We start from the raw sequence: 137,222 nt of genomic DNA on the forward strand, positions 1-137,222 counted from the left end.
TAATTGACACTAGTTGATATTAAACGGATTGGTCATTAATCCGCAGGAATTGATCGTCCAATCACAAGATAAGGGTCGTGCAATCAAAGCTATTAATGACCAATCGTATTTTTGATGAATATGCATGAAGAAATTATTGCTATCTGAACAATAAATATAAAAACAAATTTGTTTATCTTTTCACTTTTCAATCAAATTTCCATCATTTTGCATCTTGTAATTGTGTTTTGAATTATTAATCGTTATTCCTGTATCATGACAACGGAAATATGCCTCCAACATTGACTTCAAGTTTTTGGAAGTATTTCACAAAATCCGAGGATGGTAAAAGTGTTGTGTGTCAACTGTGTAATGTTAAACTGGTATATTGTGATGGAACTTCAAATCTTAGAAATCACATGAAAAAACACCCCGTATGCAGTCCACCGACTACGCCTTCAAAGTCCACCATGAGGCAGAAAACTCTTGACGTCACCATGTCCACTATTTTTTTATACGGTATGTAAACATGTTTAGTTTATTGATAAATAAAAAAAGTACACGCATGTAAATAAAGAAAAATCAGATCGTCTTTTTGTCTTCCTATCTTTTCCGCAATTATATCCTTCATAAAAAAAACACCGAAATTGTAGGTATTGCATTAAATCAAACAATATAATGAAATAAAATTACAATCGACTAATCAAATAATCAAAGCGTCATTTAACATGAAACCTGCTGATATATAACAAACTCGAAAGCACGTGGCAGTAACCAAGCAACCACCTCGGCCGAAGTGACTATCAAATTCGCGAGGTGTTTATGTGGTATTCATCATGAGTTTTATGACGTAAAATGAGTTGTTTAGCTTTGATTAATACATTATAAATTATTAAGACTGAGAAAAAATTAATGAAAAAGTGAAATTGCCATATGACGAATTATAAATTAAGTGGACACTTGTGTCAAATAACAGAAGGTGGGTGACATATAATAGGAAATTTACTTATTATGAAAACAATTTGATACGAGTATCCGGATAGTATTCGAATACTTGATACGAATATCCGGATACCAATTTGGTATCCGGTTTCCATCCCTAAAAATAATTGCACATCTGAAGACATTTTTTTTTCTTTTGAATTTTCAGTGAACGTATCGCGAGAAATAAAGAAAAACGTACAATGACAGCATTTTATAAACAAATGTCAAATCATTTAAAGGTGAGTATATCGTGATGATCTTATTATTTGTTAAAAATTCAGGTGAAGACAGTATGCAGGAATCTGGGCCTATATCGTCCTGAGGTGATTATGTCGAAGCCAAAGTTTGTTCCCTGGATCAGGTGATGCCCGCCTCGATCAAGGAGGCATTCCGGCGATCCGGCCTATATCCACCTCACCGCCAAGCAATTCCTGAAGAAGACCTCGTGCAATCACCGTTCCAGGAGCAAGTTCCGGATGATAATGAGCCGACCCGCACCTGCGGAACTTGTCGCATTATTCAAGCCCATCTGGTGGACATCCTGGTCCCTCCGCCTGTTCTGCCCAAGCCACAGATTATATCGAGCCGGGCAGTGACTGCTGGAAGAGTGATATCCGGCGATAAAATACTTTGGGCGTTGCAGGAATATATTTGCTGTATTACCATATATCTCCTCTGCAGTTATGCACACATATTGATTATAAGTTTATTTAGCCAAGTTTCAAATCAGGCACTACGATTTTGAATTTGACATGCCGATATATACGCGATGCATAAGTGCCAACGATTAAGATAACCATGAAGTAGCGTTACCCCAGTATCACATGTCAGTCAGTAAAATGTTAACCAAAACTCTTTCTTTGAAATTAATGGACGAGGATAAAAGGAAGCGGATTGCAATGGAGAAGCGTTCAAAACCGCGGGGGGGGGGTGCAAGAGAAGGCTTGCAGAGTAGGTAGAGAGGCTGGTGAAGATAAGAAAGAGGGATCAGGAAATGTTACAAAAAGAGGAGCAGAAGAAGAGAGAGCGAGTGGAGAAGGTGCGATATGGGCGTTTGGCTAAGAAATAAATGAGAGTACACGTGTGGATGTTGGGTGTCCGTGGTAGGGTAAACGATGATAACGAAGGTGAGTGGTATGGTTGTGACAGAAGACGTGAATGTGGATCGAGTGGATGGTATCATTTTGGGTGTGTGTGTCCGTGATACAAGATCCTGTAACTTGATCAACGGCCTCCTAGTAGCTCGCATTGACAATTCTAAATTAATTAAATATTTGAAACGGCTGGTAAATCAAAATTACTCGTAAATGTAACCCCCGAGGCCAATATCCACGAATTATACGATATGGATTGATCTTGGTATAATGTTGTTGTAGTTTTTTAAATGTTTAATAACAATAGGGAACGTTTAAAAAATACCTTGCTATCCTGCATGACAGGCTCCGTTCAGTATAAGTTTGCATCTTTGGATTGATTGAATATGTTCCTAAGTTTGACATTTAGTTGTCGGCCCTGAACACTCTCCCAAATTGGAGATAAAGGTGTGGGGTGTCGGTACACATTGGAATGCTTCCCGGTCCTTCACGTCATTCTTAAAAACAATGTTTCTACCTATTAAGGTAACATGTAATGATGTGTTAATTGCATTATTGTATGTATTCTAAGGTAAACATATGATTAATGCCATATTTGAAATCATTAATGTGTTTTCGAATGATATTGTGCAGGACCCCTTTCTTGGTTGGATGGATTCCGAGATGACCCCAGAGATGCGGCAATGACTTTGTCACATGGACGTATTAGATAAATAAAACTTTAAATAAATGATGATAGCAAAAAACGAAACTCTTAATACGGTCTCCAAACTAATTGTTGTATCCAGTGGTAAGTTTACCTTTTATATCACGTTATGAGTTATGAATCGGCCACGTGTCTTTAATGGTATTATTATAACAGTTTACTATTATATGTACCTGATTTCTTTTATATACGGACCGATTGGTATTTCTGGAAAATAAACATTACTCAATTTTGATTAATGAATGTAACGTGACTATTGTAAGGTTTTCCCACAGTACTTGCCATTATAGTATCAAGCTAGTATTTAATTACTAGTGTGATACAATGTTGTAATTTGTATTCATTTGAACAGTCTATAATGCTATAAGAAGAACCAATGATATTAATATATATATATATTTTTGATTATGTAATTTGTCGATTTTATGCCCTTAATATAATATGATATGAACCCAATACAGGTCCCCAAAATAACAAAAGTGCCGACAGATTCTAGTGACCAAGGCGAGCCACATGTGGAGCAAAACTGCAGAAAACTTAAAGAAAGCTTATATGCATACGTAGCGTATACGCGGTTTATGGATATGCAACATCGCAGCCGAGCGTTCATACTGCATAAACGCATAAATAAGAATCAATACTTAAACAATTAGTGTCCCTTGGCTCCCTATTTAATAAATTATAATTATACAACAGTGTATCTTTAACTCCGCGTAATATGGCATGCACACAGACCTGTAACGTAAGCACTATTTGCGTACAGAAGGAATGGTAGTGGAATCACACTACAAACTTATAGTTCGTTGGCTTTTAACGAGATCACATTTGCTTAAACCTGAGACTTTTGAGAACAGATAAGAATAACTGCTTCAGATGTGTCAAGTTGAATATGGATTCAATCTTTTTCTGTAGAGATTCAATTTCACTGCGTTTATTCTTAATAGCTGAAAATAACCATTGATAAGCGGATAGGAGCGAAGTCGTAGCTTCTTGTGGGGACTGCTCGTTGGGGAAGGCAGACGGCGGGTGTTGAGGTGAAATAAACTGGAAATGGGGAGCCATACACGGCCTGCCGTAGTGGAAAGGTCCTATAACTGGGTGGAATTCCACCAAGGAGCGTCAGGGCATCCTTGGTAACGGTTCCGAAAGGCGGCGGGAACTTGCCCGTCGTTATTTGACATACTTTTAAACAAAATAATCACCAAATATTTGTTCTTTAATTCCTGACAATGGAACCAGCTCCGGACGTTTTTGCTTTATGTGCAAAAACACAATATCAATTGAAAGTCCATACTCTCATTTTTATCACATTTTATTGTATATTTTTTAAAAATGTCTTTTGTGCGTAATTTTTTTGGAAAATCGAATACCTTCCCTGGTGTTTTGGTCATATAGTCGGAAACAAATTGGGAAACATGTCCATTAGTGCAAGCGTTTGGGGTGGTTGCGAGTGCCTAGTTTCACAACGTATCAAAATTACTTATCCTAGTAGGTATGATATAAATATAAACCGCAGTGTAAATAACATGGCTTTTATAAGTGAATATTACACATAACAGTATGCCACGATAAAATGAAAACTCGATATCATTTTAAGATTATGGGTAGTTTTGATATTTTTCATATAGTTATGACTAGTGAAACGTGTTCTTAAACTTATGTTGTATATAACAGTCACTGAAATTCGTACAGCACTGTTTTGGATCTTTGTAACACAGTTGACTGTAAATCCAGGTGGATGTTATCACTCACTTTTTTCACGCTGGGAGTGGGTAGCACTTAAGGCGTAAGGTTGGGGCGCAACTTTATAGCATATGCTCGTCTATTCGAACTGTTTTGATCCAGTGTTAGGAGACCGCTGATTGGCTGCCGGGAAAATCAGGTTTAATTAGTTTTTCACCAATTTTCTCTGTTATTCACTATATCTACTGGGGATATGCCCTTGATCCCCCATTACACCAGTAGTAATTGGGACATCGGCATAAAACGGATTGTTTTAAAAAAAAACTCTTTGGGAAAAACTGTAAGCATGTTTGTTACCTAACTGAATAATACATACTTTTGCATAATTGAGATTGAGCCTGTGTAGGTGGTCTATGGAGTTCCGTTACATTCCACCGCATGTGAATGTGTTGATCTTAAACGCGATACCGGACAGTACGATGATGATAATGCGACAGTACGATGTTTACAATGCGACATACAATCGTGTTTTTACCACCGTACTGTCGCAATTTCACTTAAGTATTATCGGTATTTCGCGATTTCATTATCGTAAAATGGTACTGTCGCGATATCATCAATTTACTGTCGCGTTATCCTAAACGCACTGTCGCGTTATCATTATCGTACTGTTGAGTTATTATTTTAGTTCTGTCGCGTTATCATCATCGTTCTGGCAAATTATCATCACGTATATTATCGATTTATTTATTATTAAAGGTATGTTTCTATATTTTATAAGCAGTATGCACTATGATCTTAAATTATTTAATAAACAGATACTCCTAATGAAGTATTATCGTACATATTGACTAGCCGTAAACGTTATTGCTAAATAATCAATACAAACAAACACGCGTTATTCGAGTACAATCTAACCTTCAATAAGACAAAAACACAGTATTAAATTACTCTCCCTTGACGAAACATTACAATACAAATTAAATAAACAATGGCATTCGACAATCACCAACCAAACATATTTTGCAAAATTAATACAATCTGCATTCAGTAAACTTAACACATTATCACGGACCTAATAAACCCTCTGACCTTAAAATTGTCAATGTAAACGATTTACGATTTACGTGACTTTCAAGCACTTTGCCATTTATGACGTCACAAAAATGACGTCACTACGGTCGTAGTGAAAAAAATGCACAAGTTTATTTCACAACATAATATGCAATAACTTAAAAACTTGTTTTCAATTATTTGAAGCTCAGGATTCATGTTGGTTTAAGCCATTTTACATAACAAACGACACCACGCCGTATGGTAATAATGAGCAACATATGACAGAGCACAAAACCTAAATGTTCAATTTTAGGTTACAAAATTAGAATGAAAAATACGAGTAATATATGGATTACGGCTTCAAAACAGAAGTTATACAATATGTAGCACAGCTATTTGATTGGAAATGCAATTGAGATACCACTTATATTTAAGGTAAGAATCTACATTTGCTTGTTTAAACCTTTAAACCAGAAACTCCACGTTTCTTCAAAACATCTTTATTCAGGTGTTGCACTTTTTCGCGCAGTGTATCTTCCTCAATGCGGACCAAATGTATCAAGTTTTGCTCTACTTCACACTCTCGGCCTGAATAGAGTTATACACACGCAAATGAAAGGAAATGCAGGAGGAGTGAAACCATACAATGAACGAAATTTGTTTTCAATCTGATATCATTCAAATGGAAATACAAGTTTAAAGCAGGCGTTTCGGTTAAGTTTTAAAGGCCCAATAGCTGCAATATTGCTGTATTAAGTATCAGGTAGAATGTTTCAAACAAGAAATGTTCAATAGTCCTACTTTATAGCTCAATATAACTATTCGTAAATATGAACTATGCACTGGCAAAACAAGAGAGTGTGGCTTTAAATAATTACGATACCCACGCCAGGCAATGATCTTCAAATAAGTTATTTTCAAACAAATTCAACGTATTGAAGATGTTTTTTTTCAATTTTGGTCTACCGGATCAATACAGTTAAATGTGAAACAAGATGGTTGCAACTTTATACCATAACAACGTGAATTTATAAATATAATGACAAATTGAAAATGAATTTTAATGTAAGAGCCGTTTGTAATGATAATAATGGATGATCATAAAAAGGTCCCATAGATACACTGGCTCATTACAATGCATTAAGTGCCATAAAATTCACGTTTCATAGTGAATTATATTGCCTGTTCAAAAAAGTTTCTGTTTTCAAGTATGCTAATTTATTTTAATTCGAGTTTGAAGATTGCTTGAAAGCTGATATATCAATCTGACTGTGATTAAAACGCATTTCTTTGTAACAAGCTATTCAAACGTTAAACGTATAATTGCACGTGAATACTTGTTTGCTTTCCTTTTATATGATGGCACATGTTTTAAGTTTTTTTTTTTCAATGGATCAAAAACGGAAAAAAATCGCATACCTACCGTTGAAGGTGGAACAAAGCTTAAAAAAAAGTTCAAGATATTCAAGTATTGTATTGATACGTGATTTTTTATGCACATAAAAATATATATTTGTAAAGAAAATAAACATTTATTTGCAACATAAATGATTTTAAAAGAGTCATTGCAATAACAGTTTTAAATTAATAAACTGTAGCGTATCGTCACTTGAATGATAAAGTCTGTTCTATTTGCTAAATAACAAATTATCAGAACGTGATAAAAAGTTAAAAAGTTAAAAGTGATAATGTTACTATTTGAAAAACTACAGATGACTACAAAATCAATAGTAAACAACAGTGTCTATGTTGAACCGTAACTTTTACACGTGCGAATATACGAATACCTGAATGAATCTACAACAAAATCTTTTCCGACAGACAGCCGTTGAAACTTTGTCGATGAGTCTTTTGCCTTACTGTCTTCAAATTGTAACAGGATCTAAATGTTAAGAGCAATATTAATGATTTTAACATCAAAAACATAAATACAAAGACCAAAAGAAATTTTACATCACATACACAAAATACAAACATCACAAATAAACCAACAAATGAAAATGGATGGCATTTTCTGAAAATCAACTCAAACTTGCAATGGTATCAATTGCATAACGAGTTAAGTTTCTATTGACTTATAAAATTGGCAGCTTGCCAGGCCGGGCCATACAGGAAGACTTTATTAAACCGTTGACTGTCGCTATTTATTCGGACGGATTGATAGATAGAAGACACGGTGAGTTTTTTAGCATTTTATTTTTCATTTTTCGAGGTTTCTGGTTTTGAACATAACATCATGTCGGTTATAGCACTGTATATAATTAAACCGGTAAATGCAATGAGTTCCTACGCCGAACTAAGATTGGTCTACAATATGGAATGTTAATCGGCGCCCTTCTGTGCGCCGGCTTTATTTGATATTGTCCAACTCCAACTTAGGGACCGGTTCATTAATTGCAGGCAATGCTTTCAATACCACGTTACACGATACAATGTGAAATACAGGGTGTTTTATCAAAATATACACTTCAATTGATAATGATGTCATAAATTTTAACGACCCTGATTATTGTCTTTTTGAAAAGTATGATTTTATATATCAACTTTCTCCAGAAATGTGTGATTTTTTACAGATTACTGATTGCAAATTACGGTTGAATGACACATCGCTCAAAACAATGTAGTATTATGTCTAGATTTATGTATTGGTTTACCCGTTTCTTTCTTATTTACAGTCAAATGAGGATATATGAATCGTTTGAAATAATATACCTAGTAGAAAAAGCTAGTTCATGTTCGGTTAATTGCATTTAATAGTATACAATAACACTGTGTACATGTTAAAAGAAATGTAGTAACGCTGTCCTTACATTACGCTGTGTGCATAACCGAGCTTGTCCTAGAAATATGAGACACGTACAGAGTAAATCTAGCTCAGAAGACCCCCTAATGACAGCGATTTTGAATGTCTACTTTCTCAGATAACTAATTGTTGAATCTATATTTTAAGGCTGCAACCACAATTATACTAGGGAGATTTAGGTTTATTGGGTTTGATTTATATATCTATCATATGCTATACCTTGTTGCCGGTTTAATATAATCATCACGTATTTTAATATATTGCACATGTGAGTAGTAAATGATATGTCAAAATGTAATTGGTTGACACCTTCTTATTCTAAATAAATCCGCCATTATAAAATGAGGCAATTCTCGGGCTCGCTCGAGCGTAGCGCTATGGGCTTCGTAGCAGACGGGTTTTCGCCCATCGTATAATCATTGAAATACCGTATTATTAGCAGAAGTTTAAACCAATACATAGTGTCGCCTTGTAACCATGTACGTTTGGAACGGTATGTACGTCAGCGAAGTGTCCTTATTAATAACAGAACAGAACAGAACATTTATTCAGATACACGCATATACAGCTTATGATCATCAAAACAATCATCATAACATGCACAACAGGATATATAAATTAACATGAACTCAAACAAAAAGATACAACAAGAAGAGAGCAATAACATCCAGTTTAAGTTACGCTGTAATATTAATTATATTGTCTCTGATCTGATTTGCCTTAATAGTAAATATAGCCAGTTTGTGTAACAACTTCTTCTTATGTTAAGAAGAGTAATACATTTTAACATACAAGGTCGTGTTCGATAATAACTAGGTATATAATGATATAGTGTTTATTTCTATCACATATCAGTACAAAATGATATTCATCTTCAATGTCATTCAATGAACATACATTACATCTCCTTTCATGTCGGGGAATGTTCCTATAATGGCCTTCTTCTATTTTAAGCCTGTGGGAGGATAATCTTAATTTGCTTAACGGATGTCTGTGTTTAACATTGTCAACAGTGTTCAGGTAGCAAGACATTTCAAAAGTGGATTTCACTGCACGAAATAGAGTAAGACTTGTTGAGCTATTTACACCTTCATTTCATTGTGTTATATAGGTATCTCTCAGCTTGTATTACATTATATTGTGCTATGTGTGGGAACCCAAAGTAGACACTCTAGCGCTGTATCAGATTTAAGTTCATTTATTAGTTACTCATTAGCCACCAGAGAGATCACATAGGTTTAAATTGTGTAGATAGGCGACACAGTGGGAAATATGTTGGTTTCAAGCAGGTGATTAATTTAATAAAATAAAGTGTAGACAAAATTTATATACACAAACCAAATTCACTACATCTTGAAAAATGTTATTGAACGATATGTTATATATCGAATATCAATAGGCAGTATTGGAACGATCAATAACAAGTATACAACACAAATACAACTAAAACGTTTAAACTCCAATTCAATAAATCACTGGCTTTTGACCAGGTATTGAACCTTTCTGTATAATATTTCTTTTCACAAATAATTGTCTATTTCGAATTTTGCCGCGACGTTTATGCACTGTTTCCGATATCCATGTATGATTGACATCAACGTTTATTTTCTGCAACGCGCTTTAATAAAAATTCCTTGAATGTCTTTACCTTGTTAGTCTCGATATCTGTAAGGGGGCAATGTCCCTCTGTGGTAAAGTTTATGTACACGAAACACTTCACCTGAGTAGGTTTCATCATACGCTAAACGCAATTCTAAGTGACTTATGCGTACGTAGTTGCCGACTTTAAATTTCAACGGCTTCAGTTTTGGCGACGATTGCTTCCCATTTGGGGGTTTTGTGCAAGATATGTAGCCAACTGCACCTCTTCCTAATTGTTGGTCTTTAGGTCGGCGGGTCCCATTTCAATAGTTCTATGATAAATATGGTTAATATTGTTCATATCGTGCTTCTTATCGGTTTTAATGGATCGAAACTGTATATAATTGAATTTTCAATTTACAACTCATTTTGATGAGGTTAACATTTTGATGTTCCAGATCTAATTTTTGAGTCTGGTACATGATTAACATTTATAAAATGATTCAATTTAAACGGCAAAAATGTATATATGATAATTGTTATTGTCAGGAAAGTGCAGGTAATCACCTAAGGCATTATTTTTATGTCTCCTCCAATGACCAAACTATTGTTTTATCCCTATTTGTTAGTAGGTCTGTCCGTCAGTCCGTTCGTCACACTTCGTTTCCGATCAATAACTTACGTACGCTAGGACCAAGGAACTTTATACTTGGTATGTAGGTTGGAAATGATGAGTAGATGACGCTATTTATTTTGAGATCAGAAGACCAAAGGTCAAGGTCGTGGAGCCATTGACGTGAAAAACCTGTTTCTGCTAAATAACTGGAGATTCTTTAGGTCAAGGAACTTCATAATTGGTGAGGAAGTTGGTTATGACCAGTACAAGACTCCTATATATTTTGAGATCAGTAGGTCAAAGGTCAAGGTTGTGGTGACCTTAAGGTGATTAACGATTTATTGGCGGTAACCAAAAGCTGGAATAAATTAACTAAAGAACGCATGCACCCAAGAATTTCATAATTAGTAGGCCAGTTGGTCATGACTAGTAGATGACCCCTATCGATTTTGACGTCAAAGGTCAAGGTCTTGATGACCTTGAGGGGAAAAAAAGTTTCAACAATGACTTAAGAACACCTCTACCCAGGATCTTATATTTGGTAAGCCAGTTGATCATAAATAGTAGCCAACCCCTATCAAATTTGGGATCAGAAAGTCAAAAGTCAAGGTCGTGGCAGGGGTCGCAGTGACCGGGAGGTAAAAAGCGGTTTTCGTTCAATAACGCTTGTACCCAAGAACTTATATTTATTTTCCCAGTTTTCATGACAAGTAAATAACCCCTACTGATTTTCAGGCCAGTAGGTCAAAGGTCAAGGTGACATTGAGTTAAAATAACGATTTCCGCTGAAGAAAAGAAACGTTTGGCCCTAGGACGTTCATTCTTGGTTTTCTAGTTGGTCTTGATCAATCGATGATCCCTGATTTTGAGGCCAGTATGTCAAAGTCGCAGTGACCTTTAGGTGAAAAATGGATTGTTGGTCACCAGTCCGTACGTCACACTTAATTCCGCTCAATAACCGAAGAACGCTTAGATTTAGTGATTTAGATATATATAACAAAGACCATCATAGAAAATTACAAGATTGACAATATTCGTAAAATGATCAATATTCTGCCATTGGCGTTAATTTTCATTATAAAATACTCAATATATTACAGTTTACATAATCGGAGCAGTGGATATATACCTTTGCTAGATCATGTTTGTTTCTTAAAGTGTTCGGTCAGCCAACGTCCATTGGCTGCCTAATGGATTGACCTCGTCATGACGCTATCACAGATTAAAGTATGTTAAAACTTGCATGCGATAGAAGTCACTACAACTCAGTCACAAACATGTATTATCAGGGTTGAAGATACCCTATGTCTTTTTCGAAGAGACTTCTTAGTTCTTTAACGTGCCCAGTGTAAAGCATCGATACACGGGAGGCAACATTCATACCTTTCAACAAGTTCTGGGTTTACCAAATGTCCCAGTACTGCCTTTTATTGCCTAGCGCCAGGGAATGGAAATACTTGTATCAATTTTAGCCCCTTTCAGTATGACGCGGTCGGGATTGAACCAAGAAAACTCCACATCCGAAGCGGAAGCAATACCACCGATAGCCGGGTGGTCCTTTGATTAGGCACTTTATCGCATACAAAGTGGTTACGTTCAACCAATTTTATTGTTCCTGTAAGAAACGTCAGTTTTGTTTTCTAACCTTGCTTAATGTTAAGAACACAAGTTGAACTGTCTTTCCATTGATTGTTTTTTGAGGACGCGAACATCTTGAAATGGTTTAAAGTTACCTTTGAAGTTTGCGCAAAAATTTAGACTAAATCTCATATATATTCTAATACTAAAGCATGTTCACTTATGTATCCGAAATATACTTAAGTATGTATTGTTTGCAATACGGGATCGTCAAGCTGAACTCTTTTCGTCTCTGAAAAGTTAAATTCCTTTGTTACCGATCAATGTCAGACTTTGTTTTAAAGAAACGACTTAAGGAATATACTTTAATCAGTTTGTACGAAGGTCCATTTGTTTGTACAATTCCTGGATGTGCCTTTAATATCAAATATTCTTCAATAGATAAAAGTTAATTTGTGTTTGAAAAAACATATCTCGAATTTAGTACTTCGGTTGCTTCTGTTGCACACTTTTGCTGTCCCTGATTAAAAAAAAAACAGAATAAGATATATAGAAATATACATATTCTATGAGCTAAGGACCATTTATTTACGATTCACTTTATATTTTAGATATGGTAGATGTAACACGGTTACATGTTTTTAATTTCAAGAAGTTGTTTCTTAAAAAATACATTGGGCCTTATATATAATGCAATATGATGATTGCGAAACAGCATCACTCTTAAACGCCGCTTTGTAATTAACAAAGAGAACATAGCATAAATGGTTTTAAGAAGAAATGCAATGTGTTTTATTGGGTGCAAACATTTTTCAAGAAAGTAAAAAAACGGACATTATTCAGTATTCCTTAAAATGCTCTACGTGACCTTTACATAGATGTATGAACCTACCAAAGATACGGATCTTCTACAGGTCCCCTTACCACTAAATTTTCATTGTCCTAAGTCAAACTGTTCTCGAGTAATTTTGTGAGAACGACATGCTCTACCGACCGACCCTCTGACCGCCAGACGAACTAACCGACACTTGCAATTCTTCTCCGAACGGGGCATGAAAACTTTACTCCTTCGACAACCCAATTCAACAAATAGTGTTATCATAGTATTCCTGATGTCTGTGCAATGCTACAGTCAATGCCTACAAATATCCAGGTTACCGTCTTGGAATCCACACTCTGAGTAGTTTTCGAATGAAAAATTCCTAGCTCTTGTAACAATATCCTTGATTTGTGTTCGCAGAATTCCTAAAATGGGAGTCGATATTCAATCGTACCCAGTTCGCATTGGAACAAACATATTTGCTCACGGGACTGACGTTGTCTTGCTGCAATGCTGTGTCATCATCTCAGCGGGACTGAATGCAGTTGGAGCCATTACATTCATAGTTATGCTGCTTCTGATGGCGGGCATTGAACCCAACCCGGGACCTCCAAAGAAAGGTACCTCTTACGACGTTTTATGTGTGTATTTCATTTTACACCATAGTATAGCTAGTTATACAATTTTCGTTTTGGTTCGGAAATTGACCTTAACAGTTATTCCAATATGACATATCACAGCTTGATTAAAACACGGTTAGTGAAGCAGTTTGAGCTAGTTTGTAAGTCGTACTTATCAAATAAGTAATGACTGAAGCATTCATATTTATTATTTCCGAACAATACATAATATTATACGGGAGCATTCAAAGTTTATTAACAAACTGTTTCGTATAACAAAACGATATCATTGCCAAAGTGCACATTATTAGGTGGTATCCTTGCAAGCATGGCGGAATGGTTATACTTGTAACCTCTAAACATACCTGTCTTTATAAGTTGTGCATATCAATGGTTCGAATCCCAGTTTGGCGTTTCATATAAAATAATTTCAACGTAAAAACGATTATTCACTAGACTTTGCAACAGTTTGAAAGTATTAAAGACATAGTTTATTTCTTTAAACTATTATATGTGATTCGAACGATTAAAATGCTAGACATATTGCGTCTGCAAAGATATAAATGATACGATAGTTTTCAATAATATAGTTTTGTTTTATACTATTTTGCTCTTCATAAACTAGAGAAGTACTGTTATGATACTAAATATCGTCACTCGTCAACTTTACTTTAATACGCCAATTAAAACGGCATTATTTAAACATAATTGATAAACATTATACGGTGTGATCTGATTGTGATCATAACTTAGCTATTTTTAGGAACAAACATATTAGCATATAAACCAGTATCGTACAGGAGTGGACACTTCTGATATATATTGCGTGATTTAATTTGTTATATATTAAAATGTTACTCCTAAGTTGACATAAAAATGTTCATTTAGGGCCAGTTTTATTAAAAACTTCGTACGAACTAGACCCGAAATCTACGATCACTTCGTACGAACTTGCGTACGAAGATTTCTGCGACCGTTTTATTAACGCCTTCTTACATTATTTTGCACGAACACTTCGTACGAAAGCTTCGTACGTAATTACTCTTCAAAAGGAGGAAGAATCGGACGAAAATGTAAACAAACCGTAGATGTGAGTATACTAAAAAAAATATCGCAAATAGTGATTTGATCTGCTTCGCTTTTCGAATAATCATAGTAGATATTTACTATTTATTTTAATAAATATAGTGGGTGGTAACCTTTTGTCGATTACGGTTGCTACGGCAAGGTTTAACCCGTTTAAACAGCTGTTTCCTGTGTCATATGTTTTCAGGTTATGACACATTTCGATACCATTCAACTATATTCATTTCTTATCACTTGTACTGTGTATAATAATTATTATGGCGTTAACATGTTAGATAATCACATCCCAAAAGGTATACTTGTCAGTACTGTACTATTACTTTTGTAAATTCTATGTTCTCTTCGATTGAAAAACCCGGAAGTACAAATTTAAGAAAGAGTTTAGTTAGCGCATATTATTTGAACCGTTTCCTTAAGATATGTAAGTTAACAAACTCAAATATGTTTTAATATACAATTCTATTTACTAACCAGTATACAAATCGCATTTGTCATTAAAATAGGTAGACCTATTGTCAATTAGAATATAGCCTTTGTTTATTATTGATATGATTTCTTAAGTTTTTCATTGCCGGCAATCTTTTGAAAGAAAAGCTCAGTCATCTGAGATGCAGTGTTGCAGCACTGAAAAGCAATGGGTAACCGTATGACTATATATCTCAGCATATGAGTATACCAAATATTGCATAAACTATGCTAACATTAATCGGGGTGAAAGATAATTATTAGATTTTTTTAATTGTTATTGGACCGAGTCTTTTGATATTGGACCCAGTCTTTCAAAAACACATGCAATTGCCATTCAAACATAGCATGGAATAAGAAAATACTTGCTACTGCTTCTTGCAAACAAACCGATTTTTTACCAATATGTGTAATGCACCAGTCAATTGTAACCACGCCCCCCCCCCCCCCAGGTCCGGGGAATAGCCGGGACTTTGACTTTCGGTCCAGCCAACCCCGGGTAAAATCCCCGCTCTGCGGGGACGAACTGATGGTTAAACCCCGGCCAAATGCCCCCGCATCCCAGAGACTCTATATAAGACCCAATCTCGTCTTAATTTGGCGCTATGACAAAACCACCGCGGTCACCCGGCCCTGCGGGGCCACCTGGAAAGTAAAAACACGGCCCTTTTCTCCGGCTATCCCCGGTATATCCCCGGACTTGGGGAGCCGTGGTTACAATTGACTGGTGCATAATCATAATTAATACAAAATATCACTGTCAGTGCAGGCATTTCATTTGAATTTGAAGAATGGCTTTTACAAAACAAAGTTGTACTGGAGTGTTGTTTTTTTATCTCTTGAGATAAATGTGTACTTTTACAAGAAATATTATCAAGAATTGTATTTAAAAAAAATGGTAGACCATTTATTTTTTATTTTACAAACGACTTTCACGTTTTATGGATAATAGTAAAGATTTATGTATCTTCTATTTTACAGGTGCCTGTTGTGTTAACAACAAGAAATAACAACAGTTTTACGGTTTATTACTAGTACTTGAGAACAGTCATTGAGAACTAAACTACTGTGATAGCATGCAGCATGTAGTAGTACAGAGGCGTGGCTTTTCAGCAAGAGGTGTCGCTATTGACTGAGGTTAAATACACAACAGTTCTCCCCTTTCAAATATGAAGTCATAACATATATATCAATAAAATATTTCCATAATATTTTAAACTGTTAATGTTTTTCATCATAAACATATTATTTCAACAGTGCGATCATTGATAAACAATACACATATTGTAAAGATATTAAATTAATTGATCTTTCTATCTGATAAAATTAATCACAAATAGCAACTATTAATTAGCAACACTTTTCCAGCGTCATTTAATTAAGCACATTAATTTACAATGCCTCTTCACGGGTACTTTCTAATTGTACGCTAATCTTTCCGGCGGGTGCCTATCGCGTTGTGGATAACGACGTTCTTCGATCTGGGGCGGTTCATTATTATTACTTACATCTGGGGCTAATTGCTCTGAATGTTGTGAATCGGGTAGTGTATTGAAATACCCCTGACCGCGAGTTAATGGCATTGATTCTGTTAACTCTGATATATCAGTTTGAGCCTGACTTTGTTCGATTTCGGTGGGCCGTAACTGATCAATGTGTCGTTTCCATGTGGTATTTCCAACAAATACTTTATACATCAAGGGGCCATCCCTTGATACCACAGTCACTGTAACCCATTTCTCTTTCACGCTCGGCCTATAATCGCGCGCAAGTACGCTTTGACCTAACTCGAGCTCCCTAAATGTTTGTTCTCCTGCTAATGACAATTTCATTTGTTTGTCTTGAACACATTGCTTTGTGTCCGGCTTGAGCAAATCGAGCCTAGTCCCAGTCCAGGGAAATTGCCTCCCGAACTCCTCATTTTGAGAAAAAGGCTTATCAGTCTATGAAATTGAACCAGTCAATAAATCACCACTTGTCATCCTGCTGGGCTATTAACCAGATGTTTCTTATACTGACCAATTTCAGTATGTTCGCATTGAGTTTGTCATGAATGAATTGTATGTATAATCAAAGCACTGATAGTGCTGAACGGTTTGAACGATGATTCCCTTTATATGATAAAAACAACAACATATGACTGATAACATGGCACTCGCTCGCTCACTCTCACGCCTGCCCGTCCACTCATCCAACTTTCAGACACACCGGCCTATCCACTCACTCACTCACCACTCTATTATTATTCTACTATGCCTACCAACTACAATTTTAAGAGAATGTGAACACAATTGTAGTACAGAAAATACTATTTCAATTCAGATCACAGCTTAAAAAGGAGAATATAACAAATTATTTACAAATGTACATATTTAAACCAATTATCCATAACAGCACTATATGGAAATAAGAATCATTAGAATATTCAGACGAAGTATATGACTGACACGCGCAAGGCTAGATATTGTTATAAGTTCAGGCAAAAAGGAGAAACCAGCACTGGATTGATTATGGATTGTACATCTGAATGTCCTCCCCTGTAGTATCTTATCTATAGAATTATTATGCAATACAGTTACAATTAGCTCAACACCAGACCTTCAAGTAGTTTTTCAGTTTATGGGAGTTTTCCCATTCATGTCCGAGTATAAATGTGTTTTACTGTTAATATACGCAAAATATTACATACTTGCGCATGAACTTATTTTGTAAATCAAAAATTATTTCAGGTATGTTTCAGTGACTGATTTTCATTGAAATTAGGTACTTTTGAGTACGCCTACACAAATTGGAGAATTAAAAGTTAGAAGATGACCATGAACTCACAATGTTTTCTTTTCGGTTCTTGTGTTTGCTCGCGTTATCACGTCTGTCCGTACGACTGTCGGTCCCTCCATCCCGTTTTTGTCGATTCTATATGTTTCTCATTCATGTCCTGATATTTTGCAGAACTGAACACCATAGCACGAGGTTGTGTCGCGCTCAAGATCCGTGCCCCTAACTTCAAGGTCATGCGTTTGTTTGTCTCTGAATGTGCTTTGTTGTAGGCATAGTGAAAATAATGGAGAACTGGACTGGCTTACATTTAGACCCTCTGAAGTTTGTTTATCTATGAAAATGCTTGACTGTATCCACAAAAGGAATCGTCAGTCCCTACAAGGGTTCGTGTAGAAGCCTTATGTGGTTAAGAATACCGATTGTTATGCTGCTTAGGTGTGTGCTTGACACATGATGGTCTTAAATGTAGCTGCATTTGTGATTATTTTGAACTGAGTTGGATGTAGAGGAGTCTTACTGTGCTATGTTTGACACTAGGTAAACTTCATTGCAACAGAATTTAGATTTACAGGGCACTGTATTGATTTGATTTCTTTTCACTAAATGGTTTTTTGGGGTTTTACCGCCATCTTAACTCGTTTTTAGTCTAAAGAAAAATGTGTGTCAAGTCAACCAGCAAGCTGATAGTGTTGACGTAGTGGTAGGTCTCGTTTCAATTCCTTGATTAAGAGGTTATAGTGTATACATAACCAACCGACACACTTTGTGTGTTTTTTTAAATTGCGACCAATGGTTTATTGTGTGCTTGACATTGGGGATACATTCAAAGTAAGTGTACCTTTTTATAAAAAAGCTAACGCATCTTACCGTTCAAAGATTGAAAGAAAAGAATTCCATCTGATAGTTTATAAAACGCAGTTACCAGTGTTACTTTTAAAGGCCTAGTTTAAGGAATGTTTGGCATGACAATCCCATGTTGTGCATCTCATGCTAATTGCACTGATGTCACAGTAGGGGCTAATTTCCTGTTTATTTGTGTATTGGCTCGGGGTCATTTAGGGTCTATATCTATAATCAAACCTCCAAAACTGCACAACAGGATATTCAGATCAGATATCTGATAAGAAAATTAGGCATTTAGATAAGATCAATACACCGACATTGTGTACAATACACGTTTTTTTAGTTTTGTTTTTGTTTTTTTATGAGGGGGGGGGGGGGGGGGGGGGGGGTCACTTATAGAAGGTTTAAACCAGGCCTTTAAGCAATACTTTCGTAAATCACTTTGATGTCCATGCATTTTATTTGCATAAACAATAACGTATATCATTTTCATGTAAATATTTATTTACCCATTTGATTTATTTTGTCAAAAAACCGTAATCAGAAGTGTATTGTTTACTGATCCAGATCGTACCTATGAAGTCTGCAATAATGTTGCCTTTCTTATTCATATCAACAGCCAACCATTTAAAAAAAATAACACAAGGTGAATGTTCTCATATGAAGAGCGTTGATTTAAAGTTGACTTTTACAAACTAATTGTTACGAACTTGTGCGTATCAATAAAGTTGAACCTCGTTGGCTCGAATTCGCTTGGCTCGAATTCTTCGTTGGGTCGAATTGAATGTTAAGGACCGATCTCTTTACACTGAGCGTAAGTTTTCCCGCTTGGCTCGAATTTTCCGAGGCTCGAGGTATTTTCGCCGGTATACCGTTTTTAAAATCACCGTTATCATGTGGGATTTGGGCCAAGCAGCAATGCTTTATCTTTTCACAACGTTAAGTCTCAAGTACTAGTATTACAAAACTATTGTCAATTGGGCACTTCATATATAGAGCCTCATAGAGCCCCTTTATTGTTTGTTTGGCACAAAATGTTTATTGGACACACAGTGGACTTGAGAACATTCTGTCTGTGGTGACTGTGATGGGGAGATGGTAGCCATAATGAGGATAAATGAGCCCTGGCTTGACTTTTGAGAGCCCGTCTGGGGCTTGTTTGATCATGAGTCGGCTTGTCTGTAACACAATAAGGATGCAGAGGGCTGATGGAGACCTATTTTGTCTACAAGACATAATTTGAAATTGCGTCCTAATGGGGTTTGAGGAATTTATGTCCGTATGAAGTACATCATGAAACAGTTATATCATCTATTCGTTACGAAATGTTGCGTTTTTATGCCACGAATGCAAATTTACACCTGTGGTATGTATTGAAAAGAACATGAGACATAATGATGAAGCTCATTTTAATCACGTAAGATATTAATATGAATATTTATTACACCGATATTACGTTGCAGTGATTCAAGAGAAATACAAAATGTTATCCCGTCAGAAAACATTTAAACTGCATGTATTTACGATTTTGTTTTCATTCTTAAAAAACCCAACCAAGAATGTGTTAACTTCCAAAGTATCAGCTGAAATAAGAGTGTGCGGGCTTTTCGTGATAATTTAATGTATTTGAAATTATAGCAATCCATGTTGATAGCATAATGAGTCTCAAAGAAAGTACAAATAATTAAATAAACTTAAAAAGAAAAAAATGTATATTGAAAAAATGGGATATTTTTCATACTCTGGCCTTGAAATGATAATTCCATGTACCTTGAAGTGTTCAATGTTGTATTTTAAGTGTCTTATTATAAAGAAATGCAATAAAACTCATTCTTCGATATTTTAAGTATACTAAATCGATTCGGAAATGTTCTGAACGACAAAAACAAGTGAAAATACGATGTACAGCTCGGTTCACAGAAACACGTGTTAGAAATTTATTACCAGCTGGGCAGTCAGTATTTATAACTCTGTGGCTTGCTTTAGATCATTAGATCAGAGGTGTTAATAAACACTGACCCTGGGTAACCTTTATCAAAATGATAAGTTTTGAGGGCAAAAACTCTGGACTGGTCTTAATTTTTCGACTGAAAAATAGTTTTGACGGTGTATCATTGGTGGCGGAATGCACAGCTGTGCGGTATGATAATAGAAAATTACTGAGTTTCAAGCCGAAATCGTCAGTTTCGCCATCCATAGCTCGCATAGCAGATTTAAATGTAGCATTGAACCTTTCAACGAGACCATTAGTTGATGGTTTTGCCGGGGCTGTTTTAATATGCATTATGCCATTACTTTGCATGAAGTTTGCAAAACTATCAGAAATGAATTGAGATCCATTGTCTGTAACGCATTGTTTCGGAAGACCGTATCTTGAGAATATAATTCGCAATTCATTTATCGTGCGTTCGGCAGTAGTCGATTTCATTTCTATAACTTCTGGCCATTTGCTATGTACATCGACAATTACCATAAACATTAGTCCTAAAAATGGGCCAGCAAAATCGACGTGTATACGTTCCCAGCTGGAACTCGGCCATTCCCACGGATGTAGGTAAACATGTGCTGGTTGTCTTTGTTCCATCTTACACCCATTACATCTTTTGACCAAACATTCAATGTCACTATCAATACCGGGCCACCATATGTAACTTCTAGCCAGTCCTTTCATTTTGACAATCCCAGGATGCCCTGAATGAACTGTGTCTAATACCTTAGACCGTAATTTGATTGGAATTACTACCCGGTTTCATCACATCAAACAACCATGATGACTTACGAGTTCATTCCGACGCGAGAAATAGCTTTTCAACAGAGGGTCATTGAGCTTTTCGTCCCAACCGTTTTCTACATAACTGAAAACACGCGATAACAAACGCTCGCGCTGAGTTTCTCTGCGAATCTGAGAGGTGTAAAACACTTCTTCAATATCATTGTCATAATTTTCGGCGTTGTGCGGCGCCGGCAATCTAGACAAGCCATCTACGTTCGAATGTCGCTTAGTATTCTTGTACTCGACATCGTAATGAAATCCTGACAAGTATAACGCATATCTTTGAACACGTGCAGCGGTGGTAACCGGTGTGCTTTTACCAGGGTTAAAAATCGAAGTGTGCGGCTGGCATTCTGTCACTAGAGTGAAATGTCTGCCATACAAATACGTGTAAAATCGTTTAACTGCCCAGTAAATCCCTAACGCTTCTTTGTCTATTTGCGCATACTTACGTTCCGTCTTTGTCAAGGAACGCGACGCAAATGCTATTGGCCTTTCGGAGCCGTCCGGCATAACATGTGACAATATACCGGAAATACCGACCGGGGATGCGTCCATTGCGAGCCGTACCGGAAGTTCCGGATTGTAATGTGTTAGCACGGGCTCTGATGTGATCAAGCGCTTCGAATCATTACACGCCCTGTCACATTCATCTGACCATTTATACTTTTGATTTTTCTGGAGAAGTGCGTTTAACGGACTTACAACGGTTGCAAGATTTGGCAGAAATTTGTGATAGTAGTTTAAAACCCCAAGATAAGCCCTCAATGAAGTTACATTATGTGGTACAGGCGTTTCCAGCATCGACTTAAAGTTTGTCATTACAATTCCACAATTCTATTTTATCAATGTCATGACCACAATATGTAACCTTGTCCTGAAAGAATTGACACTTATCTTTATTAACTTTTAATCCATAGTCACTCAAGCGTGCTAACATTTTTTCAAGGTTTTCGTAGTGCGATTGATCACTGTCCCCTGTGACAATCATGTCATCCAGTATACACTGTACTCCCGGAATTCCCTGAAGTATTGTGTCCATTGTGCGCTGCCATATCGCTGGAAGTGAGGCAATTCCATACACAGACCGGTTATAGCGGTATAGTCCCCGATGTGTATTGATTGTCAGTATAACTCCTTGCTCTCGTCGTCGACCTCCAGGTGTAGGTACGCCTGGCGTAAATCCAGTTTCGTGAATTTCTGTCCCTGTGACAGATTAGCGAAAATGTCATCAACACGTGGAAGTGGATACTTGTCGACCTTCAGCGCCTGGTTGACCGTGACCTTGAAATCTCTGTAAATCCTGACATCTCCCGTTGATTTCAAAACAGGTCCGATTGGTGTAGCTCATTCGCTGGTATTTACTTTTGTTATTATACCTTGTCTTTCCAGGTTGTCAAGTTCTTTCTCGATTTTCGGTTTCATTGAAAACGGAACCGACCTTGCCTTCATGAACTTGGGTGTGGCATCGTCTTTCAGCGTTAATTTCGCCTTGAACCCTTCAGCGTGACAAATACCGTCGCTGAATACAGAATCATATCTATTTATCATATTCGCAAAACGATCTTTTTGTGATTCAATATTATTGACGCGCATAACGCTAGTCCAGTCAACATTAATCTCACTCAACCAGTCTCTCCCAAATAAGGATGGTTTGTTGCCTTTCACTACACAAAGTCTTAAATCCTTCGTTTGGTTGTTGTAGTCAACACGCACTATTGCAGATCCTACTTGCTGTATTGTTTCCCCAGAATATGATTGTATCTTACAGTAGGGTTCGTCCACTTTGATATTTCCAAACAATTGTTTTATGTTGTTCTGAAATAATGGTAACTGCAGACCCAGTGTCTTGTTCCATTTCAACCTGTTTTTCATTGATGACAGGATATAGGAGAATTCTCGATGTTCTCTCGCTGGTCACTTTGTTTATGACATAAACACTGTCATTTTGGTTTCGATCGTCAATTATATTCACATTTCTGGGGTTTGGGCAGATAGTTTTAATGTGTCCCTTTTCATTGCAGCTATGGCAAATTGCATTCTTTAGTCTACACTTGTCAGACTGGTGGTTTGATTTACCACAATGTATGCACCGTGTATTGGAATAGTTCCCTTTTTGTTGTGGCTTCAATGTCACGTCTTTACGGTAATGTCGTTTACTCGGTGGCTTCTTTCCTATATTGTTTACATTCGAACTTCCTGATGCCGTATAATGTAATTCAGCTGCGTCTTTGCAAGCTGTTTCCATCGCAGTGGCGATTTCAATTGCCTTTTTCAAGCTTAAGTCAGCCGTTGACAATAGTTTCCGTTGTGTCGCTTTATCCTTCAACCCACAAACAAACCTATCACGTAATGTGTTTCCGAGATTATCATTGAATTCACAATGGTCTGCTAATCTCCTTATAGCGGCTGTGAAATCACAAATAGGTTCGTGTGTCGCCTGATTACGTTTATGAACACGGAACCGTTCCGCAATCACCAGAGGTTTGGGACATAACTGTGTCTTCAATAATTGAAAAAGTTCCTGGTACGTCTTCTATGCTGGCTTTTGGGGTGACGTTAAGTTCCTCAACAATGCATACGTCTTCTCCCCCAACAGAGTTAATAAAGCGGCAACCTTTTTCTCGTCCCCCAATACTATTTACTACAAAGTACATCTCTAAACGTTCCTCATATGAAATCCATGATTCACTGTCACTGTTGAATGCGTTTAAAGTTCCAATTAAAGCTGAGTTCGCCATCTTAATTATTATCCAGAATTTCACGCACAAATGGATAAAATTCCCGAAATAATAACACGTATTAGTTAAACATCCTCGTCGCCAATATGTTGTGTTTACAACAAGAAATAACAACAGTTTTACGGTTTATCACTAGTACGTGAGAACAGTCATTGAGAACTAAACTACTGTGATAGCATGCAGCATGTAGTAGTACGGCTTATCAGCAAGATGTGTCGCTATTGGCTGAGGTTAAATACACAACAGTCCCCATCATAAGAGTGTTTCTCTTTGCCTGCAATCATGATACATCAACTGACCTTTGAACTTTGTTTTCCAACTTGGGATTCAAACACATGCCCTCTTGGGTAGGAGAAAGTCAGACAAACACCTGTGGCTCTATCACTACACTTCTCTCAGTCTAGCTCTATGAGTGATCATGATGTGAAATAAAACAAAATGCAGTCATCTTTTTATCATATTAAATAAGTTATGAACAAATAAAATATTTCAAACATTTTATTCATTCTTTATTTTGACAAACAGTATGAATAAAAATACATGTATACCAATAGACAAACAAATAATTGGCAAAGAATGGACACAAAAATATGATAATATTAAAGTTGGAGATTTATTGTTAATATTGATTTTAATGTGACAGAAAATGCCCCAATTTGCCAAAACATTGAATATCAAATGAAAAGGCTTAGATTTGCAAATTTTGCCCAAATGAGTATAGATCTGTAAGTTGCTGTTTGGTATTTGTTTATAAAAGTCATGATATATATATCAAAGTTTAAAAAAAAAACATAAAACAGTGGTGGATCTGATGTTATGTTGAAATGATATACTTGTATAAGCTATTTAAACTGTATATGAGCAGATTCTTATGGAAATATGAGCTTTAAGTATTACTTTATTCCAAAATGGTGACAAAGAAGGTTTAGTTCCTTGTATTGGTCAATGTTATATTGTTCACTTAACAGCTTGATGTAAATGCAAGATATAATACAGTCAAGTTCAGAAACTGCTCAACAGTTATAAATAATAAACCCTTCCTCTCAATATGGTGTACATTTGTGGGAAGTAATATCAAATCCTTCAAAAGGTTAAAGAGACATGGAGCAGACACAATTTGTTACAGATGGACAGACAGACAACTCGAGCTAAAACAATTAGTCTATTTCAGGAGGAGACATACTATCCAAATGGTTCTTGAGAAAAGTCATTGAAAATAATTTATAAAAAGTACAATAAACAGGCAGTCACAAAAGTTAACATGAACACTAACTTAGGCTTAGGTGAGCTGGATGAAAAATGTCTTAAACAAAATAATTGAGAAGTTGCCCAAAATGTTACAGCTACATGTAAGAAATGAGCCAAGTTTCAATAAAAAATGTCTTATTATGCTCAACAGTAATTACATTGACAGAGACATTCCTTTGTAGTATTCATAAATGGAGTCAGTAGCTGAGTCCTTGAATGACATAACAGTGCAGTATGTTGGTTATAAAATTTGATCCTTTTTAAATGATATGCCAGCATGTATAAAGATGGTCTCTTCTTCCTGAATAGAGTCAACATCAAAGTCCACAGTAAATAGATTCATGTGAGTTGCATGAAGACCGAATTTTCAAGTTTAAACAATTTACAATGTTAAAATGATGTAAATAGTTGCTCATATCACAGCGATAGTAAACTGAATGAATCCATTGATGGTGTTGAAACAGTTTCTGTTTGAAGGCTGTTCAACTCAAGCACAATTAGTGATGTTCCGATGATCGATTATAATCGAAAATCGATTGGTTGGGCCTGAAATCGGCGTCAATCGATTGTATTTGGTTATAATCGATCATCGAAAAAAAAAATGAAAAAAAATATAAGTAAGTGTTCAGATGTTATCTTTAACAAAATGGCTGATGAAAGCCACAATGAGCAAGTAAAAATGAACTATTTTTTATATAACACTTAATAACTTTAATCATAGACATAACGTATATGCATATAATGATTAAGAGTTTAATAATGTGCATGAATAAAACTTCACTTTAGGTTTTATCTAGTATTTAAAAAAAACGATTGTACTATAGATAATCGGTTACTTGAGTGGAACCGATTATCGATAGTAAAATTGGAACCGATTCCCAACACTAAGCACAATCGTTTGATATGAGATGGTGGCATAAACTGTTTTGTGAATTCTGTCCTTGAAAAGTCTTTGGTTGTCTCAAGTAACACCTTTAAAAAACAGTTAATTTGAATTTTGTAGAGAATGGAAAGTCTACTGCTCTTTCAGTAACTTTCAATCTAGGTTCTGAAGTATTTTGTGACACGGCCATGAGTCTCTGAAACGAAAAACAAAAATTATTTTATAAGAGCAAAAAAAACAATGATAAAATAAAAAAAATGAGTAGATATACAAGATATTTTACACTTATACCTTTTAACAGTCACAGAACATTTCACAGAGCCACTTGTAAAATATATGCATAATAAAACATCTGTTGTTTTCTCAGTTAGATAAAGGGCACAACTCAAAATCTCTTAAAGCCGGATTTATAGACCTATACATCATATACAAATATAATACAATATCATTAGTGTATTGTCTCTGACATGACAGACGGCTATAATGATACCTTGAATTTGATTATCTGACAACATACTTATCTGCTAGAACTTATTCAAAACCCTTTTTATTTCTATTGTTTTCTTTAAGGCTGCACTCTTTACAGATTAACAGTTTTGATAATATTTTATCTTTTGTCCTTGAATGAGCCAGAGGTTTCAATAAGCGGACGTAGACATTTTATACGTCCGAAAAATCGCCAAAAATGTCCCAGAATTTGACCCTGGGCGTTTTGAAAATTCCTTTTAATAGCCTTGTACGCCTCTTTTAATGAGACCAGATTTTTTCATTTGCTGTGCACCACTGACTGCTTAAAATATGCTGTACTGCCCTTTCGTCTTCTCATATGCCTTGTACCACAGGCAGCAGTTATGTTGACAGGACCCACCCTATGGCCACCCCCTAAGGCCTTTAAAAAAAAATTAGTAAATTTTTTCTTTTCAAGACCAAAAATGATTGGAACATGTCAATCTGTGAGAGTGCAGCTTTAAAGCCAAGCCAACAGAATTAGCATAGTTGCATATCCAGTGATGTGGATCATTCCATATATATGCTACACATCTTTAATATTAAAATAATTATAAAATGTGCATCAAACTATATGCATGATAAGCTTAAAAGTTTTGTATTAAATTGAGATTTGGTAAAAAAATGCTACAAACTGACTGTAAATACATACATAATGCACAATTTCCACTTGATTTGCACTTGTGGTGTATTTAATTTTATCTTGCTTATAAATAACACTTGTAAGTAAACCGGAAATATGGAAATTTAGTTACCCATCCAGAAACCCGCAGTTCTGTGAAACAATCAGTTCCGCCTAGTTACCAGCATCTTGGATCCATGTCAAGATCTGTAATAAAAAATGAATAATTTATTTATTTATAAACAGGCTGTTTTCTTTCTGAAGCTTAAAATATGGTTGACATATTTCTTTAAAGGCAAGGTGGTTTTTGTTTTAATAAACCCATTGCTTGAGCTCAAGTATTTCATCAGTCGTGGGGTTCAAGATCTGAACCTGTCTCACTTTCACACACAGGTACTGTACTAATATTATACCGTTCATGAGTGTGTCCCAGCAGGGCTTTTTTAGCCCAAATTGGGAAGACACCCTAGCCTTTCCATTTTGGGAAAATTAGCGCGTAAAATGCTGAAATTGGGAAGAAAACGCACATTTTTTTTGAAATTGGGAAATATGTATTCTTTAGACATATATCATTAAATAAACAAGCTTTAGAAGGCAAACAGATTTGTTTTCGCTTAAATTTCACTTACTGACAGGTTAAAGTTCAAATAGTTTGGCACCCATCATTAAATTGTTAATCAATCATTCAAAGTATTTGCCTGCTAATACTCGTTTGTTGCAAGTCATCAGCATAAAAATAAACAAAACAGAAAACTGTTAGCATTTATTTCTTCAGACACTGAAAGTTCACAGGACAAGCTCTCTGTTTTTTGCAAACTTGAAATTGTCAATTAAACATTCATAGTCATTCTCTGTGAACTCTGGCTTATTGCACGCTATCCGCATAAGTGCATCAAGCTGTGGTTAGCGATTTTTTTATAATACTTGCTGTTGTGCGACATCGTTTTATTTATAAATTCTTGCAAGGAATTAAGTCAGAGTGATTCCCCTTGTAATTGAACGTAGTGAAAACGAAAGTACAAGTTGCGCGCGCATGCGCAGCGGAAGTTCTTGCCGAAAAAATCAAAAACAAAATAATAAAGAAAACATGACGATTTTGCATTGGGAAAATGGATATTTTTGGGAAATTTGCTCTGTGGAATTGGGAAAAAGGTTGATTTTTTTCAATTGGGAAGACGCCGAATATCGGCGTCTGTTAAAGAAGGCAAAAAAGCCCTGCCCAGTACTAACCCACACTCAGATTGTTTGCAAATTAAGTTATCAGGAACAGTTTGTAGAGCTGGTCGAACAATTCAACTGCAAGTCGAACAATTCAACTGCAAGCCTTAAGTTATTTTGATATCTAAGGGCCTGTGAGCCAAGTTAATAGAGCACAAACTTGCAAACAGAAAGTTCCCAGTCCAATACCCATTACTAGCTGCACTCTTTTCAGAACCGCAAGAAAATTGAAAAAAAAGTAGTTTGGGACAAACAAGTCTCCCAACTTTGACCATCAGAGCTAATTCTTACCTTCTGGCTGCTCTGGATATTTTGAATAATAGTTTTTGACCAACCCCCACCCCCCGCATCCCCACCTCCTAGCTACACTAATGAGCGATCAGTGATACTTGTTTATTATTTTGACATTTGTTATGTAGCACTGTCTCGAGTCTGCCATAGTCTAAAATTCTTCAAAAGACTTGTTGACGACCATTTAGGTGGACTACCCCACCCCCGGGCAACTATTAAATTTATAAGCTCCAATGTTGATTTAGAATTTCTGAACACTATTAGAGACATGATAATCTTGTAAATATAAGACAAAGCAAGTTAGTGCTGCTAGATTAACATGCAATCTGCAATAGAAAAATGAAAACACTTTGACAGATGAAATTACAGAAAAGTGTAAACACTGTCATACAAGCAGTCTGTTTTCAGCTCATTTGTTTTACTTAAAACACCGTAAAATTCATATACCATGAGTCTGGTGGTTGGATAGCATTTCACTCTAAAATTCCAGTGTTTTTATCACACAAAAACTCTTGAAATGCATCGAAATAAGAGCATATCTTCGACGAACATTTTGACAGTTTGCGCTAGGTTGCGTCCCCTGAAAATTTAGTCAAAACGGCGTCGTAACGATTTGTTAATGTACTCACCGGGTTGTAGCCTGGGTTACCTGCCCTTACCATTTCATTATCGGTTGTGCAGAGTACGCTGGGTGCGTTTCAGATAGATTTTACGATCTGCCATTATCGTAAATTTACGATCATAATAACGACCAACTTAACGATTATCATAAAGGCGTTTCAGAAACGTCTCGTAAACTCTCCGGTCGTACGTAAAAGATAACAATAAAGCACAGCGTTAAAGCGAGTGACCCAGTCTGAAGTGAAATGACGTTACGTCATATTAATCTGATGAGCGCACCTGTCTTTTTACTAGTGATAATTATAGTTATAATAATAATAATAATAATAATAATAATAATAATAATAATAATAACAATAATAATAATAATAATACTGATAATTTCTTGAAGGGAATCAATTAATGTAACTCTCCTTTTTATAATAATTGACACAAATGATACAAACTCGTGGTCTCTATACTGATTAACCATCTGCTATTAATGTTACAATTGTATCTTAAGTACATCATCACCCGGGATTTTTTGTGATGGAGGCAGTGGCGGGTACTTTAAATTCGTCTTTGATAAGTGAAATATTATAGTATGCGTATTATGAATGTTCTGTAAAGTAAAAGCAAACGTGCAGCGTTGTGCTGATGATGATGGTCACGATGATGCGACTACAACGACAATGATGATTTAATGATAAAAATGCGACAACGAAACTATAATGATGACGCGATGCCGACTATGGTGATAATGTAGCGACGACGAAGACGAATATTATGATTATTATAATGATAATGCGACGACGACGACGACTAAGAAGATGATACTAATTATGATGTGACGATGACGACAATGATCATGACGAGATAATGATGCTTAGATGTTGCTGATGATTGATGATGTGGATGATGATGAAGGTGGTGAAGTTGTTGGTGGTGGTGGGTGTGGTGGATGATGATGATGATGATGATGATGATGAGAGTGATGATGATGACTGATTCCATCATCAACAACCGGCCTTAGTTCAGATAACAAGTAAAGTTCATACGTTTATGTACCAAAACTGTGACTGAGAGTTATTGTATTGGGAAACAGTTCGAAAATACAATTTTGACTGGTTGGATTTTTTGTATGAATACAATTCATAAATCCATCTTTATTGTGTCAATCGTTGTAATAACAGTTAAATAAACAGTATTTCAGATCCATTCAAAATACATGATAAAATCTACATTTGCAGACATGCTTCAAATACACAAAATGACTAAAAGAAATACAGCTATTTTACAAGCTCGTCTCATCAAAACACATTATTCAACAAAAAGTATCTTAATAACTGGTGCAGATTGCCATAGTGGTTAAGTATTCAGAGTTTCATGAAAATATTATCTATTATCTATTTCAATCATGTTATGTTATACACTAGAGTATACACTTTATGTAGCATTCTGTGTTTAAACATGAGCCAGTCAAAGTAAAAATAAATGTATTCAAAAATATCAAAATATTCACTTAATTTTTATAAAAAGATAGTATGAAGGTTTACATGATCAACCATGGTAGTGTGTGTTTTTTATATTAACATAAGACTGAATAAATGTATCATTTAAATTTTCCTATATAATTCAAAAGTGTTTTAATCTTTAGAGGAAACATGTACAACTGGATATACATCATAGTTAAAACTGTATAAAAATATATATATATTTAGAAAATCTAATGCTACTGTAATGGCTTTTAAATGCAAAGTCAAATTTAAATAAATATAAGAAATTTCATTTCAAATAATGAAGGTTACACACAAATGCCTCACTGCCTATTTAACAGTTTAAAGTCTTATGTTGTGTTTGGATATGCAATTAATTTCATGTTCTGTGTCAATATATATGTAGTTATCTGCTAGGTCTGGTATCTCCAGTGTATGTTGGTATAAAGTACTGTTCTGACAAAGTCTCCTAAAACACACTGGAACCATTAAGGTGAGTATCTTGAAGACTGACTGTGAGCATATTCTAGATGTTTGAAACCTTGTGATTTCTCAGTGTCCTGAAAAGACAAAAAGATATAAAATATTATTTAATACAGCACAATATAATACATTTATGAAAACGCCTTTTAATGGTTAAACTACAACTAACACATAATTTACATTCCCATTTTTCAACTGAAATAGTTTGCATATTTTATGAAAATTATTGATTTTTTTTTTAAAATAAGAAGGGTATTTAAGAAAACATGAAAAACACCATTCTGGTCACATTTTATTTCTTGTTTAATGTTCATATAATGTAAATAACAATTATGTTATACAAGTTAACTGCTCAAAGTAAGATGCCCAACATTGTATCAATATAAAAATTTATCTTATTGTATTATTCATAAAATTGGTTTATATCCTATTGCATTTTATCATTTCCTACCTACTTTTACATTTCCCTCCATTGCCAGCTTGAAGCATTCCTGATAGTTTTCTATCACCAGCCTGAAATAATTAACTAAAACAAATATTTAACAAGCAAAACAACTAAAAAAATGAAAACATAGAATATCAATAAGCATCTGTACATAGCCTGTGCATTAACTGCAGGTACATAATATGGTTTTGCAGTTTAGTTTCTACATTAGTCCTTATGACAATGTGTTCATATGTTGAATATACCCCCATTATTAATCATAAAATCAACATTAGAAATTAATTCCCTTTTCCATACCATTATTAAACCAGAGGTCAATGAAGAACACAGCATTTTCCACCAAGACCATGACACTTCTGTTGTCAATTTTCATTTCAGTTTTTATTGTACACTTGGCATCAAATGGCATGACTGAAAAAGACAAGATTTAACCTTTGTCAGTTGAAAACTCACATATATATATATATATATATATATATATATATATATGGTGTACATATACTACAAAGTTCTACATACACCATATGATACCTTACTAAAACAAGTTTCAATTACAAGTAAAGGTGAAACAAAATGATTACATTGTCACCTGATAGTGTCCATGGTATTAAAGTGCCAATAATCAACTTATTTGTTGTGACAGTGTTGTTTACATTACTGTACAGTATATAAAACTTACATATTTAGCATAAGTTTTAGATGTGTAAAAATAAGAAAAATAATTATGTTATATTATGACATGATAAAATGGTAGCACGGTTTAATAATTCACTGACTACATGCCACAAAGACCGGTAATATTACAACAAAATATGTACAGGCATTTATTTATCCGAATTAAAAACCATCCGAAATAGAAGAATTTCAAGAAAATGTTTTACATGACATATTAAACAGCAATGAAACCAAATTAAATTCTACATCATATTCCATGTTTTAGATGTACACAATATCAGCACATTAACTAAATATAACAAAAAGCTTACATCTTCTACAGTTAAAATCCTTTTGTGACAGAACGGCGGAAATAGAACATTTTCGTACTGTTTTCAGCTATTTTTAGACATAGTTGGAAAATTCCACACCAGCGACATGCTACACGCATTATTAAACTCTCAAATGTTGTTAAAAAGTAAAAATATACTTTGATATGGAGAAAATCTTCATCCGCCATCTTGATCGTTAAGTTAACGAGTGCCTCTTACCGGTCGTAGGTTTACGAGCAAAATTAACGATAAAGCAGGTGCACGTTGCGTCTCTGAAACGGTGCCGATCGGTAATTTTGGTGGTAAGTTACCAAAATCAGCTAACGATCGCCTTAACGATCGTCTCTGAAACGCACACTGATTAACCGGGTTGCAGATTCCACAGAATCGTACGTCTTCTGTCTTGAAATTGGCAGTTGGTTTTGTTTAAATACGCCGTAATAAATGAAAGATCGCCACTTTGGAGTATTTCTGTTGTGGTGGCGGCCATTTTTTGAGTCTACGAAGTTCGTACGCCACCCTCAGAGCTGTCGTAGAAATTTTCGTAGTTCTACGAAAAACAGGTGCTTGTTTGTACGAAAAAATCTTAATAAAACGTCTAAACGGCCTGAGATACTTCGCACGAAGTTCGTACGCAAAAAAGGCTTCGTACGAAGTTTAATAAAACTATCCCTAGACTATTATATTTTTAAACTTTAATTTGTATTATCTTAAGTTTTTACAATATTACAGTTGTGCACATCGTTTAAGTAAAACATTTCATTTGCACCGTTGACCGCATTGCATTGGCACCGTTGACCGCATTTCATTTGCACCGTTGACCTTGTACCTAATCACCATTAGTCTACCGGTGCTTTCAACGGTGTCATTTCTCCGGCGGTGTCGCACGATTTACACGTTGATTCGTGCTACCTACAATACTCGTGCACTTCATGTTTGTTTTGGCAGTAAAATGATAGTGTAAAAGGCCTTTGTCAGGCGGTTAGGAATCAGAATTAAAAAGAGTTAAAGAGTTTAATTGAAAGGAATTAAAACGAGTTATAGAATTAAATTAAAATGAATTAAAGAGAGTAAAAGAGTTGAATTAAAAGGACAATTTTTTTTTAAAAAGTGAATTAAAAGGAGTTCAATTAAAAATAGTTTAAAAGGTCTTTAACATCGTACTAGTGTCACACTGGACTAGCAATTGTAAATTGGATACGTGACAAATTGTTGGATTATACTATTTAGAAAGTGTTCACATCTGGGAATAAATTCGTTAATTACTGTTCACTATTGAGGATATTTACTGTAAATTGTTAATGGAATTAATATAGTTAAAACTGTATAAATAATGAAACAGTAAACAATTGTGTTCGTGGTCTTTCATACGGTAAAGACATCAAATCTTATGTAGCTGAAATAAAAACACCGCCACATGTTTATTAACATGTGCAGTCAAGTCTTATATAAGTAAAAAAAAAACATCGTTGCATAGCACATTGCGTGTGTGTGCAATTGTGTTGCCAAGGCCATCAAAAGCATGCTGACATCAAAACTATTGTCAGAAAGAAAATGGTGGCCAGAAAAAAAGAAATTTTCGGCTTCTGATTACCGCTATCGTACAGCTTTCTTGAACTAGACTCTGAAATTAATGATGTGCCATTAAACAGTAGAAATAATTTAATGTATGCATGTTCATGAACTTAAGAGGCCGTTTATTATTTCGATTTAAGGGTCGTTTCAAAATGCAATAATATAAAAAAAACATACATTATTGAAATTGTTTTACATACTTGAGTTGTTGTTTTTTGTTCCTCAGTGTTTCTGGAGCCATATTCTTTTTCGACTTGACCTCCATTCGGCCTTTTCTAGAGGTAATGCCATAATACGAAATAAAACATTCCCTTAAATAAAATACCATTTCATTTGAGTTTTATTCTATAAACATTAGAATTATACTTGTGCAAGCTGACTCTGCACTGCACATTGTCAAAGAGGTCAAGTTCAGGAATGGCGCTTGTTTGTTTGGATTTCCTTATACGTGTGCTATTCCCGTCGATAAGTTGTTATGCAACCTAAAAACAAAAACATAAAACATTAAACAGCTGATTGATTTTAAAAGATGTTGTTCATGTTTCATTTTGGTAGTACATGCAATGATAATTATGTTTTTAACGTGATTATAATAACGTTTTAACATTCTACAGCATGTTTGTTATATACGTACTGTAAAAAAGGTATTGCCGAGGGTAGACGCTTTATACATGATGAATCACAAGTGAGATGTCCACGGCAAACCACACACAATAGGTCCACAAACGAGCGTTTTGTGTTTGTACACTGTAAATGTTTATTATAGGATTGAAACATGTTATCGGGTTGCACACATGTTTAGATTATTCTCATGCAGTGGATATAAGCTTCTCTTCCGAGATATTTCATGCCATGTGACCCCCTCTGCTGAACATCCTAACTTTGCCATCTCTTTTCGTGGACTGATTTTGCGATTGACCAATATTTCCTTCTGGTGTTAAATGCGTGACACGAATGTGTAGATTTTTTCCATAGGCAGGGGAACTGATGTTTTAAACTTGTTGGCAAATACAACATGACTTCGTCCTGTGATGTTTTCTCTTCAGTTCGCTACAACTGTTTGAGTCAACCCTACTTCTTTCTTTCGACTTAGATACACCTGGTAATTCCTGAGATACCCCATGGCACACGAAAACTTTAAATACTTTTTGTGGGCTTGTTAGGAGCACCAAAGATTCTTAAATGGTGACCATGACACTTGATCATTACTTTATCAACATATATGTATGGATGCATGTTGTGTTAAGTCATGCTGCTTTCCCATACAACTTCCATAACAGAGGTCACGTTGGTCTAATGTAGCCTTGATAGCGCCCTTGTGATATTTGTCCGGTTGGTTTATTTTCTATTGCAGTGGTTTTCATTGCAACTGTGACAGCTATTTGGTAATGGATGTTCTGTTGATATATTTGCAGTCACTATGGTTTCTATGATAACTTTACAGCGATCAGGTAATAGATGCTCACTTGGGTTTATAAGAATGTTATTGCTAATATTTCAACAGTAAAAGGGAGCGTAACTATCGTTCAATGACCTTCAAAGGCAACGTCGCCTTTGAAATGGGTTGTGTTATGTTGAGTACGTTTTATGTGTATACAGGAAATATCGCTGCGTAGTTTTGCATACTTCCAGATTCAAGAACGCTACCAATGTGCACTTAAGTGACAGAATTTAGTTTAATTCAATCATGAAATGTCTACCTTATCGAAGTTAACACACAGTCCTTAAAACAAATCGCACAGTAATACCACTGCGCAGTTTTGCTCATTTCTTAAATTTAACAGTGATACCACAGTGTACTCTTGATACAAGAAAAAAAAACACAATCATGCTGTTTTATGAAAGCAAATTTACAAAAGCCAGAGCCGAATAATGTTGAATGACGATTTTAAAAGAAATACCGTTGCTTATTTTTGCATGGTTACTATATTTGAAAGAAATTCCGTAGTGTAGTTACTATTTCTAAGACAAAGTACCATAGCGTAGTAATGCTGTTTTTAAAATTTACAATCCTTCTTATTTTAATGAAAAACGTACCACAAATATGTGGAAAATGTGCATTTTGCGGCTGTGGAACTGGACGTACCTACTATTTTGGTACGTTTCAGTCGTCTACGGTATTCCTACAGTAAAACAGTAGCGGTACCCAGCACCCTTGAACAATTGGTCTGCATTAGGCGGTTACGGTAGCGCGACGATGTACGGTAGCGGTATTCGAAAGGATATCAGACTTTCATTAATATGCTCTTGTTGCTACATCGTCCGCCAATCAATCAGTCAGCCCTCCCCTTTTATCAGCCTTGCCATTCACTGCTGGTGTCCCCACTACTGTAACATTTTGACTCTTTAAAGGATTTTACCGACGAGAAGTTTTACTGTTCTATTCACAGGCAAAAATCAAATCCAAAAATATTTTTTGAGTAACCTCAAACTTCAACCGATAAGTGCCTGTCATTACCTAAGAAAGATGAATGTTTAATACAGTTAGCTAGGTTTGTAACAGTAACTGAGCCTATTTGTACGAGCATGTACATATGCACATTGTTTTCATCTTGCAAGTGCATTGCTAGTGTAAAGTTATTTAAATGCAACCCGATATTGGCTGAGGCAGTTTTGCTAATTGATTTTGGTAAAGTAAGGCACTACGATCTTTTAGGCAATACATTTCCATTTTCTGCGTAGTTTTTAATAATCATATGTTCCCCTCGGTTTTTCACCAAGATGTATTTAAGATTTTGCGGCTAGCTGTCACATTAATGCTTTCTATTTTAAATCGCGTAACACCATACGTCTCAATTTGTACTGAGTGATACTGCAACATATGATTTAACACACTAGCAACTCAAACATTTACATTTGGAGCTGTTAGATATATTTAAGTATTTTTATAACGAAGTGTATTATCATTCAGGTGCTCTATATTTGTTTAATGTATACATTTATACCAGACTGGCAAGCGCATTCTGACAAGGATTCAACGAAGAGTCCCCTCGAAGCGCACTTTGTACGCTTTAGGGCAATAAACCGATCGCGAAAACTACAGGAAAACATGCGACCTCAATGCAGGTTGACCAGAAATTCAATAGAAGTATCTACAAATGAGGTTGAAGGTAACTTGTCTATGTAATATATCCTTTAATTTTCTACCTGTTAAATGTTCATCTAAATTGTTTAACGATTAAACATAAAAAATATGGACATTCGAAGAAAACACTGCATGTGCTGTTTCCTGTCACTCAGTGCCTAAATGCTCATGCGCAAACGTAATCACACAGATGGTACATCTGCCGGTCGAATTTAAATGATTGATTTAAAGAAAACTTATATTTATTAAAACATTTTAAGTATGAAACAAAATGAATACTACGTTAGTCGATTGATCTTTTAAAATGCATCACCTTTCGTTACTTGCGGTTTTGGACGAAAATATTTTACGCAATCAACACGAAGTGATACACCAGCCACCACAAATTAACCGACTTACATAATATTCCCTATATTAAGTTTGACTATTTGTTTAAGGAACATATTTCCATTTTCTGCGTAGCTTTCAGCAATTATTCCCCTAGGTTCCTTACCAACAACTTGCGGTTTGCTTTCAAATTCACATTAATTCCCACTATCTTAAACCGCAAAACAACATACGTGCCATTTTGTACTGAGTGATACTGCAACATATGATCGAACATATTAAATTTGTTTAATGTATACATCTATTTCAGACTTGCAAGCCCAATCTGACGAGGATTCAGCGAATAATCCTCCCCTTGGAGCGCACTTTGTACGTCTTAGGGCAACAGACATGCAACCTCAACGCAGTGTGATCAAAAGTTCAGAGGAAGTCTCTACAAATGAGGTTGAAGGTAAAGGTGAAGCTAGTACACAGGTCAAAACACAACTTGCACAAAAGAAAAAAAATGAGACGTCTAAAAGGCCAACTGGAAAATATGCTGATGGGTCGACAAATAGACAACACAGAATATATTTCTTCAAATATCATTCAAAGTATTAAGTTAAAACCCTTTTCGATAATTTTGACCTCTGTATGAGCACATCTTTCCAATGCCTCCACCTGCCTTGTCATGATTTAAATCACAACGCGCATTGCCCCACTGCTCTCCAACATGTAAGCATTTTTTCTTACCTGCCCCACCATAAAAAATGAAGTCAGGATTTTATTTTATTTTCTGTCGTGACTATTTAAATGGTGTTAAATTTAAACTATTCCAATTTTAATTAAATGTGCATTTTGTTCAAGAGGAAAGGGTACCTTTGTTCTTGAAGCCTTTTTCCTCTCTACCCAAATATTGAGCCTGAAAATAACCTTTTGTCTTGAGCCGACTTGGTTATGTCTTCGATTAGGTACAATGAACGGCAGGTTTCCCATAGTCATATTAAAAGATACTACTTCTGGATATTAAAAAAATACAACAATGTAATTGGTATGAAGAAGCAAACAGAAGAAGTCTTTGTTAAGTGTTCTTCTGATATATACTTTGCCACGTTTGTGCGCGCCGCGGGGTTTATTGCTCCAACTGGTTTACTGTTTAAGACATCACTAGAAACAAATATATAAGAAAATGGCCAGTAGCCAAGCATTTGGTCATTTTCGGAGCAAGTTGCATAAGGCCTTTCATACTTTGAGGAGAGACACATAACATCACAGTTAAACACATCCATATAGCATATATGCATTAACAGATCTTTAGTATTATAGAAAATGAACATTGGAACGGTCATTGAAACAGGAGTTCCTTTGGCTTTAAAGTATTTCATGAGGAATCTACCACCTATGTACTAATATCCATTAATAATAGCAAATATAAACATATCAGCCTTCCAAGATCCATGAAACCTGTCCATGGTGTACGTAAGAGTAATTGTGGTCGTCTTCCAAATTTGTTAAACTTTATTTTATTGACTCAGAGTTAAAATATACGACACAACATGTTTAGAAATTCATATTATCTTTAGTTACATGCCATACCTGTAAAACTATTTAAAACGAACACGTACATTTACACGTACATTATAAATTACATCTTTAAACAATCAGAAAGGTATCAGAAGCATTGTTTAGTATCAACATTATTTAGTTTTCATTGATTTTTGTTTTTTTTGATCTTGCATTTACAACAGCACAACAGAAAAAAACGAATGTCTCAGTCAAGCCCAAATCCTTGAGTACGATGGATGACCCTAAAACCAGTAAAAAGGTATATTTAAATCACTTTTATATAACGCAAAGACATTAGAAAGGAAGCATTTGTAAGAATGGGAAAAATATCCTTCAGTGTTTCTATAATTGTCATCGCAATTTATGTCAATTTCCACATATTCCTTTGAAGCACATGAGCTACTGCCAGCGATAACAACGATGCATCTAGGAATACTATATGCGGTTCTTGCAAGGAAACATAGATGAATAAAACATTAATGTGGTAATACACACTTTTGCCATTTAAATCACTCATTGATATAACATTGTACATCTGTAAAACAAACACTCTTTCATCTGCAGGTGTCGGAAATACCAGGTAAGCGATTTCTTTTCAGCTGCCCTCATTTCTTTTAGGCGGATTGAAAGCATTGCATATGATGTCTTTTTGTTCGAACTATACTTTGATAGAAACTTCATAACATGTTCAACTGCATACCTGTACAATGATTGAACTCTTTTTTATAAATACGTATTAGATCTTATAGTATGAAACGATTTGAAAGACATTAAAAAAATGATTCAAGTATTATGTTTACTTTTCGGTAGTACTTTGCACATTTGTATTTGCAGCCATGACTACACAAGAACCGAAACCGAATGTTTCAGTCAACCAACAATCCTCTTGTTCGATTATTTATGCTAACCCAAATATCACGGTATTATTTACTTGTTTTTGAATCACGCGAACGATATTTCAAAATAATACACATATAAGTATGAGAATGAGAAGAATCTTTATTATATTTTTAAACGCCTTAACAAGAGATTCACATGCAACTCACATTTACGTGCGCTACTAGCGGTGATATCAACACGTTTCTTTTCGTCTCGGATTTTTTCGGTCATGATCAGAAGAATCAGTGTGATACAGCTATGTTTATTTATAGAGTTAATTATAATATTCTCTACTATTGACACTTCACCATTTACAAAACCGGTCATATATGTATTATTTACAAATTTCACACACTATTACTTGTTTACAGGAATCACAAGTACCAGGTAAGAGATATATTCATCCAGTCCTTTTCTCAAAATGCATATATATATATATATATATATATATATATATATATATATATATATATATATATATATATATATATATATATATATGAAGTACGCTTTCTTAGTAATTCATAAAAAATCATGTACACAATTTTACAAAAATAATGAATTCGCTGACGCGACGAAATGATTAACAGTTCTGTTCACAGGCAAAAAAATGGAACGGCGATCACAAGCGTCTCCGTTGGACCAACATAACCCTGATGTTTCGGTGTGTATGTTACGTTTGTTTTATTTATGAAGGTTTTTGATTACCTATTACGATTAGAGAGTTAATACCATACATAATTTGACGATGAAATTATGAAATATCTACAAAATACATAGATGACAGTTGCAGAATAAGACACCTAACATTGATAACATCAGAAAGTCAGCTTTGCGCTTCTATAGTTGCTTTTTAAAAAAAGAGTGCACGAGGATTTTCTTTCATATCACAGAATTGTAAATTAATCTATTACCTTGAAGATCTCTTTCCAATGGAGCGATAGTCATCACAGGAATAAGTCGTCTGATTCCTAATATCTAAGTGTGGCTGCATTATACATATAATTAAATCGACTCAGGCACTTCTGAAGCTAATGAAACAAGCAATACACATTAGTAGGGATATGACCATGTAACTGTTTGCTTAGCGATCGATGAAACATGATTCTAATGACACAATTCTTTACTGTCGGCTAGAGCCTACACATACTGTTGATTTTTTATACTCATTTTCATTCAATCTGATATTTGACAATGTGTGGACTTTTGTCTGCGAACAGATAATATAATTATATATTGTTTATATTTTCATGAACATAACATCATTTACAGATGCAAAAAGTATCAGGTAAGAAAGCACTAGATATATCACATTAAGTATTGCTTTTTTAAACAGTGTCTGTTTCATCTACAAACCCGATAGTTTGATAACATCCCAGCCTTATTTTCCTTCTGCTTGTCGAAATGTTTGAACATAATGCTATAATTTTAGATTTCTTTGATATAAACTGAATGGAGACATGATATGGTATTATCTCATAAACGATTGGGGAATAGTAAACTGTTATGTTTATCATATAACACGTAAAAAATACATTTTTCAACTGTTCAGAAAACATATGTATATTTAGCAAATATGTCTTTCTTGGAAACGTATATTTAGAAATTAAACCGGATTAAAGACATACATTTCTACTTTAAGTGCCAAAGGCTCCTCCTGTTCGACAACCACGCGCTTATCAATTATATGCTGCTCGGGTTTATAAAAAGGTATGAATTCATATATATATATATATATATATATATATATATATATATATATATATATATATATATATATATATATATATATATATATATATGTAAATTGATCACTGTTTAGTCAGAAAGTGCCATGTCAATGTATATAGCATTGTTTAGCCTAGGGCATGAAATATCTTCTATTTATTGTTAAATGCATTATGCTAGCAATTATGAACTCAACGACCCTCGATGAAATACATTTTTGTCATAGTAATTTTGAATTCTTACATTAACAGTAAAACAGGCCCGTTTACTATACATCAAATATAGATGGAAACCTGTACTACTGGACAGTTTGATATTTATTTGTTTGATATTTTCTAATGCGCTATAAAATATTTAAATTATGTCATAATTCTGAATTAATTGAGAAAATTTATACTCAATCAGATTTTTCATCATGGGACATACAGTATAATTATATATTTTTATATTAGATACCAGAATTGCCATTCATTTCATTCCATACTATATAGCATTTTAAATTTGTGATACTTGCAAATTAAACAAAACTCTTTTTGTTTATAGGAGTCGGCAGTTCAAGGTAAGCGAACTACTTTTTGTCATACATATATTTGTTTTAAGTAGTTTGGGAGCATTTCATTCGATTATCTTCTTATTAGTTATTTTTGTCTCAATACACCCTTGAAAAAAAGGGTTTTCATAATATGCCCAACTACACAATGGCCCAAAGATGAAAAACCTTTTGTTCACATGGGTTTATTGTAAGAGCTTGAGCAATTTGAATATATTTTATTTGCTTGGCCTATGCAGTGAAGCTACCGAGCCCTATATGCTTTGTTTTATTGGGTCGACCACAAGGTGTCTGTGACTTTCAATCCAGTACTCTATACATCGAAGACAAAACGATAAATTACAGGTAAACGTGTATTTCGGTTTTGTATCAATAGCGATTTACTCTAGCCGATTATATCATATCTGCAAAGGAAGCCCTAGAGTAACTGAACGTCCAGTTACCACCCTTTCAGTTGGAAATAGACCAAAAGTAAACCTTAAAAATTATACCATCTGTGAATGTGACATTAATGAAACTTTCCATACCGCTCCCTGTGGTTGAAAACCCACAATCCCCCTGCCATCATTTTTAACCAAAATAGGTTCTGAGGGAGGATTCAAGTCAAAAGGTTACGTTTCAAAGTAAGGCCCCTTGGATCCAGGATCCGCACCTGTAGGCTAATGAATTTCTGCTCGCATTTGCATTGAAATGCGAGTCTGTTAAACTCTCAAAACTAAAGGTATTTCGATTAACAAGCATTATGACTTTCAACGTAAAAACAATTTCAAAACGTGTTCATATATTTAAAGAGATGTTCAGCTAAAGTCTGCTTTATGCTTTAACATGTTTAATTTTCAAAATCAGTTTCAATTGGTGTTGAATTGTATTGAAATTATGTAATGCCCAATGCAACTTTTGTGTGTGTGTTGGTGACCATTCCAAAGTTACCATATTTCTTTAACTCTAAAATATATATTATCATGAAATTTCAGCAAAAATGTTGCGAATGAATAACTAATTCAAACCGGGATGATTGCACGAATCTTTAAATATCTGCTATTTTCATTTCAGAGGTTCTAGGTGGCCACTTTGAAAGTTGTTCAGTGGAAAGTCAAACATTACTGTTAAACACATTGAACATTGCTTAACTTGACAAATAGACACTAAAATATGTTTAGCAGATATCTTAACTAGTTTAACATACATTCAGTACACTTAACATAAATATTGTTCAGATTGTGAAGTTTAGTTCACATGATTTTTGTCATATTTGTCCATCGTCAATATTTGGGTTGTTCCTCTTTTTCCTACCAATTTCTATGAAACGTAGTATATATATCCTAGTGTGTCAAGTTATGACTAATGTCTAAACGCAGATCACTAGATCAAATAACGGAAAAAAAATAAATGAACAAATAAATTAAGAAGAGACAACGTATTCTACCCATACTTCATGAAAGTTGTTCATAATATCTGTCTCTATTATTAATGTGCAATTAAATCATGATCCATGCTAATATATAAAGGTCACTAAGTCACATTAACAAACTGTTAGCATTTTAGACGACACAGTGTATACTTAATGTCGTTCTGTGTACCTTATTCACAAAACTCAGATTATGTTTTGTATGCCAATTCAGGTTCATCTAGTTTTTATTTGTACTATTTTAAAATTATTAGGCATCAACCAATAAAAAACTGGATTATGAAATTATTAGATACAAACAGTTTACATACTAGTTTCGACAGAAAACTACCCGAGTTGTTGAAATGTTAACCGGACATTTTTATAAGTCATTGTTTCGATTAATTGGACGCTTCATCAGTGTTAGTAAGTTTGTTTTTCACGATTTCTCGAAACTTTATTCCGACATGACACAATCATTCCAACATAAAACGATGGAGTTATTTCGTCACGTGAGAGGTTTTAGAAATTAACATAATTTTCATATTAAGAATACATTATTTATATTACAAACAGATTAAGTGAATGAAGAAGAGAAACATGTGTTTCACAGATTAAAAGTCCGTATCCAAGGAACTGTAATTCTCCGTTTTCGGATGCAATTATAGTAATTATCAATAGTAAACATAGAGTTATAAGTTTAGCATCATTATACATCGAGTTAACTGTGTGCTGTTCAACGAATCGGACTCGCATGTGTTACTCAATTCAGGATCCAACGGTCCAGCGATGGGTGACATGGCGGAGAGCGCCGCCGTCACCGCTGACATCGCCGGGACGGAGGAAGTGGTCAGCCAGAGGAGTACCGATACCACTAAACATCAGTCGGAACAGACCGCGCTCGTCGTCATTCCATCGGATGTTACCGTGTATAAGGGATCCCCAACAAAAGGTATACACATATATTATCTTACTTCATGTACGTAACTATATCTTCGTTGTTACGTCTTAATGTAAATACTTATACTCAATTCAAATAGTATTTACCTTTATAATAATCCCAAAACATACATTTCTTGCGTTCTTTTACAGATTTTGACAATTGACGTGGGTGTCTAACCAAATAATTTTGACTAAGGATGTTCATGAATGATTTCTGTTACCTTAAATTATACGAGGGCAAACATAAGAATATTGAAGATAAGAAAATGAAACATATTAGTGATTGTGGTAGTAAATCATTTGCTTCACAGGTAAATGTCCGTATAGATGTCCAAGGAACAGTAATTCTACGGTTTCGGATAATATTAAATCACTAATCAATAGTAAAGTGTTTGTAATACTATACATCGAGTTACATGTGTGCTGTTCAACAAATCGGACTTGTAAATATGTATTACTCAATTTATACTCCGACGGCCCAGCGATGAGTGACATGACAGAGAGCACCGACGTCACCGGTGCCATCGCCGATACGAAGGAAGTGGCCAGCCAGAGGAGAATCGGTACCCCTAACTATCAGTCGGAACACACCGCGCTTGATGTTATCCCGCCGGATGTTACAAAGTATAAGGGAGCCCGGACAAAAAGTAAATATATATATTATCTTATTTTTTATACGTTGCTCTATCTTAAATGTTAATTTCATGCTTGCTATTTCTTTCTAAATTCATCTTTATACCTATCATAAGTGAATATATAATCAAATGGGATTTGTCTTTCTAGTACCTTAAATTCAACAAATAAGTTTTAAATAATCACATCAAGAATCAGCTTCAATTTTCATTTTCTTAGCAATTTGGAAATGTACTTGTTTGAGCGCTCGAAAATTGAAAATCCTGACTCAGAGAGACTAACACATAGAATGGGTCTGAACAGGCCAAAACGTTCGAGCGCCCAAACAAAATATAGGAAGATGACCGGTTTTGAATGCGAGTGGTTGGTTCAAGCGATTTGTAAATGGTGGCAATTTGTTCGTGCGATCAAACAATTTCCAAGAATCCATTTCCATTTTCAATTTTTTAGGCCTCAAACATAGAGAATCTTTACACAAAGAAATGATCTGATGTAGTTGAACTGAGCAGGCCAAATTGTTTGAGCGCTCAAACAAAATGATGTGAAGATTCATAGAATGGTTAGATAGTTCAAGCGATTACATTAGTTGTCAGTGTTGGAGGTTTGGTTGAGCGCTCGAACATTTGACTGTTAAACCAGTTTGTTTGGGCGTCCAAGCAATTTTTTTACTAAATGCATTTTGTTTGAGCGCTAAAACATTTATTTAATACCTTCAAAAGCAGTTTGTTTGGGCGCCCTACACTTTCATATAAATCATTTTGTTTGATAGCTGGAACATTTTCCTGTAAAAGCAATTTGTTTGGCCACCCTAACACTTTTCAGTACAGGCATTTTGTTTGAGCGCTCGAACATTTTACCAGTGTATACTATATGCTTGGTCACCAAAACACTTTTTCGGTTAAAGCAGTTCGTTTGAGCGCTCGAACATTTAACCAGATTTTTAGTGAAGGAAGTTTCAGTGCTCAGTTTTCTCCCTATTTCAACAAATGCTGATGAAGGCATGATACTACAACGTTAATAGCACAATGATTTTTATTACATTTTATATTTCACACAAACCCCATACAATACACCTAAAGGAATCTTATAAAAAAATGGCATGACAATCTAAAGCCAAGAACGTTTGGAAGTGTATACTTTCATGATTTTTATTTGGCTACTAAGTCACTTTAACAAACTGTTAGCATTTTAGACAACACGGTGTATACTTAATGTCATTCTGTGTACCTTATTCACCAAACTCAGATGATGTTTTGTATGCCTATTCAGGTTCATCTAAGTTATAATTTGTACTATTTTAAAATTATTAGGCATCAACCAATAAAAAACTGGATTATGAAATTATTAGATACAAACAGTTTACAAACTAGTTTCGACAGAAAACTACCCGAGTTGTTGAAATGTTAACCGGACATTTTTATAAGTCATTGTTTCGATTAATTGGACGCTTCATCAGTGTAAGTAAGTTTGTTTTTCACGATTTCTCGAAACTTTATTTCGGCATGACACAATCATTCCAACATAAAACGATGGAGTTATTTCGTCACGTGAGAGGTTTTAGAAATTTACATAATTTTCATATTAAGAATACATTATTTATATTACAAACAGATTAAGTGAATGAAGAAGAGAAACATGTGTTTCACAGATTAAAAGTCCGTATCCAAGGAACTGTAATTCTCCGTTTTCGGATGCAATTATAGTAATTATCAATAGTAAACATAGAGTTATAAGTTTAGCATCATTATACATCGAGTTAACTGTGTGCTGTTCAACGAATCGGACTCGCATGTGTTACTCAATTCAGGATCCGACGGTCCAGCGATGGGTGACATGGCGGAGAGCGCCGCCGTCACCGCTGACATCGCCGGGACGGAGGAAGTGGTCAGCCAGAGGAGTACCGATACCACTAAACATCAGTCGGAACAGACCGCGCTCGTCGTCATTCCATCGGATGTTACCGTGTATAAGGGATCCCCGACCAAAGGTATACACATATATTATCTTACTTCATGTACGTAACTATATCTTCGTTGTTACGTCTTAATGTAAATACTTATACTCAATTCAAATAGTATTTACCTTTATAATAATCCCAAAACATACATTTCTTGCGTTCTTTTACAGGTTTTGACAATTGACGTGGCTGTCTTACCAAATAATTTTGACTAAGGATGTTCATGAATGATTTCTGTTACCTTAAATTATACGAGGGCAAACATAAGAATATTGAAGATAAGAAAATGAAACATATTAGTGATTGTGGTAGTAAATCATTTGCTTCGCAGGTAAATGTCCGTATAGATATCCAAGGAACAGTAATTCTCCGGTTTCGGATAATATTAAATCGCTAATCAATAGTAAAGTGTTTGTAATACTATGCATCGAGTTACATGTGTGCTGTTCAACAAATCGGACTTGTAAATATGTATTACTCAATTTAGACTCCGACGGCCCAGCGATGAGTGACATGACAGAAAGCACCGACGTCACCGGTGCCATCGCCGATACGAAGGAAGTGGCCAGCCAGAGGAGAATCGGTACACCTAAACATCAGTCGGAACACACCGCGCTTGATGTTATCCCGCCGGATGTTACAAAGTATAAGGGAGCCCGGACAAAAAGTAAATATATATATCATCTTATTTTTTATACGTTGCTCTATCTTAAATGTTAATTTCATGCTTGCTATTTCTTTCTAAATTCATCTTTATACCTATCATAAGTGAATATATAATCAAATGGGATTTGTCTTTCTAGTACCTTAAATTCAACAAATAAGTTTTAAATAATCACATCAAGAATCAGCTTCAATTTTCATTTTCTTAGCAATTTGGAAATGTACTTGTTTGAGCGCTCGAAAATTGAAAATCCTGACTCAGAGAGACTAACACTTAGCGCCCAAACAAAATTATAGGAAGATGAACGGTTTGAATGCGAGTGGTTGGTTCAAGCGATTTGTAAGTGGTGGCAATATTTTTGAGCGATCAAATATTTTCCAAGAATCCATTTCCATTTTCAATTTCTTAGGCCTCAAACATAGAGAATCTTTACACAAAGAAATGATCTCATGTAGTGGGACTGAGCAGGTCAAATTGTTTGAGCGCTCAAACAAAATGATATGAAGATTGATAGAATGGTTAAATAGTTCAAGCGATTACATTAGTTGTCAGTGTTGCTGGTTTGGTTGAGCGCTCGAACATTTGCCTGTGAAACCAGTTTGTTTGGGCGTTCAAACAAGTTTTACTCAATGCAGTTTGTTTGAGCGCTCAAACATTTATTTAATACCTTCAAAAGCAGTTTGTTTGGGCGCCCTACACTTTCATATAAAGCATTTTGTTTGAGAGCTGGAACATTTTCCTGTAAAAGCAATTTGTTTGGCCACCCTAACACTTTTCAGTACAGGCATTTTGTTTGAGCGCTCGAACATTTTACCAGTGTATACTATATGCTTGGTCACCAAATCACTTTCGGTTAATGCAGTTCGTTTGAGCGCTCGAACATTTAACCAGATTTTTAGTGAAGGAAGTTTCAGTGCTCAGTTTTCTCCTTATTTCAACAAATGCTGATTTTTATTACATTTTATATTTCACACAAACCCTATACAATACACTTAAAGGAATCTTATAAAAATGGCATGACAATCTAACGCCAAGAACGTTTGGAAGTGTATACTTTCATGATTTTTATTTGGCTATTAGTATGAAGTTGTGTCTAGGACAACACAATTCGCAATGTAAAAAATCTATGTAAAAAAACTAATCAAAAGGAATCACATATGCACAATATATAAAAAGGCAGTTTCATAAAAAAACCTTCATAATTGAAAATAAGATTTAGCAGAATTACTTATGGTTATGTAAATCAATAAATAATCCAAAAAATATTCATATATGATTGTAAACCTTCATCCGCCATAAATAGAATGATACAAAAAAATCCAAATATACAGTATTTAAGAGTCGGGGTGCACTTCACACAATGATATACCGGTAATCAAATTTATCAGAGTTATTAAACAGCTGAAAGGTCTCAAACATATACATTTATGTTGAAATATCACAGGTAATAGACAAACAGTACAAGATTGTTAGAAGAAGCAGAGTTTATATATTTATATATAAATGCTCATTTGGTATTTGATTTTCCATATAGTTGTAGTTTAAAGCTGCACTCTCACATATTGAACGTTTTGACAACTTTTTTTATTTTTTGTCTTATCATTAACAACATGTCATACCTGTTAAATTAGTTTAAACTTTCAAACAAAATTTACACGTACATAGTAGATTACATCTTGAAACATAAGAAAAGTATCAGAAAGCAATGTTGAGTAACTGTATTATTAAGTTTTTATTGATTTTTGCTCAATTGTTTTTGCAGTCACAACATCACCACCGACAAAACCGAATGTAGCAGTCAAGCCCAAATCCTTGAGTACTATGGGTGACCATGAAGACAGTAAAAAGGTATATTTGAAACGCTTTTATATCACGCCTAGACATTCGAAAGGACGCGTTCCTATTAATTAGAATTAGAAAAGTATCCTTCAGTTTTTTTGTATAATTATCATTGCATATTATGAAATTTTCCTCATATTTCGTCGACGCACATGAGCTACTGCCAGCTATATCAACGATGTACCTGTATGCGGTTATTGCAAGGGAAGGTAGCTGGATAAAAAATTGATTTGTTCATACACTCTTTTGCCATTTAAATCATTCATTGTTATAATATTGTTCACCTGTAATACTTGCATTTTAACACACATTCTTTCGTCTTCAGGTGTCGGAAATACCAGGTAAGATATTTCTTTTCAGATGCCTTCATTTCTTATAGGCGGATTGAAAGCATTTCATATGATGTCTTTTTGTTAAAAGTATACATTGATAAAAACATAATAATATATTTAACTTTATACCGGTACCATGATTTAAATCTTTTTTACAAACACGTATTACATCTTACAGTATGAAACGATTTGAAGGACATTAAAACAATTGATGCACGTCTTTTGTTTACTTTTCGGTAGTCTATTGCACATTTGTATTTTCAGCTATGACACAACAACCGAAACCAAATGTTCCTGTCAACCAGCAATCCCCTTGTTCGATCATTGATGCTAACACCAATATCACGGTATAATTTACTTGTTTTTGAAACACGCGAACGATATTTGAAAAGAATACACTTTAAACTTTATTATATTTTTCACATATCACATGCAACTCACATTAACGTGCGCTTCTGTCAATGATATCAACACATTTCGTTTCATCTCGACTTTTTCCGACCATGATCAGAGAAATCAGTATGTTAAAATTATGTTTATTCATAGAGTTATTTTGTAATTAAATATGCATTTCTGTTGACACTTCATCATTTACAAAACCAGGCTTATATGTACTAATTTCATACACTACCAGTATTACTTGTTTTTCAGGAATCACAAGTACCAGGTAAGAGATATTTTTATCCAATGCTTTATATATTTGAACTGGAAGCTTTGTAGAAATATTCATAGCAATTTTGTCACTTGTTCTTTCTCGAAATGCATGTATATACGAAGTACGCTTTCTTAGTATTTCATAAAAAAAATAATCTACATAACTTTACAAAGAATAATAAATGCACTGAAGGCTGCTGGTGCGACGAGAAGTTTTACAGTTCTGTTCACAGACAAAAATCGAATCCATAAATATTTTAGTGCCCTCAAACTTTAAACGATAAGTGCCTTTCATTACCTTAGAATGATGAATGTTTAATGCAGTCAGCTAATTTCATAACAGTTACTGATAGACCAATATGTACTAACAAGTATATGTGAACATTGCTTTCATTTCACAAGTGTATTGCTAGTGTAAAGTTATTCAAATGCAACCCGATATTGGCTGAGGAAGTTTTGACTAAGTAATGCACGGTCTGTTAGTTTAAAGATTTCCATTTTCTGCGTAATATTTTATAATCATATTTTTCTCTCGGTTCCTCACCAAGATGTATTTAAGGTTGTGTAGCTTGCCTTCACATCCCTTCTCACTCTTTTTACCGCATAAAACCATACAGAAGTTCAAATAGAAGTCTCTACAAATGAGGTTGAAGGTAACTTGTCTAAGTAATATATTCTTTAATTTATTACCTGTTACTTGTTCATATATATTGTTTCACGAATAAAAACAATGGATATTCGAAGTAAACAAAGTGTTTGTTGTTTCCTGACACTCATAACATTAATGCGCATGCGCAAACCTAATCCTACAGATGGGATGTCTGCCGGTCGAAATTAATTAATTAATTTAAATTTTTTTTTTATACTTATTTAAACTCTCTAAGTATGAAGGAAAAAATACTACGTTAGTCGACCGACTGACATACTATTCCTATATTAAGTTTTGACTTTTTGTTTTAGGAGGATTAAGGCATTCACATTATTTCTCATTATTTAAAACCACAAAACACCATACGTGCTAATTTGTACTGAGTGATACTGCAATATATGATCGAACAACTACCAACTCAAACATTAACATGACATTTTGAGCGATTAACTATTTGTTAGTATTTGTGTGGTGTGTTATTATCCAAATATTCTATCAGGAATCAGCGAATAATCCTCCCTCGGAACGCACTTTGCAGGTTTAGGGGCAACAGACATGCAACAACCTCAACACAGTGTGACCAGCAGTTCAAAGGAAGTCTCTTCAGATGATGTTGAAAGTAAAGGTCGAATTTAAATGCTTGATTTAAAGAACACTTATATTTATTTAAACATTCTAAATATGAAACAAAATAAATACTACGTTAGTCGATTGATCTTTTAAAATGCACCACCCACCACAAAATAACCGACTAACGTACTATTCCTATATTAAGTTTTGACCTTTTGTTTTTGGAGGATTAAGGCATTCACATTATTTCTCATTATTTAAAACCGCAAAACACCATACGTGCTAATTTGTAATGAGCGATACTGCAATATTTGATCTAACAACTACCAACTCAAACATTAACATGGCATTTAGAGCTGTTAACTATTTGTTAGTATTTGTATGGTGTATTATTATCCAAATATTCTATATTTGTTTAATGTATACATCTATGCAAGACTTGCATGCGCAATTTGACGAGCAATCAGCGAATAATCCTCCCCTCGGAATGCACTTTGCAGGTTTAAGGGCAACAGACATGCAACAACCTCAAAACAGTGTGACCAGCAGTTCAAATGAAGACTCTTCAAATGATGTTGAAAGTAAAGGTCGAATTTAAATGCTTGATTTAAAGAACACTTATATTTATTTAAACATTCTAAATATGAAACAAAATAAATACTACGTTAGTCGATTGATCTTTTAAAATGCACCTCCCACCACAAAATAACCGACTAACATACTATTCCTATATTAAGTTTTGACTTTTTGTTTTTGGAGGATTAAGGCATTCACATTATTTCTCATTATTTAAAACCGCAAAACACCATACGTGCTAATTTGTAATGAGCGATACTGCAATATTTGATCTAACAACTACCAACTCAAACATTAACATGGCATTTAGAGCTGTTAACTATTTGTTAGTATTTGTATGGTGTATTATTATCCAAATATTCTATATTTGTTTAATGTATACATCTATGCAAGACTTGCATGCGCAATTTGACGAGCAATCAGCGAATAATCCTCCCCTCGGAACGCACTTTGCAGGTTTAAGGGCAACAGACATGCAACAACCTCAACACAGTGTGACCAGCAGTTCAAAGGAAGTCTCTTCAGATGATGTTGAAGGTAAAGGTCGAATTTAAATGATTGATTTAAAGAAAACTTATATTTATTTAAACATACTAAATATGAAACAAAATAAATACTACGTTAGTCGATCGATCTTTTCAAACGCACCACCTTTCGTTACTTGCGGTTTTGGACGGAATGATTTCACGCAATCAACTCGAAGTGATACAACACCACACATTAAACGACTAACATAACATTCCCTAAAGATATTTTCATAAACATAACATCATTTACAGATGCAAAAAGTATCAGGTAAGAAAGTACTAGATATATCACATTAAGTATTGCCTTTTTAAACAGTGTCTGTTTCATCTACAACCCGATAGTTTAATAACATCCCAGCCTTATTTTCCTTCTGCTAGTCGAATTGTTTGGACATAATGCTATAATTTTAGATTTCTTTGATATAAACTGAATGGAGACATGATATGGTATAATCTCATAAACGATTGGGGAATAGTAAACTGTGATGTTTATCATATAACACGTAAAAAATACATTTTTCAACGATTTTCAACTGTTCAGAAAACATATATGTATATTTAGCAAATATGTCTTTCTGGGAAACGTATATTTAGAAATTAAACCGGATTTAAGACATACATTTCTACTTTAAGTGCCAAAGGCTCCTCCTGTTGGACAACCACGCGCTTATCAATTATATGCTCCTCGGGTTTATAAAAAGGTATGAATTCATATATATATATACATATATATATATATATATATATATATATATATATATATATATATATATATATATATATATATATATATATATATATATATATATACATATATATATATATATATAATATATATGTAAATTGATCACTGTTTAGTCAAAAAGTGCCATGTCAATGTATATAGCATTGTTTAGCCTAGGGCATGAAATATCTTCTATTTATTGTTAAATGCATTATGCTAGCAATTATGAACTCAACGTCCCTCGATGAAATTCATTTTTGTCATAGTAATTTTGAATTCTTACATTAACAGTAAAACAGGCCCGTTAACTATACATCAAATATAGATGGAAACCTGTACTGCTGGACTGTTTGATATTTATTTGTTTGATATTGTCTAATGCGCTATAAAGTATTTAAACTATCTCATAATTCTGCATTAATTGAGAAAATTTATACTCAATCAGATTTTTCATCATGGGACATACAGTATAATTATATATTTTTATATTAGATACCAGAATAGCCATTTATTTCATTCCGTACTATATAGCATTTTAAATTTATGATACTTGCAAATTAAACAAAACTCTTTTTGTTTATAGGAGTCGGGTGTTCAAGGTAAGCGAACTACTTTTTGTCATACATATATTTGTTTTAAGTAGTTTGGGAGCATTTCATTCGATTATCTTCTCCAAAAGTTATTTTTGTCTCAATACACCCTTGAAAAAAAGGGTTTTCATAATATGCCCAACTACACAATGGCACAAAGATGAAAAACGTTTTGTACACATGGGTTTATTGCAAGAACTTTGTAAGAGCAATTTGAATATATTTTATTTGCTTGACCTATGCAGTGAAGCTGCCGAGCCCTATATGCTTTGTTTTATTTGGTCGACCACAAGCTGTCTGTGACTTTCAATCCAGAACTCTATACATCGAAGACAAAACGATAAATTACAGGTAAACGTGTATTTCGGTTTTGTATCAATAGCGATTTACTCAAGCCGATTATATCATATCTGCAAAGGAAGCCCTAGAGTATCTGAACGTCCAATTACCACCATTTCAGTTGAAAATAGACCAAAAGTAAACCTTAAAAACTAAGCATCTGTGAATGTGACATTAATGAAAATTTCCATAGCTCTCCCTGTGGTTGAAAACCCACAATCCCCCTGCCATCATTTTAAACCTAAAAAGGTTATGATGGAGGATTCAAGTCAAAAGGTTACGTTTCTAAGTTAGGCCCCTTGGATCCAGGATCCGCACCTGTAAGCTAATGAATTTCTGCTCGCATTTGCATTGAAATGCGAGTCTGTTAAACTCTCAAAACTAAAGGTATTTCGATTAACAAGCATTATGACTTTCAACGTTAAAACAATTTCAAAACGTGTTCATATATTTAAAGAGATGTTCAGCTAAAGTCTGCTTTATGCTTTAACATGTTTAATTTTCAAAATCAGCTTCAATTGGTGTTGAATTGTATTAAAATTATGTAATGCCCAATGCGACTTTTGTGTGTGTTGGTGACCATTCTAAAGTTACCATATTTCCTTAACTCTAAATTATATTTTGATCATTAAATTTCATCAAAAATGTTGCGCATGAATAACTAATTCAAATCGGGATGATTGCACGAATCTTTAAATGTCTGCTATTTTCATTTTAAAAGTTTCAGGTGGCCACTTTGAAAAGTTGATCAGTGGAAAGTCAAACATTACTGTTCAACATATTGAACATTGCTTAACTTTTGTGTCAGTTATACTAGAAAAATGACCCTTGACAAATAGACACTAAAATATGTTTAGCATATATCTTAACTAGTTTAACATACATTCAGTACACTTCACATAAACATTGTTCAGACTGTGAAGTTTAGTCCACATGATTTCTGTCATATTTGTCCATCGTCAATATTTGGGTTGTTCCTCTTTTTTCAACCAATTTCTATGAAACGTAGTATATGTATCCTAGTGTGTCAAGTTATGACTAATGTCTAAACGCAGATCACTAGATCAAATAACGGAAAAATAAATTAAGAAGAGACAACGTATTCTACCCATACCTCATGAAAGTTGTTTATAATATCTGTCTCTGTTATTTATGTGCAATTCAATCATGATCCATGCTAATATATAAAGGTCACTAAGTCACATTAACAAACTGTTAGCATTTAACACGACACAGTGTATACTTAATGTCGTTCTGTGTACCTTATTCACAAAACTCAGATTATGTTTTGTATGCCTATTCAGGTTCATCTAGTTTATAATTTGTACTATTTTAAAATTATTAGGCATCAAACAATAAAAAACTGGATTATGAAATTATTAGATACAAAAAGTTTACAAACTAGTTTCGACAGAAAACTACCCGAGTTGTTGAAATGTTAACCGGACATTTTTATAAGTCATTGTTTCGATTAATTGGACGCTTCATCAGTGTTAGTAAGTTTGTTTTTCACGATTTCTCGAAACTTTATTCCGGCATGACACAATCATTCCAACATAAAACGATGGAGTTATTTCGTCACGTGAGAGGTTTTAGAAATTAACAAAATTTTCATATTAAGAATACATGTGTTTTTACAGATTAAAAGTCCGTATCCAAGGAACTGTAATTCTCCGTTTTCGGATGCAATTATAGTAATTATCAATAGTAAACATAGAGTTATAAGTTAAGGAACATTATACATCGAGTTAACTGTGTGCTGTTCAACGAATCGGACTCGCATGTGTTACTCAATTCAGGATCCAACGGTCCAGCGATGGGTGACATGGCTGGGAGCGCCGCCGTCACCGCTGACATCGCCGGGACGGAGGAAGTGGTCAGCCAGAGGAGTACCGATACCACTAAACATCAGTCGGAACAGACCGCGCTCGTCGACATCCCATCGGATGTTACCGTGTATAAGGGATCCCCGATAAAAGGTATACACATATATTATCTCAATTCAAATAGTATTTACCTTTATAATAATCCCAAAACATACATTTCTTGCGTTCTTTTACAGGTTTTGACAATTGACGTGGCTGTCTAACCAAATAATTTTGACTAAGGATGTTCATGAATGATTTCTGTTACCTTAAATTATACGAGGGCAAACATAAGAATATTGAAGATAAGAAAATGAAACATATTAGTGATTGTGGTAGTAAATCATTTGCTTCACAGGTAAATGTCCGTATAGATATCCAAGGGAAAATAATTCTCCGGTTTCGGATAATATTAAACCACTAATCAATAGTAAAGTGTTTGTAATACTATACATCAAGTTACATGTGTGCTGTTCAACAAATCGGACTTATATGTATTACTCAATTTAGACTCCGACGGCCCAGCGATGAGTGACATGACAGAAAGCACCGACGTCACCGGTGGCATCGCCGATACGAAGGATGTGGCCAGCCAGAGGAGAATCTGTACCCCTAAACATCAGTCGGAACAGACCGCGCCCGTCGTCATCCTATCGGATGTTACCGTGTATAAGGGATCCCCGATAAAAGGTATACACATATATTATCTTACATCCTGTACGTAACTATATCTTCGTTGTTACGTCTTAATGTATATACTTATACTCAATTCAAATAGTATTTACCTTTATAATAATCCCAAAACATACATTTCTTGCGTTCTTTTACAGGTTTTGACAATTTAAGTGGCTGTCTAACCAAATAATTTTGACTAAGGATGTTCATGAATGATCTCTGTTACCTTAAATTATACGAGGGCAAACATAAGAATATTGAAGATAAGAAAATGAAACATATTAGTGATTGTGGTAGTAAATCATTTGCTTCACAGGTAAATGTCCGTATAGATATCCAAGGAACAGTAATTCTCCGGTTTCGGATAATATTAAATCACTAATCAATAGTAAAGTGTTTGTAATACTATACATCGAGTTACATGTGTGCTGTTCAACAAATCGGACTTCTAAATATGTATTACTCAATTTAGACTCCGACGGCCCAGCGATGAGTGACATGACAGAAAGCACCGACGTCACCGGTGCCATCGCCGATACGAAGGAAGAGGCCAGTCAGAGGAGATTCGGTACCCCTAAACATCAGTCGGAACACACCGCGCTTGATGTTATCCCGCCGGATGTTACCAAGTATAAGGGAGCCCGGACAAAAAGTATATATATATATTATCTTATTTGTTGTTTGTTGCTTTATCTTAATTGTTAATTTCATGCTTGCTTTTCTTTCTAAATTCATCTTTATAACTGTCATAAGTGAATATATAATCAAATGGGATTTGCCTTTCTAGTACCTTAATTTCAACAAATATGTTTTAAATAATCACATCAAGAATCAGCTTCAATTTTCATTTTCTTAGCAATTTGGAAATGTACTTGTTTGAGCGCTCGAACATTGAAAATCCTGACTCAGAGAGACTAACACTTAGCGCCCAAACAAAATGATAGGAAGATGAACAGTTTGAATGCGAGTGGTTGGTTCAAGCGATTTGTAAGTGGTTGCAATTTGTTTGAGCGATCAAACAATTTCCAAGAATCCATTTCCATTTTCAATTTCTTAGGTCTCAAACATAGAGAATCTTTACACAAAGAAATGATCTCATGTAGTGGGACTGAGCAGGCCAAATTGTTTGAGCGCTCAAACAAAATGATGTGAAGATTGATAGAATGGTTAAATAGTTCAAGCGATTACATTAGTTGTCAGTGTTAGAGGTTTGGTTGGGCGCTCGAACATTTTCCTGTGAAACCAGTTTGTTTGGGCGTCCAAACAATTTTTACTCAATGCATTTTGTTTGAGTGCTCAAACATTTATTTCATACCTTCAAAAGCAGTTTGTTTGGGCGCCCTACACTTTCATATAAAGCATTTTGTTTGAGAGCTGGAACATTTTCCTGTAAAAGCAATTTGTCTGGCCATCCTAACACTTTTCAGTACATGCATTTTGTTTGAGCGCTCGAACATTTTACCAGTGTATACTATATGCTTGGTCACCAAAACTCTTTTTCGGTTAAAGCAGTTCGTTTGAGCGCTCGAACAATTAACCAGATTTTTAGTGAAGGAAGTTTCAGTGCTCAGTTTTCTCCTTATTTCAACAAATGCTGATTTTTAATTACATTTTATATTTCACACAAACCCCATACAATACACTTAAAGAAATCTTATAAAAAAAATGGCATGACAATCTAACGCCAAGAACGTTTGGAAGTGTATACTTTCATGATTTTTATTTGGCTATTAGTATGAAGTTGTGTCTAGGACAACACAATTCGCAATGTAAAAAATCTATGTAAAAAAACTAATCAAAAGGATTCACATATGCACAACATATAAAAAGGCAGTTTCATAAAAAAACCTTCATAATTGAAAATAAGATTTAGCAGAATTACTTATGGTTATGTAAATCAATAAATAATCCAAAAAATATTCATATATGATTGTAAATCTTCATCCGCCAGAAATAGAATGATACAAAAAATCCAAATATACAGTATTTAAGAGTCGGGGTGCACTTCACAAAATGATATACCGGTAATCAAATTTATCAGAGTTATTAAACAGCTGAAAGGTCTCAAACATAGACATTTATGTTGAAATATCACAGGTAATAGACAAAACAGTACAAGATTGTTAGAAGAAGCAGAATTTATATATTTATATATAAATGCTCATTTGGTTTTTAGATAAGGTATTTGATTTTCCATATAGTTTGTTGTGGTTTAAAGCTGCACTCTCACAAATTGAACGATTTGACAACTTTTTTTATTTTTTGTCTTGGAACGAGCCAATTTTTGCTAAAATCCATGGAAACCAGTCATATAAGACTGCTGACAAAAAATAAGATCGAAGATTTTAATATTTAAGTATAAAAATTGATGTTTTATGCATTTTTCTTTAACCGTAACTTAGTGGTTTAAGCCATAAAACATTAATATTCGAACGGAAATATGAAAATCTACGTTCTGATCTTTTGTCAGCAATCTTATATGATTGCAGATATTAACGCAAAAATGTGTTCTTTCCATGACAAAAAATAAAAAAGTTGTAAAAATGGTATATCTGTGAGAGTGCAGCTTTAAAGGATAACCCTACACATTTAAAATCATCAAATGGAACTTGATATTTACCCCAAAAATACATCTGATCTAGAATTAACTTATTCAGCTTATGGTTTACATTAAACATAATATCTCTAAGACCCCTCCCCCCTCCCAGAATGGGTCTGGATTTTTTGACAAGCAAACATACATGGCATTTTGACTCATAATGCTAACATGTAATATGTCCCCTTTTCCCTTTAAAGCCACTTTGACTTGATTTAATAAATGTGAACATGAATGGAATCGTGCCACGGAACCGAACACAAACCTCACACAAAAATGAAATGCATAATAAATGATAACTTTTATACATTTTTACACAATATTTCTTATACATTACAGCAAGAACTCATAGCTAATTGCCATATCTTTAGTACGAAACGAAATTTAAAAAAATAAGATATGAATAAGTAAAAAAGTATGCTTTAAAGTATCGAATATGTGAGAAATAACCTCTATAATTGATGTTTCTTTACTTACAAAATCAAAGGTAAAGGAAACAAAAAGGTAAGTTGTACACGAAGATTAGTTAATGTTCTAAAACATGCCTGTTCGAATAGGGCACGGTGATTCTTAAATACACTCAAAATTAATCTATCATTGGTATTTATCTAGATATATGATTTATTTGCTGATACAAAATAACGATAAGCTAATGTCAGTAGTGTAATTTTTATGTTTGGTTAACTTCATACAATTTTCTGATCATGAACGTTTGTGCTATGTTGCTAAAGTATCAAAGCATGGCCAAAATATAGCTGAGACCGCAGCTGACTGATAATTCTTTTTACAATTGAAACTGTGAATCACTCAATAATTATTCTTGTTATGGTGTTTGCTCATTTGGATATTTTAACTGTATTAACTAATAAATTATGACCAAGGCATAAGTTAAAGTTATTGCACACTTACAATGGCCGGACCCCAATCCTGAAGTCAAATATCATAACTGTGTAAATAATGATTACTCACAAGCTTCTAGTTGAAAACAAATATTTAACAATAATCTGTTTCTCCTTATTTAAAATTTAAAGTAAGATAAGTCATATGCAACATATAAATCTACACCAAAAAAAAGGTATGTAATTATAAGGGACATCATTATTAAATTCAGCATCATATCATTTAAATTAAGGCAACATTGACCTGTAAGTCAGGCTTTTACCACTGAGAGCAGAGCACAAATTGTAAACACTTCAGAGTTATGGCTTTAACACTTAAGAAAGCTGAATTAGACAACAACGGCCTGAATGCTTAGTTATCTTTGAGATGATATTAACTTAAATTTAATGTAAGATCCACCAATCTTAAGGACTCTACAAATCTGTGAAATTTGATAGAAATCTTAACAACAAGAAAACAGTTATGGCTGACCTAATGTTTAAAACTGGTCTGACTCATTATATCACTGGATGTATACCGTCTTGTGATCGAATGGCAAAAACTCTAAAACATGTTCGTTAAGTCAAAACCATAAACTCAAATGGTGTTTTGGACTAAAGTTGACTTGACCCAGCAAAGAGATACAATTTTAAAAGTAATCAAAGGGCAATGAATCTAAGATAAAATACACATAATAATGTGTATTTGCACAACACTTCTTTTTAAGGAAGTTGATATGTGTATGAACTTTGAAGTCAGATACACCAAAACTTATGAGTAGACTTGTCACATTGTCCAAGGGTGGATTTACCAACAGCAAGACTCCCCAGTGTGATGTCTTTATAGCCCCAATGACAAAATGGTGGGATTATAATTGGAACACTATTTAACTAATTTTGATCATATTAAAGCTCCACTCTCACAGATTGAACGTTTTGACAACATATGTTATTATTTTGTCTTTGAACGATCCAATTTTTGCATGGAAACCAGTGATTTAAGACTGCTAACAGATCGCCGGTTTTCATATTAATGTTAAAAAATGATGTTAAAATTATGCATTTTCCTTAAAGCTTATGTAATGCTTTTAGCCATAATTAATGCTTTTAGCTGGAATTATGAAAATCTGCGACATGAACTTTGGTCAGCAGTCTTATATCACTGGTTTTCAGATATTTACGCAAAAATTGTCTCATTCCAAAACAAATAAAAAAAGTTGTCAAAACTTGTTTATCTGTGAGAGTGCAGCATTAAGGTATACGTAAAAATTATACCACTTAAATTTCCTATACTGTTCAAAATAATTACTTATTGTTTTGTTTGTTTGGTTTCCTTTTAACGGGTTTCTAGAAAAATAGCAATTAATTGGTTGTCATTGAGTATCCTTTCTTGGAATAAAATATGTTGTTTTTCTTTCAGTGTAAGAGCGCAACATATTTCACAAATACATATTTAATTCGTGCAGAATATAGCTTTTAATGCTCCGTTACTTAATATATATTAACCATTTTGTGAACATGAAATCAAGCTATATAAATTATGGAGTAAATAAATGTTTTGATAACAAAGTAGTGTAACAAAATCATAGAATATTCTATAAAAAAGGTTTGCCTTTAAATGTATATATATATATACTAAGTAACGCATTCTACATGCATATTTATCAAAATATGTGATTGTTTTTCTTGATAATGTGTGCAGTTTAGTTCTGTCCCATACACAAGTATCGGTGAATTGATCCGATTCTAAATGACGTTAAATTCTCAGTGAAAGCATTTTTTGTTTATTATGTATAAACAGGTTACATACTTTTTTGTCTGATGTTACGTAATATACATGTGAAACAATGGTTGATATTATGTCTGATTCACTAGTATTGTCTGATGTTTCATGTTGTATTTAAATTCTCCACAAATCGATGCGGATTCTTTTTATACTTAGTTCTGAGGTAACGTAAATTACAGTATTATGTGACATGAAACATCATTTTTTTTAGCTGAAAACCGTTTTCTTTTCTTTTTTTAATGGTAGTATTTTACAAGTGAAAATTATGCTAGAAATTAGAAAAAAAAATAGGTAACGGATTTTAAAATGCTGTAATTTCCAAACGCCCCCACGGCCAAGGCGTAGACATGTCTTAAAATGTTTGTAAGATGTTACACTTCCATAAAATCATGGTCTACAAAATTCCTCATGGGGGGGGGGGGGGGAGCAAAACCCTTTTCCGCTCATAGTCGATGACCTTATCCATATATTAAGCATTGTTTTGTGTATAATGGAACTAAATAGTGTCATTAAACTAATTTCAGTATTTGTAACTGACATTTAATATGCACTTTTACTCCCAAAAACGATTAACCACAATTGAAAAATATGTTTTGTTTTATTATTCCGAAATGGATAAATAACTGTCGAAAACAATGGTTTTATGAAGAATACCGAGTTAAATTTGAAAGAAATGAGCATAAAACACGGTATTTTTACCTTTTGGAGCTATAATAGATCACAGTTAATCTTTTAGCGTTCACCAAAACCAATCATTTAATATTAATGTGTGTTCAACTTATCAATAATACACGGTTACAATCAGTTATCAGTAATTAATTTTCCATAAATGCATTATTTAGTAAGTAGTTAAACTTAATGTTTGTTATATCACTTGGTCTCTTTTGAACAATAGCTATTGTTGCTCACTCAGTAAATATATTTCGAAGGCAGTGGAGGCAAGTTAAATTAGTTAACTTTTAAAGGATGGGAGGGAATGGTAGGTAGCAATTTGGTTTTTATTACAAAAGTATTGATATTCATTTACTGGATTTTTTTATTTGAACTAGTTTTACAGTGTCAACTTGTAGAATAGGGTAGACAGGCATATTCAATCACAAAAACCAAGGAAAAACATCCTTATGTAACAAGACAGTAAATTAATTTTCTTAAGAAGAAATTTATACTGAAGTCTTGAAAAAATATATATTAATTCCTCATTATGAATTGAAATTAAGATTCTTACTTCATAATTTACAGACTTCAATTAGAAAATATGCTTTATCAAGCAGATAAAGTCAGTGACTTGAATTGAGCCATAATTTGTACTTTTCTGTGGAGTATGTACCAATAATGATACTATTCGCGCCTAGTGCTCTGCTGATGGTCGATTATAACCAACATTTGATCAGAATGGCCTACATTGGTGAAAATCGATATTGATATTACAACAATCGATTATTGAAACAAAGGACATTTGTTTCTGGTTAAATTTGCTAGTTAATGATGAAATGTTAAAGTGTTAATATGTTAAGTTATCTAGCCATATTCTTGTCAAGTCAGTAAATCACTACAGAACCTTATTACAAATTTTCTTTGCAATTTAACTGCTAAAGGATTGGTTCTAAACCTGGTTTAAAGCTGCACTCGCACAGATAAACCATTTTTACAACTTTTTTATTTTTGTCTAGGAAAGAGCAAATATTTGCGTAAATATCTGCAAACCAATGTTATAAGATTGCTGACAAAAGATCAGATCGTAGATTTTTATATTTCCGTTCGAAAATTCTTTTTTTGGCTTACTAACGGTAAAAGAAAAAAACATAAAACATAAAAAAAATAACAGAAATATAAAAATCTGCGATCTAATTTTTTGTCAGTAGTCTCATTTAACTGGTTTACATGCATTTGCCAAAAAATTGCTCGTTTCAAGACAAAATAGAAAAGTTGTCAAAACATTCAATTTGTGAAAGTGCAGCTTTAAAAGTGATTTTCAAAACATATTATCATTTACTTCTTACAATGTAAGAATTTAGTTTTCTGACCTTCTTGAAATAAAATGTTCTTGTAAAACACATACTTTATTAGAATATTAAACTGCTTGTAGTACTTGCTACTGACTGACTATTAAAAGGATTTTATGTTCTTTCTTTGTGTTTTTTTACACATGTATACAATACAAAATGTAAGACAAAAAATAGAGCCTAATTGTTTCATGTTCTGTTATAGTTACCAAAGTAAACACTGAAGGATAGTTGCTGTTCTGAATAAATAATGTATACAAAGAAAGGCACAAACAATATTGTACGGGTACATAAGTGCTTAAAATTGGTGCATGTACTGTATCTGTGTGCCTTAAATATCATGACCAAAGATAATTTAATACTAATTGAATCGATAAATAATCGATCATTGATCGGTTTCATGAACTGATCATTGAAAGTAATTTTTCTGTCAAATTCACAACCCTACAATTGAAATTTACTTTAAGGAGCAGAAACTTCCAGTCATGATGTAGCTGAAAACCTGTCTGCCTCAGGTACATAACAATTATACTCTACTTGTGGCTGTTGTTTAAAGAAAAATGCCTAAAATTGTGATAGATTTGGCGTCATCGTCATAGCCCTAGCGTCATAACTCGCAACTACTAATATCTTTTTAACTGTGCCATGTTGCTCATGTTTCCAGATGCAAAAGAAACTGACATGTTATATATAGCCTGGCCATTAACTATTGATATAAACATTGTTATGTAAATTGCTCCTACATGTTATCTGCAGTTCAACATATTTTATATTAAAAGATGTGAATGACTTTTGGAACATTTTAACAGGTTGGCTCACCCCAAATATGCAGTTCTTAAGTGATCATGTTTTAAAGTAGGTTATTGTCAACAGTTATGCGTTTTAAACAAAGATCACTTTTTAATATGTGTTATTTGTTGACAGATGCACATACCCAGCTGTCTAAAAGGAAGTATCTGGGTAAGTCAAACTTATTAAAAGTAAAAGTCTATGATATTTATCACTCAAGGTAATTTGAATAAATACTTATGAAATAGATGTCCAATTCATACTGAAAGTATCCCCAAAACTGAAAAAAAATCTGAAGAAGGTCGAGGATGTCCTCATAAATGAGTTCAAGGGGCCCAAATAAGAAAAAAAGTATTCTGTAATGCCTATTATTTTAGGTACACATCCTGTCCATATAAGTAATTTGGTTGGGCCAGACTGGAAAGTCAGCACCCGGGCAGTAGACCACGGTCACGTACAGGACCTCCAGTCACCCTTCCAAGGGAGTTTTCATGGGCAGCTGGTTGTTCTGTACGGCATTGTCCAGAAGCGGATGTTAGGCAAAGTTGAGGAGCCTGGTTCCTGCCAAATTCAGACCATTGGGGGGAATCACACCCGCATTGCGCTCCAAGAGCTGAGGTATTTTGAAATGTTTAAGGTTTAGGTATCTGGTAAACAGTGTTAATGTAAATACAAAAATTATTTCTTAAGTGAAGGTAATGAAACAATTATTCATTATTCAAAATTTAAGACTGCTTAACATGTTATAGAAAAGTTACAGTGATAAACTATTGCGCTGTAGAATATTTGTGATAAATATTTACAATATAACTTTAGTAATTGATTGTCTCCAGCATGACTGTTTGTTTCTCATTTGCAATGGTTGCTTTAAATATTTTATTAGTAAGCCAAATTCAAGATCACATCATTTCGCAAACCTTCCTTAATACCTGCTATTTAATATCTGGATAGCTGTTTTCATGTATGAGTTTTTGTGGTGTTTAAACAATGGGCTTTATAATGATGTAGTTTATGTATGAAAATAATTTGTGTTTCTTAACCTGATTTTGAAATTGGTGACATCACTTTTAACTATGCCTTTAGTTCGATTTTTAAACCTTTAGGAGTAAAGGTGTAGAGACACCCTCACTAGTGCAATGCCACCTGTACTGTGATACAATTCCACGGGAGAACGCACTAGTCCTCGGTCTCCATCATGACATGGTGCACGAAGAGTTGAGCAAGCCACTTTCGTTCCTGGATAAGGTAAGACAACTTGATGCTTGAGCTCTAACATCAATATCAATGCACATAGTATAGTTTCTGTAAGCAAACTTGATTCACATTCAAACCACGTGTTTACATGATATATTTTGTAAACTGTTACATTAGTATTCAGACTTGCATATTTTGCGCTTTCTGACGATATTTTTAGAATTCAAGTTTGCCAATCACTTTCTTGCAACATTCTACTGATCGAATTATGTAATCGAAACCAAACAGAGCCTAGTTTTACGATTTAAATAATGTCTTGTGATAAGAAATTGGTCCACTCTTTCATTAAACTTTCATGGTAAATATATTTTGTTATGGTAGATCTAAACTTTGAGCATCCATTTCATCATTAATCGATATTTTAACTTTCTACATACAGCATTACTTTTATCAGTGGAATATTTTTAATTTAAATTCATACACCAACTGTGTTATCTAATCCCATGCCACAGTAGCTGAGTGTGTACATAGGCATCAATCTTCTTCCACAGTACAACTAACATATTGGGACAAGTGTTGTTTACTTTGATATTATTTAATAAAAAAAACAAGCTGTTAATTTTAATCAAACATGGAATACTAGCCTCTTGCTGTTTGTGTAATGTTACATAACATAAAACATTTATTATGTCATATCCAGCCTTCTTATTGTACTCATCATTCCTTTTGATGTAATTCATGTTACCTATACATGTTTTTCTTTTCAAAATCAGGCTAAGATCATGAGAGATGTGAGGCCGGAGGACCGGGACTCAAAGAAGTGGAAGCGGAGGATTGGCCTCATCTTCAAGGAAGATGTAACTAAAATATATATATATATATTTTGTACCTCACTTGATTTTAATAATTTTTCCAGTCATAAAATTCAGATATGATGAGGTGGTATTATACTTAAACAATATTTTATATTTGTCATGAATGATATTAAAATAAAGAATTAAAGAAATTGCACCGTTTCCAGTCACATGACTGATAATGATAACGTCTGACTATTCATGTAGTAAGCAATCCATGGAACTTTGTGCTCAATATTCTTGCATCAGCAGGTAAGAAGATGATGACTACAAAGATCAAATAAAAGGTAGGAAAAGTACAATAATTCAAAACTATCTGTTTATTTCAAAACCTGATGAAGGTGATGGGAAAGTTTTCCCTATATATGGCAGTGGCATCCCTGGAGGACAGCCTGTGGGAGCTTGCGGTGCGGGTGGAGGACAAGTTGTCGACTCCCATCGTAAAAACAATGATGGAGGTCCTGCCCGACCGCAAGAGGGATGCCCTTGAAGCCCTTAAAAAGGGAATGAACAACTTCAAAAGTTTGATGTGAGCATTTGTTTACCATTTAATGATATTCTGAAATTGTTTATACTCCTAAATTTACTTTGGTAATTGCTAAGGTATTGCAAAGGGAGACATTTTTTGTGTGTGGGAAAATCATTTAAGGGAATCTAAGGCCATTAAGCATAAGTGTTTGCTGTCATATGATTCTAGCTACCCGTAGCATTTCTGTAAAAAGAAATTTATCAAATATATTTTTGAAAGCCTTTTTTACTATATTTATAATAATCATTGTTATACCGTTCTAGGAAGGAACCACCTCATAACATTCTTTTTAAAAATCCATGTTTTACGTTTTATCAGATGGTTAATTAAACGCATTAATTTCAGTGCCAGTGTGAAGTCTGAGGAAGGGCAGGAAAAATCCAATAAGCGAAAGGTAGGAAAAAATATTGAATATATATGTTTGAGTGGTCATTGTTTTTTATAAATAACTGTTTTTTACATAAGAGAAGAATTATGTACCTAAAATAATTTCAAAAGAACAGTGTTTGGTTTATGTGCACTGAAAAAAATAATAAAAAGCAACAGGCATGAAATTGATATGTAATTTTAAAGATCGCAGTTTAGTTATTTTGACAAATCTAAAGTGCTAAAAAACACAAAATATTTTATGTCTTTAAGGACATAAAAACTTAAGTTGTCTAAATGTCTTCTTTTTAGGCTGAGAATGATGTTGAGGTTCTGCAGGAGGAGGTTTCTGTGAGTGCAGTGGAGTCCTCACCATCTCTTGAATTACAAGAGTTAAGGGTGATTATTAAATAGTTTCAAATGTTATCTTCTATAAATATAATTTCTATTCTTGAAGTTTGCTTATAATTGCTTTTCGGATTTTCAAAGTACTCAGAGGTCAAATTAATGTATCCTTGTCATAGCCATGTTGTTGGTTTCTCTTGCATGGATAGATTTCTGCAGTATACTTCGTTGTGATAAAAATATACTTAAACTTGTAATTAATTAACCAGTGACAATATGTAAATATGCCGAAAAGTGGTCATTAGGACCTAACATAGTTAAATAATATCTGTAAACTATTGAGTTTGCTTTCAGAAACGTTACGATGACCTCAAAGAAGCCTTCAACCGCCTGAAGGAAGAACAGTCCATGAAAGAAGTAAGTTCTGATTACTTTCAGTTCTATTGGTATTGGTTAAGTAAATGATTGTGCTAAAAGGAGTTTGTAGTAATCAGCTTAATATTTATGCAAAAAGCTACAGAAACATGCTCAGTAGCAAAAAGTTTAAACATAAACCCGGTTTAGTGCAAATGGGCAAACGCCAAAGACATAGAACACAAAATTACAAACAAGAAACATAGAACAGCACAAAACTCTACAAACAGCACAGTGCATAAATATTATATATATATATAATTGGTATGTTTATCAAGAATTGTTAGGTACCGCCTTGGAAGGGTCAGTAAAATGTAAATTTACTGGGTGTTTTAACCTGTTTATGTGCACAAACGTAACTCTTATCCCAACAATCCTTAATAAAAATAAAACGCAAAAGGTAAATATTATCAAAGTATGCATTAACTTGTGGACACTTATCAATAAAACAAATAATAATAAACGAAAAGGTAAACACCAAGTACTTCTATGATTAGAGATCGCAACTCTATCTGCAGACGGAGGGAAGCTATTCAGAGCACCTAATGCAAATACTTTTCAAAGATACGACAAATGAGTTAAGTTAAGTTAAGTTAAGTTAAGTTAATTTAAGTTGAGACAAATGAGAACCCTAGATGTAGTTCAGGGTATGTTCATATTCTTAGTATTTGATGTATTGAATTTTTGAAAAGAAGCAAGAAATTTAAGAATTTGATGGTGATGGTTTAAAAAGTATTGTATTTCAATATGTTACTTATGTTATCATATTGCAGGACTTCAGTGATGGGGAGGAGGTATCCGTCAAAAGGGTCGAAGACGGGCAGACCATTTTGTATGATGCTGTTATCATAAAGAAAGGTATTGTGTTTTGCTTTTTCATTTAGTTCAAAAACACTATCAGATCTAAATAGAAAAGAATGTTTGACACAATAACTAGGGTTTGTAGATATATCCCAAACACGATGTTGTTGGGTCTAGAGCGCAGAATTATCTTCCTGCAACAATTGGTCAATAAGGCCTGGCCCAACCATGAGTATTATGACCATCACAGCTTTAAGTGTGATAAATGCGAAAAGGAACATAAAATTGAAATTAAGTAACATTTAAACTACCCTAATTTTATTCACTGGATTTATTTAATAGTTACATTCCAACGTGACAATGTCTGTATGCTCTAACATGAATACACATTCATATGGTTGTCTTGTAACGCTTCAAATAAATTAAAAACTTGACATAACATGTTTATGGCACACCTAATATGGGAGATCCATGTTAAATTCACGTATACTTCTGTTTATATTAAATTCAACAGAAATACATTGCTTTTTAGCTTAATTGAACAAGAACTATAACTATATCTAAGCTTACTACAGATTTATTGTCCTTTTTTAGCTTGTCTGATTTTGTAACCAAATGATGAGCTTTTTTCGTCACTTGATTGTCATCATTGTCATTGCCAGAGTAAGTAACTTACATGGAAACTTTCAAAGCTATCACTTTGAAACTTGGGAAACTTGTTAATCGTAAACCCCTCTTCACATTGTACCCTAAAAATGCTAAGTCTCATCTGTATTTTGGGGTAGAGAACATGAATTAAAGCTGATTTTGAGAATTGGACATAGCTTCTTCAATTTTTGTTGGATAAATTTCATTTGTTTCACAGACAATAAATTGATAGTGCCTCCAATATATCAAACAGGGTTTTGAGTCACACATTTGGATTGGTAGGGGGAGGTTGGGAGATATTTAAGAATTCTTGGACTTTGTAATTTTAAAGTGATACTCTTATTCAAAATCAGTACAAACACATTTATAACAAACATACATTTTGAGTTATAAACCTTTACTATTTACTAAATAATGCATTTATGTAATCTATTAATTGCTGAAAACAAAATTTTAACCTAGTATTTAAAAGCTGAAAACGAAAAAATATTAAATGATTGGTGAGTGCTATAAGATTTACTCTGATTAACTATCGTCTTATTAGGTTTCCTGCATCTTTCTTTCAAATTAAATTCTGTATCCTTCATAAGAACCATTTTTTTATATTTTTAATCCTTGTGGCATATTTAAACAATTGTATTAATTGTTGTAAATCTTATTTGGGAGTACAAGTGCATCTTTAAGCTAGATTGATTGTTTTTAGTTAAGTTTTGCGATTAGTTCACTAACATCAAAGCTATCACTTTGAAACTTGGGTAACCTGTTCATCTAATACTCTTCTTAACATTGTACCCTAAAGATGCTGAGTGACTTAACTGCATTTGGGTTGATAACATGAATTTTGATTGTTTTGGATGATTTTGAGAATTGAACTTAGCTTCTTCAATTTGTGTTGAATTGATTTCAATTTATTTCACAGAAATAAATGGATAATGCCTTCAATATATCAAACGGGTTTATAAGTCACACATTTGGAAGGGTGGGGGCATACTTTAGTACTATAGGACTTTGTAATTTTTAGCAAGTCTGTTTTTTTAGTTTGATGCTTCAAACTTTTGGGATATCTATTCACTATCAAATGTACAATATGAAATAAATGAACCGTAAAAGGATAAAATCAGACGAGCGATCAGCTTTTCTTGTCAACTGCATCATTTTTAAATTACTCAATGGATTTAAATAAACAACAGACATTGGTTAAGCATGATACGTGAAGATACAGTGTACGATAATGGTATGGCCTATTTACAAAAAACACGTTGCCATTCCTGTGCCTAGGAGGTTTCCGTTACTCCTGTGACAGCTCTTGAGTTTAGTATATAGACTCATGTAGTGGTTCTTCACCAAAATTGTTCAAGAAATGACATTGGAGTTAAAAGCTGGCCACGCTTCCGGGATTCCTTTTTCAATACACTTATTTCGTAGAATCTTAGAAGTTTGTCTTTGAACTCACATGACACAGACCCTAAATATTCAGTATTTATGTTTAGTTCAAAAGTTTACCTTGTCTTACCAACATCCATTTAATATATGTGTGATTGTGTACGTATTCGATTTAACTTTACTTTAAGAAGAAGGAGGGTTTTTTTTTTAACTCATACGGACATTAACAATCCCATATTTTTATCATCATAAAATTACGTGAACTATTTCAGTCCATTCAAATAGCTGTCATAATACATGACATATAATAGAGCAATTCATGGCTCCAATGGCCATGTTTAATTATGGGTTTGTTTTGTGCATAAACTTGTTTATTTGATTCATCAGTAAAAGCTCACAGTCATGAACCTATTTTTTTTCTCCAGAGTATTACATTAAGTATGTGGCGGACAACCAAAGAGGTCGAGTTGGTCAGGCTTCCCTGAAGAAGAAGTAAAGGGCACAGACAGATATAAAACATTTGTTTTATGTGTAAATAATGTACAAATATATGGTTCCTTTTCACATTGTGCCTATCTGTATAAAATACTGTTTTTCTATTGGTTGTCAATCAAACAGAATATAGTAATTATATCATTGATTTTTATAAATTTATTTAATTTTCTGCAGTCAATTGAATAAATTTGGTAAAGTTCTATGGTAAGGTAAAAGTTGCCCAAAATTGTTTTTGATTGGTCAATATTTGTCTGAATATTCATATTAACCAATGAAGTCATTTACTTTTGCACTGTAGCCTAAAGATGACCTGTGGACAAATTATCAAAGTTTTATACAATCAACTGCCCTTGTCTCATAATTAAAGATAATAAATTATCATTTGTTTGGATGCAACACTGCAAAAATTTATAAGATGTTTTGCTTCAATAAGGTAATTGACTTTCAGCTGCAAAAGTACTAAGTTCTTATATACTGTAGACTGATGATAAAGGACATTATGATTATAATTTGTTAAATCTAGCTATTCTTGCATTATTTTCCTGTGTAACTGAGCTGTATTTAAACAAGGTCATGAAATTTGAGATGTGATAATTACATATATATATATATACCGGAAATGAGTAGAAATCCCTGTTTGGTTATACACACTGTTGTGGTACGTTGGTCCCCCTATTTTTCACGTGGATCGGAGATGAAGTTCTTTGATGATTAGAAAATGGTAAAATATCTCAAATGGACTTTTAAAACAGCAAAAATCCCATTTGCCTGATTAGATAAACAATGAAAAATGCTTTCATACAAAAAATTCCTCGTCTGGGAATAGCCTTGTTTCCGGTAAACTAGAATTTCAACGATATCTAAAAAATGTTCAATGAACAAAATAGCACAACAACGGTTTTGGCAGACAAATAAAAAAAGAATGTTTAGCTTAGCAACGACTTAAAGTGGAATTGACAGTGAAGGGACAAACAAAGCTTACACAAAAATAGCTTTGATTAGGGTTTATTACACATTTTTTATGTATGTTTTTTTTTTCTTTTGCATTCTTTTAAATCCACGAAAAGGCTTTTTACAAAGCATAGGAGTATAATTCAAAGATTAGTACTATTCGCAGTAAGTCTGGATACAGTTTATGCTGAAGATAATGTCTGTTTGATAACCATGTGTACCTCAGAATCTCTGTTTGCTCAAAACTCCGAAAACATTCTTACACACATTTAAAATTGTGAATGTTTATCATTCAGCTTTTGGTATTTTATTTGAACTCAATAACACCAGCCACATCATTTTCTTTGAATTTGACTCAGTTAAATAAAGACCAGAAAAGTCAATGACGTGTTTACGTATGTATAAACGAATTAACCACTCCGCAAAAAGTATATGCTTGTTGTTTTCTTATTTGCTAAGTGCTATGTGTCCTTTGAGTGTCTTCAATTGTTTTGAAATTTACAGTTCAAAGAAAAAAATAGATTAAACAGTCTCCAAATCATTTGAAAGCACTGCGGCTGTACCTTCTAGAAAACCAAGGAAGTATCTCAATAATGACGGGTCAAAATATAATAAATGAGATTCAAATGTGTATAATAGTATATAATATCTGATCGACATTATAACATAGAGTAAATAATGTATATGAATGTGCAACATTTCATCTGAGAAAATATGTATCAATGGAGTGCTTGTGAGTGTGTATATCTAATGAATGGTGTTAAAAGATTACGTTCAGCAAAGCGCACAAACCATTCATATTTCGATTTATAGAAACGTTCAATCAATCAAGTATGTAAATTAATAATTAGAAAGGTAAATATTTGATTCTTATATTACAAACTCTCTTTGATTATGTTGACCTGCTAACCATATGCTTTAAGCGATAGCTTCTTTTTTTAAACTTGTCTGTTAATTATAAATTTATGAGAACGAAGTTGTGCAAGACCTTCTACCTTAATTTAATCTGTTTTAGTATTACGCAAATTACAAAGCATAGATTGAATGCAAGATTTCTTGATTATATTTTCTGAAACGGCGTCGGTGAAATTACCGAAATCCCGAAATCCTTGTAAATACCCAAATCCCCTTTCATTTTCATAGGTATATATCGTTTTCTTTTATACGCCCGGATTTAATACTTTATTGTCTTCGAATGTTGTATGCCGTAATTGTTGGAGGTTGGAGAGGGGTGGAGAAGTCGGAGGAGGGGTAGGGGTGGGTTCGTGGTGACTAAAACCCGGAACCCACTTTCATTTTCATAAGTTCATACAAAAGAAGAGTATGTGAGGAGGTTCTTACGCCGTTGCTTCAAAACTGCATTGTGTTTATGGCTTGTATGCCGTAGTTGTTCGTGGTTGGAGAGGGCAGTGCATGGGAGTCAAATGAGGTGGTGGGGTCGAAAACCCGGAACCTTCTGTCATTTTCAAAAGAACCTACAATAGAGTATGCGACTTGGTTCGTATGCCGGGATGATCTAATTCATTGTGTTCATCGCCGCTTGTATGCCACACGTAGTCGTATGTGGGGGGTAGTAAAACCCGGCACTCTTTTTATGTTCATAACTAAATTCAATAGAGTATGAGAGGCGGTTTGTACACCAGGATCAATTACTTCATTGTGTCATCACTTGTATGCCGTAGTTGGTTGTAGTTTGAGAGGGGAAGTGGAGTCGGTGGAGAGGGGTTGGGGTGACTTAAACGTAATCAAAATTAACGAAGTATGATAACATGCTTTGTTCATTCAATTTCTTTTATGAAAATTGTACTGTATTGGACGGCACCGCACGGTACTGCACAGCAACACACTCAAATGTGAGATCTGACAAGACAGCAGACGGTAATAAAGATAAGGAGCAATACACAGAAGTTGTGTACTTTACACGGGCTGGTCATCTTGTTGTCGTAGATATTGATATGTAATGTTTTAACTTCAAACTAGTAGTTCAATATCACATTATATTTTTTTATTGATTTTTTTTATTTTTAGTATACACATCGTATTATATAGTCATAAGTGACAGCATGGTTCCAAATACTGACAGCACGATAAGAATCTGTCACAACGGGGTGTCATTACTGATAGGTAACAGACATGGACCAATATCTCACAATGTCCATATCGATATTGAGACGTGTATTGCATGTATGTATTTAAATTGTATGCTTTATGATATTAAATCTTATATTATGCCTTTATTCATTAAGTACACTTTCCTATCGTGACCAATGTTAAAATGATGTTGATGATTCGTATTTACGTACAGTGATGGTATTTTAGTGAAATTGTATTATTTGCATTTCTTTCTTCACGAGATTGTGCAATGAAACATACCAAGCGATTCCACATAACAGTTGAGACACATACAAATCGTTATGATACACATAAGGACAATTGTATAATCAACTCCCGCTGGATACCAATTATTCACATTTCTCGACACACAACTTGTTCATAATACACATTTATTATTTTTATTGGTTAACTTTATATTGCACCCTTTCGATACACGCGTTCAAATGCGCTTTACAACGAAATAAACGGATAACTTATTACAGGCAATATCAATAAAAAATATGACACCTTTAAAACAATCAATATACGACATACTAAAAATACGAAAAGCAATCAAACAAATATAAAATGTGATATTGAACTAGTCGTTAAAACATTAACATATATGAAATTGAAAGGACTTCCCGGGATTTAGCCCCTCCCCCGCGTCCGACGTCCACACCCCTCTCCACCCACCACCAACTTTGGCATACAGGTCACGACCAAAATGAAGTATTAAATATCAGCTTACACACCCTCGCATACTCTTTTGTATGTAAGGTACGAGCCCTACCCTCCTTTACCTCTACACTTTGAAATGAGGTATGTGAAGGTAGTATTTGAAACTTTTTCATAGCCACCCCCAATTCCTCCGACTTCACCACGCATCTCAAACCACCAACAACAACGGCACACAAACCACCTCGCTGACTCTGTTGTATGTAAAGTATGATCCCTACCATCCATTACCGCCACACTATGAAATGAAGTATCGGAAAGTAGTTTTGAGACTTCTTAAATGTAAATTTAGTGGTTCATGGTACTCCAGTTGGGACTGTACACCAGATTGGCACCAAAAAAGTATTTTCTGGAACGAATCTCAGGACAATTATCTAATAAAATGTGTTACGCTTTGATATCATAATTGTAAAAAAAGTACCAAAATGTAAAAAACAAATTGTGTCGGAGATCGAGTTCGAACCCGTGTCGCCAAAATTGCAGTCCAGCGTCGTATCCACTGAGCTGCGACGGCTAACTCTATATGGGAGACATAATTAAGCTATACACCTACCTCGGTAATATCACGTGATAACACCGACTAGCCAATCACGCTTAAGGAAGGAATTATACCTGGTAGACATACCCAGGAATCTTTTTTAATCGAAAAATACGAAATAACTGCTAAATATAAATAAATTGTTAATTATGTGGTACTTAAGTAAGTTTCAATGCATTTTACTCCTCGATGCCAAGTCAGTTTTCGACAATTTTCTTTGTTTTTCGCTATTTTATCATACGGAGTACAGCCCCTTTCAATAGAACATACGACAGAAACAACCTTAATTTAACAAAATAAAAGTGATGATTTAACGGCAATTGTTATAATAATGTCAATTAGAGTTTTTCACAATTCTGACGGTATTTTTCTGTCAATTGTTACTCAATCAAGCTTCCTTACCAAAAGCCAACAGGTAAACGGTTTTATAGAACGAACAGAAAACACGCAATCACTACTCAAATGCTTCATGCATTTTTTAAACTCCAAGATACTAATCTAGTTTTCGGTAAGGATTTCAAAGCTGTAAAAGTTTATTACGTCACCTCTGGAGCGTGTTTTGTACTTGAATCAGTTATTTCTAAGAGCAAACTTATGAAAGCTGAAAAAGATAGTATTGTTACAATAAACGTCTGAGGTTATTTAACTATACAGTTCAAGTCTTATGATGCTGGTGTTTTCTATAGAAATATAAAAGAATAGCAGTATAAACAGGTAAAGGTGTGCAATACCAGTTGGCATGTTTTACACACATGCACAAAAGAGCATTTTTTTGTACTGAACCCTTGTAAATATTGCTTTAACGATGCCTGAACATTTTAGATAAAGTTATCTCGCATTTTTACAGTTCTCCTTTAAAGTTGCATTTTCAACCGTATTTATCTAAAAACATACAAACCTTAGTTGCAAAACCTTTTATCTCGAATGTTTTCTTTAACTATTCATTCAATGCATTCAAATGACACTGTTAATCTATTGAGTTTCCAGGCACCTCTCCGTAACATAAACAGAACATTATCAAAAGAGAATTATTAAAAGGCCATGAGATTGAATAAGCGCATCGTTAATAGAGTTTTTCCAAGAAAGTAAACACTTGAACGATATTCGTTAACATTTCGGAGCCAGTTAATGCTATCTCAATCTTTTTAAACGTACTAGTTAATGTCGTGTGTCAGTTAGAACCACCGTATATCTAGAAATCTAATAAAGCATCCAAGTTTACTTTTAATTAAGATCTTGTCAGGAATATGTCAGATAAAATTACTTTACGTCATAAAGGTGCTTTTAACAGCCTAGTAAACAAACACTACTACGTGATAGGGATATGGTAGTGTTACATTTCCTTTTAAAAAATATTCATAGGGGAAATATATATACTGACATTGTGTTAGTTTTTGATAATTCATTTACGATCGATTGCGAGGGAATTTGATAGCTGATATGAATCACTCTCAGGTACGTTTGCTGAATAGGAATCAGTACTATTTCCTTGTATTTAATTAGTTATCATTCTTTTTTGTTCATCAAATTATTTCATCCGTCATCAACAGAACAATTCTGCATTATCTAGAACTCACTAATACAGCTATATGAATATTGAAACAAAAACTGGAAATAACTGAACCACCTGAACAATTAAATATGCATGTCGGAAATAAGCGTTGCTTCAAAACAGCCATGACAAACATTTAAGAGCAATGAACTATAGAGAAATTATAGGTTGCATAAGGATTAATTTTGCTAGAAGTACAAATGAGGACCTTTACGCTTACTGTTCTTTGTGTTTTAACTGTATGTCGGTTATCGACCATCTGAAGTTATTCATCTGTCTACTCTGACCGTTATATGTCACGTATGAACCCCTCTCCAAATATTGCCTGGTTCGCTCTCAAAAGGAGCCTCCGCGCTTTTTAACAAAGATCTAGAGAAATACTGTACATTTTCATATAAAACAAATGTCATGCGAACATTTTCGATTAAAGAATCTTCAATGAAGTAATCATTCTATTTCGCTGGTTGCTGTAACACTCTGGTATCTGTAGTTTACACACTTTCACACACTGCCAATACTATCTTTAACCATAACAGTCTACTCGTACCCTGCGATTTGTGCGCGGTAGTTGGCTTGCAATACGTGTTTCACGTCGGCTAACGAGTCAATAACTTAGTGTTCACTGACCATGCGATCCCATCCAAATCCATTCAGAATCCGCGAAACAATAATATCTAATTATAAAAGTTTTAATTTGAAAGAATATACCTATTGTATTGTGAGTGATGACCCATTTGAGTATCCGTTCATGCATTTTATTACATTCTTAATAGGGAATCTGCGGTTTCGCTTCGATTGCAGTACCGATCATATATACTCGGATCAAACTTTCTTACTGGCATTATAAACATTTTAAACACGATCATATGAGGACAATTACGTCATTTTAGAATACAAACACAAACAACTACCATACGTGTCATTAAAAATAATATGGGTGACAATGCGTGTAATAGAAATAATTCTTATCATTCATGGTGTCTGATGCAGAACAGAAGAACAGAACAAAGTTTATTTCGTATAAAGCAGTTCACATAATTAAGACAATGATATAAGTCAAAGATGACCATTGATCATAACTAAATTGCATTACTGTGGTAAATGTTATGGTTATTATTTTGAAAGATATTTCTAACAGCAAAATAATTATTTCTACTAATGATTTTTATATTTTGCAACAAACGCCTTTAGACTTTTGAGTTATTTTCTTTCTTTTATGAACTGAAAACACTGGTGATTTTTATGAACAGGTGAGTTGTACAAAGGAGGTACCTAACATTTCTTGAGATCATGTATAAACCCACCTAGTTTTATATAGTATTTGTGAAGTGTGTTGCATGTGGAGTTTTGTGTTCTTGTTTGTGGCAGATTGTTTCCTCTTCTGTGTTACAGTCGTTGATCCTGTGCCATGTAACGGGGTTTATGATTAAACTTCGAATATTGTTCTTGTTTTTGTAATGTTACTTATAAATATGATTACAAAGAAAAGGAACAGAATCTACAGTGGCAAAGACAGAAGACAATCAAACACTACTGTGAACTTGTTGCAGAGCAAAACATAAATAGGAAAGACTAAACAAACAAGTTTGAAAAATCCCATTATCAGTATATATTCCATCAAACAAGCTTTCAATATTCCAGTATCAGTATATCTTCCAACTAACAATCGTATGTACAAATTGTATTGCGCATCCAAACCCACGCATACGCTTGAGTCAGGTATGAAAAATAACTGAGGTCGACATAGCGAAAAAGTCGAGTTAAAAACTCTATTTTATATAGAATAAGAAGGAATAAATTCGGGACCGGAAAAAAAAGTCGACATAACCGGAAAGTCGACTTATCAAACGTCGACTTAGCGAGGCTCGACTGTATAGATTTTTTATTACTCTCATCAGTTAAACCCTGCTTCAAATATATTAAAGACATGAAAACATATCATTTATATAAATACAATGATGAAACGAAACTATACTTTTATTAAATATTGTATTGTGAACGGTATAATGATATTTAAAAAAGTACAATAACAAAATACATTCAATTTAAATGAAAATATGAGCTCAATACCTATTTAAAAAAACATTTGTTTTTTAATCATGCTTTATTTAGAATTTAATGTGTCGTTATGGTTGATGTTAACCGCGTGATGTGCCATCACTAACTCATATCAAGACGTCAATTGGCGCTCGTATACTTAACACAAACGGATATTACCTAAGTTGATATCACTTAAATATTTATTTCAATTTGTTTTTTGTTTTGTGCTTTTAAAGACGCCGAACACATTCAAGAAAAAAATGTTTACTGAATAATTAAAGGCTATCGCAGAAAAACCGATGTCCCTCTAATTTCTTAATGGGACGTAAATACAAATATATAAAGGTATTTCCGGAAACTTTTTACAATGAGCATTAACATTTCAATAAAAACTAAGGAAAATCATCTCCAAATTCCCATTAGTCACAAAATAACCTTTTAAAACCATCAGTTTCTACAAATAAAAACAAAAATGACATGTAAACTACAACATGCAAAGTTAAATTACCTTGAACTATTGTTCACTGAGGGCTGAGGTGGGGATTAAAACCGCATTAGAGATTACGACCGCACACATGCACACTCGTTTATTAATAAAACATGATGACGACAACACACTAAACGTACGCACGCACACGCACACGCACACACACACACACATACACACATACACACACGCGCACAAGCACATGCCCACGCACGCACACACACACGCACGCACGCACACATACACAGGCATACACACACGCACGCTCATATACACGCACGCACGCTCGCACGAGCGCGCGTACACACACACACACACACACACGACACACAAAACAGTTTTTATTGAAAAGTTTTGGGGTTCACAACGTACATTACATGCAATTGCGCAAGTTTGTCAGCTTTAAGGGTCAGATTGTTTATACTTATGAACTTCTGTAAATGGTCTTCCGGACTGGAAGCAATTTGATTTTACGTGTTTTTTTTATTTTCTATATATTAAAATGTATAACACAAATAAAACCGAAATCTTTGATTAATAAATCCGGATAAAAGCCAGTTTAGTCACGCGAATAAAATACATTGTATCAAATTATGTTTCTATTTAATACAGTTTCTTCCGAACTGCAGAGATACTTTCACCAGCGAATTAATCAAGATGTTAATAGGGTAATAAATCTTATCGTTACATACATAAACAAGATTACGAACAAGATATTAGTCGCCTCGGCAGCACGGAAACAACACATCGAATTAATCATCTTACTCTTATGAAACTGCGATTTTTATCCATGTAAATAGCAAAAAATATTAACGCAATCACCTTAGACGAAATAACTTGTGAGATTATAATAGGTAAAGCAAGACGTTTCAAGTACTGCTGCAACATTACCTACACATACTTCAAGAAGATTTTCAAACGTTAAAAAACACATAGTAATTTTATATTCATTGCACTTAAAAAATAATAATGAAATCGGACAATCTAAAAAAAATAAGAACGTTTAGTACACATGTCTCGTTTGTGCATAACATGGCGTTTGGAACCATTCGACATTTTGAAAATAATAAGCGGGATGTTATATAATTCTGCATCCTGGTCTCTCGAAGTTTAATCCTTACGTCCTTCTCAGTTCATGGTTTAAATAGTTAAACAATATAAGCGTATATGCAACGATAACATGATAGGGTTGAAAACAGCTAGGTCAAATAGGAGTTGCTTTATATACACGATGAAACTGGAATATTTTTCGATAAATGATAAATGTCATTATCGGAGATATGAGCACATGTCTAGATTGAAAGATAAAACATATTTTAATCTGAAGGAAATGGGAGATTATAACTAAAGACAATAAGCATTTTCATATTTAATCGGTGATCTTTCACTAAACAACATTGAAATTCCTCCAATCGAAAATGATAACATCACATTATTTAAGAAACAGGAGTTTTTTTCCTGTGAAATTATATTTGAAACTGTTCAGTATTACTCTAATGCTTTTAAATAAATTACGGCGGCTCCTTTGTGGAAAAAACAGGCTACGCCTATATTTCTACCTCTTAAGCATAAAATGAGTCATTGGTCAAGTGGTCAAGTTAGTCTTACCGTTGGACATTCCCATATGTACCGGTATGTTTAATAAATAATCATGTTGACCTTGTGGTTTTGTCAGACATTATATGAGACGCTATGTCATAGCAATGAAACACTTTTGATTTTTCTATAAATTATTTAATTTTGAGACGTACTGGAACATGAAACAATGTGATATTTTTGATGGTGAAAATTGTAATAATAGTTCAGCATATCGAAATTGTATGTTTAAAGGCTCTTTAAAGTGTGTAAGCGGCGATAACTAGTCATGAATTTCCGTTTTACGTGTAATCTGCACCAACAATAGGAATGTGACAGGTAACCCTATATGTATTAACCGGTATGTCTTATATCAGAACTTTTGATTGGTCCAATCTTATAAAATCCCGTACACTTATACAGATTAAACACCTAAAGGCCACCTATCTATCTATCTATTTATTTCAATATTGGGTAAATATTTCAAATATCTTGTGAAAGTATGTCAAATGTGAATGCCTGTGGTTTCAATATATCATCTAAAACAGCGAGATAGCTATCCAGCGCGTCCAAATATTTATTGCGGCAACTAAGAGACTTAACTACATAATTACTAGGGTCGCATCTTAATGATGATGAATTGCTAAACCCTGATCTTGACACAGAGCGGTAATCATTATGCGGCAATTCTCTTTTAGAGAAACAATTGTTTGTTTACCAACTGAAACTTTTAGATAATATCTGTTTATATATTAACTCTGTAAAGTTTCGTGTGTTTCTCTTGTGGATTGGTTGTTTGCATTATGGAGTTTTCGTATTGTTCCATTAAACAATATAGCATTAGCTTGCTTGTCCCTGGAATTTTAATGGACATTTGTTTCACTATTATTTCAATATTTATATAAAAAACTACAGAAGTAAGCTCAGTAGCCGAAAATTTAAAAATAAATAACCCGTTTGACGGCACACGGTAAACTCCAAAGTAAATTTACATTTTACTGACTGTTCCAAGGCGGTACTTAACAATCCTTGATAAACACAACTTGTTTTGTACATAGTATATATGTACTGTCGTGTTTGTGAAGTTTTGCGCTGTTGTTCCATGTTTCTAGTTTGTTTTCTGTGCGAAAACCAGAATGCAGAATATGTGTTATGTATGCTTAGGCTAAACTTAAAAAAAGTTGTCCTCGTCCTTTTGTATACATAACAGCTTTTTCAGTTTTAGTCCTAGAACTAAGTGCGTAAAACCCCAAGTTTGAAACCAGTTTGAGGTATAACGTTGTTTACTGAATCGGCCTGATCGATATTATATGCGCGTTTAAAGTATTGTGCCCACCAAAATGTCTATTTTGTGCCTATGTTGGTTACAATACGTACATCCAAATATGATTTTTGAAGCCGATTTCAGGTCCATCCGAGCTATGGTGCACCAGACACTCATCCAATGACACCAACGGGAGCGGTCCAGGTCTAATTTGTTGTGTGCATGTTCAGACATACGACTTTTAAAATGAATTACTTGTTTTGTGTACATACTGGCTCCAAAGGTAACCCAACAAAAAACGGGTTTTGAAACGGCGATCAGATCAAACCAAGATTTTGTTGCACAAACCACTCGGACAATGGCACGAACGAAAGAGATCCGGGCCCTGTTGGGTGGGAAATTTGTGCATCAAAATGCCTTTTGCCTTCCTACCTTTATGTGGTCACGCAAGTACCAACAACCATATTGAGGCTAGAGAAAAAACAAGGTGTGCTGCACCCGACAGTCGGCCCTGACTCGGTACAAAAACTATCGACGTTTAAATCCTATCGTCGCAATAAAGATATTAACAATTCGTGTCTTAGAAAAGAAATGAGCATTTTACACTTAATATTTTTATAACGATGGTGATAGATACCTTTCAGCAGGGCGGTAAAACGGCGTTCTGTATTTCGCCCACATCGTAGATATTTATATTACGGTCCATCGGGATCATTTGATAAGCCTTCACCGTTTTTGAAAAAAGATACTGCTTAAGCCGGTTTGATAGTACCCTGATAAAAAGATATGTGTTTAATATTATTAATAAGAGAGTGTAAATCAGCTGGGCTCAGTTACACAATGACATACGTTTAACTGTCTGTTAGAAATTGTATTTTTAATATCACATTTGTGGGAGAACCAGGAAGGGAATGCCCCTCTGATTTTTCTCAATCCAGACTTTCATATTAACAAAAGAAGGCCAAATTGTGAATATGTTATCCCTTATACGTTTAGTATTGTTTAGAGGGTCACATTTCTTTGGAGCAAATTATTTAATACCATTTTGATTCTAATCCATGTACTTAATTTTGATTCAATAGACAACCAGGAACATCATGAATTGAACAACTGGTTGACCCGTAACAAGAAATTTCATGAATTGAACTAGTGGTTGACCCAAATTCAGGAACATCATGAATTAGCAAGTGGTTGACCCGTAGTCAGGAATTTAATGAGTTGAACAAGTGGTTGACCCGTAGTCAGGAATTTAATGAGTTGAACAAGTGGTTGACCCGTAGTCAGGAATTTAATGAGATGAACAAGTGGTTGACCCGTAGTCAGGAATATCATGAATTGAACAAGTGGTTGACCCGTAGTCAGGAATACCATGAATTGAACAAGTGGTTGACCCGTAGTCAGGAATATCATGAATTTAACAAGTGGTGGACCCGTAGTCAGGAATATCATGAATTTAACAAGTGGTTGACCCGTAGTCAGGAATATCATGAATTGAACTAGTGGAAGACCCGTAGTCAGGAATATTATGAATTGAACAAGTGGTTGACCCGTAGTCAGGAATACCATGAATTGAACAAGTGGTTGACCCGTAGTCAGGAATACCATAAATTGAACAAGTGGTTGACCGTAGTCAGGAATATCATGAATTGAACAAGTGGTTGACCCGTAGTCAGGAATATCATGAATTGAACTAGTGGAAGACCCGTAGTCAGGAATACCATGAATTGAACAAGTGGTTGACCCGTAGTCAGGAATACCATGAATTGAACAAGTGGTTGACCCGTAGTCAGGAATATCATGAATTTAACAAGTGGTTGACCGTAGTCAGGAATATCATGAATTGAACAAGTGGTTGACCCGTAGTCAGGAATATCATGAATTGAACTAGTGGAAGACCCGTAGTCAGGAATATCATGAATTGAACTAGTGGTAGACCCGTAGTCAGGAATATCATGAATTGAATTAGTGGCTGACCCGTAGTCAGGAAAAACATGAATTGAACTAGTGGTTGACCCGTAGTCAGGAAACACATGAATTGAACTACGGGATAACCCATGACGGTTTTGTTACTGACATAGGATTCTAGACAAATAAACTGTTACCTTTGAATTAGATTAAAAATGACACAAACATAAATCTCTGTATGAATAAATTAGATATGCAACTTCGTATCATTGTATCAAATCATGATAAATGGGGTATTGCTTTTATGATTTGTAGTTCCACTTAACCGCAAATCGTTTAAAAAATCATTTTCATTTTCCACAAGTCTAACAATACCCTGATACACTTTGGCTGACTAGTGTCCTTGATGACAGTGAAAAGCTTTTGCGATTAATACATAAAAATGTATACTAGGCCATTTAAAACTGATTAATATGACATTAATGACATTCGTACAATAAACTATAACGAAGTATATGCCATACGTTTCATGTTATATTATTCTCCATTGTTTATGATTTGGAAGGAAATTGTAATACTTTTTGTTCGATTCTAATTAGCAAATAGAATGTTAATTGATTGAACGTCTAGTTTATTATACCTGAGTTAGCCGCAGGATAGTCAGGTTTCTACATTAACTTGTTTCAGTTGTATCAATTCCATACATATCGTTATGTTCATGACAGTAACTGGTCTGTCGTGGTATACCATGGTGTCATTTATATCTGTTAACAGCTCATTTCTATTGCTCTGTTATCAGGCATATATATTTTTTTAATGAGTCTGCCTAACAGGTTTTCTTTTTTAATCGACAAGCTTCATGCGAATAAAACTATCCTTAAAAGTGATACTGTATGTTTTCAGCAAATAATAGTGTTTTACCTTGTATCCACTGTACCAACGAATTGAATTGACCTTAAATTTGGTATTATTATATGACATCATCCGTTAAAAATTGATTGTAAGACCAAAAATAAACATTCAATATTCATATGTCACAAGATCTTATCTTAAAACACATTTTCATCGCTCTGCCCTTCACATACAATCAACTGTTGTTTATGAATCTCTTGTAATCACATTATTTCGGCGCAGTATAGTCGAAAGCTACCAATATTAATGAATAATTAAATACCGCTCTTGAGGAAAAACGCCACAAAGTATTTAATCACCAGAAAGTTTACGAAAAATTGGATAAATTTAGATAGTATAAGTGAAGTACTTATTTGATTAAAGCGAAACATGTGGACTGAAGCTTCTAAAAGCGAAATATCGTTCAAGCAATATTATTCGCATGTATATATAAGTTATCCAATGCATTTGTGATTTGGGTGAATAACAAAATTGCGCCAGAGCCTAGCTACACCCAAGTAGTCCATTTTTGTTATGTCTAGGTGCAAAGCCTATAAAACCCAAGTATTTGTGTTGCCTATCTCGGAAACAATATAAAAGGTCTGGAAAGGTCTGGAACTTTCAGATTTGTCAGGAGATTTCACTAGACAGTCGTTCGAGACACTCGCAAGATTGGCCCTCTTTCTGCTTTTGTAAAAATCTGATAAGGAAACGCAATTGCTAATGAGATTATTTTAATAAATCATATCCTTGATGAATTCTTATCATTCAAATATGTTTCCATACTTAACAGCCACGAGTGTTTATTTCTTCAGAGAAACGTTCCCGATTAAGATGCACGACGTTTGTTTTTCAAAGAACCCGCCACTTTTCGATGACTTAAAACGTTAATCTCTTAAACGGATGTTAATACTTCGAATAAAATACGTTTTCAAAGAAATTCAAGTTATCTTCCTTAACTATTTTCACGCGAAGGTTTGCGTACATAAATACAATTTTCGATGCGAGGTTTTGCTTCCTAGAGTATCACAATCGGTGGGAGTAGCGTGAACATAATTAAAGTGAGAACGTTTCCCTATTACTAAATAAATAAGAGAAATATACTGGTCTAGGAGCAATCCTTACGACGAAAAATCGCCGTATTTATCTTTATTATACAAAATATCGATGACTTTTGAATATATTCGTGGAGGGGTTTATGACTGACATCATTTGGAATATTGTGAACATATCTAAATAAGATGTTTGGGTGTTTAATAAGTAGGATTGGGTTACAAAATGTATATCCTAGCCAGGAATCGAAATAAAAACCTTCTAAACAGAAGGTTGTGAGTTCGAATCCCTGCTTGGATACATATATTTTCTATAAAACTAACCCTCTCCAAACTGAGCATTTCAGTTTATATCAATACTTTGAATTTTTGAAAGCGTCTCAACTTAATTGTCAGTTAATAAGCAAACATATTTGTATTATACTGGATTGGTGTAATATATCGGTATTAAAGTCTTTTAACCATCAAACAAGTATATTTCTAGTTTGTATTCCCCAATAAACATGAAATTGTTTATAAAATCTTACTCTCTGACATCAATATTTGACAAAACAAAGTTCCATATTTAAAGAACCGCAATATTTGAAAGAGTGTTTGCATGAAAGTCTCATTTGCACGAAAATAGCTTCACGACTATAACCTAGTATTTGAAAAACACCTAGTATTTTATACATCCCGACCGACCCAACCAAAAAAATTTGGAGATGTTACCCTAAACAAACAATTATTTTTAGGCCTTATCGAAAATTACAAATTATTTAACAATACTTTTCCATTTAAGAAATCGGGATCACGAATTGTACAACTATAAAAGGAAATAACAAGAACATGACAAACTTTTTTTCTCAGAAAAAAACAATGAGAAGTATCAACCTTGATGACAGAGAAAAGCTTTAAAGATTAAACAAGGCGAGTAAATTTGGTCATTTATTACCAATCAAAAACGCGAGTAATGCCTGATTTGCATTAAGGACCTTCGTGCTACATAGCATAAGACTTATATGCCACGCGTCTCAAAAAAGTTGCTATTTTTGCTTTGGATTGTTGATGGCATCAATGTCTAGTTTCCTTAAATAATTTGGTTAGCTTCAAGATTGTCCGTTTACTATATTGATTAATCTTAGGTTTCATATGGTTTCTTACCCTTATTATACATATTGTTATATTCATGAAAGAATTGGTCAATGGTGGTATATAATGGCATCAGTGTTATCAGTTAACTAATCCTGTCTGCTGCTCTATTACTCTGGCCAAATATTTTCTTTTTAATGAACTTTGCTATTAAAAAGTTTCATTATATCGAAAAGCCTCATGCGTCATTCCTAAAGGGGATTCTGATGTTCCAGTACAGATAAGAATAATGTTTACCCTTTTTTTATTGTATTCGTCCTTTAAGACGATGTAATTTTGGTAACAATGCATTGACATGAACCAAACATATGGTCTGGTCCATAAAAATGACATCTTCATTAACCATTAAGTCTTATTCAAAAGACTTGTTTAGTGGTTTGTTGTTTTATTCAGTATAAAATAAAATGCTTGTGTCATCAGATTCATGTACCGAAATTATCTAAATAAAATTTTGATTCAAATTTCCGACGTTCTGTCTCTCGCGAAACATTGACTAAAACTTAGTGTTTTTCGTTAGCTCTTAAATTCCGTGTAGTTCAGTCATGAATAATTAAATTCCGCTGTCGAGCATAATTGCCCAAAAGAAAACTTATTGGGAACAATATGGGTTTTATTAAAGCCCATGAAAAGACGTTTTGAGATGCGATACCTCCATTCAGCAAATATTATTAATTGTGAATATAACTGAATACGCTGATAGACAGATACATTTATGTATGAGAAAAAATAAAAACTGCTGTTAGTATGTGCCATAAGTGTCTTCTTGTTCTAGAATGAGTGCGAGTGTAAATGCATAGATCTAGATGAAATGTGTCAGTACATTCTAATGCCGGCGACACATGTGTTAAGGAAATAACACATTGGTGAAATAAATAAAAAAAAAAACAATAAGAGAAAATCAAACAAAATTATCTGATAACCTTACAGCTATACCAATCACGATGTAGATGGCATCATGTGAGCTCTGATATGGTTTGTTTGATCCATATTAGCTAATAATAGTAGTTTCTAACTCACTGTATTCCTTCAAAGTGCCTCATTGACATTATGCATAAATTTCGTTTTCAGAACCTTACTTTCAAGCTTTTGTGTGTTAATACATTTCTATTTCCGCAGATTGGTATAATAAGTCAAACTGCACAAAGCTTACATATAGTTTATTTAATCGGATTGAAAACGAAAGCATAGCCTATAAAGTTTCCCTCCATGGGTATTAAATTACACGTTTAGACAAAGGTTGTCATGGTCTTTCTGGTGTTCCATTGTCTCCGTTGTCATTTTATTAATTAAGTTGCAATTTTATCAATAATGTGCAGACTTTATAAAATGGATGAACAAACGCCTCGTTTATCATTTTGAATATGCATTGACATGCGTTCCACTTTTCAATAAATTCTTAGATGTGGGAGATTTATTGGGATGCACTGGAAACCCATAAACACTTTAAGGTAATTTTGTTTAGATTTTCCCGCAGCTGTGTCTTTCTTACAAAACAAACTGACAATAAAGTGTTTTTCTTTTGCACACAATTAACTAATATCTAAGTGATCTTTATGGCAATTATTTCCAATTAGTTCAAATGAAACATTTGCTCTTCATAATTATAAACTTAGTTTTCGGAAGAGGGTTCTGCATTTTATCATAAAACAAATCAGTAGTTTTTTATATTACGATGCCGTAATATACCATCACATTAACCTGTATTGAAATCTGATATAAACGTGCCATGATAAATATCATTATTCTTATCATTATCATTAATGTGCTATAAGAAATTACGGAACAGCGTCTGCAACTTTCTTTTAAAAGGTAAAATCGGTTATTTCATATTTAATTCGAAAATAAATTTCAGTTGATATGTTCTTGAGGCTAAAGGGGGTCAATATTAACTTAATGATGGGATTGCATATAGATACATGACATGCTACACACATAATGCAACTAATCTAATTTCTAAGACGCATAGATGTTCGTGTGGGTTCTGCTCAACCATTCGATATATATCAGACATCATTGAATTACCGAGATCAACCACATATTTAAATTTAGAATCATAGAATCACCTTATACCGAGTTCAAACTGTACATTTTTAAGAAAAGTACATAATAAAATTTCTTATCATGCAAAGAAAGTAGTAAGATATTTTTTTGCTGAAGTCCTTCTCAACACTTGCTTCTATTTGCCCTGTGCGAAACAAACAAAAACTTTCTGAGAGAACAGAAAATAAAATTATGTTTCAATTAAGCTTTTATAATCATTAAAAAATATATTGTTTAATATGCATATATAAATTTATATTGGAAAAATATCGTTTAATTATGTTTACTTGCATTTGATTTCAGGTAATAACTTAATGTTTCAATGTATGATAAAGAAAGGCAAAGAAACATTGAAGTTTGTATAATCAGAGAGGTCGGAATAAAAGATGAACCCAACCAGAATTTTAGGTTATTTCATGAAAAAAGGGTTTACCGATTTTCATGAAATGTCCGAAAGGAGCATTGGGATACATCTATCTGCAACGAGTGCACATGGCAAATGCTTATGATGCAAAACGTCTCCGTGAAAACAGCATCTTTAACGTTTGTGAGAGAGCACGTTTTAACCGAATCTCGTAGTAACCTAGGCCGAAACAGAAAAAACTAAAGAATGCCACAGAAACATAACAATGTTAAGTCACAAATCACAGCTTGGGTTGTACACATCAGATATGTTTTCCGTATATATTATCCGAAACTCAAACAATCTTTCAAAAGCTAAATTAACAAGTTAACAATTCAATGAAAAGTACCATTCAAGCCTATGTCTAAACTACAATCTATAAATCATACTATTTACATAGGGGCGTATATCTTCCTCTCCGTCGATCCACAAAGAATAGTGTGCCTCTTATTATTATATCGCCAAAGTTTATATGCACCATGACTTTTTTTTGTTTAACTGTGTAGATATATTGTATCTTATAATAGGAGATTGGGCGCGTAAGTTCTTAGTGATTTCAGCCTATTTCAATACTAAACTACTGTCGTCTTTCAATTCGTCACATTCTTTATAACACACAGATGCAGTTTATTATTTCCCAACCAAACGGCCAGATTCGTGTCGACTGGGAATATTTCAATTTTGTTTATATGTCAATGCTGTGGCTTAAATGATAATTGGCAATTTAAAACCAACAGTTAAAGTGGATTGAACAGTCTCCAGGATTTTCAGAGGACGGAGATAGTTTTGTGTTTCTTATGCGGCTGGTCCATTTTTCCCAATAGGTTTAATGAACGTCACAGTGAAAAATTCGTTGCTAATATTCAAATAAAATAGATTTATCTCAGTAATCAACAATTGATATTTATGTGCGAACATTTCTTTCGCAGACGCTTTTCGTATGGCAGAAACTCTCTTCAAATCAATAACTTTTAAACTATAAACTTTGTTTGACCAGTGTTTTTATACTACTAATCACAGAGATAAGAAAGCCTTTATTTATTTATTTCCAATTCACATTAAAATCACCTTTGGTAATCAACTAGGATCTTGATAAAAACGAATGTCATGGGTCCAGGACTTGGTGTATTTTTTGTATTGTTCGCGTGCGTCCATTGGAGTAAACAGTATCTCGGTCATTCACATTGGTGTTACTCTAAATGGCAAACTCAATTGTTCTGATTAAATCAAACTATCAGATGAACCATTCAACAATAATTGATTATGTATTTTTCATTTCAAGACAAGCTTGACAAAATTAAGCAGTATTTAAAACTCAGCACTTGCCATCCGGCTTAAAGTAAGAAAATGCAAAAATTCAAATCTTGATCATTCAGCTAGTTAGTTTGACTTTTAAAAGTTGTTAACACCGTGTTCAATTACAGTATGTAACAATCACGCAAATATTAGGAGACAAATGTGAACCTCAAACCATAAACAAAACCCAAGCGATTATGAAGAATATATCTACATTGTTAACTTGGTGCAAATATCGTTTATACACAATGAACCGAGCAAATATTGGGGTATTTCACTGTATCGTTCTCACAGAATATGATGTTTCGAATAACGCTGAATTCAGATGTTTCGCAGATACTGAATAATATACATATTTAACTCGGTGGCAACAGGAAGTGTTCACACTTAAATTTTAAATACCCCCGATTTAAAACAGTGATCAGATTGAAATTTGGTGTGTCAGTTATTCGCAGCATTTACTATCGGTTACGCGTCATATACCCATTCGAATTGGGGAATTTTCGATTGTATAATAATGACTTGCGTCAATTTGATGAAATAATGACATAAGCTGCGGACTTTCCATATGCACTGCTTCAGGTTTAACGATCTGGTCAACGTATCTTCGTACACGAAATAAAGGTCAGAGTTGAATGAGATTGGATTACATCTCTATCAATACTAGAAATCGACCAATTTCAATATGGAGCTTATGACTAGAGGTTCTAAATTAACTTCTAATGAACTTCGGACAGGTCAACTGATATCAAGGCATCTTTCAGCATTTAATAAAGACGTAAAGCATTTATAAGTATCACAACGTGAGGAATTATTTACATCATCAAGCCATGTTTGTCTACAACAATCAGCAATTCTTGTTTTAATATGATACCTTAATATATTTATACCTCCAATATCCTGGGCAATCCTAGAAGAGCCCAAACCATTTGTAAACAATATTTCTGTGATATAATTTGCCCCTGTACGCCTACCTAAACTATTCAGAATTTTTATCATACTTAATGAATTTCTAGGGGATCTATTTTTCAGGCATTTGTAATATTTTGCACCACAATTTTACACGTTTTGAGACATAAATATGAACACTGATTCACTAAATATCACGAAGCGCTATCGACTAGCACGATTGTCGACTGCTCAGTTATTTCGAACTGTACGGTGACGTTCCGTTGGAATCATGCCGCGATACGGTCCCCTGCAGCGTTTACCCCGCTCAAATGCAGATTTCTAAACGTTTTACGGTTTATAGTCCTTCCCATATTGCCTAAAGTTAGGTTCGACGTTGACCGCATTGTACCAAACTGATCGCGGAGATGACGTGTACGTATGTATTAACTTGCGGGTTGGTGCCACGCGTGATACGCACTAAAGGGCAATTGAAATAACATGAAAGGGTTCAAACTGGATCCTTTTTGAGTGGATGAGTCTCGAATGAATCACACCTGTGAACGTGTTCAAACCGGTTTCAAAAACCTGTTACATGTACCCAAAAATATACCAGCAGCAATGAGACAAGTGCGCATGCACACATCCACTTCGGTATTTTGTTTAATTACTTACGTGTAAATGCAACCTCCGCTAAAGGTATTTTCATTATGATAATGTATCACAAAGTAATATATATTTCATATCCGTTAAGTGAATAAAAATATGATAAGTACAATTTGTAGACATATAACTCGGTCATGGATGTTTACATTAGGAAAGGTTTATTGTCTGCTTTGCAAAAACTATGTTTGACAAGTATTCTGTATAACTCCTTATGTTTAATTTAGGTTGCGTTTTCATGCATCCTGGATAAATGTTTGGTGCATTAAACTGCATTCGTTTAAAATTGCCATGGTTTAAAGCGACGATAAAAAATGATGCACACTATTAGTGTCCTTACGAGAAAAAAAACAGTATTACTTTCAGGACTGATGCTTAACGCTTTTAAATAAAATGAAACCTTTTAGATAAGCTCATTAAATAATTATATCTTGTCCGAGTAATGAGTCAACATATAATGATAAGCCATTCTTAACCAGTATCGATCAACTACTGTCATAAACATTACAACATGTATATTATTGATAAGGCACTGAAAGATTATTAAGAACAAATAAATATAGTAAACTGACAATTTTATACTTCATCTCCAATTACGATGTTCTAGGTAGAGATTTCATCGAAATTCCAAAGCAATGGAATTGCAATTCGAAATGAGACGCGTGGCATATAAGACTTTATTTTTTTTCAGCACGGGAGTCTTTATTGCACAACAGGCATTACTGGCGGCTCTTCGTATCGGTAATAAATGACCAAATATGCTCGTGTGTTTTAATCTTAAAAGCTTTTGTCTGTCATCAAGATTGACACTTATTATTATCTTTCTCAGACAAAGTCTGACACAGTCGTGTTATTTGCTAGTGTTGTTTTACAGATCAATATGTCGTTGACTAAAATGGAAATGTATAGTTCTTGTAGTTTTTGATAAAATCAACAGTTTGATCAGTAAGCTCAGTACGCTAAGCACAAACGAAATAGTACGGCGGTCATTTGTCCGTAAGTTTGTTTTATTTAATACGGTTAAACGAAGTAAACATATATATCACCTGTTATTGTTCAGTACCAAAAACAGTATTTTTTAATAAACTAATGAAAATAAAATAGAATACGTTTTGTTACTATCTTCTTGAACAACAAATATTTTACACCATTGCCTGTCGAGCGTTTCGAAAGACTGTTCTTTTACATAACAAAGCAGATATATGTTGGCTCACACCAGAACTAGAAAAGAAACATGATACATTAACTGTTTATATATATAACAAGGAAGGTATCTGTGTACTGACATCAGAACTTAGAAAAGTACATGATACATTGACTTCACTTGTGTAACTTTTGGTGCATACACGGGAAAGTATAACGCTTTCTTACACTGAAAGTTTTTAAAAGCATTTGTTAAGACTAAGATGATCGACCTTAAAAAAGCCCGGTTGTTCAAATCTATCGTTATATTACTTACGCTTGCGCTGACGTATAAGCGTTAACCGTTAGCGTTAACGTTAACTTACGACATCAGAGTTATCCTGTTGTCCAAAACTCTTTCGGTGTAAGCGTATGCTATCAGTGATGAATTCAAAAATGAGACTGTTGAAAAGAAGTTGTCGCCTTGACGTTAAAGCATCTTTTTTGCAAAGGACCATCCTGACCCGTCATCAAATTTATGAATATATAATGGCTTATGTAGCTATCACTAACGCAGTATAAATATCAATCATCATAATCAAAAGTACTGTTGACCGGCGCACCTTAATTTTCCGACTTAGTTTTTTTATTACTTTAAATTGTAGTTTTGAACAGGATATCAAAAATAACACGTGAACGTTATTTGCAAAAAATCCTGAAAAAATCCCGAAAATCCTGAGTCCAGTTGTCGAAATCTCATACATAAAACAACAGTTCTATTTTATGGTTCAGGTTTATTACTTAATGCAGTTTACTAGTGCTATAAATCATGTATTGCTATGATCACGTGATGTAAAAGTCACACCAAAATATATTTACATTGTTGAAGTCATTTAAAGTGTGTTTGAGGTCGACGTTGTTCTGTTATTGTGTATGCCCTGACATATGTAAGCATGACCAAAACGTTGGCAGGATTATACAGTTTTTTTTTCTTTCAAATTCAAACATTTCCAACAACAATTATTTAAACAAAATTCCTTGAAACCATGTTTTACTATTTCAATGTGTAAACAGAATAACGAATCAATTGCTAGACGTGCAAATACAGGGCACAATCAGGTAAAATCTTGGTGGATAAATCATGCATACAATTCTTACTGGTAACTACAAAAAACGACAACGAAAGGCACCAAACATAGTAAGGTGGCAATCTGGATACCATCTCCGATGTTGATGGAAACCCTCATGTCCTGCAAGAAATGTTAACATTTCATTATAACAAATTAGTATCAAGACGCGCCTAGGTAATGCTTTCCCACACTAGATAACATCGTTTCTAACACAAATCACCATTACTCGTCTAAATTAATCATGTTTACCTAAAACATACATCATCAACATGTCCTTTTAAAATTATAACGCAATTCATGGCGGATTTTACGTTAGTTGTGCCGTATGTCGATGGCTCCCGTTCAATGGCGTTTTGTTCCTTACTACATGCTTCTAAGCAAGGTTTATAATTGATTCCCTTATCACTGGGCTCGTCCATGTAGTGTTTTAATTGTTTTACTTCAATATCAGATTAATAGGTTTCAAAAGTGCAAACATTGCAGAAACATTCTTTTATACTGTAAAACAAAATCGTTAACATGGAACTCATTATTTTACAAAGGAACACATGGGAAGAGCAATTGCTTTAAATTTCAATAAAAGGAGATCCTCAATGCAGAAAAGGCAAGATACAAGAATCTGTATCTATAAGTCGGGTATGTTTCAACAAGAATCAAGAGCACTTTGAGCTATTTTCCGACATTCCATAGTGCTTTCTATCGCCATTTTAATGGACAAATTGATTTCCCTTTTATTAATCGTGAAAGCTTTTTTTCTGCCATTCAGCTATAAAAGACTCTACCACATTAAACTTCTTAATACGAGTTTGTCATTTGTATTGTTGCCTATTGTTTATAAGTTTCCATGAAAAACTTCTGCCTAAATTTCTAAATTAGTGAGTTTAAAAAAGCAAGTATGCACTTTTGTCGAAAGATATGACACAGTGTATAAATCGTTAGAATAACCGCGAATCTGGTTCATGGGCGGTTTGGCTCGCGTTCAGATCCGTGCCATTTCACGTCACGCAAAATAATTATATTCTTACAAAACACTCAATTTCAGAATTTTCAGACCTTGCATCCTAATAAAATAAAAGTGCAGGGAATAATATTCATTTAATATTTGTACACAAACCAGAGAGCATTTGAAAGGGGCACATTAAATATATGGGGCCAATGGTACTCACAATACAGAGCTCTTTTCTGCAGAAAATTAAGTTGCATGCATCTTAATGTGCTTATCACAGAGTGTTTAGTTACTGCGATGGATTGTAAGTATAACCTTGTTACTGGACTGTAGAATTTCGGGGTAGTCTTAAAAATCTCTCTTTCTTGATTAACTAGAAACTGGATTCAAATAAATGAGTAGATAATGCAGTTATAATAAATCAATACCCTTTTAATCGGCTACAGTGTAGTATGCATGTAGTGCTTTAACAGTAAAAAGTACATGGACAAGCTGCCAAGTATTAAAATACAACTCTTATTAGAAGAGCAAATTCCGAGACCTAACATACACCCAGCGAGAGACTAAATAAACGTTGCGCTACAAAAAATCTACTTTACAATACACGTGTTATTATGTATTGAACTGAACCCTGAATGTCTTTATTATATGTTGGAGTGTTCCAGTATTCTCAGTTAAAAAGCGTTACTAATGTCTTAACACCATCACATAATTGATATATATTCTTGCTTATGTGAAAGACATTATTTTGAGGAAAAAACCCAGAAACTATTCCTACTATGTAACAGAGGAGTTTTATGCCAACACGTCAATTACCACACATATACTCAGACTTGTATCAGAGAGGGCGTCAAACTGTTATCTGGCGTTGAAATGTTATAGATAAAGGGTATAAATATCACAGGTAAAAAGAGTTCACGTAAAAACTGTAATAGTTTAAGTTAAGTTTTATTGGTTTATACTTTAACATTATATGTTATCCACAAAGTAAAGTTATTTTACCTCATGACTAAAGTGTTCATAAAAGTATACTTTGGACTCGCTGATTTTTAATGTTTATAGTATAACTGAGTATAATTAAAGTTATTTTAGAAGTTGTTTCCACTAGTAATAGTGGGGGAAAATCTGTATCGTACGAAATATGTACTCTTACACCAATTTTTGTGTCCAACTAAATGAAAACTTTTCAACAGCCCTTGTGTGTTAATATTGGACTCGTGAAGGTGAACACCTCTCACCGAATATTCATACATTCAATAATCTGAATATGTACTTTAAAATCTAATTATATAGCATGCACACGATACAATCATTCCGGCTCAGCACAAACTGAATTACATAATTGTTACAGATTTCGGTACAAGTCTTGGAGGTTCTTTATATTTTCTCTTTACAATGAATTACTCGAAATTGTGATTATTTAATATATTCTAACTTATCAGCTTAGAGTACCTAAAAATAGGGGATTTATTGTTTCTATTGTATTGCCAATATATTTAAAACTTAAAAGTAGTCGTAATGCTATAAGATGACGAAATAATATGACTTTGTGTATATGACAGACAATTAATATACCTGATTATTAATACAAGGTGTGTAGTCTGTCCATTCCAATCCAACAGGTTCACGTTTTTGCCAGGTTCCGTCTGCCTGACAGGTTTTGAGAGCCGATCCTGGAAATAAATAATATATCCTACGTAGTGTGAAATAAAAAAAATATAAATTATAAATATGGTAGGGTTGTTAGTACTGCGTTTTGATCCGGAAGGTTGTATTCGACTTGAGCAGACTTTTGCAGATTCGAAATCTGCAAAAAATACACGAGAGTCGAATACGACAATATGGATCAAACTGCAGTACTAATAACACTTTTATTATATACATTACTGGTTAGATCACTTAAAAGCCACATGTTTCCATAATAAATGTCATTTTATCGACGTACTATTTTATTAAATGACGTAATTTTAACATCGCGGCATAATTGTTATGACTTGACGTCACAAGAGTGGAATACGGACATATGGCACTTGAGTAGAATACGGACTACCGTATTTTGCGATATGTATTGCGTGTGGATTTATGGTGGGTATATAATAAAAAGTAATATTGTGTCATCTTATATGCTTCATGCAGAACTGTACTAAATCTTTAATCGTGTTAACATTTATTTCTATTTTACATTTTACGAGTTCCAAATAGCAATAGCATTGTTTAATGACTTTTTAGAGAGATCCTTCGAAGGCATAAAGTAGGTTCACGTTGAAATTATGATCTAGGTTTGATCCAAACATTTCTTTGAGGAAAATGAATAGCTAGTTTATGTTTTAATATTACCGTCAACATTTCATTACCAATATATATATATAAAATATGTAAACATACGAAAGTAATAATATGCAACAAATAGTTTAATGGAAACATTATATAAAATTAATAATGTTACATTCCTAGTAAGTTTAACTCCATTAATACAAATGTGTAAGCGATCACTAATTGTATAAGATTAAAAAATGAATCGGTGGTGTGGCAAATTATACTAAATTGCAATTTGGATAATTCAGTAATGTATCAATTTCACAGAGTTGCGAATCGTTCATTGCAAATCAGCACATGAAAACACTTTACTTTCAGAATAAAAGCAATCAATTTTTCCAGTATGTACTTATAACCTAATTCCACAACATTACAATATAAAGAGACTCCTCAGACTTGAAACAATACGGTTTCGGTAAATGTTTGCGTATAGGCAATAGCTTCATGCTAGTTTAGGCTTAATGTAGAGTAGATTTCTGATTTGTTTTAATTTATCAATAATATCTTTTAAACTATGTAACCTAAATGCATGCCTTTGTATACGCTGCATTTGCTAAAATATTTCTAATATATTATGCGAAACATAAAGTTGAGTCGGGTTGAGTTTAAAAAAAACTAAATGTTTTTGTTCACACAACTATTTCATTATAACAACGGTAGTCTGATAGTAGTATTATATGTATTATGTAGATGACTATCTGGCGCGATAAGATAGGTATTAAACATGAATCTCTGTCAACTCACTTGATTGAACCGGATATTGCAGAAAGGTCGGGCAGGACATTTGGTTTGTAACACCTGGAGCACTGGCGTCCCAGCAACCGTAACCATCCCACGTAGGTGGACACGTGTTGTTGGCATCACGTGACTTCAGTTGTCGCGTGCAGCACTCGCGTGACACTTTGCAACACAGTAGCCAACGTTCACATTCGTCACTAGAAAGGGTGGCACAAATTGAATTTATCGAAGTAGTGTTGTTGATGTCAGGCTGGACGGTATATGACAGATTTGTTTTTAGGGCTAGACTATTAAAGCTCGGGTGTAGAGTGTATGTGAGCCCGGGAAACATATAATTATAGCACAATCCGCATGCGTGTATATTGAAGTCGTTCTCAGGAAAAACACCAAGCGAGCTGCGACACAACTGCGAGCAGAAGGCATCCTGAAGGGGTAAGAAAATAACATGAACTAAATCTTGGGATATTTATAAACTTATATGTGATTTCATGATACTTTGTTAATTAGCGCAATGAGTTAAGTTTTGTAAATCAACGCAAACTTTAAAATAATGAAGTATTTGCAAACGTTTGAAGATTTTGTTTTTGTCTTCAATTTAAAACAAATGGAGAAAATTTTAGGCATGAGTATATGACACATAAAAAGAAGAGCACTTGTTTTGTACGAAAAAAAATGCACCAAAGGCAAGTTGGGCTTGTTTGAATCCTAAAAAACCCTGCAACACAAGCTTTATAAACCATCTACAACCAATGCGTTTCGTTGCTCATGACTTAAGTGTGTATACTAATCTGGAACCATTACTGATTTAGCTTCAAACTAGTAGTTTACGATGAAATATAACAATGTTAAATTTAAGACAAATCATTGCATCTGTTATACCAGTTTCATGTATACACCACTTAAAATCAATCGTGTAATGAGACTTCATAAACTGCTCAGCATAAGATCGATAACATCTACATGGGTCGACAATCGCCGCTAGAGAACGTGACAAACATCGGAAGTTATCGACCCGTACCGGACATTGTTGTTTTAGTAAAGAAAGGAATTAATTCCCGCTATTCATAGGTCAATATTGGAATTTCTTCGTCGTTGTATTTTGAGGGGTGAATGTGAAAAGCTTTAAAGTGACATTAGATAAAGAAGAAGAGAGGACCTTTTCGTTTTCACCCTTCGATTTGGAAACTCGATGTACACTGATTGTTCTCGTGTGTAACCAGGTTAATACCTTAAGACGCTTAACTCAACAGCGATAATACGGGCTTGAAGACAAGCGTTTGTCTTTACAAGCCCTCTTACGGTTTGTACGTGTATGCAAGGGACTACTTCTTTTTTGCCGGAGTGATAGGCATTAAAAAATTTGGGCACCACTGAACCGTGAAAATGAGAACAAGAAAATCTCGTCATACATTGTTCATATAAAGCGCGTGCATGCCGGCAAGCAAATTGTACATGTTTAGGGCGGGTTTGACCTCCGTTAACTAATAAAAATCAATACGGAAATACCCGAGGTACATGTACAATTCACTTTCGGCTCTTCCATAAAAGGAGTGGAGTACACAAATAATGAATACACGTCAAAAGAGTACTTCTTTTGACCGGAAATTATATTTCATAACTCTGCAATAATAATTCAAAACGAACAGGGTTTGTTATAACAATTGTGTTTTTTACCCCACATCTTAAAAAATACCGTTTAAACTGGAAATCTAAATAATTAAGTTAAATGTATTCATGCGCATTTTACGACAGCTGATGAAACAATGATTTGCATATAGGCAGATTGCAGGTGCGCGTGACGTCTTCCTTCAATGTGTCTATGATATTGAAACTTTCATCATGATGCAATAACACGGATTTAACGTTGCTTTCACGGTGAGTTGTACTAAGAATTATACTTGTTATTGTAAATTCAATCGTTCATACGTTGCTGTTTGGACACCATAATGACATAACGTTGGTTTTTACGGATAATGAACAAGCTAAGTTGATGCAATCGGTATCCAGATATGACCTTCAGGTCATAATTTATGACTCTTCACTATACATGCACATGCCAAACTAACTGTAAACTGTGCGATTGTGTACTTCGTTTATTCAATATTGTATTGTAAAATTAAAGTATTGAATAAAAATGTTAAAACTTAGGAAGTGAAAACTAAATCTAAAAAAAAACATTCCTTTTTCATTAAAAACCATTGTGCATGCTTATGGTAAACCTGAAAAGAAAAGTGAGCCTGGTGTTGGGCTCAGACTCACGACCGCAGGAACACTAGAACGGCGCTCTTGCCAACTGAGTTAAATGGGCAGCTGGTTTCAACACACACAGACTAGACTCGTCCGCCCATTAAAGGGGCTGTCTCACAGATGATAAAATAGCGAAAAAAAGTGAAAATTTTCGAAAAATATCATAAATTTGGCATCAATGTGTACAATGCATTGAAACTTACTTACTGAAGTATCACATAGTTTACAATTTATTTAAGTTCAGGAGACATTTCATATATTTCAACTTTAGAAAAGATTACCAGGTAGAATTCATTCCTTATGCGTGATTAGCTAGTCGGTGTCCTGAGATTTGTTACAGAAACAAACATTTTTGGTGCTTATAGATCTATGACACAGTCCCTTTAACCATTTAGGCCGACATGTAGGCATTTCTGCTCTTACTGTTGTCACGATTGTGGGTAACCTGAGTGTAATTATGCCCAGTGAGGTGATTAAACACAACACCGCAGCCGGAACTCTATATAGCTACTCAGAGCTAACTCGGCGGCTGGTCCTAACCCAAACACACTTCAACCCACTTTAAAAATTAAAAATGTTTATTGAATAAAAAAATTTGTCATGGCAGAGTGGGGCAGATGACTCGCGAATACTTTAAGCGATAAAGATGTATGAATGAAATTACAGAAAAAAAACACTTCAGCACAAATAATGAAATCAAATGTTTAGTAATTCATAATTTGTTTTAGAGGGGAGGGTTCGGGAGGGGTTTCCCCTCCGGACAACCATCAAATTTGGCATGTTTGACCTGGTTTCAACAAGCATTATAATGTGAGTATTATAGATTATGAACCCAGGGGAGGTTTCGGCATAAAAGGCAGTGTTTCTTTTTGGCAGAATTGCATGATAACACTAGAGCTACAGTGTCGTACTGGTGATTTTTTTTTAACAATGGTTTTCAGAAGGATACCTTTAGGCGAGATGAAATGTATTGACATGTCGTGCTTAAACTGGCACATATTTCCGCACAGAATTTCTTTTAAGTTAACCTCTTTCCAAAATTATTCAGCTGAAGGCATATATAAAGTAAAAAAATGAAAGTTAAGTTATTAATTATGTAAATGGGGTGGGTTCGGGATGGGTTTCCCCTCCCGACAAGCAATGTTAATATAACCTTTTTTCTCCGGATCATCAGTTTAACACAAAAACAGTGGCGGTTTTAACTTTTTGCAATATTTGTCAGAAGTTTTTAACATGCTTGTAGGTGTGCAATTTACTCTTCCTAACAGCTGTTTTGACTTGAGATAGAATATGGTAGAGAAATATTTTTTTCTCAATTTGTTCTGAAAACACAGTCTACTGTATATGAATTACTAAAAAAGCAATATTGTTCATGTAAAATTAACAAGACATTTACAATGCCAGCTCTAATATAGTAAAGCATAGGCATAGCAAAATTCAAAACATTTTTATTATATACCCGGTATGCTTTGTGGTGATTTATAGACATTTATAAACAATAAAAACAATATTTTACTGTTTCAAAGATATTGATATATTTTTTACTGTTTGAAATTAAAGCCAGCTCTCAAATAGATATTGAATCCCATCAATTTAAACTGGTATGCCAGAAATGTGTTGATTGAGTATGTTGTATAGGCTATAAGGGTGTCAATGATTGTCTGTTTGAGTAGGTGTGTGCGGTTATTTATTTTCCTTTCTCATTATTTTAAACAGACCTGGGAGGAAATGATGATGAACCAGCCAGACAGCCCGCCGCCACCCGGCAGAGCTGTACTTGGTGTATGCCAACATGCCGACATGCTAAAATTTGTTAGCACTTCAATATCTTATAATGGAAAATTGTATCCAAACTGAAGTATAAAGTGAGTAAGTTTGGTCATATAAGACCATTGATACTGTTTGTTCCATTCCTAATGAATTTCTTTCATGTTATTATTTATAATTATCAAAGCCGCACCAGAAATGATTGACAAACATGTCAATCATTTCTGGTGCGGCTTTGATAATTATAAATAATATTATTTTCTAGTGAAACTACTGACTTGTATTAGTCTTAAAGAAGACTCTTTGGTCTGTATTGTGCATCTATTCGCATATTTTGTTTGCTCTTTTAAGCAAACATTACATTAATTGCAAATTTTATAAGCAATTCATCAAAACTTACTACACATTTGATGCAGCATGATGTTTTCTTCATGTACCAGTCAATTGTTACCACGCAATCCCCCCCCCAGGTCCGGGGAATAGCCGGGACTTTGACTTTTGGTCCAGCCAACCTCGGGTAAAATCCCGGCCTGCGGGGACAGACGGATGGTTAAACCCCAGCCTAATGCCCCCAGAGATTCTATATAAGGCCCAATCTCCGCAATCACCCGGCCCTGCGGGGCCACCTGGAAAGTAAAAACACGGCCCTTTTCCCCGGTATACCCCCAAACCTGAGGGGGCCGTGGTAACAATTGGCTTGTGCATTAGTGTGCATATGATTTTCAACTTATGGACAAGAAAACATCTACTTCAACAATCACATCAACACAATGAGATCCCTATTTTAAAGAAATAATGCCACCGTTTATTAATTCATTAATTAATTCATATATATTCATTCATTTATTCAGTTTATACATTTAAGAAAGCCATTTCTCAAGGCAAAAGAAATAAAAAACAGTGAGCCGCTTTCATAAAGATTAGAGCCTTTTCCCTTCATGCATTTAAAAAAAAAACCTTAATACATTATAAATGTCTTAAAACCCCTAATTTATTGCTTATTTCAAAAGCCAGCCTGGTTGCTGTAGGCACAGAGGAATTTTCAAGGACAAGAACCAGTGCTGGTCAAAATGTGGTCTCGTGTGGTTTTTCATACCGGTTCTCGGCAAGGATTTCCGAGAAAGGAATACCGTCTCCAAGTAAGAAGAAATTCTAAGCATGTCTGGTTTGAATGCTTTCAAAATGCACCTGGGTACTCAATAAGATGAGATTAACCTTTGAGTTGTTAATATCTGATTGCAAAATGTCCAAAAGACTTGAATTCATGAACTTTTCTGCATAATTATCACATTTATGATTCATAAAAGATTGTGTATGCCTCAAATGTTTACAGGTCTTTTTCAAACTTTAACAGTAGTGGCAGATAGTTTATTAGTGTAAAACATTGCTTTTGTGTCTTCCTTGCAGATCATGATGTGCCAATAAGCTCCAGTTAGCTGCGGCTTTTCCCCACCGGCGGTAGTCCTGCAATATGAATCCAGGAGATGCAGCTCTGAATCCAATATTTCAGAAGAATGAAGATGTTAGTCATTTCTGTAGTACTTGTTTATGTGTAAATGATTCCAAAGAGTGAGATTTATAGCAAATCAGGTGTAAATAAGCAACTTATAGACAAAGGTGAAGTGCTGTACTCTGAATTAATAATGCCAAATCTAGCCTTCAAAACAGATACTTAAAGTATTTTTTTTAAATGGGCATAATAAAGCTATCTCTGCATTTTCAACATCATGTAGCCACCTCATACATGAAAACACTAGTAATTGTCTTGAATCTTTTATTTTTGGTGTTTTTTTTGCCATTTCCTTTGTTGCACCATTTGTCCCAGAAGCATACAATTTGGCATATAGTGGTGTTTAGACTGTTTATAAACAAATAATCACTAAATTTCTTTTGTTTTCTGCCCCTGTTGACCAAGATCCGGATGTGAATACAGAAAAAAGAGTGCTTGTGTTCAAGTATCAATATTTTATTAAAGTTAAATGAAAGAGAAGAAACAGGTGGCATAGAGCTTAACATAATTTGACAAGGTATTGCAAAAACTGATAGTTTTCAGTGTAAAAATTGGAAAAATCATTGCCTGTGAAAATTGCTTACATGTATTAAAATGTATTGTGAATCTGGTTACAACCGGTGTTTGCCTTATTTCTAAACGACTTTTCCAAAAAGATGACAGCTTATGTAAACAAACAATAATTACAGATTGAATTGATTAAACTTGAAAGTTGTGTTATGGTAAAAATCTTATATATGTATGTAAATGTAACTGTGTTCGGTATAATAAAATAAATATTGCATAGCTTCCAGTGTGACAGTACATATTGTCAACATTCAGGTAAATACTGTACTGCCACACTGGAAGCCATGCAATATTTTGGGATATTACTCAGAACAAAAACATCAAGAAGACTTTATATCAAAGTAATAGCACTGTTTTTGTCATACTTTAGCGATAGAGTTTCTATCCTATTTTTATCAGAAATTAAACAGCTGTTTATGTTATTCATTTTCTGACATGTGTGATACCTGTTTTTTCCATTTATTGTGATATATCTGATGTTAAAGCTGCACTCTCACAGATTAACGTTTTGACAACTTTTTTATATTTTGTCTTTGAACGAACAAGTTTTTGCATATATATCTGCAAACCAATGATAAAAGACTTCTGACAAAAGATCAGATCGCAGCTTTTCATATTTCCGTCCCAAAAAAACAATGTTTTATGGATTTTATTAAACCGTTAGTAACGGTTTAAGTCATAAACATTAAATTTGGAATGGAAATATGAAAATCTGTGATCTGATCTTTTGTCAGCAGTTTTTCATCACTGGTAAGCAGATATTTAAAAAAAAATCTAATTCCAAGACAAAGAATAAAAAAAGTTGTCAAAACAGTAAATCTGTGAGAGTGCAGCTTTAAGTAACAGCAAAACCTTTATGGCATTTTGATATTTTCCTCCATACTCAAGTGTGTGCAGAAATGACAACCTCAAATTAGTGGATTTTTCTTTATTATATATCAATGCTTTAAAGGAAAACAATCAAAAGCAAAAAGTACTTGCTTTAGTTCATGTACAAACAGGAAAGTTATTAACAACTTCTAAACTTGAAAAACATGTACATTACACTGCTTAATTAAGACCATGTAGTTCCTTTTAATCCATTATTTTTCAATAGATTATTAGATATTCTTAGTATAAGCCTTAAATATATTTTAGCATTAACTTATTCATTCACTTATGTTCCCCTCCACATTCAATGATAAAACATTTTTGTTGAAAATTGTAAGGCTCACTTTTGTTTTCATTTTCAATTGAAAAAAATCCATGCCTTTTTTCTGTTACTTATTTTATATATTTATTTTCTAATTACAGACTTATTCTACAATTATACTCACTATAAACAAAACACTTATGTGATGGAAATATATTGCAGATGTTGAAATGTGCTTTAAAAATATACTAGTTACTAGTTTTTGAAAATGGAAGTAAACCCCTTAAATCTTTTGGTTTGAAAAAATGAAGTTTTAATAAAAGTTGAGTAATGTTCTTATGTTTGACCTCAATGGGCAATTTATTGCATTCATATTTTTCAATTATTATTATTTTTTTTCTGTGTTTTTCTGTGTTAGTTTTTCTCAAATGTGATAATGCTTTTGACATGTGATATTAAAAAGAATTGTTTTATTTTCTGTTACTCAGGGATTATATATATTCATTTGGTCAAAGGACTGTTTTACTGATGTTGCAGTTAAATCTACATATTTTATGAAATGGATAGTGTTGAAGTTAAATCTTCAAATATGAGTATTGAATGTTATTGTTACAAGAATATAATAAATTACCTTAGTGCAATAACTCAATGACTGCATATAGATATAGAAGCAGATATTGAGTTCTTGCACTAAGGTGACCATATACTCATCTTTAACCTTTTTTAAAATGTCTTCAGTATCAGCTGAATGTTCATGTTTTATCCTCATTATAATTATATGCTACCTAGTTCTTGTTTATAATAATTAATAATTTGTCTACTGCAACATAACTGTATGAATATCACATTACTCATTTACAATGGCCATGTGTACATTTATCTCATATTTTATAGCTTTAGTTTATAAATGTATGTAGATAGCGTATCTATGTAAATTAAGGACTCATAAATAAACTGTAAAATACTTACTGCTTGCTTTATGGAAGGTGTGAAAGACCAATACTTAGGCCTAAAAAAAGTTTGGTTAGGGTTACATCCTTTTCAAAAATAGGTAGGTTAGGTAGTTTATTTTTTCATTAGGCTTTATATAAGAATGTTATTTTCATCATTGGAGAATGGTGTTAAAGTTATCTTCTGTATAAGTATTTAAGGTTTTAAACTACATATTGAAAAGCAATAAAAAATTTTTTTTTTCAAACTGACTATAAAATGGTAGGGTTGGCGCCTATTCCGTAGGTAGGGTCGGGTAACCCGAACCAAATGTATTTTTTAGGCCTTATAAGGATTTACATCTTGTAATAGGAACGACTTCCTTCACACTACTTAGCCGGTTTCTTTCACTATGGTCTTAATTACTAATAAAATACTGAGAGATCATGCAAAGTATGTAGCAAGGAAGATGGCGAACAATAGAGATATGCCTGTATTATCATACTAGTATTCATTAAATCATGGACAAATAATGGTCTGTATCTTTATTCTTTTACTTCTTCAAAAAAATCGTTTTCTGGTAACTGGATTGTAGACCCGATATCAAAATAATTATACAGCTAAAAACACATTTAAAAAAGCCTCTTCGTCCCTGCCGTATGAATATTCATAAATTAAGGCTCTGTGCTTAACTTTAAAGAACATGTACTGAAAAGTGTTTCGACTTGTCTATATAAAACAGCTAGATGTTCTTGATGGCCAGAGAGGCCAAATATGCCGGCCGCGACGAATTATAGAACACGTGTTTCATAAAAAGAACTACGATTCCGGCAATAACACTTCAAGCCCGTAGAGGCAGCGCCTTAGTTCATATTAAAGTTTACGCGCACATACACATTAACGTTGTGTTCGCAGCCTCTTTTATATTTCGGGCGAATTAGAAGGCGACTTTTACAGTTTTACAGCTATGCAGTTTCTTGTTATGTGAGTTAGTATACCAAAACGCCATGTAACACATAAAATTAAAGATGTTATAAGTTACAAATGCCAAACAGTATGACTACATTTCTTCTATTAACGTTTTCTTATATTAACTTTATTCAATATATGAATGATTACCTTCAAAATCAGAAGTGACGATATTATAATCACAGTTACATACATGTTGCTCCTTGACAATTTAGGCTAGAAAAAGAGATTGGCATAAGCACCATACGCACACTATTTTATCTCCAGCCTGAATCGTATCACATTAAAACCTCACGCACATTGAATTAGTGTATGCTTTCAAGGAGAACTAGAAAAGTATTTATTAGCAATTAATCTCAAGTCGGTAGAAACAATTCCAGAATATTTACAAATTTCAAAACCCTCTATGTGTACATCACGTTTTGAAATGCCAATACTACGATATTTCCTTTTGCCCTTCGGTGAGATAAAAATAGTTGGATAACAATTCGCATGGAGTCACTATTGACAAGAACCGCATAGGCGTCTCAGCTGTTAGTGGAAACGAATAGGTAAAAAACAAAAATGTGCCGAAAAAAAGACGAACCATTAACAAAACAAATATCTTCATTCAATTGGTCTTACAATATTAGACATTACATTTAAAAGGTGGATTTTTCGTATTTGTATTTGTTTGCGAACAATTATGGCCATTTCTAGTGACGAAATACAAGAAAACCTCTTAACCCTAGCACTTAGAAAAGGTATTTCATAATGATCAAGTTTTGTTAATCAAATCAAGAGCATTATAATCACATTTACTTGAGAATGAGAATTGAAATCATATTATTATAAATAAAGGAAAAGCGTTTCTTAGGCTAGCAATGAAACAAATTTTCTTAAAGCTTAGGTTATGTCAATGACATGCTTTAAAAAGTCAAAGATATTTGCCGATGTAAACTTGCTATCTTATAGTGCAAAGTGTTTGCTGGAGCGTTTATTAAGAAATCTATTAAAAGACAAGTTTTGGATTGATGTATTTAGAGTATTTTGTAGTTATGTTGTTAAGTAAATAAATAATACAGTTGAAGATGTACTTGATACACAATTGTTTTGATAAGCAAATATGAAGATAAGTAATTAAGGTTTCTTTGACAAGATTGAGGAAAACGTTTATGATATGTAAGACACATAGCTTATTTTACATTGGTAACAAATTGAGCCTTAGGGAACGGAAAACATGAGTTTTCTATTTGATAAAGGTTTAATAAGAGTTGTCAGAAATATATTAAAAGGTGTTACAGTACTAAGAGTAAACTAAAAGAGTTAATTGGTTTGGAATGTTGGAAAAACAAAAACGTATTAAACAAAACGAAAATATTAACTGATCAGCTGTGAGAGTGCTACTTAGACTACATCGGATATACTGTTTATATATAACATATTTTCTTTAAATCATTAAATGAAAGTAAATTATGTTTAAATCTCTTAACTGTATACAAGAACAAAATTTTAAAATAATGTGTTTTTAATTCCTTTTTCATATCATTTTGAGTTGGGTGTTACATTGCTATCCAGGCGGGTAGCTAGGGCAAATATGGGATAAAGCAGATCGAATTGCGTTCCTTGACGGGTAGCAAAAAAACTTATTTTCCCCTTCATCCCCTCCATCCTTCGATTTTTGTTTCAAATTAGGGGTTTCTGGTATAACAAAACCTTCGACCTGTCCCAATGCAACTGTTATCTCTTACGCGTTAAAAAGCTTCATTAAAATTGATAAAACAAGCCGTTTCATAATGTGTTTAGCTATTTTTTTATATTACTTGATCTATTTACAATATAGTTCTTCTATTTTTATTTATAAGCATGTGTTATGGCTCTTGTTTTGTATCGAATGGATATTTAAAAATATATTAATATTAAGTAGTTAGTTACGTTTAGTTATAGTTTGCAACATGTTGAAAAAATAACATCAAAACCAATTTTGATAAGCATTTAGTCGGTTGAATTCGGGAGATATGATGTTAATTCCGTCCCGGCGCTACTATAAACTGAATGAGCTTTACAAACAGACGATATAAACAAAGTGATTGTTAAAAGTCAATAAAAATTCGATCCTTGATGAATCATTATTGGGAAAACACTGACACTAATTTTCTATTCGGATTTTTTTTGTTTTGTATATTTCAAATTGCACACCCAAGACATTTTATTTTCTTTCGTGAATGAGCAAATGCTGATCCCAGGAAAACCGATGTCGCTCTACGTTATAATTGAAAACAAAAGACTCGGATCAATGTTTCAGCTTTTAACAACGAGGTTTCAAATTTTATAATTTATAAAGGTCGTATAACCTAGACCACAATGCCTCTTTTGACCATTTTCCAAACCGAAAATGCAATGGCATGCCACAGGAATGCAAGAAATAACTGTGAGCTTGAGACACAAATATAACAACAAATAAACGTTAGCTTTGGAAACAAATATAACAACAAATAACTGTGAGCTTGAGACACAAATATAACAAGAAATGACTATGAGCTTGTAACACAAATATAACAACAAATAACTGTGAGCTTGTGACACAGATATAACAACACATGACTGTAAGCTTGGGACACAGATATAACAAAAATGACTGTAAGCTTGTGACACAGATATAACAACAAATGACTGTGAGCTTGTGACACAGATATAACAACAAATGAATGTAAGCTTGTAACACAGATATAACAACAAATAACTGTAATCTTATGACACAGATATAACAACAAATGACTGTGAGCTTGAGACATAAATATAACAACAAATGACAGTGAGCTTGTGACACAGATATAACAACAAATGACTGTGAGCATGAGACACAGATATAACAACAAATGACTGTAAGCTTGTGAACCAAATATAACATCAAATCACCATGAGCTTGAGACACAAATATAACTACAAATAACTGTGAACTTGTGACACAAATATAACAACAAATTACTATGAACTGAAGACAGAAATATTACAACATATAACTGTTAGCTTGTGATACAAAAATAACAACAAATACTTGTAAGCTTAAGACACACAATTAACAACAAATGACTGTGAGCTTGAGACGCAAATATAACAACAAATAACTGTGAAATTGTGACACAATTAACAAAAAAATAATATGAGCTGAAGACAAAAAAAACAACAACAAATACTTGTACGCTTGTGATACAAAAATACCAACAAATACTTGTGAGCTTAAGACACAAATTTAACAACAAATGACTGTAAGCTTGAGACACAAATATAACAATAGATAACTGTGAAATTGAGACATAAATATAACAACAAATAACAATGAGCTTGAGACACAAATAAAACAACAAATAACTGTGAGGCTAAGACACAAATATAAAAACAAATAACAGTGAGTTTAAGACACAAATACAACAACAAATAACCATGAGATTGAGTCACAAATATAACAACAAATAAATGCGAGTTTAAAAACGAACATATAACATCATAACATATTTCTATGAGTTTGGGATTTATAACAAGAAATTTCCGAAAAACGCAGACTTAAATATCCTCGTCAAACTACTCAATCTGGCTATATTCCACTTTGATTTCTAAAATGTAAATTGTATTGTACAAAACAATAAGTAAAAACCATGAATTTGCGAACAGAAATAAAAACCTATCGCTTTCTATTTTTAACGTCCGCGCAAAATAAATTAACTGTACTAAATTAACTGTTCTAAAATAAATTGATTCTTGATGTTTATACAATATGTAAAATTAAAACTGCAAGACAACAATGAAAATGTGGAACCATTTTCACAAACGAATTAATCAGAACGTTATTTAGAATAATAAATTGTATCATCAAAGACATAAAAGAGACCACAGGGAAAAAAGTAATTACATCTACGCTACATCGACAGTACAACGCATCAAATGTTTTACATTTTACATTTTGATCGATTTTAAACTAGTAGATTTTAACACAGTTACTCATAGAACAACTTGTAACAAAAATGATTATCGCTTCAATTTAACACTTGCAACGAAACCTACACAAACCTCAAGAAGTTCAAAGTAGTCAAAGCAAATTGTTTCCAAATATTAATTTACGTTTTGTTTCTTTAGAATATAGAATTAAACACTGTTATGAATTCATTAATCTCTTATAATAGTGTGGTAAACAAATCTGGAATATGTTGTGCATGCTAAAATGAGAAAAAAACAATTTGCTTAATTCTCTAATCGAATTACAAATTTCTCCTTGTCAAAGCTACGTCGAAGATATCAAAACACTAATATTGTGTCGATCATACGAGGGTTACACTTTTAGAGGAAACACCGTTTAAACATAAAGGCGCTAAAATAATATGTCTTTGCTTTCTCTACACATTTGATCTGCCACTGTAACCTGAGAATATCATTTTGTATTATGAAATAATACAAAGCTGTTTTATTCAAGCGATTTTAAGATTTTCTCAGAAACATTTCGCACTATTGGTTTTTGTTTAGGACATTGGCAGATCCACTTTTATTGAGACCATCATATACATTAAACGTGTCCGGCATTCTATCTTTTCTTAACAAAATAACTTGAAAAAGCATTGCCATCAAATAAATCAATGGGTCTTATAGGAAAGATTTATCAAAACAACAAAACAATATACGATGTCCTTCATTGGCACAATTGTTAAGTAACACACACGACGTTCAACGTTGTAAATATGCATACTTTACCGTATATCAATAACTATTGGGGTTATAAACTTTTAAATATCAGTTGGAAAGGTGATCACGGGAACGATACGTGTCTGCGTTGATGATCACGGGTTGCTGTGCAACGGCGGGGATGGGGGAGGGGGCTAGATAGAGAAGTGGAGTCTAAAGCGGCTAGCAAGTGCTAAATCTCACAATACTCGACAGGTGAAAAAAAATGTTAACATATCTAGTAAGTTTCTGTAAAGAATTTGATCATTTAAAAATCGGGGTTTCTATGATGAAAACGTTTTTTTCTGGAAAAATGCCGCCGCAAAACAAATACCAGTGTTTATCTAAATCGGGGTCAAGTATTTTATGCAGCACAATTTCACAAGTGGTTATACGACTTTGGCAAATGAAAGTTCTGCTGACATTGATGGATGCTTGGTGACTACCTCACTAAGTTGCAGTCCTAAACATTCAAGCTTGTCAATTATGTGTGAAGTGATTAAGTTTCCGCAATGAATTGTTTACGTTAAAACAATTTTCTCGCTGTTCATAAATGATTTATAACCATCGCCCTACAGAAGATATATTGGCTGTAAGAGCGCACGAAACAGCTGTCTAATATCATTGACCTGATAAATGTTTGATAAAAGCATGCTGGGGGTTATATTTATTCATATATAGTATATGAATAAAGTGTCTTACATAGGAGTTATTAAAAGTGAGAACGATCCATACAATTTCGGGAGAAAATTCTTGCGTATATTTATTTGTCTCAGATTGCTGTCTTAATACATAACGATATTTTGGTCCTAAATTCGTGGGCTTGGATTTTCGTAGCCAAGTGTCGCTTGAAATATTAGGAATAGCATTCAATATTGCTGGGATTCAAAACTATTGACGCTCAGAGTAATTAAAGTTTGTTTTTGTTGAGATTGCATGAATGCTTATTCAAGAAATAAAAACAAATTAAAGTGTATGTATATTTACAAATGTGATGTTCTGTTCTAAATACATTCTGCAATATTTAAGTGAGATAGTTATGAAGTATATTCTACATTAGTTTAAGTACAATATCAGACAGATATTTCAGTCTTAAGTAAATGTGTTCATAACTTTAAGCTCGGCCGAATCACAGAAAACAAAATTTAAATTTTTCCATACGTTATAAATTGTACAATTTATTGTTTATAGATGTTCATGGAAGTGACACAGAATTACAGATAAAAAACGTCTGTTTATCCAACTACATTAAAGCATACAAAATATTTTGCCTCGAACCAATAAATCAACCAAATTGTTTTTCATTTGTATGCAATAACAATAAATAAATGGATTCGCTAGGTATATGAATGGACTTCGATCATACCAGAGTCTAAACGCAGAGTAATAAACAATTCTATGTCCTAAACACCAATATAATTCATACTTCCGATTCCATTGTAATACAGATCGCATATTTGTAAACAACGACATCTGGAATGTTTATTTTTACATACTGGACGTGTATTTCCGGTCATGTTACCAGTGCTGGAAACCCCGTGTTACAGCCCTATGTTAGACGAGTTACGCGTATCAACGCGTCACTTCTTATATATTTTTTGTATGGTTTATGAACACTATATTATGCCATTTCAATAAAGCGCCATCACATATATAAGCGTGCAAGTCTTTAAATTCAAATTAAAAATAAATAATCCTAAAAACGCGATTTTAATAGGAACTATTTGATGTTAATACTGACTTAATTACTGCGCTTTATGACCTTCGTAAACAACGTAGCACTCGCTTTTTGGTGAAATGTTCATAAGTGCGTTTTCCGCACGTCAATTTTTCCGCAAATTGATACTTTTAGACATGCAAGAAAACATATCAATCATGTTATTCCGGTCCGGATCGAAAAATCCGACCCTCGGGCACGCTGCCTGGCCGATAACACTGCAAGCCTTGTTGTTGGATAACGCGCGTGCCCTCTCGGCGTTCCGGAAACACATGATATATATTTATATGTCATAACGTTGAATCACTGTGTAAAAGAAACACAATATAATTAAACGTCACAAACTCAAAGAGCTGACCGAAGTTAGCACAATGTTACCAAAGTCAACCATGATAGCTATGTGTAAGATGTGAATTTTGACACAACATTTTGTGTTTTCCCAATTGGTGTCAATGTTGTAATGTTGCGAAAGTTGTACGTATTGCAAATGATTAAAATGTCGTGAGTGTCGTTTTTTCGCTTATGTCGAGAGTGTGTGTGAATATTGCGAATGAATTGCATGTAATAAACGTCGCTGATGTGGTGAAGGTCGCGAATGACGTAAATGTCGTAAATAATGTATAATTACGAATGCCGTGAATGTATTAAATGTCGCATATGTTGTGTATGTTAGAACACCTAAAGCAGTCGATCGTCGTGTCTAAACCTAAATTATGGATTTGTATATGTCATGAAAATCGACAAAGAAAATAAAACATTGAAACCCTCAAAAGGAACATTTAACAACTACATGTGTTTAACGTTGCTTTAAACATAACCGCTATAACGACAAGGCAGTGTAATATTTACACCATACCTAGAAATAATCCAAAAAATGTGTACGGTGATAAACGTTTGCCAAATTCCTACCTATTAAATCTGAGCGCTGAGTGCGAAGCTAGAACAAGGACAATAAGCTATGTACGCCGGAATTTTTGCAACTTTTCATCCTGTAGAAAATAATAACAATAACATATGTACAGACTTAGTTTGCAGCAAACCATGTAACCATGGTCGTACCTGGAGGCTAGAGAAAAAACGAAAAAGGATCGGAAGTGACAACATTTTACCTAGAGTCCTTGAGAAAGGTAGTTTGAGCTAAAATCTGATTTTGTTGCGGGCTTCGTATCACATGTTCACACGTTTGTGTCTAAGAAGAAGAATCGTAAGACTCCATGGCAGTAATTTGATTAAAACATTTTACATTTTTACATTATATCAGATACTTTTGAAATGAATATCGTTATGGATGTAAACCAGCAATTTTATGTAGTACTTCATAATGGCACTTAAAGAATGGGATATTTCCTGCATACAAATGATTTTGGATTGATGTGCGGAGATAAAACAAGGGAAGTAGCGTGAAATTTCAATATAAATGCCCATGTCAGGATATTAAGCATCATACTAATTAAACTTCAAACATAAATTTATCATTTCTTTGCTACAAAATAAAAAGTCTTCGCAATGACTATTAATAAATCAGAATTATGTTTTAATACAATTTACATTCTGAACAGGTTTAAGCACTTTGTAAATGTTCATTAACAACTAGATATTTAATCACTTTAATATATATTTTCGTTATATACGAGGGTTGTGAGCAATATTTTGAGATTGAAATGGTTACAGTTGACGTGATAACAGTGAGAACAGCAGCAGTATAGCTGTTAATTTACGTGTGTACATGAACTTCAAACGTGCAGTATCACAGGTGTAACACAATTAACAGTTATTGTATTAGATCTGCAATGATTTTCAAAAATATGTGATTTATTTATATTCTTTAGAATATAGTTATATGTGCATTATTTCAAGAAAAAAATAATGTTAATCTTATTCCAGAAATTTGTCTGTTAAGACAAAAGTTGTTGTCTTCTACAGCAAAAAATTTCCGGGATAGTTGCAGTTATCATATCTGCTGAATTGTAATGATGAGTTAATGTGTTGTGGCCATGATGTCTTTTTTGAAAAAGACCAAACATGATCCATGTCAAATTTATGAATATGCCATGACTGATGTAGCTACCATTAACGCAAAAGTATTGATACCAATAAGCATATTAAAAAGAATTGTAAACCGGCGCAAGTAAATATTTCCGACATTTTATGCAAGCATGGCTTTTTAGATTAAAAAGAGATTTCTGCTAAAAATATATGAACGTAATTTTGAAATACTATGATATCGTATGTGAACATTTAAATTTGCTGACGTCTGAAACAGTTGTTTTGTTCGAGATTGCAGGCACGTTCTTATTTCTGAGTAAAACTCAGAAATGGCTACGTGATAAGGTCCTGCGGAGCGGAAAACGGTACATCAATGGAAGGCCGAAACTTGGAGGACACCACTACTAACGATTGACCAAATGAATGTCTCAATAATGTCTCAAGAACTTCAATTTACATACGCCATGGCAATCGTCAAGTATGGAAATGAAAAAAAAGAACATTAGAACGTGTTTATTTTCTAATCGTAGGCAAATTGTTCAGGAAATTGAACACCAGGGTGTATTATTTGATCGATTTAGTACAGCGGTCGTACTAGATGGAGTATAATACACTCACTTTAACCCATAAACTCGGCAACAGCGGATTGTTGACGTTAAGGCTAGATCTTTTTAATAGGCTAGTAAATTATGTTCAACGTAATGCTGGTATTCTACAACCGCATTACGTTTAACATTATTTACTCGCATAAGTCTGTTTTTTGTGTGTTTTACGTATTCTAAATTGTAGATTTTAAGTGAAAGTTAGGTGTTGATCTAAAGTTATTGGCCAATTAAAAGGAGTGTAATGTCCGAACGACATTATTACGAGTTCAATTTCAGATAAATTTCCATATTACCAATTTCACCATAATAAAAACGGTGTTTAGCATTTCTTTTTTTAGCCTATATTCATATACGTTTCAGGTCATTCGCATCGATGTTATAAATGCTTTGCGTAAAAAGCATTCCGCTTTTTACGATGTTATAAATGCTCTGCGTAAAAAGCATTCCGCTTTTTACGAGAATCCAGGCTCCATCGTTTTGCACAGATACAAAGCACCCGCGCACAGGTCGAATCTCACTTAGCTGTACATCGATTACATGTTCATTCGTTTGAACCCCTAGTAAAAACGTTTTCATCCGTTAATTCTTTAAACACGATACTAGTTTTTAATTTTGATTTAGTTCTTTAGTTCATTTTTCTTTTTAAATACCGTCTTTTCAATCTATTATCATAAGCGCTTTCTTTCATTCGCAGTCACATTTATTTATCAGTGATTCATATGATTCAAATTTTAGCGAGTTTTTCAAAAAACAAACTTTGCTTGCTTTCTTTTAAACAACAAAAAAACAGTATACAGATAAATTTCTAATTGAAACTTTGATATTAAAAGGAAGCGCTAAATATGACAGTCTGTTAAAAAGAGAATGTCTAGTACCGTCTTCATATTAGTTAAATAATAGTTGAATAAAACAGAGAAAAACTTTTACGATTAATAAAACGGGAATCAATATGTCCATTTTAATAGGGATATACAACGCTATTATATGCCTTTGAGCATTAAAAATCTCTGCATATGGGGATACCAGTAAAGCATTAGATTGCACACGGTCCACTTTTTATTGCTTAATCCTGTTTCTCATTTAGCCACAAGGCAGCTGCCATTGTTGTGTCCTTTGTTTAACAGTGTCAAAGAATGTTTCAGCAATGAAGTTGATGATATACGATTATTTTGACTTTTTGAAACATACTTATATTATACTGGTAGCCAACACATAAAACGTTTTCATTGTTCAAGAATAGATATCGATGTCAGATAGATCAATTAGACAGATCAATATTTGTATTAAGTAAGACTGTTAGTTGTTCATTGATACTGTAAGATATACTGGTATACGAATACGTATTTGCAGGACTTTTAAATTTTCAATTACATCGGAGTTGGATGCAATGTTAATTCTGTGCCTTCGGTCGTTTCTTTCTGTAGTTAGAAGTAGGGGTTGCCAGTCATCATTATGGTCCATTGGGCCTGACTTGAAGGTAAGGTTCTGAAGGATCGAATAATTTCTAATACAAAAACGTTAACTAAATTTATGGCTATTCAGTTCATTTGTCTGACCTATCTTATCCTCACAATCATTTCGTATGAAGCGAAATGGATAAAAGGAAAACTTTAATTGTAGGGTCAATTAAATGGCACAATAAATAGAATAATATAATTTTCTAAATTATGTTTTGTCTTTTGTAATACATATCTAGAAGCTAGTCAAGTACAATCCATGGTTTCTTCATGTCCTTTGCACAGGTTGTACCAATTCAACCAAGGCATACCGATCTGATTGTAATATGCTTATTTTGGAATAGCACATATGACACCTGAACAAATCATGTTTATTTCTGAAACGTTCAAGCTTGACAAATGTGTTTATAATAAGACATGATCAACAGATATCAAATGATCAAAATAATAGAATGTCTGAACTGAAATGTGAATTTCAGGCAAATTACATATCCGTTTTGTTGGCTTTTGACAAGTATTACAAATTAACTTGTTTCCATTAAAAGTAAAGGGAAAAACAATCACACGTTATATCACTGCACTGCGATCATTTCCATTGAAACAAACGTTAAGTGATCGCTTACACCATACATTTCTTCTCTAAATATGGACATTTCTTAATTTCAACACCTAGTGAGTAGTCGGAAGCCAGAAACAGTCATTTACATTTTACATAAAACACATTTACATGGCTGAATATTTAATTAAAAAATACAGATTGATCATTTCAACATTTGATAACAGACGCATATCAAAATATATCTGTATTAAACAAAACTGACAGCGACTGCAATAAATGACGGCATTTCCATTTGATAACACTGATAACAGTTATACAAATGCACTCAAATGATAAAACTAAAGTACATTTTACTAACGTTGGGCTAATGGTAACACCACCATAATCAATTGCCACATTCAATTATAAAAAAACCCAATCAGCATTCAATCAGGAATGATGAATTGTTTTTTTTACTTTTAAAGCATTTCATACAACATCAATGTTGCGCATGCACAATTCATAGAACGCAATTAATGTTAAAGCTATAATAAACATTTCTTTATTATATTATTGATTACTCGCAGAAAATTTATTTCGTAATTGTCATTTGATATGATATCCTGTATGATTCATCATTGATTTTTCCACAATAACAGAAGGAACTCGAAACTAATGATTAATAAGTTTATATTCCAGAACGATTTTTTCACAGAAAAGCAATAGGAACTATTAATATTGAGCTCACACGTGTATGCCTACAACTGCAGATAGCCAGACTTTTACCTAATTTGAACGTAGACAGACAAAGCTATGGTCGTCTGTCAAATATCGTTACTGTATTACTCACCAAAAGGTTGATTTTTAAGTTGCTTAAAGATGTTGATGGCAGGTAGTTTTCTTGTAAGTATAAAAGTTAATTTGTTATACTATGCTGGTCTTTTCATTCCATATTATATTTCTACAGTTCTTGTAAATACTTTATGGTATTATGCTTTCAATTGTTACTCAACAAATGTGTCTTTATTAAGATTCATTTTCCTCCTCCTATGCAGAAAAGAATTCATATACAGTTATTCCTTCTAACCCTCACTTAAGCGCGTGCGTGTACTTTCAGCAGAGATTTAAAAAAATGAGCTGGTGCAATCACATTTATAAAAACAATGCAAATTACAATTGCAACTTGGCAGGTTTGATTCTATATTTTATTAAAAAAGTATCAGGTTAAGTAGGGATGGAACCTTTCTTATTCTCATTAATAACTTTTTAGGCGAAAAATGTGCTATATAAATGTTTTGAATTAGTTCATCATAAATATTAGTAGTTGATGTGTTGCTTTTTACCAATTAATTTTCATTGGAATTTTTCTAGCTCAGTTATTCCTTCTTACCTTCACTTGAGTGTGTGCATGTGCCTGGCTTTTATCGGAAAGTTAAAAAAGAACAGGTGCCATCACGTTTGTACAAAGATTGAAAAATACAATTGCTACTTGGCAGGTTTTCTTCTTATATTTTATCATAAAGTATCAGTATGAGTAGGGGTGGAACCTTTTAATTCTTATTAATAGCTTTTGTGGCGATGTGCCACATAGATGGTTTGAATTATTTCATTATAACTGCTAGTAGTCGATACGTTGATTTTACCAATTAATTTTCGTTGCTTTAAGACCCACAGTAGTTACTGTTCCGTTCATTGTTAATTAAAGTGTTAAAGTTGTAAATTGTTTGCACGTTGATTATTACGAAGAAGGTTATCTATGTTTATTCATTGTGCTACAACTCACCTGTTCGTTTAATCATCAGTATTTTCAGCTCATAAAGAAAGAACAAACAAAGAGTTTTCAGACGTTTGTTGCAAACTATCAAACTCTATAACATTTACTACGGTAATGTTTCGGAAACCATGAATAAAAAGAGTCATTGATATAACGAGCAGTGCCACCCATATTGCTTTAAATGACACGTATGCCAGTTGTTTGTACTTAAATCTGAGTTGAGACACAGAAATAAAACTATTACAATCATTGTCATGGCATCTTCGAAACAACTTCAGTGGACTTATCTTTAATAAGATACTTTGAGGCTCAACATAATCAAAACGTGTCCCCAATTTCAGGTTGAAAGCCGATTGTTGTCGATTTAAAAAAAATATTTCACTGGCACAAATTATATTCGCATTTTCTGTAACTATCCTTATTGCTTATTCGTCTCCACTAAAGAGACTGTTGTTATTTCATGCCCTTGTATTGGGTAAGCTTTTCTAACAATGCCAATTATCAGAAGAGACAAATGAGTCATTGTCATTATACTGCTATTGCCAAGTTTATGTTTGTTTAACCAATTTCATTGACATGTACTAATTGGAAATTTTAAAGCATATTTGTATTTAGATCTTGCAAATTTAATTTGTGTATTTTTCTGTTTGGAAAATTCGGAGATTGCTTGCAAATTTACAAATGTCAAGACAATGAGTTAAAGAAATTGGTACAAGGAACATTTTTTCGTAACGAAAGCAATATGTGTACAACAAATCTAAACTCCACTGATGCATTGAACATTTGTTCATGTAAAAGAGTGTTCATATCGTCAAAATCAAAGAATTCAATAAAATGTGTTTCGATATATTTCAAACAAAGCTCTTGTTTCTCAAAAATATTGTAAATTATTTGAAGAAAATTAAGTCACAGCCAAAACACTCGGAGTCAGTCAACATGTTTCCGCCAAAAAGGTTTTAAAGATAACATAAATTAGCAAATTCTTCATAAAAATTAAAGCACTGAAAGTTAAGTAATGAAAGGATGCTATATTCAACCCGAAAATATTATTTTAAGATTAAAATCATCAAGTTTATCATAAAGATTGATGCTCAATATATCTTCATTTACTTCCAGTTGCAAATAAAATAGGATGCTTTTAAAACGGTTGTATTAGATTTATTAAGTTGCATTTGTGAAGGGTATATCGAATGAATTTTATCTGTAAACACAGGATTATCTAAACTTAGAATATCATCAATATATCTAAACGTGCTCTTGAATTTATCAACAAGAGCTGGATCTCAAGACTTAAATAATTTTATGAAGTCTAATGAGTAATGTAAATCTTTCTTAATTCGTGCTTAAACGCTGCAATACTTTTATCGATTAATGAGTACCTAAACACTACATTATTACTATTACTTTTACTATATAAACAATCTGAACAGTCGGTAGGGAAGGGGCACGCCAAGCAGCCCAAAACTAACTATTGTTGTCCCATGTTTAAGTGATATAAACATATGTCCAATGTATGCATATCTAACTGACATTTCTATCTTTTTTTGACAATTTTTAACCACGATGATGATACAAATATTCATTTATTGCAATTACTAAATGCAACATAACCGAAAAAGTATTATCTTAATTTAGCAAGCACATGGTCATTACGTAATTTGCATACCACGTTTCCTTCTTAATGCAAACACTATGTTTCCTTGTATAGTATTGATTTACATTTTTTTAGTTATAAAAATACTTTAACCGATATTTTCATTAAATATTTCAATTGTTAGCTAAAAAACTGAACTAAAGAAAAGCGAGGTAGTAAGAAAACTAGTACTTACACATTAGATCGACCATTTTACTTTAATCAACATTGAAAACTTTTCATTCGAAAATGATTGCTTGACATTTTTGTTTAAGATAAAGGAGTTTAATTTTCTTGATGTTAAATGTCTTCAGACGAAACTGGCAACTGTCATGTACTCTATACAAAACGCTATGCTCCCCCACGTATCTACCTCATTAGCATATAGTGAGTCAGTGGTCGAGTAAATGATTTCCTTCAGTTTTCTCATATATTTCTGTTTAATAAAGCATCATGTGGACCTCTGGATTTTATCAGACATTATCTGAGACTACGTCATGGTTATAAAACACTTTTTTCTTATTATTTAATCCTAAGTGGGCCTTTAATGACACAAAGATCAAAATGCAATAAAACAGATCGACAATCAAAAACACATCTACACGGAACGGCCAGCGTTAACAGATGAATTTATTTGGGAAGTGGGAAGACAAAACCGTATGGAAGCGGTCTGCATTAACGTATGAATCTTTCTGGCGAGGAGAGAGGAGGCTTGCACAGAGAAGCAAACACATGTTATGGAACGCGTAAACAGATGAGGACTTTAATTGTGGAGGGTTTCATAAGCGACATATTACGGTCAGAGTAGGAAGATGAATAAACTTCGATAACCAACACACAGTTGAAACACAAGGAACAGTCAGCCTAATTGTCCTTATCTGTACTCCTAGCCAACGTAATTCTTATTCAACTAATAATTCATCTAAAGTACTTTGCTCTTTAATATTAGTCTTGATACTTTTGAGGCAACGCTTATATCCGACATGCATTATTATGTACACAAGTTTGCTGCAAATCCTTTGGACAGAACCCGTATTGATCATTCAACGTACGGATTTGTTTAGCGGCGCGAACTTCTATCCTAGATGGCATGCAAATGATTTTGTGAAACGTTTTGGCTCCGGGTTCACAGGGTTCAAGGCCGGTTCGCTGGATAGATTGGAGTAGGATCTTTTCACGTAGTAATAAACGTGGTTTCGGACGGTTCAGTGATTCCGGACCTGGAAAGTTGGAAGCTTTCAAGAACCATCTTAGGAGTTACGACTACGAGGACTTTAGCAAGCGGAGCTCCAATGACATGCAACATTGAAATAATAGTGTTCAATTACACGCAGTTCATTTGATAAATTCAGCTGACAATAAAAACATACTAGCAAGTGCACAACGCTGTTAAAGTATGTTACTGTAAACGAATACATCTCATTTTGTACGGCATTGATGCAAATAATTACGCAATGGCCGACCTCTTGTTCAGGTGTTACAGTTTTTTCAGTAACCATAAAACTGTATTAGTGAGTTCTAGACTATGCAGAGGTGTACTGTTGATGACGGATGAAATCTTTCGGTCACCCAAAACGAATGATAACGTATTACATACAAGGAATAAGTACTGATTTCTATTAAGCAAATGTAAACGAGAGTTATTGATGTAAGCTTACAGAAGCCCTTACAAGATCTTAATTAAAAGTGAACTTGGAAGCCTTATTAGATTTTTCGATATAAGGTGTTTCTAATTGACACACGACATTAACTAGTACGTATAAAAAGATTGAGACTGCATTAACTGGCTTCGAAATGTTAATAAATACCGGTGAAGTGTTTACTTTCTTGGAAAAACTTTACTAACGATGTGCGTATTCAATCCCAGGGCCTTTTCGTTGCAATAATGCTCTGTTTACGTCATAGAGAGATGCCTGGATACTCAGTAGAATAACGGTGTCATTTGAATGTATTGTATGAATAGTAAAGTAACCTACGAAAATAGGCTTGCAATTAGTTTTCTAAGTCTTTAGATAAACACGGTTGAAAATGTAACTTTAAAGTCGAGCTGCGAAAAGGCGTGATAACGTTGTCTAAAATATATGTTCAGGCATCGGTTTACATTAATAGTAATCAATTAAAAACCGACAATAATATGAAGAGCGAACACATCTAAGCAATATTGACGATGGTTCTAAACAATGAATTGCTCATTTGCACATGTGTGTAACACATTTCAACCTGTATTGCTGACATCTACCTTTATCTGTTTATAACCCTATTCTTATATATTTCTTTAGAAAACAGCAACATCATAGTTAATAGAATAAGACTTGAACTGTATACTTAAGTATCCTCAGACGTTTATTGCAACAATAATACTTTTTTTTAGGTTTCATAAGTTTGCTCTTAGAAATGTTTAATTAAATTACGAATAACGCCCTAGAGGTGAAGTTATGAACCTTTACAGCTTTGAAATCCTTTCCTTAGATTAGTATCTACGAGTGTAAGGAAAGCGTAAAACATTTGAGTAATAATAATAATTTTACCGTTTACCTGTTTCATTTGGTAAGAAAAGTTGGATGAGTAACAGAAACAGTTGACATAAATATTGAAATAACAATAAATACTCCCAATTCGTGAGAATTGTATACTTTTTGTGAAAAAAACAACAAATTGACATATTTATAATTATTGCCGTCGAACCACCTCTTCTCTTTTGTCAGTATAAGGTTATTTCTGTCGTATGGGAAATTTAAAACTGAAGTACCATGAACCACTAAACTAACATTGAAACCAAGTGACTTCTAAAGCTCAAATTTGTGAATCGTGTCGAAAATGTAATATTGATGAAAACATCATACTTTAAAGGTTTCATCCATCAATAGGATCAAGTATTACAAAGTGAAGGGGTATTTGAAAATCGAATCTATATACATTTTTCATGCAGTCTAACATAATTAGTGACACATTGATCTAGACATTACAATATAACACTCTGTGGCGTATACATGTTTGATTCTGAGGAAGCACACACCAAAAGTAAAGCATCAAAGAAACAGCTTGGACCGATTATTTTTTCCATTTGACAAGACTAGATCAGTTTGGAAATTTGTACGCGTAGCTACACATAGCTGAATAGCCTTTTTTGAAACTGTTTCGAAGGGTAAAGAGTACCATTTGTTCATAACATATTATATTTATAAGAGCTGATCCATCAATATTTAGCAAGGCGGTAGTCCCATCATTTAACGGTTCAGCAAGTTGACAAAGGTATGGTTGGTCTCGGTGTTTGTATTTGTGTATGAAGTGTAAGTGTGTTTTTGGTTCTTGTTTTGTTTTTGTGTATACTATGTCAATACATTTGTGTCTTACGTCCATTGTCGTTTGGGTCCTTGCATTGTGCCCTTCAACAGGGTTTATAATTGAATTTTCGACTCCTGGATGTGTTCCGGTATTTTATATTGTAGGATAAGTACCCACCATCATCGTTGTGAGCGTGTATAAGTGCATAGAATGAAAATAATTATTTTAATTTTGAACGAGCGCTCTTTTACATCACATTTTTATACTGTATTCAGTACTACATATATACGCAGAGGCATCATAAGTTGTCAGTCTTTTATATCTGTAAATTGTAACGATACGTTTAAGTGTCAATTAGTGGAGAACTCCCCCTTGTTACGCAAAGTACTGTCGGTCTTATCTGATATCATTTCACCTAACCATTCCTTACCTTTGGCACTTAAGGTTGGCATTTATATTGAAGATATTAGTCATCGATTATGGCTATTTAAACAATAAGTCTATTGAGCATTTCAATATGTACTTCAAACTTTTAACGTTTATCCAAAAGTACTACAGCTATTTTAGGAGGTAGAAGGTTTCTAAGATTTCCCTGAATTAAAAAGGGTTTCAATAAAATCTAATCCAGAATGCAGGTCAAGATAATCAAAGTAGTATGTGCTTTAAAAAGCAAATATTTAGCAACCTAAGTATCAAGAGACAGACTTGATAGATTGAATGTGTCTATAAAACGAAACATATGTAGATTGTGCGTTTTGCTAAACGGAATCTTTTTACACGATTCATAGCACTCCATTGATCCATATTTTCTCAAATTAAATAGTTTCATCATAATTCACTCGTTAAAATAATCTTAATAAATTATTCCACAAAAAACAATCTCATTTATTATATATATATATTGAACCGTCATCGTTCTACAAAGTATAAAACCTGGACGCGGCAATTTCTGCGTTGATTTTGCTGTTTCAGGCGATAGCTAAGTGTATGAGAGATCTGTCTGTGTTGAGTGTTCTTGTTTATCTCTTGAGTGTCAGAACTGCCTAAGTCATGTGCCGTTACATGCATTACGGAATTATTAGACGTTTGTTACCTCCTTCGGTCGTTGCGTCCCTTTGTATTAATGATGAAGATACGCTAGTATATTGTTTTGAGGGTTAAGCATAAACAACAACCCGGATAGCATAATATGTAACAGAAATGATTAAAACGAAAACGGCCTTTGTGCTGTGGGTTTGCTATGTAAGGAGAAACTGTATATTACCTTCTATTTCTATCAGTTAAATGTGTGTTCTAAAACGTATATAAAATATGTAAAATGAATATGTTAACGTGCAAGTTTCATCGTCAAGAGCGTTTTCCTTTCTGATTTACAATGATTTATTATGTAAGTATAAATCAGATTAAATGATTCAATTAGAGTTTGTATTTCATACATATGGATGTCAGCAGCAATAAGAATTTGGAAAAAAAGTAAATGATATTTTAAAAACTGCAAATAAGCAAAGCCATATATGATTGAAATAAAACATATGCTTTCTGTAACTTTCCCTCACTTTTATGAAATGTTAAATGAAACAATTGTTTGCATTCATTTGTCTTTATTTAATGTTGATGCTATCTCTAAAAAAACTGTGTCGTTTTCCTCTATCAGAAGCAACTCCGAGCAAAATAATTTAAAAATATCTTAGGGCATTGAAACCAAACTATGAGACACATTCTTAAGATTTGAATAAGGGATAAAACATTTATTTGCATTCGATTGGGACGTTGTTACTTAATGGCATTATAGTAATGGGTGTTGTTTGTCCTTTTGAAAGTCCCGAATAATGGCATTGAGGGAAAGCGGTTTGGGACCTTGATACATCTGTTTTCTTGTTCCGTGATTCAAACAATTACAAATGCTGAGAGTTGAGGGATTTGCACAACCATTTGTCCGGGATATCATGTGTGAAATACTTGAGGATGTACGAAGAGGTTTTCAACATGTTTATCAAATGTCATTCAAAACATACTTCCCTTGGAAGAAATGAGGATTTTATTCATTTCCAATATCATTTCACGTAAAGATTCATTTTTGTATATAAAATTCTAAGTTATCATGAAAAAGTGATACTTTCCATGCGATGGAAAAGAAAAAGAAGAATCAACGTATATCATTTGTGATGAATGTTTTCTGAAAATTATACATAAAAATGGTATGCGTCAAACAACATTTGTCATAAAGTATGTAAAAAGTACTACTGCTGCCGATAAAAAGGCACTATAAAATGTTTTTTATACAAAAAAAGTCCACGTAATACTTCATCGTTGTTTATACAAACTTATACCTATCTGAACATGAATGATTAAATGATCAATTACACTAATCAATTATATTGGGTAAACGTTAAGAAAAAAACTCATTTATAAGCTCACAATTTTATTTCAAACTGAGAGCAAAGTCATGTGAACGTTAACAACTCATGTCATTTTAAACACGTGAATAGCCATGTTTATGAGACACCAAGGTGGAAGTTTGCTCTGCAAATCACAAATAGACGCTTACATTTCTTCGTCATAATGATAAAATGCACATTTGAACGTTTGATCTTCAAATTCATGCTGACAACAAACAGATGTTTAACATAACATGATGGATCAGTGATATTTCATTTGATGAACGATTGCATTCTTCGTATAATCCAGCATGCGTAAAATTGTAAAATCGTACAGATTCGCCTAAAGATATATTTGTTAAGCATATTTCAAATTACACTTCATAATTGATATTTAAGTCATCTTTGATGAAACACCACTGCGGTTCATTCCTAGCCGGTTTTCTTATAAAAATGGTAATCGTGATAAAAGTCAATGCTATTGGAAAATAAATAAATAATTTGCAGAAAACATAACCGTCTCATACAATGCAGTAGGTTAACGACAAAAGATAACTTTCTTAATATCATCTGAAACTCGATAAGAATTAAGCTATATTTTATTTTTATTACAAACCCGGTACAAACTCAATTAAATCATAGTAAAAAATGAACTTGAAAAGCACAGTTAAAAGCAAAATTTATAGATAACTTATCTTTCCTGAAAACATTATGTGAACATCGTCCCAATAACGCAGCTCTTACTAAAACAATCAACTTTAATTATCTTTGTTCTAATATTATCGTATAGTTGGGTTGACATAAGTTGATTTACCAGTTCTTGGTCAAATATGTTTTAATTCAAAACATAAACGCAAAACTTCGTTTATATGTTGAGGCAACACTTCTCAGGATTTTTGCTTTATTTCCAGCATACCGGAGAACTTATTAGATAATCAAATATAACAGTAGACAAAGGTTTAAAAGCCATAATATATGGTACAATACAATGGCCACGCCCATGAGTTGGAACAAAGAAAACAAATGTAAAACGGGTTAAATAATATCTAGATATCAATTATTTCTCGAACGGTTGACTAATAGTACACTAGTTCATGCTATAACACAATTCAGCAAGCTGTAAACAGTTCGTTAAAAATGATTGTTATATTTACGATCAAAATTGCGGTTGAACATTTTGTTTCGGAATGTTTACAGTAATCTAGAAAGTTAGTATGGAACAGCGAATATTTAATACCGACCAATGGAAACAGCACTGAGATAAAACATAACTCAAAGGATAAGACACGCACATATATGTCAACAAATATATCCAGTTATGACAGATCAAATCACTCATTGGTTAAAATGCATTTTTTGAGTTGCAAATAATGCTAAAGGAAATTAACTACCATTAGTTACTACAATATTGCATAATCCTTTTGTTCTCATATCTTCAACAAATCCTAGTAAGCCATCGCCACGGTGATTGTTTACTATAGTTCTAAATGGTAAATGATGCATTTATATATACATTTTAGCATCACTTATAGCAACTGAGTATATAAAAAACCTCGTTGTCATTACTCAGAAATTCGCTACCCTCCACTCTCTAAGGTTTTTTTAATTATGAATAAATTACTTAATAAACTTAAGCCTATACTTAAATATTCATGAACTAATTTGCATCGATTTTTCCACAAAGTTAAATTGGAAGCTAGATGCAGATGCCTGCAGTTTTTCTATCAAAACAAAACACATCCTGACACATATGATCTTTAGTTATGATAGTTATAAGTATTTTATAAGCATGTCTTATTACATGTCCATGTTCCAACCATTTTGACTGAGCGTCGACATACATTGGTACAACTACTCCTTAAAAGAGCAATACTAGATCTAGGACTTTTGATCTTTTTTTATTGTGTTACAATTTAACATTTCTTAAATTCGGGCCAACAACCTTATCACTCGTCGTGTTTATATCAATTAACACTTTACTTTACACGAAATGTTAAAAGGTTTTTTTGTTGTGACGTATATCTTAATACTGTACATTAAATCACGTAAACCTCCACACTTAATGGACTGGAAAAGAACATTTTGATTGAAGTCAGATTATCAGGAAGTTACATCTGAAATGATGTGTGATTAAAGTGGATTGCTTACTATCACTGTTGCCCCTTTTAACGATCTGAAGAAATATTGGTAACCATAGTTCGATAGCCATATCCCGATAACCATTTTAATTTATGCTTTCTGTCGCTTGTTTGCATATTGTTTCCTTATCGGAAATGAAATAGTGTACATTTTTAGGGAATACGAAATGGTATCAGAGATTGCATCTAATTTGAATCACACTCGAAACAATGTACAATAACTTTTTCATATAATGTTGTGCAAATCAAAGGATCAATTCTAAATACAGCTAGAGTAATACATCTTTTTTAAAGGTTTAATTTGAAGGGTTAAATCAAAGATATCAAAAGGTCGAAACCTTTAGATAACGTTGATATTTGCTCAAAATATCGTCTTTGAAGACAAAATATTTCATAAGAGTTAAAACACTAATAACCACTCAATAACAGGTTCGTTGTTTCGAGATTGATTGATTGACATTATGACGTAAAAGCGCCGATGACTTTGTGCATTAGGTGCCGTTTTGTTATTTTTTCTTGACTTTACAAGCGTTGAATCGTATTCCACTAAATCAAAAATACTTTTTAATGTTATAAGTGTATTTTGTTCTGCAATTTCGATATCATAGTATATGATTTAGTGTTTTCAGGTGCAATACCGGGACAACTTCTTTTGGGGTCCGAAATCATGAGCACGACCCTTTAAAAAATAAAGTGTATAACCACCAACCATTTCGTTATCCTCGGCGGTAACAACCTGGTCTCGAAATTTCGAGTTCTAATCAAGCTGTCAATTGGGACTTTGTCTATTTAATAAAATAAATAATGCTTATATTTGTAAGAAAAAAATATATTTCAAACTTTCGCACTTTTATAATAACAATGTACATTAGACTTTTAATTGAGATTACTACAAAAAGGCATTTTATGGACCTGTCTTTTACAAAGGGCAATTTCATAAATCATCTGTTATGGATGTTTTCTGTTGATTTCTGATGTGTTTAAGCCTATTAACTGAGACAACAATGTTAATGCTTCTTGTATCAATGCACTTTTGATTTTATCCACAGACGAACACCTCATTTTCCAAACAACAACACCAATTAACCAATTTAAACGATCCAACTATATATTTGTGACTCCAATTTAAATTCGTCTAATGGTCTAAACTGCCTTTAGGAATTTAAACAAACCTATGAGACGAGTTCTGTACAACTCTTTGATATGGGCTCAATATTATTGTCTTATTAGAATATATCACTGGTGGTTATTGACATGACAGAAATGTCTCATGTATGGTGTGCTTGAGAATTTATTCAGGGCTTCAAAATGCCTACCAATTTCTGAGAATTTATCTTGACCTTTAATATAAGTGTTTGTCGAGCCGATAAAGATTAATAAACATTCTCTAAAACGTGTTAAAAGTATCTAAACGTGCAAATCAGTGATGGGTTATGTCATTACTGGTATTGACAATCATTGACAAATATTAAAACAATATATTGGCTCACACGTATTAAAAAAAACAAAAAACATTTGTATAATCCTTCAATTTAAGGAAATTCAACAAAAGAGTTATATAAATTCAAGACTATTTTTGCCGCATTCTATCAAGTTATGTGTTAATTAAATCCTGATACACTTTAGGAATAATGAATCTTTGCAAGAAATTAAAAAAGAAATATTTAATTTTATATGGGATAAAAAACCCCAGACAATATCAAAAGATATACATTAATTCAACCTATAATAAAAGGCGGCATAAAAGTTCCAAACATAGAGAGTTTGTCCTACTCACTAAAAGCTTGCTGGATAAGGCGTTATATTGACGAATCAAACACAAGTCTCTGGAAAGAATTCTATAGAAAAGGGTTCATAAAAAATTGAGGGAGTTTAATTTTTGAATGCAACTTGGACAACACTTTAATAAAAAGAATTTCAAAAAATAAAACTTTTTTATTCGATATATTAAACGCATTGGAAGCAAATTACAAAAACTGATCAGGAGTCTATAGAAAGAAATGTCATAATCTGGAATAACGAGTCCATTAAACTTAATAACGAAAGCCTATTTTATGAAGCTTGGTATGAAAGAGGGATTAAATTTATATGGCAACTATTTGATTTTCGGTCAAAAACATGATATGATTTTGAAACATTTCAATCAATATATCACGTAAATCAACACGACTATCTAAAATGTTTGTCCCTAATACATAGCATTCCAAATGAAATAAAGATATACTTATCTACAGACAATTATCAAATCCCTACTAATGACTCAAAATCAATATTGTACAAATTAAAGTGTTGTAAAATTCCTAATAAGTTTCTATATGCAAAGACTATCCCATCAACTGACACATGTATATTAATTGAACAGAAGAGGGTACACAAACTAGGTTTAGATGAAATAACAGATAAAGATTGGGAAAATATAAATATGAACACGTACAGATGTTCCAATGACACAAACATAAGAAGTTTTCAATATAAATATTTACACAGAATCGTTCCTTGTAATGAATTCCTTTATAAATGCAAAATAAATGAAACAAGTGTGTGTGACTTTTGTCAATCCAATATTGAAACACTGGAACATCTTTTCTGGGAGTGCCCGAAAATACAACCGCTATGGAGTAGACTAAACCAATTATTAAAAGATAATCATTTTAATATAAATTTAAAACATATCAGCTTCGGAATAGTCAGCAATGAAAAACACATAGCGATTACTAATTTTTTAATTGTGCTGATGAAATTTTACATCTTTGGTTCAAAGTATAGAAAAACAACGCCTCAATTCACTCAGTACAGGAAATACATGATAATTAGACATAATATAGAGAAAGAAATTGTCTTGATAAATGATAAAATGAAGCAGCATGATAAAAAATGGTTTTACATCCGTTCTAATATTAATCAGTCTTAATCATCACCTGCCCAAACCCCCCTTTTTTGTGTTCACAATTCTCTTTTCTTATATAAAATAACATAGAATAAACTATGATAAACTATGTTCTACATATTTCATATTTTTTCATATTATTTAGTTATCCAATGATTATGAAAAAATCATTGTGAAATGCTCAAATGCCCTTTCTTGATAAATGTATAGCTAATAAGTTTTCGAATATCCACCAAATCAATTGTCTTTTTCTTCAAGAAATCTACATATTGATGTTTTTCTGCACAACGTATTACTGTAATATAAATTTGAATAAAAAAAGAAAGAAAAAAGAATCTTTGCATGAGAGAGAGAGTCTCATTGATAGCTTTAATAATTTAGGTTAGAATCGTATATTCAGGGAACGTCTCTATATCCAATTTTATGTGATTCTTATAATGCACCTGTTTACCTTATATAAGAAAATAACTGAAAAAGTATTTGACAGAAAATATAAACCATAAAGCCCATAAGGATGAATCATAACGCAAAAAAGTGTCCGTCTCTCCGGTAACATTTGTCTTACAAGATGTATGTAGTGTCTTTGAGGGATATAAACGAGCTTAGGGGACGAATTCTTGACGACGTTTTAGTACGAGAAAAGTAAGTTATTATTAGTTTATTTCGCTGCTGCTTACTGGCGTGAGAGTAATGAATAATGTATGGCGTACTTGACGATTTAATAAGATGCTTCAAATGCCTATACATTTCTGAAGACTCGTAAATACTTTTTGGGTTTCTGGTTGCTTGATCAATAAAGGTTAATTACATATTAAGAAAAGATTTGTCAGTCATGTTCTAACGAATTGAAGATGATGTGTTAAAACAAGAAATTGCAAAAAGGAAATTGAGAAACAAGTTATTTTAACTGGACGGTTTTGTGAGAAAAAATAGTGCATCCCTAATACTTGTCCTATTGTGTTCAACAATCTAAGGCGTTTGGATATATGTTGCGGATTGTGGTTGTTATGTTGATGACTGCCTGACTCCTTAAGCATGGATTTAGATCTCATAAATTGAGGAAAACGTTTACAAAGCATATTCAATATGTTAGGACATTCTCTAAGTTTAATTGCAGTCTTAAATCCTGATCGTTTATGGTATTATCCATCCTAATTATCATTGCGATATTCTCATACAATAACTGTTTAGCTCAAAGCGAAATATCGGCTAATTGACTTCTTAAATTCATATTTGAACAGAGGTTACAAACGCATTATTTTTCATGTTAAATATATGTCAGTATTTGAACAAGGAATCTCTTAGAGTAATAATATCATGCTGATCTCAAACCTCTGCGACATTAAGTGACTAACATTCATGCCAGGTTTATATTGTTCGACAGAAGTGAGTGTAAGAGTGCCTTTTCCAAATTGCTGCTGCTTTTATTCCTCTAAACGAAACGCAGTGATAAATGTTTAACTTTTGCTTAAATCCATTTTTTGGTATTATATTGTATTCTAATTACTTTCGAACGAAGTAAGCGTTGGCGTTTGAAGAATATTTCTTGGCGAAATTTGGTTATCTTTAATCCCCGTTTTCAGAACATAAAACCAACGCAAACTGACGACTACTATATAAGAAATTCGATAGCATAAGTCATTTTTATATGGTTTAATTGGTTGTCCGGTTAGCGCAGTGAAAAGCGCACTCGCTTCTCACTTAGGCGACCCGGCCTCGGCGCATGTGAATTTGGTTTGTAATCACAAAGCCGGACATGTGGGTTTCCTCCGGGCTCTTCAGTTCCCCCCACAACACAAAATCACACTATCGCGTTAACGAGAGTGATTTAAAATAAGATGTAATAACTTGTGATACAATCGTTGTAAAATAAATAAGATTAAACTAATTCAATTCGTATTTTCTATTAACTTTCCGTTTGATGCAATTATTATTAAACTATATAAAGACATTGTATTAAACCTTAAAATTGTGAAGGCAGGCTACATCTAATGGTTGTCCTTTAAAAGAAGTCCTTTAAAAGAAGGTAAGAATTGGTACCGCTGCTCCGGCTGGATTATTTTGTTTTAGGTCATTTATGTAGCTGGTTTTTGGGTACCTTACATTACATTATTGGTTTTTAATGAGTTTATATAGGGCATAGTTTTTTACCCTGACCTTTCTGAGGTGAGCTATGTTTGATTGTTGTCCTTAAATATTTAGATCATACCTTTACAGCTGGCAGTGCTGCTCCTGCTTGATTTATTCCTTTGCAGGTGATGTTCATATCGAGTCGCTGAGTTCTTAAAATTACCTGTCAATTATCATTTGTTCATAAGTAGTATGCTTCATTGTATATTAATCACAAGTTAATGCCGCCTATAATGAGGCTTATATTTTCAGTTTGTAAATTTTATGTTTTGTGTCCCTCGTTCATTGTCTATGGCTCTGATCTTGTTTTTTTCAAACATTGCACTTGATGTTTGACTACTCTGCTTGTCCCTGTTTTTTTTTATCATGTTAAGGTATCTTTCAAGTGTCCTCAAAAACAAAGATCATCAAATATACAATATTTTTATAGAACAAGCCGCTT

The 137,222-nt window shown here is 33.6% G+C and overlaps 1 protein-coding gene and 3 long non-coding RNA genes across 14 annotated transcripts; 2 read left to right on the forward strand and 2 right to left on the reverse strand.

Moving 5' to 3' along the window:
- The first annotated feature begins 7,557 nt into the window (after window positions 1-7,557).
- LOC128229814 (uncharacterized) lies at window positions 7,558-74,060 on the forward strand. Of its 11 annotated transcripts, none has more exons than XM_052941636.1 (39): window positions 7,558-7,678; window positions 13,321-13,520; window positions 37,509-37,670; window positions 38,283-38,423; window positions 39,700-39,776; window positions 40,082-40,097; window positions 40,352-40,437; window positions 40,768-40,783; window positions 40,987-41,060; window positions 41,669-41,684; window positions 42,039-42,106; window positions 42,668-42,683; window positions 44,834-45,013; window positions 45,486-45,650; window positions 47,444-47,623; window positions 48,081-48,260; window positions 50,020-50,105; window positions 50,422-50,437; window positions 50,693-50,775; window positions 51,080-51,095; window positions 52,270-52,356; window positions 52,802-52,888; window positions 53,334-53,414; window positions 54,038-54,105; window positions 54,712-54,727; window positions 56,857-57,036; window positions 57,433-57,612; window positions 58,070-58,249; window positions 65,328-65,375; window positions 65,785-65,820; window positions 66,027-66,267; window positions 66,753-66,894; window positions 67,617-67,700; window positions 68,039-68,226; window positions 68,572-68,620; window positions 68,905-68,991; window positions 69,292-69,354; window positions 70,125-70,209; window positions 72,609-74,060. In XM_052941636.1, exons 2-39 carry the CDS (start codon window positions 13,331-13,333, stop codon window positions 72,677-72,679), a joined length of 3,741 nt encoding a protein of 1,246 aa, XP_052797596.1. In that variant the 5' UTR covers window positions 7,558-7,678; window positions 13,321-13,330; the 3' UTR covers window positions 72,680-74,060. The 11 variants fall into 11 exon arrangements, 8 of the variants coding, with proteins under 8 accessions (XP_052797596.1, XP_052797639.1, XP_052797612.1 ...); XM_052941679.1 differs by having other exon boundaries at window positions 68,905-68,943; XM_052941652.1 differs by having other exon boundaries at window positions 52,802-52,882.
- LOC128229852 (uncharacterized) lies at window positions 24,690-29,990 on the reverse strand. Its single transcript, XR_008260138.1, has 3 exons — window positions 29,423-29,990; window positions 27,600-27,673; window positions 24,690-26,533 (listed from the first exon to the last, which is right to left on the reverse strand). It is a non-coding gene; the product is annotated as an uncharacterized LOC128229852 (long non-coding RNA).
- Window positions 30,727-37,499, reverse strand: LOC128229854 (uncharacterized). The gene is made up of 4 exons (XR_008260139.1): window positions 32,986-37,499; window positions 32,297-32,410; window positions 32,010-32,067; window positions 30,727-31,631 (listed from the first exon to the last, which is right to left on the reverse strand). It is a non-coding gene; the product is annotated as an uncharacterized LOC128229854 (long non-coding RNA).
- Window positions 74,061-104,455: 30,395 nt separating the features above from the next.
- LOC128214249 (uncharacterized) lies at window positions 104,456-105,940 on the forward strand. Its single transcript, XR_008257898.1, has 3 exons — window positions 104,456-104,550; window positions 105,463-105,591; window positions 105,860-105,940. It is a non-coding gene; the product is annotated as an uncharacterized LOC128214249 (long non-coding RNA).
- The last annotated feature ends 31,282 nt before the right edge of the window (window positions 105,941-137,222 follow it).

This window comes from Mya arenaria, chromosome 1 (assembly GCF_026914265.1).
Source record: "Mya arenaria isolate MELC-2E11 chromosome 1, ASM2691426v1".
Classification (NCBI taxonomy): domain Eukaryota; kingdom Metazoa; phylum Mollusca; class Bivalvia; order Myida; family Myidae; genus Mya; species Mya arenaria.

Bases quoted from the DNA above. Each gene is read 5' to 3' on its own strand.
- LOC128229814 (XM_052941636.1), top strand. From the start codon at position 13,331: ATGGGAGTCGATATTCAATCGTACCCAGTTCGCATTGGAACAAACATA. The intron at 45,651-47,443 runs GTAAATATATAT...TACTCAATTCAG, and splicing joins TAAGGGAGCCCGGACAAAAA to GATCCGACGGTCCAGCGATG. The intron at 57,613-58,069 runs GTATACACATAT...TACTCAATTTAG, and splicing joins TAAGGGATCCCCGATAAAAG to ACTCCGACGGCCCAGCGATG.